The 144,179-nt window shown below is 37.2% G+C and overlaps 11 protein-coding genes and 1 long non-coding RNA gene across 25 annotated transcripts; 4 read left to right on the top strand and 8 right to left on the bottom strand.

The window, feature by feature from the left end:
- Positions 1-3,111: 3,111 nt before the first annotated feature.
- On the bottom strand, positions 3,112-6,403 carry LOC131944932 (cytochrome P450 2C15-like). The gene is made up of 4 exons (XM_059305836.1): positions 6,365-6,403; positions 5,905-6,129; positions 4,927-5,041; positions 3,112-4,783 (listed from the first exon to the last, which is right to left on the bottom strand). Exons 2-4 carry the CDS (start codon positions 6,096-6,098, stop codon positions 3,611-3,613), a joined length of 1,482 nt encoding a protein of 493 aa, XP_059161819.1. The 5' UTR covers positions 6,099-6,129; positions 6,365-6,403; the 3' UTR covers positions 3,112-3,610.
- A 2,935-nt stretch (positions 6,404-9,338) lies between these two features.
- Positions 9,339-11,595, bottom strand: LOC131944905 (cytochrome P450 2C15-like). Its single transcript, XM_059305786.1, has 3 exons — positions 11,402-11,595; positions 10,959-11,073; positions 9,339-10,750 (listed from the first exon to the last, which is right to left on the bottom strand). The coding sequence occupies exons 1-3, from the start codon at positions 11,593-11,595 to the stop codon at positions 9,572-9,574; spliced, it is 1,488 nt and encodes a 495-aa protein (XP_059161769.1). The 3' UTR covers positions 9,339-9,571.
- Positions 11,596-15,657: 4,062 nt separating this feature from the next.
- On the bottom strand, positions 15,658-19,378 carry LOC131944934 (cytochrome P450 2G1-like). The gene is made up of 4 exons (XM_059305838.1): positions 19,185-19,378; positions 18,655-18,873; positions 18,201-18,315; positions 15,658-17,685 (listed from the first exon to the last, which is right to left on the bottom strand). The coding sequence occupies exons 2-4, from the start codon at positions 18,849-18,851 to the stop codon at positions 16,513-16,515; spliced, it is 1,485 nt and encodes a 494-aa protein (XP_059161821.1). The 5' UTR covers positions 18,852-18,873; positions 19,185-19,378; the 3' UTR covers positions 15,658-16,512.
- A 2,046-nt stretch (positions 19,379-21,424) lies between these two features.
- LOC131944933 (cytochrome P450 2C3-like) lies at positions 21,425-24,493 on the bottom strand. Its single transcript, XM_059305837.1, has 4 exons — positions 24,393-24,493; positions 23,983-24,210; positions 23,201-23,315; positions 21,425-22,717 (listed from the first exon to the last, which is right to left on the bottom strand). Exons 2-4 carry the CDS (start codon positions 24,174-24,176, stop codon positions 21,530-21,532), a joined length of 1,497 nt encoding a protein of 498 aa, XP_059161820.1. The 5' UTR covers positions 24,177-24,210; positions 24,393-24,493; the 3' UTR covers positions 21,425-21,529.
- A 1,744-nt stretch (positions 24,494-26,237) lies between these two features.
- On the bottom strand, positions 26,238-34,462 carry LOC131944911 (cytochrome P450 2U1-like). Of its 2 annotated transcripts, none has more exons than XM_059305794.1 (4): positions 34,365-34,462; positions 29,579-29,832; positions 28,559-28,673; positions 26,238-28,040 (listed from the first exon to the last, which is right to left on the bottom strand). In XM_059305794.1, the coding sequence occupies exons 2-4, from the start codon at positions 29,788-29,790 to the stop codon at positions 26,868-26,870; spliced, it is 1,500 nt and encodes a 499-aa protein (XP_059161777.1). In that variant the 5' UTR covers positions 29,791-29,832; positions 34,365-34,462; the 3' UTR covers positions 26,238-26,867. The 2 variants fall into 2 exon arrangements, with proteins under 2 accessions (XP_059161777.1, XP_059161776.1); XM_059305793.1 differs by lacking the exon at positions 34,365-34,462 and adding an exon at positions 33,775-33,843.
- Positions 34,463-58,084: 23,622 nt separating this feature from the next.
- Positions 58,085-66,126, top strand: LOC131944923 (cytochrome P450 2D14). Of its 2 annotated transcripts, XM_059305817.1 has the most exons (5): positions 58,085-58,314; positions 62,639-62,771; positions 63,255-63,473; positions 63,827-63,941; positions 64,584-66,126. In XM_059305817.1, the coding sequence occupies exons 3-5, from the start codon at positions 63,268-63,270 to the stop codon at positions 65,754-65,756; spliced, it is 1,494 nt and encodes a 497-aa protein (XP_059161800.1). In that variant the 5' UTR covers positions 58,085-58,314; positions 62,639-62,771; positions 63,255-63,267; the 3' UTR covers positions 65,757-66,126. The 2 variants fall into 2 exon arrangements, with proteins under 2 accessions (XP_059161800.1, XP_059161801.1); XM_059305818.1 differs by lacking the exons at positions 58,085-58,314; positions 62,639-62,771 and adding an exon at positions 62,808-62,909.
- A 727-nt stretch (positions 66,127-66,853) lies between these two features.
- LOC131944922 (ergosterol biosynthetic protein 28 homolog) lies at positions 66,854-76,485 on the bottom strand. 2 transcript variants are annotated; one of them, XM_059305815.1, is made up of 5 exons: positions 76,297-76,485; positions 72,164-72,202; positions 70,060-70,150; positions 69,164-69,282; positions 66,854-68,047 (listed from the first exon to the last, which is right to left on the bottom strand). In XM_059305815.1, the coding sequence occupies exons 1-5, from the start codon at positions 76,481-76,483 to the stop codon at positions 67,935-67,937; spliced, it is 549 nt and encodes a 182-aa protein (XP_059161798.1). In that variant the 5' UTR covers positions 76,484-76,485; the 3' UTR covers positions 66,854-67,934. The 2 variants fall into 2 exon arrangements, with proteins under 2 accessions (XP_059161798.1, XP_059161799.1); XM_059305816.1 differs by lacking the exon at positions 72,164-72,202 and having other exon boundaries at positions 66,855-68,047.
- A 238-nt stretch (positions 76,486-76,723) lies between these two features.
- On the top strand, positions 76,724-84,060 carry LOC131944903 (tubulinyl-Tyr carboxypeptidase 1). Of its 3 annotated transcripts, XM_059305783.1 has the most exons (13): positions 76,724-76,840; positions 77,014-77,093; positions 78,362-78,436; positions 78,568-78,773; positions 79,088-79,179; positions 79,683-79,739; positions 79,944-80,018; positions 80,149-80,320; positions 81,533-81,578; positions 81,677-81,756; positions 81,884-81,967; positions 82,312-82,421; positions 83,161-84,060. In XM_059305783.1, exons 3-13 carry the CDS (start codon positions 78,433-78,435, stop codon positions 83,255-83,257), a joined length of 1,023 nt encoding a protein of 340 aa, XP_059161766.1. In that variant the 5' UTR covers positions 76,724-76,840; positions 77,014-77,093; positions 78,362-78,432; the 3' UTR covers positions 83,258-84,060. The 3 variants fall into 3 exon arrangements, with proteins under 3 accessions (XP_059161766.1, XP_059161767.1, XP_059161765.1); XM_059305784.1 differs by lacking the exon at positions 77,014-77,093; XM_059305782.1 differs by lacking the exon at positions 77,014-77,093 and having other exon boundaries at positions 76,724-76,846.
- Positions 84,061-84,371: 311 nt separating this feature from the next.
- LOC131944913 (protein disulfide-isomerase A5) lies at positions 84,372-103,391 on the bottom strand. 2 transcript variants are annotated; one of them, XR_009387094.1, is made up of 2 exons: positions 102,514-103,391; positions 84,372-84,732 (listed from the first exon to the last, which is right to left on the bottom strand). XR_009387094.1 is itself a non-coding variant. In XM_059305797.1 (2 exons), exon 1 carries the CDS (start codon positions 88,131-88,133, stop codon positions 87,729-87,731), a length of 405 nt encoding a protein of 134 aa, XP_059161780.1. In that variant the 5' UTR covers positions 88,134-88,304; the 3' UTR covers positions 84,372-84,732; positions 87,717-87,728. The 2 variants fall into 2 exon arrangements, 1 of the variants encoding a protein (XP_059161780.1); XM_059305797.1 differs by lacking the exon at positions 102,514-103,391 and adding an exon at positions 87,717-88,304.
- On the top strand, positions 95,296-97,169 carry LOC131944914 (uncharacterized). Its single transcript, XR_009387095.1, has 3 exons — positions 95,296-95,773; positions 96,540-96,601; positions 97,009-97,169. It is a non-coding gene; the product is annotated as an uncharacterized LOC131944914 (long non-coding RNA).
- Positions 103,392-104,068: 677 nt separating the features above from the next.
- Positions 104,069-114,235, bottom strand: LOC131944919 (protein angel homolog 2-like). Of its 8 annotated transcripts, none has more exons than XM_059305807.1 (6): positions 114,208-114,235; positions 108,937-111,272; positions 107,703-107,908; positions 107,211-107,280; positions 105,828-106,779; positions 104,069-105,351 (listed from the first exon to the last, which is right to left on the bottom strand). In XM_059305807.1, exons 2-6 carry the CDS (start codon positions 111,167-111,169, stop codon positions 105,333-105,335), a joined length of 3,480 nt encoding a protein of 1,159 aa, XP_059161790.1. In that variant the 5' UTR covers positions 111,170-111,272; positions 114,208-114,235; the 3' UTR covers positions 104,069-105,332. The 8 variants fall into 8 exon arrangements, with proteins under 8 accessions (XP_059161790.1, XP_059161788.1, XP_059161795.1 ...); XM_059305805.1 differs by having other exon boundaries at positions 114,165-114,233; XM_059305812.1 differs by having other exon boundaries at positions 110,242-111,272; positions 114,165-114,233.
- A 1,602-nt stretch (positions 114,236-115,837) lies between these two features.
- On the top strand, positions 115,838-140,321 carry LOC131944912 (cell division control protein 42 homolog). Its single transcript, XM_059305795.1, has 3 exons — positions 115,838-116,667; positions 117,779-117,837; positions 134,969-140,321. Exons 1-3 carry the CDS (start codon positions 116,445-116,447, stop codon positions 135,443-135,445), a joined length of 759 nt encoding a protein of 252 aa, XP_059161778.1. The 5' UTR covers positions 115,838-116,444; the 3' UTR covers positions 135,446-140,321.
- Positions 140,322-144,179: the final 3,858 nt, after the last annotated feature.

Genomic DNA, 144,179 nt, shown 5'->3' with positions numbered 1-144,179 from the left:
GAGGTAGGGAGAGCGTTTGCAGCTTGTTTTCTAACGGCTCGAAGAAGAGAATTATATATATAGATAGATATGTAAAAAGCTCTTGCACATAATTTTAACTTTTAATAAAGTACACTAAAGTAAAAAAACAACAATTAATTGCTCTTAACAACACAAACTAATCAATTTTAATTGAACTTAATTTTAAAAAAAACGTGCTATGTAGTGTTGACTTTTAAAAATATTATCTCATGAAGATCGAAATGTATTAATTTTAAAAGCAAGTTTGTTTCATTTTTAATTTCAGCGAATATTATTCTTAAAGGTTTTTTATTTATTTTATTTCATATTTTTTAGTAGTTAAGGGTGCCATTTGCAAAATCTACTAAGTCATTTCTGAAAGATTTTGAGGAAATTTACTTTTAAATATTTTTTGTGTTAAGATTTTCTAATAATATTCTATTAAAATATTTTAGTCTTCATAATAAAGAAAAGGCTATTGGTGCTTAAAACTACTGTAAGAATTTTAGAAAATTTCTTTTGTTTAAAGTAATATCATGTTTAAAAAAATAAAATAAAAATTATGTTTGAAAAACGACTTTAATTACTTGTAATACATTTTAAGACATATTCAGAAAATTTTACATCAAAAGGTAAAATAAAATTTCGTAGAAATAGTTTACCCCTCTCAAGTTATTCCCTGACCCTAAACTAACCCACATAAATGCGCCTGATACCAGCCTAGCTTGAACTCCCTGCACTATTTGTCAGACATAAAATGTAGGCGATAAAACGTATGTCGACGGTTGCGTAATGGTGACCTAGGTCATTCATAGTTCCAGTTTTCTAGAAATGACGTACGCTGGTGTGTTGTACTTTTAACTGGCTAAAATAAAATGGCGAACCAACTGGCTTTTACCTGTCGTCCCACCGTGATTTTTTTCGATGTCTCAGTGACCCTGTCCACCACTGTGAAAGATATATACGTGCGCTTAATTTCTAAACATAAAATCGAAGTAAATTTTAACCCTGTTACACAACAAACATGTTGAAAATCTCTGGCCTCAAATAGCAGTTAGGTACCCTGTCAAACCTGAAGGTATATGGGACCTCAAAAAACTCGCTGCAATTCTATCCAATATTTTATGAGTTTTACAGTAGCTCTGAAAGGTGTTTACTTTTTAATGTGATATGGCCGAGATATCCCTGCGCATGCAAACAGAATTTGTGTATATGTGAATGTCTGAGTGCAGGTATGTGTATGTGTTTTATCTGCAGGCGCCTGCAGTATGCAAATTAAAATGAGTCATTTCCCCCAATGAACTAGATGCAAGAAATACAGCCTGATATGACATTCTCAAAACGACGGGTGTTCCACTATCATGTGTAAACATGACCAGATTTCTAAACTGCTTTCACTACAACGTTATGCAGCGCTGACCTAAACCATAGGACAAGCGAGGTCATGACCTTACGCTATTATAGTTTTTGACTTTCACTTAAACTTTCGATATAAAACTTATTCATGCAAAATGTTAATTCCAATTTTCTTTTTCTTTTTCATAGTTAGAAATATTACTTAAACGTTAACAAATTTGTATGAAATATACCGCTACTCATGTAGAATTTCAACAAACTTTAACGGTGTTGTCATCCAACCATCCCACCTAGTTATTGTCTGGTCTTAATCATGCTTAGTACTTCTATGTCTATGTAGATCAATTTCCGTATAGATAACTTATGTAGATCAATTTCCGTATAGATAACTTATGTAGATCAATTTCCGTATAGATAACTTATGTAGATCAATTTCCGTATAGATCACTTATCTTGATCACATTTGCGTATAGATCTTCTGAGAATATCGAGTATACGGCAAATTCACGACACTTTTCCAAATACAACATATGCCCGAAATGACACTTGCCCAAATGCGACAAATGCCCGAATGGACAGTTGCCAAAATGCGACAAATGCCCGAATGGACAGTTGCCAAAATGCGACAAATGCCCGAATGGACAGTTGCCAAAATGCGACAAATGCCCGAAGATTAGAGTTCTATTTCTGTCTAGAGCAGCTTTTGATGTAGATGATACATTACTGATGGGTCACTTTATTCTAAAAAGTCACGACAAATATGTTTGTATAGCTGACCTTGATATAACCATTATTTATAGGGTTTATCTTTCACGGTGTTTGTTGTCATGTCTATCAGGCGGTATACTTGCAAAACAAAAAACATTTAGATACACATGTTGACTTATCTACATGTGTGCTGGTAAAAGTACAACCGAATTTTAAGTAGATACTTAAAAAGTAAAAACCCATATCACAAAAACATACAGGACCCATATTCATAATAAATTGATACTTTTAAACTGTAATTAATATTTTAATTATAACTTAATCTGATACAGCCATATTACATTTTGATTTTAATTAGTAAATTAAATTAACACGTAATCGGTTTACTTTTTTTTAAACACAGTTTAGCAGATAATTCATCTTACGGATGTTGGGTGACAGCTGACAACATAAAGCAATAGGGCGAGTGTTTCTTCCAGACTTTTTTCTCCGGCGGGGGGGGGGGGGGGCACTTGAAATTTTCGGTGGGGGGGCGGTAAACTTTCTTCGGGGGGGGGGGGGCGGACACTGTTAAAACTATATATTTTCTATATAAATTATATAAATTTCATTTCGTCCGGGTGTGGGGGGCGGTAAATTTTTCCGGGGGGGGGGGGGGGGTCTTAGCCCCCCCCCCCCCCCCCCCCCGAAGAGATGCCTGGAAGAAACTCTGAACAGGTCAAGTATAATGTAGGCTGTCAACAATAGATCGCAACATTTATTTCTATATTACACGTGATAGATGTCAAGTATAATATAAGCTGTTAGCAATACATCCCAACATTTACATCAATTTGACAACAAGTGATATATGTCAAGTGTAATGTAAGCTTTCAAAAATACATGAAAATATCGACGTTGATTGGACAAGAAAAAAAAACCGTTATTGTAGAGTATTAAAAATTTGCAGATTAACACTTTAAAGATTTGACATTTTTATTTTCAATATTGATTTTTAAAAACATAAAATAACATAAAAATATAATAAATGAATGGATATTACTGATTCGTGCTTGAGTTATATAAAAGCTATTTATATAAAATAGCTTGTCAGTAAGAAAATAATGTTCTCGCACGCAATGCTTCATGTAAAATGAGATGAGCCTATTTGAAAAAAAAAACTCATATGGGTGGCTAAATGAATACCCGAACAACAGTTGTTAAAGCAGTTCACCACCACAGCAATTGAAAGAAATAAAAATATAAATTTTCATACACACTTTTTTATTTACATTTAAAATACAATAATATTATTATCAATTATATAAAGCTTTTGTTTTATTTACAAAAATCGTTTTTACAGGACAAACAACTAAATTAAACTTTTGCTATCAGTGTTGAAATAATTTTTAAGCTAATTTTTTTTAAATTTAGCTCAATTGTAAGTGCCTTACATTACATCGACATACAGAAGAACAGTAAGTTAGTTGTTTAGTTAAAAAATCATCACAAAATTTTGTATCTGTTAACCCTTCATAAAGTCATAAAGTTAATAAAATATTTCCCATCAACATCTTTTTACAAGTCTTAGTTTATAAGCTAAGGGAGAGGCGACAAAACCAAACTTGTATTTGATTGGAGGCGGCGAGCCCGGAGTTTCTGGCAGAATCTCAAACCTGTGGAAGATTGATGAGAGGTACAGGAACAACTCCATGACAGCCAGGGACTCGCCCAAACAGACACGACGACCTATCGAGAAGGGGATGAACTCTTCAGGAGTTTTTAACTTCCCGTCTTGGTCTATAAATCTTTCAGGTTTAAACTCCATGACGTCATCGCCCCAGATCTTTGGATCATGTAAGACAGAGTCCAGGTTGGGTGAGATGTAAGTTCCTTTAGGGATGGTGTAGCCTCGGACGGTCACATCTTCTGTGCACGTGTGTGTTACACTCTGTGGGACAAGGCTGGCTAGCCTTTGTGTTTCTTTAATGACAGCGTTGAGATATGTCAGATTTGGTTTATCTTGTATACACGGAGATCTGTTTGTTCCAACTTGTTCTTTTAACTCTCTGTAAATTTTAGCTTGGACTTCCGGGTTGTTAAGAACATACAACAAACACCAAGTGATTGTTGTACTCGTGGTTTCCATACCTGCAATAAACAAATCGTAAGCTGTTTTCACAAGCTCGTCCTCATTCAGGCATGTCTCCTTTCCTTTGGCTTTCCTGTCATTTAACTCATGCACATACGCTGCGATCAGGTTGTCGATATTGTCTTCCTTGTACTGCTCTACGCCTTTCAGATGAGCGAACTTTTTCATTAACTTCATAATGTCTTCATTAGCTTTGATTGTCTTTTTAAAGTGAAACATATCACCTGGTAAAAAACGCAGGAATGGAAAAAAATTAGCCACACCGTTGAAATGTTGATCGCTAATAACTTCATTAAACCTGGTGATCAACTCTCGCAATGTCTCGTCCTTGTAGTCGAACCTGTGACCCAGCACAATGGAACTGATGACGTTAGCTGTGCTGATGTTGGTGGCGACTCTGATGCTTGAAGGCTGGCCTTGGGTTTCCTCAAGCAGGTTCAGGAAATATTCAACTTCCTCCAAGATTTTGTCCGCGAGTATGTTTTTCCCCATGCCGAAGTCTCGCAGAATGTGCAGAGAAATTGTTCTTTGTTCCTTCCAGTTGTGGCCGTTTGAAAAAATGACGCCACTTTTTGGTAAGGGGCTGGCCTGTTTTCGATTATACATAAAAAAAAATACTTAAAAATAGCAAGACTAAATTGTTCGAAACAATTTAATTGTGATAAAGTTTTAAATTATAAAATCAATATTAATTGTAGTTTAATTGCGTGATCAATCTATTATTCACTCACCTCACTCATAGCCAACCTTGGACGATATTTAAACTCATCTCCCCTTTTGAGCAGAAGTTCTTTGATCAACTCATAGCCACACACAACAACAACCAATTTACCTCCCATGTACAGGCTGGTGGATTTTAAAAATGGATTTAAAGGGTACGCTGCGTATGTTAAATCTAGTTAGAGAATTAAATATTTGCAGGGTAAATCCTCATCCCCAGTTTGAAGGCGTGGTCGAATGGTAGAGCGTTTGACTGCTAGCCCGAAGGTATCGAGTTCGGATCTCGGTTTGGGCTTGTGAATGTAGGACGTCCCAGAGTCTACCCAGCTCTGATGGGTACCTTATTTACGTTGGGTAATTAAAGGCGGCTGGGCATAGTTTTGATCACACCTTCCCTTCATATACCGAGGTCAAGAAAGATATGAACTTTATTTTAGCGGATCGCTAGCTCTATAGAGGAATTTTTTATCCTCACCCCAAACTGTAATATCCTTCAACAGCTTTTCAAGATTTTGCCCCTATTCTTTTTTTTCTCTAGTAACTCATTGAGTACCATCCATCAATTAATTAATATTTTTATTTATTTAAATAATTTTAAAATAACAATGACAAAATTGAATATGAAATGATAACTCTTACAAATTATAACAATTTGTAATCCACAATTAACACAATGTTTTTCCCGTGGTCCGCAAGGAGAGCTTACGATTTCTAACCCTAATGACCTGAGCTTGGTACCCGGGCAGTTGAAGCTCGTTAGCAGGGGACAGTCGCCCATCTAGGATCGGCAATCAAAACATAAAAACGCAGCCTTGCAGAATGTTCTTGGTTGAAAAAAGACAGTGAAAGCCCGTCCAGATGGAAAAGCAGGCTAAGTCTAAGTTAGCACGCCATACAGCACATTAAATGTCAACAAGTATTTCTTAATTATAGTGAAGGAAATCGCATCCTATATATACAATTAAAGCGAAGAAGAAGAAAAAACTGACCTGAAAATATCCCCAAATTCCTGGTGCCATTTCTTGAACTGTGACCTTGGATTTTCCTCTAGTGTGAGTAAATGTCCGAGTAGAGGCAAGGGGCGGGTGGGGCAGGGAGGGAGGTTGAGTTTGGGGCGTTTGATCCACAAGTACATCAGTACCAGGACCGTTGTTGCAAGAGAAATAGTTGTCAGGTCCAACATTTTTATTTTGGCATACAAGGCTTTAGGATAGCTAGTAGACAATTACAAATAAATTATACATTAGCTCTAATGAAAATTAACTTTTTAAAAACTATTAACAATAATGAACTAGTTGACAACATTTTTAAACTGCTGCATAAATCTTTGTAATATTAAACAATATTATTAAATTTTATATAATTATTTTATCAATCGTTAAAAAAAAATATGATGTAGGCCTTTTATAAAAAAAACGAATGAAAAGTCATTTTTTAAAAATGTATTACTTTATTAAAAACTTTACAATTACTGTAGCTTGATTTAATAATGTCGAATTCAAACTTGAGTAAGACTTATATACAGCAGAAACTGGAACTTTAGCGAGGTAGTCAAAGTTTTTTCAGACATGTCTGTATGCAGCTGGATAATGTCAAGGCCGTCAAACGTTCTCACATGCTGTGCCCTAGATTTTTCTGAATGCATATCAGATCACAATAAACAATGGTAAAAATCTCACTATAGAAATTACGACGGTTTATCTAAAGATACAAAGTAATTTAATTTTCTTTATTAATATTTAGTAAACACCTACTTTTTTGTTATTTTAACTCTTTGTTAAAAATTACAGTTTAAATAGAATTATATAAGTCGGTGTAGGTAAATAGCTCATCCTAAGGTTATGAGACCGAACTTTGGCCTAAATGACTCAAAGTTCCAGTTTTTTCTTCTTTAATAAATGTAGAGGTTCCTTTCAGTGCAGTAAGGAAACTTACATCAAGAGTGTTTACTTTGGGAGAACACCTTAAGCATACATTGCGAAAATCAGTTTCAACATAATCAGTTCGATTTGCGACGAAGTGAGCTATAGCATAACGTAAAATAAAACGTATAATATTTTGTGAAAAAGTACAAAGTCGTTCAGTGATGTCATATCTTTTATGTTCAAACATTGTTTTGTATCCGATTTTTGCCACTATAGACCATACTCATAAGACAGTACATGGAGGATAGAAGTAGAACAACGGGTTTATCTAAGAAATATAAAACACGTTGTTCCAGTTTAACATTCTACATACCAGCATTGATAGGTACTTGACTCACGTTAGGGAAACAAAGGCGTTGGGCATAGTGTTGGCCACACCATCCCCTTGTATGCCAAGGTCATTGCAACAGATTAACTCTACTTCATCTGATCTCTGTGTCTTGTGTAACGGGAAAAGATGATGGTGAACATTGTACACGGAGCTGGACATTACCCCGTCCATTGCCCCCGGTCATCCCCCTCTCCCAGTTTTTACTCATAGAATCATACCCCCCCCCTCCTCTCAATTACTCCCCTAAGATGCTCCCTGGCAGAAATACGCCCCCTCCTGTTATTTACACCCTACATCAGTAATCCTGTCATTTGGAGATAGTAAAGTTGATGTGGATAGGTTATGAGAGGTAAAAAGTGGGCGGGGCAGTGCTGAAGATTGAGTTCAGTGCCCTTGATCCACAGGTACGTCAATAGGATGATTTTGTATGATACATTGTTGTCAGGTCCAAAATTTTGATCCAAGCTTTAACTGGTTTATGACAATTGATAGACATTGATTATACATGAGTTCTGTGGAAAATATATTTTAAAAAACATAAATAAACAATAGTAATGTACTGATTGTAATTACGTAACTGCTGTTTCAATTATTTAATTTTTTAAACGATATGATGTAATGTTTATAAAAATATTTTATTTTTCAGTTGAGACATTTATTTTATACCAAAAAAAATATAGATTTAAAAGTGCCTTTCTAAAATTAACATATAGTTTCTTTAAAATTACATAGCTAATTCATACTTTGCAATTACAGGTTTTTTTTAAATAATGTCGAATTATAAACCTCTTATACAACACAAACTGGAACTTTGAGAGGAAATTTAAGTATTTTAGCACTTCTGTTAGTGGGCAATATCAAGAACACAAAATGTTTTCAAATTCTGTGCCGTAGATTTTTCCGAATGCATTCTAATTTTTATAAAATTACTAAATAAATCTATTCATTTTTTATTATTGTGAAAATTTATTTAAATTCGACTTTATGACTGAAATTTATTTTAAAAATCTGCGGTTAAGGTTGTGTTCAAACACACAGTTAAAAAAAATATAAAATGTTGATCTAGGTAGATAACGTATGTACTAAAGCGTACATAGCCGAACTTTGGTTTACATTACGCAATAGTTCCAGTTTTTTTTCCCAAGGGTTAAATGTAGTTCGCTTTTTATTTAGCACTTTGTAGAATGACATAAGCAGAGAATATCTCAATTATAGCAGCAATTTCCAATATCTTCAATTACGCTTTTATTCGCCAATTGAGATAGAACTTAATCTATATCAAGCATACTAGCACCTTACCTAAATAATGTTTAATAGTAAACTGCATTAACTGAACATGCGCTACAGAAAATTGCGCAAACAGAAAATTGCGCAAACAGAAAATTGCGGAAAGAGAAAATCGCGCAAACAGAAAAATGTGCAAATAGAAAATTGCGCCAACAGAAAAATGTGCAAATAAAAATCCATTATACTGATACACATTAATATGTTCATACTGGGTAGATATCTTATTATTCTTCAGTTTACATGGTGCCATTCTTTAATTTCGTCTTGAAAAAAAAAATAAAACTCTCATGCTTACTGTATTGTGCGCAATTTTCCGTTTCGTATTTTTTGGTCACCCACAATAACATATCTTGTGTAGACTTCCACGACCGCCCCACTCCTCCCCTAGCCCCCCCCCCCCCCCCGCCTTGCAGTTCAAATGATTAACAAAATACCCTCAAATATAATAAGCAGTTTGTATAATTAATAAAACGTTTGAAAGCTTATAAACTTTCTATTACTTGAAACCTACTAATATGTAGCCTACACTTATTGTTACTGTTTTTTTTTTACGATATACGACATCTGGTATTTTGAAACTGTACCAAATAATTTTAAATAATGTTTGATTAATTTGGTCATTTTTTTTGTGTCACCATACAGTGTAGCAAACACTTTTTTGCTGCATATTAGTTCTTGATAGGAAAGATACAAACACGATTCCAATTTATATATCATTTTTTAATTCATTAATTTATTTACCGTTAGATAATTTACGGCAAACCTTGCGATTTTACATTAAAAAGTTGCATACATTTAGGATTGTAGCAAAAAATTATTTAAAAAGTTATAAGTATTCTATGTAATATTATAGAAATATACACACAGAGTCTACGAAATCACGCGCATCATTTGATATACATGGAATAGGAGTTTATGTACAAATACTAGTAAGTTAGAATAAATTGCCTTATCAGTTAGTTGTAAGAGTATACTAAAAACTAAAAAGGAAATTTTATAATACAAATCAGTTTAGCTGTGGATAACATAACACAGTATGCACAAAATGTATTACAGATATGTAACTCTTCAGTCATACAAAAGTATTTGTAGTTTTTAGGCCATATTGTTCGGTTATGACGTTTTCCTTTTTATGGCTTTTATCTTATAAGGCAATGGAGAGGCTACAATACCGAACTTGTATTTGATTGGAGGCGGCGAGCCTGGAGTTTCTGGCAGAATCTCAAATCTGTGGAAGATTGATGAGAGGTACAGGAACAACTCCATGACAGCCAGGGACTCGCCCAAACAGACACGACGACCTATCGAGAAGGGGATGAACTCTTCAGGAGTTTTTAACTTCCCGTCTTGGTCTATAAATCTTTCAGGTTTAAACTCCATGACGTCATCGCCCCAGATTTTAGGATCGTGTAAGACAGAGTCCAAATCTGGTGAGATGTAAGTTCCTTTAGGGATGGTGTAGCCTCGGACGGTGACGTCATGAAGACAGGTGTGGGTTACAGACTGAGGAACAAGACTGGCCAGCCTTTGAGTTTCCTTAATGACGGCGTTTAGGTAGGTAAGTTTTGGTCTATCCTGTATACACGGTCGTCTGTCCGTTCCTATTTTTTCTTTCATTTCCTCGTAAATTTTAGCTTGAACATCCGGGTTGTTAAGAACATACAACAAACACCAGGTGATTGTTGTACTCGTGGTCTCCATGCCGGCAGTAAACAAATCATTGACTGTCTTGATAAGTTCATCTTTATTCAAGTAAGTCTTTTCTCCAAGGCTTGTTTTAGATTTGATCTCTTTCACATACGCCGCTATAAAACTATCAATTTTGTTCTCATCGTATTCATCAACCCCTTTTTGTTGAATAAAATGTCCAAGTAGCTTAAAAATATCCTCGACAGTTTTGCTGGTCTTTTTGATGTGGAATAAATCCCCAGGTAAATAACGTAAAATCGGGAAAAAGTTGATGACCCCGTTGAAGTGTTGACTCGCTACCACCTCCGTGAACCTTATAATCAACTCTCGCAATGTCTCGTCCTTGTAGTCGAACCTGTGACCGAGCACTATAGAACTGATGACGTTGGCTGTGCTGATGTTGGTGGCTATCCTAATGTCCGATGGCTCGCCATTGAGTTCAGACAACAGGTCAAGAAAGTGGTCCACCTCTTCTAGGATTTTAACAGCCAGGATGTTCTTGCCCATTCCGAAATCTCGCAGAATGTGTAAGGAAACTGTTCTTTGTTCTTTCCAGTTGGGTCCATTCGAGCAAATAACGCCACTTTTCGGATATGGACAAACCTGTGCATGAGGAAAAAAAATATAATTAAATAAATACAAATAATTTTATGAATGAAATTTAAAATTTAGTGTATAAAATTAAATAGATTAAAAGTTGTTACAGTAATATTATATCCACACAAAATGTCTGTGGTTAAATTAATTTCCATCAAGCCAATTTCTAATTAAAATGGTAAAATACGAAATATAGTGATTGCCAATTTTTAACCTCGTTGAAAACTATCTTTGGTCGATATTGAAACTCATCCCTCCTCTTGAGCAGAAGTTCCTTCATCAGGTCGTAGCCACATATAAAAACTACGAGTTTGTTGCCCATGTACAGGCTGGGGAAAAAGTAAAATCTTATGGAACAATCAAAACAAACCAGACTTAAAATGGCTTACACTACTTTCTCCGTTTGGCAGCTTTTATAATTACTAAGTGGATATAAGTTTTTTGTTATTTCATGTGGTCATGCATGTATATAACATCCCTGAAAATTATATTTATCTATGTACAAAATTTAAAATTATCTTTATGTACAGCGTATATTTATACGTAATAAAATAATGCTGCCTGAAAATAGCATATATATATATATATATATATATATATATATATATATATATATATATATATATATATATATATATATATATATATAATTATTACCTGTATATATCTCCCAACTGCTCGTGCCATTTCTTGAACTGTGACCTTGGATTTTCCTCCAGTGTGAGTAAATGTCCGAGTAGAGGCAAGGGGCGGGTGGGGCAGGGAGGGAGGTTTAATCTTGGACGTTTGACCCACAGGTAGACAAGGACCAGGATGCCAGTAGCTAGGTAAACTGTCAATAGGTCAATCATCTTGACCTCTTTAAGAACACGGGTGAAAAAACCTGTCAGATATTAAATTTCTTCTTTCAAGAAAAGGCATTATTTTTTAGTTTCAATATTTTAAGATAGACAAGCTGAGAACAATTAACTTAGAATCTATAACATTTATATATGCAAAGTCAGAAAATAACCTTTTAAAATATTTTGCAGCAATTTACCTGTATTTAGTTAAGAAAACACTCAACATACAGAACGCTTACAGTACCTTGTACCGAGGCTCAAGAGAAAATGAAACCTCAGCAAAGCTTTAAGTACAGGAAAGTAATGTGGAACTTTCTAACCTAATCTGTAGGGCCTGGCGGGTCACATGCTTGTGTAACGTGGATGTCAAGGCTGAAACTTGGGTTCATGCTGGGGCTGACATTTTAAGCTTGTCAGTCCAGTGCACATTTACCCACGCCCCGTCAAACAAAGTAAAGAATAGTTCCTTACATCTATATACTATATAACGAATAGTTCCTTTCGTATAACGAACATTTATTTACATCTATATAACGGATAGTTCTTTACATCTATATAACGAATAGTTCTTTACATTTATTTAACGAATAGTTCTTTACATTTATTTAACGAATAGTTCTTTACATCTATTTAACGAATAGTTCTTTACATCTATATAACGAATAGTTCTTTACATCTATTTAACGAATAGTTCTTTACATCTATATAACGAATAGTTCTTTACATCTATTTAACGAATAGTTCTTTACATCTATATAACGAATAGTTCTTTACATTTATTTAACGAATAGTTCTTTACATCTATTTAACGAATAGTTCTTTACATCTATTTAACGAATAGTTCTTTACATCTATATAACGAATAGTTCTTTACATCTATTTAACGAATAGTTCTTTACATCTATATAACGAATAGTTCTTTACATCTATTTAACGAATAGTTCTTTACATTTATTTAACGAATAGTTCTTTACATCTATTTAACGAATAGTTCTTTACATCTATATAACGAATAGTTCTTTACATCTATTTAACGAATAGTTCTTTACATCTATATAACGAATAGTTCTTTACATCTATTTAACGAATAGTTCTTTACATCTATATAACGAATAGTTCTTTACATTTATTTAACGAATAGTTCTTTACATCTATTTAACGAATAGTTCTTTACATCTATATAACGAATAGTTCTTTACATCTATTTAACGAATAGTTCTTTACATCTATATAACGAATAGTTCTTTACATTTATTTAACGAATAGTTCTTTACATCTATTTAACGAATAGTTCTTTACATCTATATAACGAATAGTTCTTTACATCTATTTAACGAATAGTTCTTTACATCTATATAACGAATAGTTCTTTACATCTATTTAACGAATAGTTCTTTACATCTATATAACGAATAGTTCTTTACATTTATTTAACGAATAGTTCTTTACATCTATTTAACGAATAGTTCTTTACATCTATATAACGAATAGTTCTTTACATCTATATAACGAATAGTTCTTTACATCTATTTAACGAAGAGTTCTTTACATCTGTATAACGTAATGTAGATGTACAACTGATAAAGAATTTGACTTACCTCACAGTAGCAAATTTTTAAAAATATAATTTCTCTTATCCAGGCTCTTTATCTTTAAATACTAGCTGTTCATAAAAGCCACGGTAATCAATGAACGAATAGATTTAGCATAAGAACAATAGATATTTCATTTCTTGTTAATTTCTCAGGTATTAAAGTTTCGACAAGACTAGGTTCAGTTTAATTCACATTTTTGTCTTAGGTGCCAAAATTGAGATTGAACTTTCCATCCTCAACCTCTACTTGCCTGACCTGCATTAGGTCAATTTGACCTCTGAGGTCAGCCCCCTTTATTCAAACAGCCGTCGTCCTGTGCTCTACTTAGAATAAATGTCGGTGAGTAGTTCACGTTTAACGGCAGAGTGAACTAGAATCCTCGGAATGTTACACTTACAATGTTTCATGTTACATAATTATAGTTTTTGTAAAGCATCCTGTTTGTTTATATTGTGTTTTTTTTTAAATTTTGTAAAACATTAATGCGACATTCTCGACCCACCCAAATACACTATATAAAGCCAAATAACATTTACAGCGACAACCACAACTCAGACTACATAAAAATTTCTAGGAAACATCGTCCCGTCCCGTCCCCCCTCCCTCTTTCCACTCGCCCACTCCAACATAAACACACGAGCGTACACATACACACAGACACACACACAGACAGACACATACAGACAGACACACACACACACAGTACGACTAATACACACAATGGTTAGAAAATTAGAAAAATTTGGGATCGAAATCCCTATATAAAAAATTGTATGTGTATGTACAATATATTTTTGGCGAATGTATTTGTTGATTTTTCATTGTCAGGATCTGAAATATATTGACATATTTGTCAAATAACTTTTAATTATCGTTTTTTAAATCAATGAATGCCTGTTTGTTTTACAAAGTCCACGAGGTTCCGTGTTATTTTTTTATTACATTTGAAAACTAGGACAATGACCATAAAACGAAACTGTAAATTCCCGACATAATCTTATTTAAAAATATGCAAGTGCAAACATGGGTGTCTCCGCTAAAAGATTAGGCTTGTGTTGAATAACTTACCCGCATTTTGTTTCGTGCATGGCACAATGGCCAAGGCTTTACATAACAGCAGGTCAGAAAGTCAGTTGGCAACACAGCCGAAACATTTCGATACAACTGATTCTAAAGGGTGCTGTCATTGACCACAAACGCTGTACAATAAAATTGATAGTCAGATTTACCTCTCAGGAACTTCGAGTTCAGCCAAATAATCATAATGGTGTAGTTAATACAAACTTTCTCAAAACTTTACACACTAACAACCCCTTAAGTATGCCGTAACTCTACCTCGAGATCTAACTTTGACTTTAATTAAGGCTAAAAGCCTACCTCAACCATCATAATCCTGAACTATCATACCTAAACATAACCAAACTCTTACATTTTAGGCCTACAAACTATACAAAGGTTATTTAAAACTAAAAAAGTATGTAAATGTAGCTTTACAAGAACGCCCAAAATGCCATTATGAATTCCAGTCATCCAGATCGTCTTATCTAGAGAAAAACGTGTAGACATGTTTATTTTGCGTTTGCCTTTGTTTACAGAAAATTATATGTAGAACACAGCAGCGGTTTTTATAGCTTTATACAAATTAAATTTTGTTTCAAAATGGAGCTCCAACATCCCCCCAACCCTATATATAACCTTGTTTTGTGAGCTCTATATATTTAATAACATTTGTTAAAAGCTAGTTCCACTCCACCCCCCCCCCAACCCCCGTGTATAGCCTTGTTTTTCAAGCTCTATACCAATCACAGTTTCTTCAAGGCTAACCCCCCACCCCCAAAATTTTTACCGCCCCCCCCCCGAACGAAATGAAATTTATATAATTTATATAGAAAATATATACTTTTAACAGTGTCCGCCCCCCCCCCCCCCTCCCGAAGAAAGTCTACCGCCCCCCCCCCCCCCCCCGAAAATTTCAAGTGCCCCCGCCCCCGGAGAAAAATGTCTGGAAGAAACACTGATGCCAATGATATATTTTGTCAGAAAGGAAGCTATACCCCCTCACCACTCCCACACCAACCCACCATATCTAGCGTTAAACACACAGTAAACTACTTAAAACATCGCATGTTCTGACACTGGCCTATCTGCACCAACCCCAGCCCACGAGGCAGCTCCATGGCATGTATGTTTACAACCAAATGTGGCCAACAGCCAATGTTTTATGGACGTGATGGGTCACAGAGGGGCTGATATTATTCCATAGTTCCAGTTCTTATCTAATCTTGTAGAGCTGGTAGAATCTGAAGCTGTTGGTTTCATTCTCGTTGTAACAAAAACAAAAACAAAAAACGACGAAACATGTCATAATTAAATTTATCAAATTTATTTTTCGAATTTGTCGTTGAGATATTGTTAAAGGAAATATGAAAGTGTATATATATATATATATATATATATATATGGAATCAATATAAATATGACAAAATCATTGAAAAATAACATATGTTTTGAAATAAGCAGCTGGTCATTTATGCTAGAAAAAGTGGCATCTCAGGCTTTTGAAAATTTTAAAGAAATGTCCATTTATATACATTCACATTTTAAAACTTTTAAAAATATTTTTTGTGCTTATTTTTTCAGAGTACGAGTTCATAAAATAATCAAAACCTCCACCAAATAGATTTCAAGAAAGATTATTTATATCAATATAATATTGATTTATCGCAGATCTGGCCTCTTTCTTTAAAGCTGCGTGTTTTATTCATGTTTAAATTATATTTTTTTATTCCTTTTAAATTTCCTAGTTTTATTCCAAAATAACAAAAATAAACTAGTAATATAATGCATTTACAAAAATTGTTGAGTGTATTTAGTTTACAAATAAGAATTTAAAAATATATAAACATTGAAAATATTTTCGTATATTTTTATATTCTTAAATATAAATTAGTTTACAGTAACAAATGCAAAGTTGTATTGTGAGCGCAAGATATTTATCTGAATATAATAATCGTAACAATTGTTATAAAGGATAGTCAATCTACTTTTAGTTCAGTAGTCCTAGATTTTAACCTGTAATGAACTCAAATAATTTAAAGAATTTAAAGATTGGATATTTTAACATTAGATCATATTACAAATCATTGCAAATGTCCAAAAGTTTAAATTATCTTTTTTATTCAAACAGAGATTTTACTTTTATGTTTCAAATATTAGATATAAGTCATAATTCTATGAGGGAAAAAAAACGTATGTATTTTGCCATTAAAATGTTTATATAGTGGGGTATTTGGTTATTAAGAGATTTTAGATACAGATCCGTTGTGTACCGCTAAACCCGTTCTACAAGTCTAAGCTGATAGGGTAAAGGCGCTAACACAATACCGAACTTGTATTCCATTGAAGGGGGCGAGCCTGGAGTTGCTGGCAGAATCTCAAATCTGTGGAAGATTGATGAGAGGTACAGGAACAACTCCATGACAGCCAGGGACTCGCCCAAACAGACACGACGACCTATCGAGAAGGGGATGAACTCTTCAGGAGTTTTTAACTTCCCGTCTTGGTCTATAAATCTTTCAGGGTTAAACTCCATGACGTCATCGCCCCAGATCTTAGGATCATGTAAGACGGAGTCCAGGTTTGGAGTTATGTAAGTTCCTTTAGGGATGGTGTAGCCGCGGACGGTGACGTCACGAGGACAGGTGTGGGTTATAGCCTGTGGTACAATATTTGCCAACCTCTGAGTTTCTTTAATGACAGCATTTAAATAAACCAGCTTCGGCTTGTCTTGGATACAGGGTGTTCTGTTGTTTCCTATCTGTTGCTGTAGCTCGCTGTGAATCTTCTTCTGCACATCCGGATGGTTGAGGACGTACAGCAGACACCACGTGATGGTGGTGCTGGTGGTCTCTGTGCCGGCAATAAACAAATCAAAAACAGATTTGACAAGCTCCATCTCACTCAGGTACGTCTCCTGACCTTTACTCCTCCTAGATTTTAGTTCCTTAATGTAAGCAGCTATCAGATTGTCCGCGTTGTTCTCATCATACTTAACCACGCCTTTCTGCTCAACAAATTCTTTCAAGAACTCTAAAATATCATCCACGATTTTTTTCGTCTTCTTAATATGGAAATAGTCCCCGGGGAGAAATCGAAGACTTGGGAAAAAATTGAGCGCGCCGTTGATTTGTTGGTCCGCGAGTACGGCCGTGATACGAACGATCATGTCTTGCAGTCTCTGGTCGTGGTAGTCGAACCTGTGTCCCAGGATGATGGAGCTGATGACGTTGGCATTGCTGATGTTGGTGGCAACTCTGATGTCAGAAGGCTGGCCTTTCAGATTTGCCAACAGGTCGAGGAATTTATTTACTTCCTCCTGGATTTTTTCAGCCAAAATGTTCTTTCCCATCCCAAACTCTCGCAGAATGTGTAGCGAGAGAGTTCTTTGTTCTTTCCATTTGGCGCCGTTGGAGAATATGATACCACTTTCGGGTAATTTGTTTACCTGTGTTTAAAAAATAAAATTTTTGTCATCTATCTTAAATCTAAGTTATTTACATTTTCAAGTTACGAAAATATAGTTGTGATGCTAACATGATGAATTGTACTGAGTACTCTCGCAATATTTTCTGCTTTGTTTATAGAATAAATTAGTTAGTTATTAAATTGTGTGATGTGGTTTTGATACTTCTATAATAACTATAGATCTGTTTAGAACAATGTTTCTTTTAGACTTTGTTCTCCGAATCCTGGATGGGGTGGGGGTGGAAACTGGTAAAAGTATATATTTTCCATATAAATTATCCAAAGATATGCATGAAAGAAGCCCTGGTTCAGAATTAAACTAATCAAGCTTAGATATTAGAATAAAATGTGATCTCTCGAATTTCTTGCAAGCAAAGTAGCCTTTAATCAAAGCTGATAAAATTAAATTGAGAAGATAATATTTTTTAAAAATGTTGTTTTATTCTGCTGATATATTATTGATAAAACCATAAACAATTTTAAATTTAAAACTACCTGATCAACAGCAAGTTTTGGACGGTCAGAGAACTCTTCTGGTCTCTTAAGAAAAAGTTCTTTAATCAGGTCATAGCCACAGACGAACACAACCAGTTTACTCCCCATGTACAGGCTTAAAGAAAAGATTGATTAATTAATTAATTAATTAATTTTAGAATTGCGAATATTGGTTTAAAATATGATAGTTAAGTGATATATAAGCCTGCTATTTGAATAGTTTAAGAACACAAATCGTGTAAATATACACCTGTCTAATAATCAGTGTTTATTTTTCTCTGAGGGTGGGGGGGGGAGGGGCTTAAAATTCGTTGGGGTTGGGGGGCTGTGAGATTTTGGTTAAAGTATATATTTTGTTTTTAAATGTTTTTTTTTCTATTTCGTCCGAATGCTGGTGGACGGTTGTGCGGTCTTTAAGGGGTGGGGTGAGAATCTTGGTTAATGAAAAACTTACCTGAAAATATCTCCTAGTTCTTCCTGCCATCTTTTTAAAGTCGGCCTTGGGTTCTTCCCCAGCGTGAGTAGATGTCCAATAAAAGGTAAGGGGCGGGAAGGAAATGGGGGGAGATTGGGTTTGGGGCGTTGGAGCATGTACCAGGCCAGGACTACGATGGCAGTGGTGATAATCCATGTAGTTAGGTCAAGCATCATGGATGGTGGATCTTTAAATAAGCTAGGTAGATAATTATAATTTTGTTGGAGTTTTTATTTCAAATTTCAAATGTACGGGGAAATTTTCTATATGCATACATAAAATAAAATATCTTAGTACAATTATTAATTGCAAGGTTAGGCCTACAGTGTTATTTCAAGAAATAAGTGTTCGTACAATGAGTTCCTGTAATCAAAGAACAATATATCGTGCACGGTCCGAAACCACAAATTTAAACTTCACAAAATAATGCAAGTTTTCAACAAGCTTAAATTAAAAAAAAAATATTTTTAATATAACTTGTCTGGGGTTTAAACTATTGTAAAGCTTACATATTTATAAGTTCCAAATATTCCTTGTTCGGTGTTGTCACTAAAATAAATTAGCGTCTAATCCAGTCCAGCTTTTATAAGAAGCTTTATCTTGTAGCTATCAGAACAACACTCTCAGAAGAATAGAAAGTCAATTACTGTACAGTTCTAATTATTGACTTAAAGATCTCATAACTAATTCGTTATCAGAAGTCAAACACAGCTTTCCACAAGTGAAGTATACAATACACTGGGAAGTTTTAAACTAAGGTAAACTATAAATACACCAAGTAGCCTATACAATACACTGGGAAGCTTTAAACTAAGGTAAACTATAAATACACCAAGTTAAGGTCTCGTTTGCGGACAACTCTAAAACACTCTCCTAGGACAAGGTCAGGGTTAGTGTAAAAGTACCTCCAGCTGGCGAGAGTCAGGTGGTGGAGATGTGCTCTAGGGAACGTGAGAACTATTGCGGTTGATATTTGTAAGGACGAAGTAAGGGAAAAATGGTGTCTAGATTAGAAAAATATTTTAGCTTTAATTTTTTTTTAAAGTTTAGAAGGAAAAATTTTTTTTTCAAGTCGTTTACATAATTGTGGACGACGTGGTTGGCAGAGTTTCTGACATGCATCTCTTCGGGGATGGGGGGGGGGGGGGGGGGGGGTTCGCCCCTCCCCCAAGAAAGTCTACCGCCCCCCCCCCGAACGAGATGGAATTTATATAGTAAACATATACTTTTACTAGTGTCCGTCCCTCCACCGGAAAATGTAGACCCCCCCCCCCCCCGAACGAGATGGAATTTATATAGTAAACATATACTTTTACTAGTGTCCGTCCCTCCACCGGAAAATGTAGACCCCCCCCCCCCCCCCCCCAAAAAAAATATCAAGTGCCCCCATAAGAAAAAAGTCTGGAAGAAACTCTGGTGGTTGGATGGTAGAAAATACGCCTGCTAACCCGAATGTCATGTGTTCGGATCCCTGAGTCCACCCAGCCCTAACGGGCATCCCAATCACAAGCAAAGTCTGTCAGGCACTGCACTGACCACACTTTCCATTTATATATTGAGGTCACTGACACGGCTGATCTATAAATAGTACTTTTGCTTTGGTTTTTTAATACTGAAAAGTTAAGTTAATGATATACATGTATTTAAAATAATAATTAATTGTATTTATTTTTACAAGAAAAAGCTAGCAAAGAAAATAATTTAAAAATTTACAGTTACACTATTCAGTATTCTATATATAATTAAATTAAAATGAAATCTAAAGTTTTAGTTACCAACTAGAACTTAAGAAGTAGGAAGTGGCCCTGGGTGGGGCATACACTGCTAAAGGCTCACTCTAGTGTGACTCGTCAGGCGCTAGAGTGGAACCCTCAGGGAAAGCGGAAGCGAGGGCACCCAAGACAGATCTGGAGGCGGAGTTAGTCTAGGACCATTTTAAGAAAATCTGTCTTAAATTTAGGGCAGCTTATACTAAAATGTCACGTTAATAGAGAATGAGATTTTATGTACTTAAAATGTTGTTTTTGGGTAACACTTATTTGGTTTGCGTTGTGTACAATCTAAAATTCAGGTAAGTTATGAGTTGCAAACCAGATTATTCATTCGGAATATCCGATTATAAAGCAGACTATCTGATAGTTAAATGACGTCAAATGCTGGTGATCTGTCATTGAAATAATGTCTACATTGTCGGGAAACCGTCTTCTTTGTTTACTTTATTTATCACATTGAAATAAAAACTAAAACACAATTGTCATTCACAAAAAATATAATATATGAACAAATACAGGCAAAGTATGATTTATTCGAGTGTATGTAGTTAGTAAAAAAGGTACCCCTTCGGACCTGACGGTCCATAGACCGTTTGAAGAAAGTCTATTTATTTCTGGGACTTCAGCAGTTTATAGGATAGTGTTATCAGCATTATATCCAGTAGTTGTTTAAATTTTCCTAACGTCAGGTAAGTTGATGCAGGGTAGTCCTTCGGTCGGGAAACTGGAGACTGGAGCAGTTGTGTGCTTTACTGTACGACGGCGTTGTCTCTTCACAGAATAATACTTTTAAAAAGTATTTTAAATAATTTTAGTCATATAAATATAATGTAGATTCGAAACAAATCAGTAGAAAGTTCCCGAGTCCACCCAGCTCCGGTGGGTACCTAACTCAGAGATAACAAAGGCGGCTGGTATAGTGTTGACCACACTATCCCTTCATATGCTGAGGTCTCTCAAGCCGATGAACTCTACTTCCTCTGCCTCATGTGTCTTGGGTACGAACGGGAAAAGATCATGAAATACAATGTACTGTTCTGTGACAGTCAAAAACGACAGTTTTATTTGAAGCCATAATGTCTTTACACGGCATGTTCCCATCTTCGCTCTACTGCTCTCAGTTGAAAGGCCAACGGGACGGCGATGATGCCAAACTTGTATTTGATTGGAGGCGGCGAGCCCGGAGTTGCTGGCAGAATCTCAAATCTGTGGAAGATTGATGAGAGGTACAGGAACAACTCCATGACAGCCAGGGACTCGCCCAAACAGACACGACGACCTATCGAGAAGGGGATGAACTCTTCAGGAGTTTTTAACTTCCCGTCTTGGTCTATAAATCTTTCAGGTTTAAACTCCATGACGTCATTGCCCCAGATCTTTGGATCGTGTAAGACAGAGTCCAGGTTGGGTGAGATGTAAGTTCCTTTAGGGATGGTGTAGCCTCGGACGGTCACATCATGAAGAGAGGTGTGAGTTACACTGTTTGGCACTATACTTGATAACCTTTGCGTTTCTTTGATCACGGCGGTTAAATAGACAAGACTTTGTTTATCCTGAATACACGGTCGCCTGTCAGATCCGATTTTTTCTTTCATTTCCTGGTATATTTTAGCTTGAACATCCGGGTAATTTAACACATACAACAGGCACCAGTTTATTGTTGCACTTGTGGTCTCCATACCTGCAGTAAACAAGTCATACACCACTTTCATAAGACCTTCATCGCTCAAAAAAGTTAACTTTCCCCTACTTTTCTTTAAAGTCATTTCCTTAACGTACGCAGCGATAAAATTATCGATATTATTTTCGTCGTATTCGATGTAACCTTTCTCTTGAACAAATGAGTGAATAAACTTAAACAGGTCCTTGACTGCTTTCTTCATCTCCTTCACGTGAAAGAAATCCCCAGGAAGATGCCTCAGGCACGGGAAGAAGTTAACCGGGCTGTTGAAATTATCAGCGGAGACGGACTTTGAGAACCTGGCGATCATATCCTGGTACCTCTCGTCCTTGTAGTCGAACCTGTGACCCAGGACGATGGAGCTGATGACGTTAGCTGTGCTGACGTACGTGGCTACTCGGACGTCGGATGGCTGGCCGCAGCTCTCAGACAACAGGTCGAGAAAGTGAGTGACCTCCTCTTGGATTCTGCCAGCCAGTATATTTTTACCCATTCCAAAATCTCGCAAAATGTGCAGAGCGACAGTTCTGTGTTCTTTCCAGCTTTTTCCTTTTGAGAAAGTTATGCCTTTCTCCGGTAGAGGATTTACCTATGTTTAAAAAAAAAATATATTAAACGTTTTATTTTAAATAGAAATGTATTTTGTATCTTTAAAAGACAACAATAAAACCGCAATCATTGATTGGTGTATGTTACTCCATATCGTCAAAGTAAAATGAGAGTGATAATCGTCATAAGTCTGAAGTTGACTGATTGAGGGTCAGTTCGATAGGACGTCACTGGATGACGGTTAGGTCTATAGGACGTCACTGAATGACGGTCATGTTTATAGGACGTCTCTAACCCAATAATCTCCGATGTCCATGCAGTCTTTATATTCCGTGATCAAAGATAAAAAGGCCACTACTTTATCTTCTCTTAAAAGCGTTCAACCTTAAAATTACTCCACCTACGGATTACTTAAAAACTTACTTAACTTTTATAAGTTTGTATAATGGATTATAATAATGTAAAATACATCTAACTTAATAATACCTTAAGACAAAAGGAAACAGAAAGAAAAAAATTTAACCTGATCAAAAGCGAGTTTTGGACGGTCTGAGAATTCCCCGGCACGTTTGAGAAAAAGTTCTTTAATAAGGTCATAGCCAGATATTATAACCAGCAGCTCACTCCCCATCTGTAGACTGGTTAAAGGACAGGTTCAATTATGTTATCACAATATGAGATTTAAGTTCTTTTGTTTCAGCTAAGTAACGAAGTATAGTGTTGTGGATGTATACAGTATAGGTGAAATCGACGGTGGTGTTTTATAAAATGTGGACTTGAGACTCAGGGGTTTGTTTATTGTAGTGCTATTAAATGTAAATAAAGGAATAAGTAAAATGAAAACAAGAACCTCAACCTATCTCCACCCACGGTACACATAACAACCAGTCCACCCTACCCCCCCCCCACACACACACACTTTACACAAAACCACCTCCCCCACTCTTTGCATACATCTTTGTCACCCCCCCTTCCCGCCACCCACAAAATCAACTCCCCCATCAACTTTACACCTTTCTCTTCACCTTATACACAATTTCCCCCTCCCCCACATTTTACACACTACCACCACCCCCCACATTTTACACACAACCACCTCCCCACACTTTTTTACACACAACAACTTCCCCCCACATTTTACACACAACCACCTCCCCCACACATTTTACACACAACCACCTCCCCTAACATTATACACACAATCACCTCCCCACACATTTTACACACAACCGCCTACCCCCCACACTTTTACACACAACCCCATTAAAATGAGCCTAACACACCAGATACTAAGCTCATACTGACCTGAAAATATCCCCTAACTCCTCCCGCCATGTCTTGAACTGTGACCTTGGGTTGTCCTCTAGCGTGAGTAAATGTCCGAGTAGAGGTAAGGGACGGGTGGGGTACGGGGGTAGATTTTGTTTGGGGCGCTTAAACCACAAGCAGGTTAGAACCAAAACCGCAATGGTCAAGACGGCGTTGATCAGATCTATCATCTTAGCTTATCCAAGTCTAGCCACGGGAAGTAAGCTAAAGATCAATTCAAATAATATCATTCTCCTGATACCAGTGTTGCGTTAAGCACATACTTATATAGATAAAGCAAAAGAAATTAAATTAAATTAAAACCTGGGAAATTCGAAATGAAAATGTACTTGCACAAAAAAACATCAGCAGAATATCCCAAGAAATGTATTCACACATAGCCTCACCTTAACTTGTTATGTCGTTATTTTATCCACCAAATTGAATGATGCGGGTCGCGGGTATAGTAAGAAAAGTCGCTATTGTAAAGTTTGTTTCTCTACCATGATTCACGACACACGATCAGTGACAGCGAGAGAGTTCTATCTTAGCTTTAACTGAGGTTTGGTGTTGTAAACATCTTAGATAAAACTAGATAAAAGTACATCTCTGACCGGGGGGGGGGGGGGGGGGGGGGGAGAAGTCATGTCCTCACCCACACATAGCGTGGACAAAAGAGACATTGACCTTGTTCTAGCTTCGTCAACACGTTTGTTGTTGGGGGTAAAGATGTGGCGTAATTAACGGCTAGATGCAGCACCACATTTTAAATGGTTTATGTGGATGATTTCAAAATTGTTTTTTCTTGACTAACTTTTGAAAATAAATCCACGTCTTGATACACAAATAAGGGGCGGCGTGGTTCAATAGGAGAACGTACGTCCCTGAGTCCAACCAGCTCTGATGGGTACCTAACACACGTTTGGGAAAACAAAGGCGGCTGTGCATAGTGCTTACCGCACAATCCGAGGACATAGAAAAAGATAGACTCTACTTAAAATATTGTGTGATGATTGTATAGGTATAATTTTCCATAATTTATAAAGTCGATTACACAAATTTAATTACTATTTTGCAGAATTATTACGATAATTTCAACCATCCTTAGTCATCTTTAACATTAAATTAAATATGCACAATAATTGCAGTCTATTTGCTGCCTGTAACAACTGTTAGCTAATTGCGGTCATACATAAGGGAGGTAAAAATGTAAAACAAATACGATGCGAGATTCTGTAGTTATCTACCTTGCAATATATTCTGCTTTACCTTTGAGTAGACGGGTTTGATTCTTCCATTAGCGAATCTAGCTGGTATGGTGCTTGTCCAACCCCCCCCCCCCCTACCCACTCTTACATAAACATCTGAAGGTGGAAGCCGCCTATGGATGCTACCCGCTAATATTTGAAACTGAATTTTACATGAAACTAAATTAACATAACGGTGGTTTACTAGTGTTTTCCACGTTGTAAGATTCCTGCGTTTTTTTTTTTTTGGTCTTTAGCTGTGTCTCTTTGAAGACTTGTTTTCACTTTTACCTTAATACACGGCCGGTCTTTGTAATACTTGCTTCAGTCAAACCGAGTGCCACAAACCTTGGCACGGATATGGTAAAAAGGCAGAAGAGTTACGTTAGAGCTTAAGGCAAAGACGGTGAAGCTAATTATGAGTTGGATATGACGCTTAGTAAGTTGCTTATCAAAATAAACTTTTGCGATTTAAATTTAAAAAAAAAAGTTTTGATTCTACTTGCCAAATAGGACACATTGCAGTCGCTAGGGATAATTTTAGCGAGTCCGTATTTTAAAACTGTCAGAATATTGGTATCACATCAGAGGCGTAGCGGGGGCGGGGGGGGGGGGGGCGGTGGGGACACATGTCCCCGGGCGCTGACCTTAGGGGGGGGGCGCCAAATTGAAAGTTTGAGGGGGGGGGGTGCAGATTAAAAGTTTGAGGTGGGGGAGGGTGCAAATCGAAAGTTTGAGAGGGGGGGGGGGTGAGGAAGGGTCGCTACGCCTCTGTATCACATCAATAAATGTTTCAGTAGAAATCTAAGTGCACGACAAAATCTGCTTAGAAATAACAACACGGTAATCTCTATAAGAATTAGATTTTATTATAAACATTTTTTTACATTGCTGACTCTAGTCTCCTAGGACACTCCAACATTACACTACATATACACTCATTATACTCATTATACACCAATCAACCAATCAAACACCCCCAACACACCCTCAACACACCCACAATACACCAACAACACACCCCCACCACACCCACACCACACAAAAATCAACAAAACCATCAGAGTCAAATCGACTGTGTGAAGTAGGTGCCTTTGACCAACCACATTAAGCAGTTTATTTTAGATCAACCTTGTTTCCATTTTTGGTAAAAAATATATTCAATAATTATAGATATAAATTAGTAATAACTTAAAGAAAACCGGGAATTCAGTGCACCTGTAACAGTAACAGGTCCAGGTGTAGCCATGTCCACAAAGGACCTTCCCTGGACCTAGATTGTAGCAGCTTTAATTGTGCTGTTTTAGTTACTGCTACATAATTTAAAAAAAACAATTAACGCATTTACTAATGATCCAACTCAGCCTCGAAATTATAATCTCCGCTAAATTTCATTAAAGTGCATCCATGGAATTAAATAGGAAGTGAAACTTAAAATTTCAATCACTGATTGTTATAGATTGCATGTTCTTTTACACCGGGGAATGAATCATCCGCGTTAATTTGATCACGTCATTCGATGTCTCTTTGCTGAGCTGTTTGAATCAAATCGAAAGTGTGTACATCACAAAGACTTGAAACTCATAAAGGTTCGATAACTCTGATAATTTTTGTAATCTCTCTAATACATGAGTTCTATCCCTTTCTTTTCGTAATACTGACTTTGAAATTTTTCGGCGCGGCAACAATACCGAAGATGTCGTCTAAGGGTGGGGGGTGGGACGGGTCGGGTGGGGCGAAGGTGTACCTGTGGAACATGGAGGACAGGTACAAAAACAGGAACATGTTCGCCACCCCCTCCCCCAGGCACAGTCTCCGGCCAGCGGAAAACGGGATGAAGTGTTCGGGTTTGGTCACGTGACCGTCCGAGTCGAGAAACCGCTCGGGTCGGAACTGGTCAACATCGTCACCCCAGACGGCTGGGTCGTGCAGGACCGAGTCCAGGTTGGGCAGGATGTAGGCGTCTTTGGGGATGTTGAACCCCCGCAGAAGCGTCTCCTCTGAACAGGTGTGGGGCGCCCCGAGCGGGGCCACGCTGGCAAGACGCTGGGTCTCCATGACAACGGCGGTCAGGTATTTCAGATTCGGCTTGTCTTGCATGTTCGGGGTCCGTTCCCTGCCCACCACGGCGTCCAGTTCTTGGTGAATCTTCTCCTGAACGTGCGGGTTGTGCAGGATGAAAAGAACGCACCACAAAATGGTGCTGCTTGAGGTCTCGAACCCGGCGCCGAAAATCTCAACCACAATTTTAATGAGGTTGGCGTCGTCGAGGTACGTTTTCAACCCCGCGTTTTGTCTTTTTTCTTTCTCGTTCAGGTACGACGCGATGAAACTTGCCGAGTCGTCAGTTTTCAAATTGTCTTTCAGCTCATGGAATCTCTTGTCGAATATTCGATGCATCTCCAGAACCGCATCCTTGACCTTGTGGGCCGCGAACAAATCCCCGGGTAAATATTGCAAGGCCGGTATCAGGTTTAAAATACTTGACCCTTGAACTTTAGAAATAGTGTAGTTCATGAGAGAGATGAGTTTCTGGAAAGTGGGGTCGTCGTAATCGTATCGTTCCCCGACCATCATCGAACAGATGAAGTTAGCGACGCTCATGTTAGTCGGTATTCGAATATCCGTCGGCTCGCCGTCGTAAGAATCGAGCAGAGCCAGGTAGGACTTGATCTCTTCTAGAATTTTCTCGGCCATGACGTTTTTCCCCATGCCGAAGTTCCTCAAGATGGCGAGAGACACGGACCTCTGTTCCTTCCAGTTGGGTCCGGAGGCGGCCATGACCCCCATGTTGGGTACCCCGACCACCTGCAAGTGTACAGGTATTAGGTGTAAAGGAGAGGCATTGAGTGTAAAGGAGAGGCATTGGGTGTAAAGGAAAGACATCGGGTGTAAAGGAGATGCATCGGGTGTAAAGGAGATGCATCGGGTGTAAAGGAAAGACATCGGGTGTAAAGGAGATGCATCGGGTGTAAAGGAGATGCATCGGGTGTAAAGGAAAGACATCGGGTGTAAAGGAAAGACATCGGGTGTAAAGGAGATGCATCGGGTGTAAAGGAAAGACATCGGATGTAAAGGAAAGACATCGGGTGTAAAGGAAAAACATAATGCGTGCGGGTCTTTCATTAGTACATTCACAAAGTAGATATATTGCTAGCTATGTTTACAAATTACTATATTAATTACATGTAATATCTTAGTCAAACATGTTGAATAAGTATCAACAGATAATGGCCAAATACATAAACATTTAATAAAATTAACTTTTTTTTTAGTGACACTAAAGTTTCATTACATCAAGTGTCCGGAAGGTTTAATTAACTAACCTGATCAACGTAAAAATCCGGTCTGTTTGAGAACTGATTAGCTCTCTTAATTAGTGTTTCCTTGATGACATCATAGCCATTGAGGATGATCATCGTGGTGGGTCCTATGTACAGACTGTCAACAGATACAACCATAGACACAATCATAGACACAATCATAGACACAATCATAGACACAATCATAGACACAATCATAGACACAATCATAGACACAATCATAGACACAATCATAGACACAATCATAGACACAATCATAGACACAATCATAGACACAATCATAGACACAATCATAGACACAATCATAGACACAATCATAGACACAATCATAGACACAATCATAGACACAACCATAGACACAACCATAGACACAATCATAGACACAATCATAGACACAATCATAGACACAATCATAGTCACAATCATAGACACAATCATAGACACAATCATAGACACAATCATAGACACAATCATAGTCACAATCATAGACACAATCATAGACACAATCATAGACACAATCATAGACACAATCATAGACACAATCATAGACACAATCATAGACACAATCATAGTCACAATCATAGACACAATCATAGACACAATCATAGACACAATCATAGACACAATCATAGATACATTTATTAACATAATCACTCACACAATCACAGACACAATGATAGACACAGTTATTAACATAATCACCGACACATACATAGACACAATATAGACACAATCCTTAATATTATCTTTGACACTATGATTGCCACAATCACTGACAATCGTACACAAACACTATTTCAATTATTGACGTAATCATTTGCATAATCATTTAACACAATCAGACAAAATCATGGACAATTTCATAGGTGTAGTCATGGACACAATGATAGATAAACAATCATGGACACAATCACAATCATTATCTCATACATCGAAGCAGTCATTAGAGAAGTCAAGACACAATCACATCTACAACCAGAGACGTAACAAATTAGACATCAGAACAAAAAAAACGTAAACTACCAGAAAATGTCGCCGTGTTCCTGTCGCCATTGTTTGAAGACAGCCCGGGGGTTGGCAGGGATGTGGAACATGTTCCCCAGCAGTGGCAGGGGTCGCCTCGGGCAGGGTGGGGCGTGGGGCTTGGGGCGCCGGAGCCAGATGTACCCAGCCAGTAGACACACCGCAGATAGCAGCACGGGAGTGTAGCTGCTGATCTCCATGGCAACCGACATGGCGGACTGGTCGCGACGGTCTGGATGTGACAAGGTGGAAATCTGAGGGAGATAACCGAATTAATAAAGGATTGAATTTAATTCAGGCAGGATGGCGTCCCTTAATTGAAATCTGACATGAAATATTAGTTCCTCGTTCAAAGCCATTCACAATACAACTTTGTATAATTCGTAAATCATACAAAATTTGGTTTCTATGTTGATTTTTTTAAATGCTTAATATCTTATCTTCTTCTTCTTCTTCGTTCTTAATTATTAGTGTTGAAGGGGATCGAGATTTATCTGCCAGTGGGTTTGAAATCGAGACTTTGTTCGAATTTATCAACCATGAGCTTTTTGCCGACTCGACCACGCCCCCAACACAATTAAGCGTTACGTGTCAACTGTTTATGCGCCATTGAGGCCATTGACTCCGATTTCAGCCTGCTTTTCTTTTTGGATTTGCTTCCATAGCCTTTGTCCAACCAAGAACAAACTACAAGGCAGCAGTTGTTTAATTTTGGAGTTGTCTCTCCTAGAAGAGTGGCTGTACCCAGCTAACGAGCCTCATCTGCCCGAGGGTTCGAACTCGAGACTTTTCGGATTAGCAATAATATCTTATAATTTTATTAAATTGTGGACGAAACTAAACATTTTATAGTGTATGCGACTGTAGCGTTGTTTTCACAAAATTTTATCTGCTTCTAAATTGGGTGGTGAAAAAAATACAATAAAAAATTATATAACAATTGTTTAACGACAATAATTATAAAATAATGTATGAAACGCATATGAAGTAACGTTCTAAAAGAACTAAATTACACTTGCTTAAGTTTTAAACACTAGTATAACATATTCTATGTTTATATTTATGTCATATATTTTTTTAATTAGTGCATATGGTCATATGTTACAGTGTCTTAATATGAACTAGAAGGCAACCACATGTATCCATATACTAAAACTATACTTATTTACACTGGCCTTTGATGCGTGTTCAATCACTTAAACCCTTCACCCATTTGCGTTCTAGAATAAAAGACTGCAGTCACAAAATAGGGCTGCTAAATAACCACTTCCATGACTGAACATGATTTTAAAAAATCTCCCCCACCCCTGCACATATACTCGCTAGTAAAATTGTGGCTAAAATATATTGTAATCTGACCATCTAGTAAAAATATAGGCCTACTGTTCGCTGGTATTTTTTTTCCATTTAATTTAAAATATTCTCAGTTAGGAACTTTTACCATTGCAATGTCAATGACGCCATTACTAATTATTTTCTAAACAAATGATTAGTATAAAATTTTCAACCTAAAACTAAGCAGAACTAAACAGCTAAACCCGGCTACAGAACTGGGCGCTAAACATTAATTTCATTTCTTCAAACAACAGCATACTAATGTGGATCTACTTGCTTTTCAATTATCTGAACTAGAAATAGAAAGTAGTCCTGGGTCAGCCTGACCCCGCCTTGACATAGAAGACTTCTGAAATCAGAGTTTTGTAATTGTAATTTTTAAATTAAATGTTAGATTAATTAGCAGAAATGTAACACGCACACCTGCTGGTGCCAGAGTGTATCGTCTGCCGTGTGAAAGCAGAACTGAAAATCTAGCGGCCATTCTTAAAATAGACACAAATTAAATTACAAGAGTTTAATTACAGGAGAGGTGTGGGATTAATTCTAACGAGCTGAGAATTATTTTTTTTTAATCTCTTTCATTTGCAGAATGATATCTTTTAGAATTTCATAAATACTGTATGTAAGATTGTATTTGTATTAAAGTTTCAATTTTATTAACACATGGTTAATTTGAAATCTTAATTTTTTGGAATGGGATACAGTCTTAGTATTTTGTAGCCTATATAATTCGTCTTTGCTGTGCCTCAAAAAGTTGCATTTCCTCTTAAATATAAAGTTGATATTTGTATAGCAAAAATACCCGAAGACATTAGTTTTCAAAGCTCTGTTCAATCAGACTTATTTAAAATTGATGTACAATGTTTTATTTCTTATATAAAATGTACGGCTTTTTTTTCCTACTTTATAAATTTTGGCAATAAAATTTTAAAAATTGTTTTAAAGTAAAATTTTTATCCAAGTATTTTATCAAAATAAAACTTTGAAAATATGTAAGCTTCAATATAATTTTTATTATTTATTTCTTTTAACTGTTTCATCCTAACATTGACATGCCATCAACAAAGGGAATGAACCTACTAGAACCTGCCATCAACAGACGGAATAAACCTGCAAGAACCTGCCATCAACAAAGGAAATGAACCTACAAGAACCTGCCATCAACAGAGGGAATTAACCTACAAGAACCTGCCATCAACAGAGGGAATAAACCTGCTAGAACCTGCCATCAACAAAGGGAATTAACCTGCAAGAACCTGCCATCAACAGACGGAATAAACCTGCAAGAACCTGCCATCAACAAAGGAAATGAACCTACAAGAACCTGCCATCAACAGAGGGAATTAACCTACAAGAACCTGCCATCAACAGAGGGAATAAACCTGCTAGAACCTGCCATCAACAAAGGGAATTAACCTGCAAGAACCTGCCATCAACAGAGGGAATAAACCTGCTAGAACCTGCCATCAACAAAGGAAATGAACCTACAAGAACCTGCCATCAACAGAGGGAATAAACCTGCAAGAACCTGCCATCAACAAAGGGAATGAACCTACTAGAACCTGCCATCAACAAAGGGAATGAACCTACTAGAACCTGCCATCAACAGAGGGAATAAACCTGCAAGAACCTGCCATCAACAAAGGGAATGAACCTACTAGAACCTGCCATCAACAGAGGGAATAAACCTGCAAGAACCTGCCATCAACAGAGGGAATAAACCTGCAAGAACCTGCCATCAACAGAAGGAATTAACCAGCAAGAACCTGCCATCAACAGAGGGAATTAACTTGCTAGAACCTGCCATCAACAGAGGGAATTAACCAGCAAGAACCTGCCATCAACAGAGGGAATTAACCAGCAAGAACCTGCCATCAACAGAGGGAATTGACATATTTTCTGACAGTATATAAACATATAACTGGTTAGTAACCTGCTATATCATATTGTACAATTATCATAAAAGTTAGCAACACGCTTTAGTGTATGTATTAAAATGCCAATTATTGCAATATAAATATAATATACAGGAGATTTAAGGAAATACATTCAGATGTTGCACAAAGAGATTTAAAACAATGTGAGTATCTAGAAAAAGATGAATAAAAAACAACAACACTATAATGGTATTCCAGTGTTCTGTGTCTGCAAGAAATATTTGGATGTTTGAGGATACCTATGTCCGATAATAGACTCTTCCAAAAAATAGGTGTGTTAGATTGTTGGTAGTATTGTAATCTCGACTAGTTTTATGGGAAGAACTTAATTAAGGTTATACGTTTTAGGGTTGGGGCTAGGGTAAGGAATAGGGTTAGCACTAACATTAGCGAGACGTATTTTAGTTAACAACCTGTAACCTAACAGTTTTTTAAAGAAGATTCTATAATCGGACACCGGTATAAAAATTCCCTTACCCCAATTTTATTATTTATTTTGTAAAATGCTTACAAATTTACATTAAAGGAACAAACACTACACAAGTCAGAAAACTAAAATTTGAATTGCAATTCTAATCAGTTGAAAAATGAGCGTCTGTGGAGGTGGGTTTGTAAGCAAAATGTGTTAAATATTAAACATTTTTAATTATCGTTAATGTTTATAATTGCAGTTGTGAAACATAGCTAATATTAAAGTTATTTTAAAAACATGGCATTTTATTACACTGAGAAAATCGAAATCAAACGCGTTAAATTGACTTGTGAAAGTATAGAATATCTGAAGATAATTAAACAACATAGGTAATTGAATGACACAAAAAAGTTTAAAAATTAATTACTTTGTTAACAGAAAATATATCCAACGAACTGTAAGATTAGCCAAACCTCCCAGGTTAATTAAAATCGTGTTTATACTCCTACCTGTGTTTTGATAACTACGCACAAGGCTCGCTCATAGTCTGAATGAAACTACTAACCCCCCGACTAGATCTGTTTTCAACTAAACTTAATCTAGACGCGCAGTAGTTTTGTTGTTGTTTATGAAGCGTTTACTAGTCAACGATTAACAGTAGTCACTTCTCCGTGAGAGATGAATGGGATTTAAGTCGTGAATTTAACGTAAACTTATCCGAGAATGCGAACACTACTTATGACCTCCTAACCTCTTATCAAATCTTGGTATTGATAAATTTTTTAAAACTAAATTTTCGATAAAAACTGCACTTAATTTATCTAATTTGTTGAGGTTTTTTAAAGGAAGAACTCAAGTAGTAGGGTTTATAATAATTAATTTGTTTTGAGAAATGGAAATTTAATTTTGACCAATCGTGGTAGAGATTACAAAAAGACAATCATACAGGGTCAACTTTAGTACTGGTTAATGATGTGAAAATTAAAATACAATCTAACCAATGAAAAAAGTTGATGCAAAAAAAGTCAATATTCCGCGTTTAATGGAATTATAAAACCGTCACAACTTTCGAAAAAAATATCTGTGTTAGCAGTCTTACCGTGGTTTGTGGCGAATATTAAAACAACATTTGAATTCTTTTTTTTTTTTACTCTGATGTTTTCACAATTCCAATTTGGCAGTAATAAATAAAAGTTTGAACTTGGCCCGTCAGTTTAGTCACTTTTGCACTCTCCTCAAGATGCGTGCGCAAACTGGTGTCGTTTTTGTCTGAGCGTGCGCACTTGCATGCAAGGGTCGTGCGCAAAAATGGGTAAAAGTAAAAGATACAGGTGCACCTAGGCCGAGATATATTGTAGTTTGTAGTTACATGTAATGTGCCCAAAGTTGTAGCAAGGCTTCTGGAATATTCTGTCGTTTTTTTTTTTTTTGATTGACGTGTCTTCGCGAGCCATGGACTTGGGGTGACTTCCGTTAGGGGGAGGGGGTGGAAGGGGGGCGATGATTGAAAACCAAAATGGCGGCTAGAGGGTTTTTCTGGTTCAGTGTGAACAACCTTCACCTTGGCGTCCATGTCAAACAGTGGCACCCGCCACGTACACCTGGTGAATTGTGGGTCAGAAGCAAGCACGCGACCTAGCCACTGTCAGTGGGTTATCCGGACAAGGGTGGGTTTTTTTTTACCTGTTTTATGGCAGGCAGAATTGACCGGTTTTATTGCAGACAGAATTTGACCGGTTTTATTGCAGACAGAATTTGACCGGTTTTATTTAAAGGGAAAATTTAATCTGTATTAAGGCAGGGAATTATATGTTGAAAATTTAGGCAAATTTCACCTGTTTTAATGAAGGGGCGATTTTGCTTACATTTTATCAAAGGAGTAAAAAAAATTAACAAACGTTTAAGAAAACAACAGATATGCAAAGGCGTAGCGGGGGGGGGGGGGGGGGTGGGAACTACGTCCCCGGGCGCCGACCTTAGGGGGGCGCCAAATTGAAAGTTTGAGGGGGGTGCAAATGAAAAGTTCGAGGGGGGTGGGGGTGCAAATCTAAAGTTTGAGGAGGGGGGTGCAAATGAAAAGTTCGAAGGGGGTGCAAATCGAAAGTTTGTCCCCGGGCGCCGGGAAGGGTCGCTACGCCTTTGCAGATCTGAACTGCGTTACATCCTATTATTTTATAGTTAAATGAGTCAAGAGTGATTTATTTGAGACTAACATTTAGCAAATGAAAACATTTCTTGATCTTTATAACAAATTTTTAAAAAAATCAACTTTGAAATAACTGTGAATCTAAGGAGGGAGGTAAGCTAAATGTAGGGTAGCGGGGATGTAATTATCGTATGGCTACATATTTTGCTGAAAAAGGGGGAGGGTGGGGGTGAAAGGGGTTCAATGACCTAATGTGTAAGGGGGTCGAGAATTTTGTATTTTTTAAATAGGTTAAGTCATCCATTCTGTCTGTAAGATGTCAAAGTAAGGCAAAAGTAATTAGGTATCTGGGTCAGTAGGATAGAGGAATGTCATTCCCTGGTCTAGACTGTAATAAGCGAACACAGACGATAACAAGAACATGAACCGAATCCTCAACTCAAAGGATCGTAGTTCGGATTTGAACGATAGGAATAGTTTAATGTTGCAATGTCGAAAAAAAAAATCTAAAATAAAGTATTTCTGACTCGATGAAATGAAATGTCGGTTTATTCCGTGTGAAATCTTAACAGCATGCAAAGACACACATCCACACGCACACATCACACACACACACGCGCGCGCACACACATACACACACACATAAACACAAACTCACTCACACACACGCGGACCCACACTATAATACAATTTTTAAAAACTTCAGGCCAATTTTAAAGGCAATTGAATAAATCATCTTATCTGATATTTTGTAAACACAACTTTATCTTATCATGTATACGTTACGACACCTTATTCTCTAATCATATAACCTTTCGTGGGAACACAACTTAATCATTAATCTTATGATGTATGTTTAAAAACCTGTTAATCATTATTGTATATGAAAATACAACTTAATCATTAATCATATCATTGTTTGTAAAAAACCAAATCAATGTATACGTGGGGTATCCTAGAGAACTACAAAGATGATTTTTAATTGTTTGACAACTATTTCCAAAATAATCTTTGTAGGCTACACTTGGAGAGTTTTAACTCATGCAAACTCTAAAGTACAACTTAACAACTAAGCAGAGGCGCGGTATCACCCGGTGCGGCGGCACTTAATGGTGTCACCCCCCAGATGCGTAGCGACCCTTCCCGGCGCCCAGGGACAAACTTTCAATTTTCGATTTGCACCCCCCCCCCCTCAAACTTTCGATTTGCAACCCCCCCCCCCCCTCCACCCTTGTCGGGATTTGTCAAATTTGCTCTTACAAGACTGTTTAACACTCGAAGTAATCACTTAATTAAGTGGAATTATCATTTTTCTCTATATATTTTGCTATTTTTTGCCTTGGTGTCACCCCCCTAAATGGCGTCACCCGGTGCGGTCCGCACCCCCGCACCCCCGCTCTCCCCCCCTCGCTACGCCACTGCAACTAAGTACAACTTAAAACTATGTACAGCTTTACAACTAAGTACAACTTACAATTATGTACAGCTTTACAACTAAGTACAACTTACAACTATGTACAGCTTTACAACTAAGTACAACTTACAACTATGTACAGCTTTACAACTAAGTACAACTTACAACTATGTACAGCTTTACAACTAAGTACAACTTTACAACTGTGTACAACTTGACAACCATATACAACTTTACAACTATGTACAACTTAACATGTACAACTTTACTGAAGACAAATACGTGCCAGGTAAATCGAGCCCGCCAATCCGCTACAGGTGTTTTTATTTTACCAGCAGACGTCAAGCAAACGTGGCTGACATTGGCCTTGGTCTTGGACAGGCGGCGTTGATAGTTCAAACAGCAGACAGCCAGAACGAACAAGCCCACACTGTTAGAAAAAACTAGTACTAAGGGAGCTAACCCTAGCAGCGTGAGCCTAATCAGTCCCAGGTGATTAGCACGCGGACAGGTGAGATACGACCAAACCATCGCGACCATCAAGACGATTTGTCATGATGCCGGTCAAAGAATTTTTAGATCAAGTTCAATTTATGTAACTGTCCACGGACAAGGTCAAGTTCACGTTGTCTCGTGTGTGCAGCGGCGTCGCCACATTGCTATAACGTCTATCTCTTTATCGACCTATAAATCTGTATATATATATATATATATATATATATATAGCTTTATAGAAATATATATATATATATATATATATATATATATATATATCTACAATTACATATGGCACTTGGCATTTTTTCTTTTAATGGAACGGCATGATCGAATGGTAGAGCCTTTTGCTGCTAGCCTGAATGTCTCGAGTTCTTATCCGGTTCGGATTTGAGTCTCTAGGTCGTCCCTGAAAGTAAAGGCGGCTTGGCATATTGATGACCACACCGTCCCGATGTGAAGAAACATGAACTCTGCTTTACCTGCTCAGTGGATCACTTGATCTCAATAGGACTTTCACTTCACGCCCTTTTTATGACTGTTTTTTTTTAAAGTGTGACGGGTGGGAGTAGTTTTTATCTGTATGCTGGATTACGTAATCAAAGTTCTACTTGGTCAACCGGCCTATCACGCTTAAAAATATATGTAACCTTAACAAATCAATGTTTTTAGTGCAAGTTAATATCTCCCTCTGATAACGAAAGTAAAAGCCGTCGTATCAACAGTCTTGCTGACCTTTTAGCTAGTTATGTAATACGTTTAGATCAACACTGCGATTATTCTATGAGAACTTGTAGAAGCTGTGTAAGAAATAACAGAGAATAATTGAATGCAATATGGCATTATTTTTTTTTTCACCTGCTTAATTAAAATGATAAAAATTAAATTATGTTTAATAAAACATGCTTTTCATTTTTATATGTTTTGGAGAATTTGTTAAGCATTTCTTTGTTTACTTATTTAAAAAAAAATAATCCGATTATCAAAACGTAACAAAAAAGAAATTTAAAAGCAAAAAAAAAAAAAAACACAACTTAGTAGTGTTCAAAAACACACGTCCAACCTTAAACCTATTTCACGCTATAACACTCCATCAGGCCGTAACTCAAGCAGGCCGTAACTATCAAGCAGGCTGTAACCGTGAACTATAACATAACGCAAACTTTGCCCGAACATTACCGAAATTACTTGTCTAGATACGTGGCCTGGTGATGTTTTAATTGAAGTGGTGACCTCTTTGTTGAAGTGGTGACCTCTTTGTTGAAGTGGTGACCAGCTGACCAGATAGGTGACCACATAAGCTATACAGTTGACCCGGTGACTAATTACATAGGTGACGTGACTGCCTGGGTGATCACATGACTGATATCGTGATACATGACTGTAGACTACTTGACTGAATTCGTGACTGAGGAAAGTAGTGATCTCGTAATTGACTAAAGCTGTAATCAGCTGACTAAACTGGTCACCTTGTAACTCAAGTGGTGACCACCTATGCAAGTGGTGACGACCTATGCAAGCGGTGACCACCTATGCAAGCGGTGACCACCTAACGCAAGTGGTGACCACCTATGCAAGTGGTGACCACCTATGCAAGCGGTGACCACCTAACGCAAGTGGTGACCACCTATGCAAGTGGTGACCACTAACTCAAGTGGTGACCACCTATGCAAGTGGTGACCCTTTAACGCAAGTGGTTAGGGTTAGGGTTAATGGTGACCACTAACTCAAGTGGTGACCACCTAATTCAAGTGGTGACCACCTAATTCAAGTGGTGACCACCTATGCAAGTGGTGACCACCTATGCAAGTGGTGACCACCTAAGGCAAGTGGTGACCACCTAACTCAAGTGGTGAACACCTATGCAAGTGGTGACCACCTATGCAAGTGGTGACCACCTAACTCAAGTGGTGACCACCTAACTCAAGTGGTGAACACCTATGCAAGTGATGACCACCTATGCAAGTGATGACCACCTATGCAAGTGGTGACCACCTAACTCAAGTGGTGACCACTTACTCAAGTGGTGACCACCTATGCAAGTGGTGACCACCAAACTCCTCCCAAAGTGTATTCTCACAGAACGAAGTCTTTAAAGTTCCAACATTTCTTAGTCACGGTTGATCGCACAGAAATAGTTCCAGGTGGAGGCAAGAATATTTGAATTCTTTTCACGGTTGAAGAACCCCAATCGCTGGCAGTAGGTCAAATGTGGGGGGGGGGGGGGGGATGTGGGGTGTGTGTGGGGTGGAACAAATCACTGGCTGTATGTCAAATGGTGGGGGTGTGTTGGGGGGGGGTAGAACAAATCACTGGCTCTATGTCAAATGGTGGGGGGGGGGGTTAGAACAAATCACTGGCTCTAGGTCAAATGGTGGGGGGTGTGGGTGTGTGGGGGGATAGAACAAATCGCGGGCTCTAGGTCAAATGGTGGGGGGTGGGGGTGTGTGGGGGGATAGAACAAATCACTGGCTCTAGGTCAAATGGTGGGGGTGGGGGTGTGTGGGGGGTAGAACAAATCACTGGCTCTAGGTCAAATGTTGGGTGATGGGGTGGGGGTAGAACAAATCGCTGGCTCTAGGTCAAATGGTGGGGGTTGTGTGGGGTGTGTGTGTGTGTGGGGGTGGTAGAACAAATCGCTGGCTCTTGGTCAAATGTTGGGGGTTGTGTGGGTGTGTGTGGGGGAGGGATAGAACAAATCACTGGCTCTAGGTCAGATGGTGTGGTTGTGGTGGGTGTATGGGGGTAGAACAAATCACTGGCTCTAGATCGAATGGTGCGGGGGGGGGGGGGGGGGGAGAACAAATCACTAGTGGTAGGTTAGGTGTGTGTGGTGGGCGGGAGTGTGGGGATGGGGGGGGGGGGTGGGGGGTTGAATTGATTACTGGCTGTATTGAAATATTTTGTCCTGAGTTATTTTTGGAATCTGAGTTTCTGATTAACTTATCTTCTGTTGTTAGACACACAGACACACACACACACACACAAACATACACACACGCACACACAGTGAACTTTCGACAGAGCTGAGACGAAGTTAAGAGGTTGAAAATAAATAAAAACAGTGTTTTACCTGTTTCCACCAGGTACTTAGATAAGTACCTGGAGGAAACAACTGAAATCACGGAAATCAGTTGTAAGACACGCATCAAAGTTTTACCTCTACGGTGATAAAGCGTGTCCACTCTTCGCTGGTCAACCATATTGGGGGGGGGAGGGGAGTGGGAGTTGGGAGGGGGAGAAGTGGGAGTTGGGAGGGGGGGAGAAGTGGGAGTTGGGAGGGGGGGAGAAGTGGGAGTTGGGAGGGGGGAGAAGTGGGAGTTGGGAGGGGGGAGAAGTGGGAGTTGGGAGATGTGGTATTCGGTACCATAGAGGACTAATGGCCTTACTGGTATTCGATCCCTAGACCTTGGATATATTTCATTCGGGCGTTATTTGAATACAAATGGTATTTGTTCAATTACCAAAGATAACTCAATATAAATATAAGTTTCTCAAAGTTCTGTATGAGCTGTTATTATAGCTAATTATCAGCTTATTAATTCATCGATTCGATTTTGAAAAACAAAACTTCATCACATTATATTTATGGTACTATTCGACTGGTGGATTTAGAGTGTTAAGCGTAAGTGGCGTCGCTAGGTCGGGTGTCACCAGGCCCGGAAATTGAGGGTCTCAACCACACCCTCAAACATTTTTCTCGATTTGGTGTCACTCCAGGAATGGTGTCACTCTAGGAATGGTGTCACTCCAGGAATGGTGTCACTCCAGGAATGATGTCACTCCAGGAATGGTGTCACTCCAGGAATGGTGTCACTTCAGGAATGGTGTCACTCCAGGAATGGTGTCACTCCAGGAATGGTGTCACTCCAGGAATGGTGTCACTCCAGGAATGGTGTCACTCCAGGAATGGTGTCACTCCAGGAATGGTGTCACTCCAGGAATGGTGTCACTCCAGGAATGGTGTCACTCCAGGAATGGTGTCATTCCAGGAATGGTGTCACTCCAGGAATGGTGTCACTCCAGGAATGGTGTCACTCCAGGAATGGTGTCACTCCAGGAATGGTGTCACTCCAGGAATGGTGTCATTCCAGGAATGGTGTCACTCCAGGAATGGTGTCACTCCAGGAATGGTGTCACTCCAGGAATGGTGTCACTCCAGGAATGGTGTCACTCCAGGAATGGTGTTACCACCCCCGCATTGTGACGAATTGACCGAATTTTTAAAAAGGCTATAGGGCCTACTAAAATGGATTTTTAAAAAGAAATATTATTGCAAATGATGTTGAACATACCCTTCACTGTGAGCTTAAAGTCTGAAGTAGATGTTCCGGTAACAAAAATGTTCTTGGAATAGGAATCTTCTGCAACGAAAACGTTATGCAACAAGAATTCACTGTAACAAAAATGTTCTGTAACAAGAATTCACAACAAAAATTGTTCTGTAACAAGAATTCACTACAAAAATGTTCGGTAACAAGAATTCACTGTAACAAAAATGTTCTGTAACAAGAATTCACAACAAAAATTGTTCTGTAACAAGAATTCACTACAAAAATGTTCGGTAACAAGAATTCACTGTAACAAAAATGTTCTGTAACAAGAATTCACTGTAACAAAAATGTTCGGTAACAAGAATTCACTGTAATAAAAATTGTTCTGTAACAAGAATTCATTGTAACAAAAATGTTCTGTAACAAGAATTCACTGTAACAGAAATGTTCTGTAACAAGAATTCACTGTAACAAAAATGTTCTGTAACAAGAATTCACTGTAACAAAAATATTCTGTAACAAGAATTCACAACAAAAATGTTCTATAACAAGAATATTCTGCAACTAATGTTGTTTCTGCAACAAATATGAATTGAAATTTTTAAAAATTCTCCCACAAGTATGTTCTACAACAATAATGTTCTGCAACAAGAATGTTTTCCAATTTGTGTTGTTCTTCAACATATATGTTCATATGTTATGAAATTTAATTAAAAAATTGTTCAGCAACAAATATAATCTGCGGGAGTTACAAAAGCGCCCCTTAGAATCACCAACCAAATGGAATCTAATCTTGATTAATTTTTAAATTCCGATTTTCGTTGATTTGCACTCTCTGGTAGTGAACCACACTTCTGTCTTATTTCCTACCTACGCTACCTTTTCACACTAGAGACCATGTTAGAGCCCCAAGCCCCTCCCCCGACACACACACACACTTACACACACACACAAATACACACACATCCCCACACCAACACATACATTTATCTTAAGGTAGATTTTTTACCACCCAGACCTGATATATAAAATGCACCGCCTTACAGCGCGTTTGACCTTCACCTTCACCTAGTCCAGAAGACGAACCATTATAGAACAAACCTTAAGATACGGGAAAAGGGGAGGGGGGGAGGGGGAGGGGGGAGTTTTGTGAAATAGAACGGGGACAAGACCTGAACTTGGGAATATTTACCTTGTCTAGCGCTGGCTAACTGAGGCAAGTTCACGAGGGCTGGGAGTTGTAAGGTGGGGGGTATGTTATTAAATATCAGGGGCGTCTCTTGCTAATAATTTGTTAATGATTTTTTAACAAGGTTATGTTGAGAACTACTGGATGGATAAAATATAACAACGATAGAGTCAACTTTATAAACTCGGTCTGCGTCGTTGTTTCGCGACGATCTTTTTTACATTTATTAATATGAAAAATAATTCTTTTTTTTTTAAATTTACACCTCTGATGTGGTGCGTTTTAGTCTACAAGCTATTACAACTCTAATTTGGGGACAGGCTACAGGCTATTTACACCTTTAGTTGGGGACAGGCTATTTATAATTCTAATTGGGGACAGGCTATTTACACCTATGGTAGAGATATAGAGAATATTTCCATTTATGGTGGACGGCATATGTTCTACATAACATGTAAGTCTATGTGGCATATGGACTTTACGACACGTCCACGTATGAACACAACACATAGGTAGCCTATGGGCTGAGTGACGTATACGCCTCTGTCTCAAAACGGGATGTTCGCTTGAAGGTGAAGGTCAGGCTGACATGTCGTAGAGCTAGTTTAGAAAATGTTCACCTTGGGAATTATCTCTAATTTATACCCGTCCCCCTCCCACCCCACACAGACACGCGCAGATAGCAACACACAGGCACACACACACGCACATGCATACAAACACAAACACACATACACACATATATCTGTGATTTATACCCGCCCCCTCCTACCCACTCACACTCACAAATAACACCAAACAAGCACACAAACACACACGCACATGCATACAAACACAAACACACATACACACATATGTGTGATTTATACCCGCCCCCTCCTACCCACTCACAAATAACAACAAACAAGCACACAAACACACACGCACACACATACAAACGAACACCACACACGCACTTACGCACATCTCGAATTCAAACAACGTCCAACATAAAAGTGCGTTCTTATTCAATTAGCTACCCCCACCGCCTCTCACCCCGTCCACACTACGTTCCATCTCAAGTCAACGTGACCATTGACAACTACATTTTTTCACCTCAGCAGACGACCAACGTAATACATGAACGGCCCTCTTTTGTTTTAAAATAAAAACATTTTGCTTAAGATGTTTGTGTTGTAATTTACAATACTCAACTCATTTGAAAGGATGAACTTTGACATTCACGTTAATCATTCACATTAATACTGAATGTTGATACTGATAATTAAGTTTTTAGCCAGCGTTTGCTTGCTGTTATTTACAAAAAATTTTTTTTACTAAAATAAATAGGTGTTCACATTGTAGCTATTGGTCTAGACTCTTTGAACCCCCCCCCCCCCCCCCCGCCCCGGCCACTATATTCCACATACACAAACTCTCACGCACACTACAGCAACATTAGAGTCCAACGATGTATATATATATATATATATATATATATATATATATATATATATATATATATATATATATATATATATATATATATATATATATATATATATATATATATATATATATATATATATATATATCTGTGTGTGTGTGTACGTATACATACATATACATACATAACTGTAACGCAACGTGAGACAGCTGTTAATTTGGGCTCCATAGGAGGGTTTTGTCCACATTTCACCCCTCCCTACTCCACTGCTAAACCCATACTGTCTTTAAGACAGACCTCCCGTTCGTTCAACAGACCGTATTTCCTCTCTCCCTAAACGACCTCAAGGTCAGCCATAACGCCACAATCTACAACGTACAACTCAAAAGTACACCCGCCTCCCCACACCTTAGTTCGTGTACTCTGTACTTTAAAATAAAGTCTACATGTCAAACTGCTTTCAGTATCAAAACTTTGTTGGTGAACAGATAAGCAAACGTTCTATACACCGGATTTAAAAGTACAGCCCAATACTTGCCCGTAACGACGATAGTGACATTTAGACACGTTTGTTTAACACGTGACTTCAAGTCGGGAAAGTACATTTTGTTACATCCTATAAAACAGGAACATCCAGATTTCAACTTTTGTTACATCCTAAAAAAACAGGAACATTCAGATTTCATTTTTTGTTACATCTTATAAAAAAGAAAATCCAGATTTCAACTTTGGTTACAACCTATAAAGTGCCGGCTCCAGGTTATTTAGCGCCCTAGGCAAAATTTATTAAAATGCCCCCCCCCCCCCCCGCAATTCTTTTCGGGCTCTTATATATATATGTATATATATATATATATATATATATATATATATATATATATATATATATATATATATGAGCTGACCCGTGCCGTAAGCATACACCGCTATTTAGTTGTTTTATTTGCTACTTTTCAGTAATATATATATATATATATATATATATATATATATATATATATATATATATATATATATATATATATATATATATATATATAAATTAGTACACTGTCTTACTAAGTTTTAAATTAAACATTTTAACCCAGGGGTCGGCGACCTTTTGAGACTGAAGAACCAAATGTTGCAATTTTCAAAATCCACTTTATAAGATGTTACCTTTTTTACGGATATCACCAGCTCATGAGGTGTCTCCTATTAGCCAGCCAGGCCTCAACACGGATAACTTCGACTAACTGGCTTGAATATCGGTTTCATAACAGTGTATCGGCCGCTTCTGTCCTTTGGCTTATCTTCCAACCCACTGAACGCAGGGTAAACTCGTACCCCACCGTCCAGTACCCGGCTCAACTGAAGGAAGCTTATAGCTAAAAAAACAGCTACGTCACTCAGGTCAAATTAACGATTACTTACACATAGGGAAATGCATTCTGAATAAAAATAACATTCCCCGTTTAAAAACATTCGAAAAGTCGGCACTTCGGCAGTGGCAAGCATGGGATTGTTGCCACGAGGCTGTGGGGCTGGGCCTGGTGCCCAAGCGGCTGTCCGTTTACTTTCTACTGCACATATTTCTCAATGTTCTCTGATAAGTGTTTTAATTCTGTTTAAAGTTTTTTTTCTTTACATTATGATATTTTATATGAGTTTTGAAAATGAAATATATTATTATCAGTATTTGTGTAAGGAGCTGGAGAGCCGCATCTTGGCAGCTAAAGAGCCGCATGCGGCTCACGAGCCGCAGGTTGCCGACCCCTGTTTTAACCTATTTCATTACAAAGTATATCCACCATTAGAGAACAAATCACACCGTAATAGGCTAAAACTTATTTTGGGTATGAAATTACCCAGTTTTAAAATATCTCATTATGCCCGCCGAAAAATATGAATGGTGTCATGGAAGTGGTTTAATCGTTTGCCAATTTTTCATATTACAACTTAGTTTGTTTTTTTCACTACGCAACTGTGTGTGTTAGTTACTGTAGAAAAATCGCTGGTGTAGTCTTTTTGTTTTTAGTTTTCACAAAACCACTAGCCTATAAAAGTGCAAACAATTAATTTTTTTTGTCGGATTTCGCTCCCTCTTCCCCCAAACGTCTTGTCGATACTGAATCTAATATATAAAGCTCAGTTCTGTATGTGGCGGACAAAAATGTGCATCGTTGGCATTTCTACGGATTCAAGTGTTAGATCAATTATCGTGCGCAGTCGTCTAAATTTACGAGTCAAAAAATTACCATTGAAAGTCTTTAAAAACAATTTTCATTCTATTTACTTAAAAAAATAATTTTCAATTATGAACGCGACATAAAATTTTTAAAAAGTGTATCGACGTTTATAAAATTTCTAAAATTGTGTCGGAGATGTATTGACTGCACAGTTACTTCCCTTTAAAAAAAAAAATCATTAAGAAGAAAGAATTTACTTTTTATTATTACTTTGTTTTGGTGTTAAGAAAAAAAAAATAATTACATAATCAGCGGGGATTGATTAAGTGCAATGTCGTTAGGTATTTTTAACACTGCCTTTTATTTATTCTATACACTGAACATACTGTTCAATAATTTTTTTTTTTTTTTAAATCAATAACATTTAATAAGCCATGGTCCTACAAATCCTATATGTTTCTTTCTTTCCATTTACGGATAAGCTTGGAGTGTTATCATTTTTGTTCACTAAATTGAAACAGGCGCGTCCGCCGGCGCCCCTGCACGGTTCGATTTGGCACCCTGGGCTATCATGTGAGCGCTATGCTGCATAATTTTGTTTTGAACAGTGCGATAGACTATGGATAAGAAAGGTTACTATAGTCTTTAAGTGAATCAAATCCGGGCGTCCTCCGGCACCCCGACAGGGTGCTATTTGGCGCCCCGGGCCTCTGCATAATTTTGTTTTGAACAGTGCGATAGACTATGGATAAGAAAGGTTACTATAGTCTTTAAGTGAATCAAATCCGGGTGTCCTCCGGCACCCCGACAGGGTGCTATTTGGCGCCCCGGGCCTTCCGGTGTACGCTAGGGTATCTACGTTCGCGTGAGTTCAAAAGACTATCGATAAGTTATGTACTATAGTCGTTTACTAAGTTCAATCAGGCGGTGACGTCATGGTGCGTCCTCTGGCGCCCAGACAGGGTGCTATTTGGGGTCCCGGGCCTCCCGTGTTCGGTTTCGCGCCTACGTTCATTAAAGTGAGTGCAAAAGACTATGAATAAGTTGGGGTACTATAGTCGTTTATTAAGCTGAAGCAGGCGATTCAGCCCCGTGAGCACTTTGCGTTTATGTTCGCGTTAGTATTTTCTTTGTGTTTAGGTTGGGTTTGCGTTAGTGGTTGCGTTTTGATTTGGTTCGTTTTTGTTCTTTCTTTTTTCGTTTTCGTTTGTGTTTTATTTTCATAGGGTTTGTGTTTGTGTTTGAGGTTGGTTTTACGTTTGGATTTGGTTTGTTTTCGTTTGTTTTTTCTTTTGTGTTTTTTTTCTTTGGGTTTGTGGTTGGTTTTGGGTTTTGGATTTGGTTTGTTTTCGTTTGTTTTTTCTTTTGTGTTTTTTTCTTTGGGTTTGTGGTTGGTTTTGCGTTTGGATTTGGTTTGTTTTTGTTTGCTTTTTTCTTTGTGTTCGTATTGGTGTTTGTGGTTGTGGTTGGTTTGTTCTTAGGTTTTTGTTTTCGTTTGTATTTGTAATTGTGTTAGCGCTATGTTTGCGTTTTGTTGTTTTGGTTTTGGTTGGTTGTAGTTTGGGTGGGCAATGCCGGGTTTATGATGATTACTAAACACACAGGTAATGGTCTTTAACAAAAGGGTTTTTCCCAGAAGCCAGAGCAGGGCCTGGCCGGGACGGCTAGTATATCATAAAAGAAGCCAAATAGAATATTGTTGTTCCAATTGTTGGAACCTCTCTTCCAAAGACGGTATACCCATATCCAAGATAGTGTAACAGAATTCTACTTGTGGTACCAACAATTAATTTAGTTTGAAAATATAAATCTCTCCCTGGCTAACGAGATTTATAATTCAAAGTGCGAGAAAACCCTATTAAAAGCCCTATTAAAATCAAAATTGCACGTGTTTTACAATGTCGCATCATGCGCTAGAGCCATCTCTAAATCAACATTAAAACAAATTCATAAAAAAACTTTTTAATAACAAGCTTTTATGTAATAATGCACTAAAAATTAAAAATAAAAAAAATTATACACTACTATTTAAATAGCTATAAAGAAAAGCGTGAGTCACTTAAGTATCTATTGGATACCTTTACTAATATTTAGGAAGACAAAAGGCCCCGTCAATACCCATACCCCGTGACACCCGTATGAACTTGTCTTACCTACGTGTTACAATTTTGATAAGTCAAGTTGTCGAGAATCAATGTGTCGTAGGGACTTATTTTAGGGAGTCATTTTGTCGGGGGCCACTTTGTCGTAGTCTTTTGTCAATATTCTTTTTAGTATTATTTTAGTCGAGTCCCCTTCTGTCATTAGCCCTCTGCATTGTTTAGCTTTGTGCCTGTAAGACATTTTGCTTGCATTTAATAACTCCTGCTTAAATATCCCGAAACCTACTTCAGTACTTTGGACCACAGACGTTGATTACTAGCAGGGTAGAATACAGGTGATTTTAACACTATGCAATTCTTGAAAATACTTTGCTATTAAATACTAACAGTAACTGTGCTATGTGTAGATAAATGAAATGTCAAATGTAAGTAAAATATCTAATTCTCTGCCTTCTGTCAAATTTTGAGTAATTTCCGTTGACCGGAAGTAGTAATTTTCGCTATTTCCGATTTCTCAAAAAACGCATGTGAATTTATAAAGTATTAATAATATTCCGCACTATTATGCACATTTTATATGGCGTTCACTTTGTGTGCAATTCTTTTTTCTACGAGATTTTATTCTATTTTAAAAAGTTTAAGTATTTAAAATGGATTAAAAATCATGTCTATATCCCCAGTTGGCATCCCCTGTTGTTTCATATAAGAATATTCGAGAAAGTTTAGGGGAGTTCACTCCCGATTTATTTTGTTCAAGGTAGCGACATACGATATAGAGGCTGACTGTCATTCTAGCTAATTACACGTTTCTCAAAAAAAAAATCTACATTACTGACAAAAGTTTAGTTATGGGACTGTGTAGGAAAACTAACACTTTTATGTATGGAAACACAACAATGAAGGAACGATGCATGATTAAATTTAGCAAAAATTACTTAAATATATGTAATTGTTAATAAACCGTACGTGCGACCCCCCCCCCCCCCCCCCCAACCCCTAACAGGTTCAGCATCTTCCCGGTCTAACCGTACTGTAGGCGTAGGATCGTTACTATTTTGAACGTACTATGGGCCGATTCACCATTACCCCCCCCCCCCCAACCCACCCCCAATCTCTATAGGCTTACTCTATAATTATTCGACTATTCATATGAGAGCTAAAGTCGTTTCAAGGTTTTTTCAATTTTTCCCAGTAACAGTGTAGGCGTTATTGTTTTTTTGTTTTTTTGTTTTTTTTTAAATATTTTTCTACTCAACAGTGTGGGTTAAAGTTTTCAATCTTTTTTAGTAATAGTGTAGGCGTTATTGTTTTTTTTTTATATTTCTTTACTCAACAGTGTGGGTTACAGTTTTCAATCTTTCCTTTTAATAGTGTAGGCGTTATTGTTTTTTTTTTTAAAGATTTCTTTACTCAACAGTGTGGGTTAAAGTTTTCAATCTTTCCTTGACATAGTTTAGGCGGTATTGTTTTTTTTTTAAATATTTCTTTACTGAACAGTGTGGGTTAAAGTTTTCAATCTTTCCTAGTAATAGTGTAGGCGTTATTGTTTTTTTTTTAAATATTTTTCTACTCAACAGTGTGGGTTAAAGTTTTCAATCTTTCCTAGTAATAGTGTAGGCGTTATTGTTTTTTTTTTTTAAATATTTTTCTACTCAACAGTGTGGGTTAAAGTTTTCAATCTTTCCTAGTAATAGTGTAGGCGTTATTGTTTTTTTTTAAATATTTCTTTACTCAACAGTGTGGGTTAAAGTTTTCAATCTTTCCTTGTAATAGTGTAGGCGTTATGGTTTTGTTTTTTTGTTTTTTTATATTTCCTTACTCAACAGTGTGGGTTAAAGTTTTCAGTCTTTCCTTGTAATAGTGTAGGCGGTATTGTTTATGTTTTTTAATATTTCTTCACTCAACAGTGTGGGTTAAAGACGGTCAGCTCAGTGAAGCAAATCAAACTATTCTGTTGGGTAGCGATAAGCGAGTTCTTTGATTGGTTGGTTGGTCGTCACAGACCTACAACCCCCACATTCCAGTTGACAACCCGCCTCCATTACTTCCAACCACACATCCCCCAACTATCTCCTCAACTTTTCACCGATTCCCCCCTCCATTTTTCTGGTACCTCCAGGTCACCTGACCGCGATCATTGCATCATATAGCCTAACCATTGCCAAGTTCGGTAACTCCAAACTGTTGAACACAGGGAGATAACCGGTATTCCACGGTCTGAGGTCAGCCAAGCGGGAAATAAAAAACCCTTCATGCGTAACGAGGTTCTCGTCGCAACGATAGTCGACACAATTGGGTCTCAAACCGGATGCCAGGGTGCCAGTTTCTTTATTTCTCCCCTACCTCCCCCCCTCCTTTTAAGCACGTTGTGTAAAGTATGACTGGGTAATACACGACCGTCTTCTAAATCAATAGACAATGACGCAATCATATAGTGCGTCTCAACCATCACACTTATCAAGTCAGCTACTGTCAAATGTATTTTATTTATTTATTTATTTCATCCAATTAATTTAATTAAATAATGAACACACCCTTTTCTCATACCAATTCCTTTTATTCACGATGATAGCTAACTTTACTTAATTTCAATAAATAAATCAGCGTAATATTGTGTTTTCCAAATGATGATGGGTACCCAATAATGCTGAGTTTGCTCTTGTCTTTGTGTTAAAACTCGATGTGGCACAGACATGGGCTCATGGTAAGGAATCTCAAGGAGGCGAGACATTCTTACACACATTAAAGCAATTTCTGTCTAGCATTTTCATTTATATCTGTCTTGAAGTATCTACAAATGTCCATCTAGTATTTTCATTCATAGATGCCTAAACATATTATCTACATAAGTCTGTCTGCATTATTGTTCATAGCTGTTTTGAAATATATATATATATATATATATATATATATATATATATATATATATATATATATATATATATATATATATATATAATCTGTCTAACATATTATTATTCATGTCGAATAATATCTTTCATGCATATTTATTCATGTCTATCTAATATTTTTATATGTCTATCTAGCATATTTATACAAGTCTGTTTGACATATATACAGTGTTACATAAAGACTTTTTTCTCCGGGGGGGGGGGGGGGCAGTGGGGCGGACTAAAATTTTACCGGGGGGGGGGGGGGCTGACACCGTTAAAAGTATATATTTCCTATATAAATTCCATTTGCTTCGGGGGGGGGGGGGGAGGGTGTGGTAGACTTTCTTCGGGGGCTCCCCCCCCTTCTCCAGAAGAGATGCCTGGAAGAAACTCTGCATATATACGTATAGTGATCCACTGTATTCTATGTGTATAGTACACCACCGAATGAATACCTTTTATCTGAAATTACTTCCTCTGCCCCCCTGAACTGTGAACCATTCTATTTACATCACGAATTAGTCAAATATTTTGAGAATCCCTGACGATATCCTGGACTGTGAACCATTCTAACCGAACATTTTGAGAATCCCTGACGATGTCCTACACTGTGAACCATTCTAACCGAACATTTTGAGAATCCCTGACGGAGAAGGTGAACCCAGGACAAGGCGGACACTTGCACGCAACTCTGTCATACTATGACACCAGTCGACCAAAACTGCTAAAGTGGGCCAAGATCCGGTGATTATCAATGGGATTGGGTGACACTTGTGGTAGACAAAGTATTTAGAATGTAACAAAATATTTAGAAATGTGTGTATGTATAGTGATGTGTACATATCATTTATATGATATAAAATTTGACAGTTTAGCCAAGGCCTAACCATATGCTTTGCTGTATTGTGTATTCCTTTAGAACACATAACGTCAAATTATACACCTTTATCAAGCTCACTTTAGCATACAGACACATATCACACACACACAATACGATACACTATAATAAACACACCTTACACACACAATAGCGAACACGATAATACATACACACCATACAAACATAATATCATACACTATAATAAACACACCATACACACAACACCATACACTATAATACACACACCATACACACAATATCGTACACTATTATACACACACACACACCATACACACACAAACCACAACACAGTTTAGCATTACAAAAACGTAGATTGACAATCGCTTGAAAGAAAATTATCACATTAATATCTTCATTGTTCACATTTAATATCTTGATTTGAAACTGTTTGAACGCTTAATGTTGTGTTATACAGATAAATTATGTGCGGGTGAATTGTATTGAGATGTTCATCCAACCAATTTAAATAACACAAAATTTTATATGAACATCAGTACAGAAAAGCATTGGGTACTACATAACACAACCTATGCAATATTCGTATGTTTGTGTGTGTGTGTCTATGTGGGCGAGAGAATGCCTGTATGTATGTGTCTGCGTAGGTGTGGGGGATTGGTTCATCTGTGTGTGGGTGTGTGTTTGTGTGAGAGAGTGTGTGTTTATATTACACCTCCGTCTTCCCTGCAGGTAATCGGTGTTACAAACGGGTTATACATGGGTCACAAACGGGTCATACATGGGTTATACACGGGTCACACGCGGTTTATACACGAGTGATACACAGGTCACACACGGGTCACACTCGGGTCACACACGGGTCATACATGGGTTATACACGGGTCACACAAGGGTTATACATGGGTCTCACATGGGTCACACACGGGCTTTACACGGGTGATACACGGGCTATACATGGGTCTCACATGGGCCACACAGGTTTTACACTGGTTATACACGGGTTATACACGGATTATACATGGGTCACATACGGTTTATACACGGGTTATATATGGGTCTCACATAAGTTATATACGGGTTATATACACGAGTTATACAAGGGTTATAAATGGGTCTCACATGGGTTATACACGGGTTATACATGGGTCTCACGTGGGTTATACACGGGTTACTCATGGGTTACACACGGGTTATATACGGGTCACATACGGGTTAAACATCTCTAGCTCACATGAGAGAGACGACTAGAGTAAGGTTTAGAGCCCTGTTTAGACTCCTCCTTGGTGTCGTCGGCAACAACTTAGTTGTGAAGCATCACATGCTGTTACTTGTCTTTATTTGATAAGTCAAAGTGATAGATTCTATTTATCATTCTTAACATACTTATCGTACTTATCATACTTGTCATTCGTATCATACTTATTATACGTGTCATGGGTATCATACATACTTGTATTGGAGTTAGTCTCTTCATTATTACTGCACCTTGATATTAAAAAGTTTTGATAAGGGACATAATCCAGTATATAATTTAGAATTGTAACACAAATAGGTTGCTTCCCCTAATGTCTTAATTCTTAATCGGGTTCCTAAAGGAAAAAAAACCTATATTCTTGCAGTGATATACTTACTTATAGTGGGGAGGGGCAGAGGCGTAGCGACCCTTCCCGGCGCCCGGGGACAAACTTTCGATTTGCACCCCCCTCCCTACTTCAAACTTTCGATTTGCACCCCCCCCCCTTCAAACTTTTGATTTGCACCCCCTCCCTCAAACTTTTGATTTGCACCCCTCCCCCCTAAAACTTTTAATTTGTTTTTCCCCCTAAGGTCGGCGCCCGAGGTCACATGTCCCCCCCCCCCCGCTACGCCTCTGGGGAGGGGGTAACCCCCGCCCCCCTTCTATATGCACAGTCGAGATTTTAAAAGGGGGAGTGAGTATAGGGTGAGTTGATTCTAATTAATTTCTTCACATCAACATGCCAACATATTGTATATTGCTAGTAGGTACGTATACCCTATATATATATATATATATATATATATATATATATATATATATATATATATATATATATATATATATATATATATATATATATATATATATATATATATATAAAGCAAAGTGGTCGGGTGCCCGATAGGGCAATTCCCGGCACCGCAGGCACGTCAAATTTGGTACAATGGTGCCTTGGGGCAATAGAACACGAGGGCCGGTGACGGTTTGCCGAAAAGTCTACAGAGAGGGGGTTAAAACTGACCTCGACTGACCGGCGACTTATATGGAATACATTACGAAAAATTTTTTCCTCCGACGACCCCCCTTGAAATTTTGTGAGGTGGTAGGAGAACGCCTTGTGGTGTCACAAAAAACTCGCCATGTCCGGGAAAATTCGTTAAATGGGTCAAAACTGACCAGTCGTATTTCCCTATATAATCTTTGTATTTTATGGGAAAAACAGAGGGTGATTTCAAAACGGATTTTAGGGCACTTACCTTCTTTACATCTGGCTAATGTTTTGCATGCTCTTAGGTAAATGGCTTGACCATTAGGGAAAACTGGCGGTTTGACTCAAAGCCCTCGGCGAGGGCTAAAAAGTGACCGCGAGTGAAATTCTCTTTATATGAGATCTATTACGAAAAAAAATTTCCTCCAACGACCCCCCTTAAAATTTTGTGAGGTGGTAGGAGAACGCCTTGGGGTGTCACAAAAAACTCGCCATGTCCGGGAAAATTCGTTAAATGGGTCAAAACTGACCAGTCGTATTTCCCTATATAATCTTTGTATTTTATGGGAAAAACAGAGGGTGATTTCAAAACGGATTTTAGGGCACTTACCGTCTTTACATCTGGCTAATTTTTTGCATGCTCTTAGGTAAATGGCTTGACCTTTCGGGAAAACTGTCGGTTTCACTCAAAAGTGACCGCGAGTGAAATTCTCTTTATGTGAGCTCTATTACGAAAAAAAATTTCCTCCGACGACACCCCTTGAAATTTTGTGAGGTGGTGGGAGAACGCCTTGGGGTGTTACTAAAAACTCGCCATGTCCGGGAAAATTCGTTAAATGGGTAAAAACTGACCAGTCGTATTTCCCTATATAATCTTTGTATTTTATGGGGAAAACAGAGGGTGATTTCAAAATGGATTTTAGGGCACTTACCGTCTTTACATCTGGCTAATTTTTTGTATACACCTCTATAGATGACTACGCCGTATGGAAAAAATGTTGGTCAGACTTAAAGCCCTCTAAGAGAGCTAAAAATGACCGCGAGTGAAATTCTCATTATACGAGATCTGTTTATTTGGTCTATGAATAGGCGAGGTAACTTTTTAATGTAATAATTTATAAATATTTTGTATACTCTTTTTTTAAAAAAAAACAAAAATCATAAAGTCTAGCATTGTTTAAATAAATATTTTGTTACAAATTAAGTTTTGCATTGTATTGAAATTATAAAAAAATTTTGCGAAAGTTATTTAATATAATGTTAGATTTATACTATTAAGAAACCCCTTGCAGTTCTAATAACCGTGCGAGTAATAAGTTTGCGAATATTCCATCAATATTTGGGTGACATCAATTTACTCCACTGTATAAATTTAGGCCCTAAGCATTTAACATAGTAGCCAATCACCTATTAATTAATCCTTCAATTCCTCAATTTTCTTGAAAACCTAAGCGAAGCTAGGCAGTATGCCTAGTATATATATATATATATATATATATATATATATATATATATATATATATATATATATATATATATATATAAATACATATTTCATTGAAGGTAGAATTTCATATGCGGGGCTATTTTTTGAGTATTTTCTAGCAAGGTTACATATAAAAATACAGTTTTTATTTCTGATTTAGCATGAGCAGGGAGATAAAAAATAAATCTAGTTTCAGGTTGGGCTGATAGCTAGTAGGTTGTCTCCAGCAGTAACATATATAATCAGCCTAATCATGACGTGCAGATTATGAAAAAGTTGGGCGTCAAATTTTCACGAAAAACGAGGTAGCAGGTTTTGAAGATAAAAATGGAACACACGCAGAGACTGTTAAATTTTTTAAATTTGTCGGACATATCGTATTAATTTACAGGCAGTGCCGCCCTAGTGGCTGGGATTAAGATCTAATCATGAATACAGGCGCCTTTTTCATCGTGCTGCAGTCAACGCCTAGACCTTTTTTTAACAACACACCACGTTTTGAGGCTACTACATCGACTGAAAAAGTTATGCCATGGTTGTTTTCTTTGGATTATTTGATTCAAAACTTCATCGCTAGAGACGGAACAATATATATTTTTAGTAAAAGTAGATTTTAAGCGTTAGTTAGCCTATATACACGGATTAAATTTACTGTATTAAAAAAAAAGTGTAAGTATAAGTAGCGCTTGTTTTTATCTTTTTTTAAGTAGTTTTGTTTTTAATATAGTTTTAGTGTATTTTCAGTCGTTTTTTTAAAACGTATAGTTGATTATGAACATATTATGTAACTAACAAATTGACATATTTAAACGACTTTCGTCGTCAATAAAAGAATATAAAACTTTGATAGGTGGTGTATGGGCCGCCACCCAAAGAGTCCTCTGCCCTGTGCCATTTTCTCAACCTGACACCAGGTGTAGCCTATCTTTGTAGTTTCAGCCTCAGGGTCCCGTCTCCATGTGTTTAGGGTCGACATCTTTACCGCTTTCCTTGTGGGTTCCGCTTCAGTGCCTGCCTGTTGATGTTGGTTAGCTGTCTATGTAGTGTTTGCTGTATACAACTCCATTTTCTTATCCCAATTTCGTCTTCAGCAGAAAGTTGCCCTGTCGATTCTCACAGGTGTGGGTTGTTGATGGTTTCGGGCCAGTGGATCCGGAGTATTTGTCTGAGGCAGAAGTTTATAAAGGTCTGGACTTTATCAATGGTGGACCTTGTCATCCCCCCCCCCCCCCCCCCCCGAAGATATGCCTGGAAGAAACTCTGTAAATAACTGTCTTTACTCCTAGGGAGCTCCACCAATTGTAACCCACCCGGTGCTGGCGGCGTTAATCTTCAGTACTTTTGTGGGGTCGGCGTGGTCGTGTCGGTAAAGCTCATGGTTGCTAAACCGAAAAGTCTCGAGTTCGAACCCTCGGGCAGATGAGGCTCGTTAGCTGGGGACAGCTACTCTTCTAGGAGAGACAACTCCAAAATCAAACAACTGCTGCCTTGTAGTTTGTTCTTGGCTGGACAAAGGCTATGGAAGCAAATCCAAAAAGAAAAGCAGGCTGAAATCGGAGTCAATGGCCTCAATGGCGCAAAACCAGTTGACACGTGACGCTTAATTGTGTTGGGGGCGTGGTCGAGTCGGCAAAAAAGCTCATGGTTGATAAATTCGAACAAAGTCTCTAGTTCAAACCCACTGGCAGATAAATCTCGATCCCCTTCAACACTAATAATTAAGAACGAAGAAGAAGAAGAAGAAGTACTTTTGTCTCTTGTTTGTCGATGTTAAGTCCAACTTTGTCCTGACTTTTCTGCCTCCATGTGTGTTTTTTTCCTGCGTCTGCTGGTGGTTGTGGGAGAGGAGCGCGATGTCGTCTGCTAAGTCCAAGTGGTCAAGTTGTTTGAGTATGCCATCATTACCTACCACTTAAAACACTATATAACAAGATACATATCTACCACATTCCCTGTATTAATGATGTATAATTGTGTGCGCAATCCCTCACATTTTGAAAAAATTTTTAGCAGAACTTGAACTTAAAAGTCTAAAAAACAAACATCTGAATTACGAGTTACATCTCTCCATGTTTAATGAAAGTTTTAGAGAGGAATTTTAAAAAGCGTTAATTAATTATTATTAATATTTTGTTTTGCATGAATAAAATTCGAAAGCAGGAAAGTGTTATCTATTTGAATCTAATCACTTTTTTCCAAACACCAGGAGGAAACACAACTCCGCTAAAATCAGATTACACAAGTAGTAACTTCCCCTGTTCAAGTCTATCACGACCAACAGGTTTCATCATTTCAATGAACAAAAACATTACTTGTTTACATGCGATTCAGGAGATCCATGTTTTGAAACCCTGTCTGCTGTGTTTCGGTAAGTTATTGCTAAAAATTACTATCTATTTAATACCAAAACCTTGATTTAAGTCTGTTTTTTTAAATAATTGGTAGAAAAATCGTGCATTTCGCAACATCTCCAATAAAACAACCCAACATCAAAAGCTATGCCTGACAACATTATATACATCACAAAATACAAAGTCGTATATCACAACATATTGGTAAAGATATAGATAAATCCTGAGTCGTACATAATAATATCTAAGCTGAACAATACAACAATAATATCTAAGTAGAACAATCGAACAATAATATCTAGGTAGAAAAAATACACCAATAACATCTAAGCAGAACAATACAACACTAAAATATCTAAGTAGAACAATCCAACAATAATATCTAGGTAGAAAAAATACATCAATAACATCTAAGCAGAACAATACAACAATAAAATATCTAAGTAGAACAATCCAACAATAATATTTAAGTACAACAATACAACAATAATATCTAAGTACAGCAATCCAACAATAATATTGAGCAGAACAATCCAACAACGTATAGCACACATCCCATTATCTAACTAAAACATCCATCAATCCTAAGCCTCAAATCTTATCAAAATATCCCAACATCACTACGTTTAAGCGAAGCCACAAAACATCCTAGTTGCCTCTACTTTCCCCTACATTTTTCAACAGCTCAGATACCATCTCAACCCTCCTGACATAAACATTAGAATCACTCGATCTCTGCTTGAAGCACTAGCTAACTATCTACAGCCTGTATGTTCGAGGTCTGTTATGTGCTAGACCAGAACATAATCCCCACGCGTCAGAACATCTTTTGTTGTTGATCACGACACCTTTTACATCACCGTAAGCTCATAGGGTAGGTGTGTTACTCGACACGAGGGCTGTGGAGTTCTATTGTATAGGTGTACCTGTCTGGTGTAGTTAGGATTGTACCTACCTACCCCCCCCCCCCCCCCACACACACACACTATTACATCACAGCCAAGTTGAAAACAGCGTGCTCCAGATTTATAAATGCATTGGTTTATTGGTCTATATAACAAGCAGAGTTTCTTTCAGGCATCTCTCCGTTAAGGCACTAACCCCACCCTGAGCAGTTCACCCTTCCCCCCCCCCCCCCCGCCCCCGGACGAAATAGAAAAAAATAATTATTTATATACAAAATAAATACTTTGAACAGTTACAGACACCTGGAATTTTCAATTGCCCTATACCCCATCCCCATTAAAGTTTTAAGAACCCCCGCCCCCAGTGTAGAAGAATGTCCGAAAGAAACTCTGCTAAATTTTATAATTTTTCATGACATTGACAACGAGAAGCTTCCATTCCCAGCACTATGTGATCAGTCTTAGCTACACTCAGCCCCCCCCCCCCCGCCCCGCCCCGCCCCACCAGCTCGTACTATCGGCCCTGGAAGAGCACATGTGATACAACAGGACTAGTGTTAGTATTGTCATACTACAAAAATATTACATCAACACAGTTGATTCTGAGTCTGATGATTGGCTTAAACTAACGAGGTAGTAAAATGTTGGTGTCACCCTGTGTCACACTGTATTATGTTGGTGCCATTCAGAGCCACACTACATGTTGGTGTCACCCTATATCACTCTACATCATGTGTCATCCATTGTCACGCTACATGTTGGTGTCATTCAGTGCCACACTACATGTTGGTGTCAACCTGTGTCACTCTATATGTTGATGTCATCCAGTGTCACGCTACATGTTGGTGTCATTCAGTGCCACACTTCATGTTAGTGCCATCCATTGCCATACTATATTATGTTGGTGTCATTCATTGCCATACTAAACGTTCTTGTCATCCAGTGTCACACTACATGATGGTGTCATTCTGTGCCACACTATATTGGTGACATTCAGTGCCATACTAAACATTCGTGTCACCCTGTGTCACATTGTGTCATATCACTGTCCGAAGATTGAAGTGTGAAATATCGTGAGCTAGACAATAATTTTCTTACAGTTTTGTTCCAATGATAGCTCCAGTGGCGTAGCGAGGTCGGGTGTCACCCGGTGCGGCACTTAATAGTGTCACCCCCCCCCCCCCCCCAGAGGCATAGAGACCCTTCCCAGGGACAAACTTTCAAATTTTCGATTTGCACCCCCCTCAAACTTTCGATTTGCACCCCCCCCCCCCCCCTCAAGTTTTCGATTTGCACCCCCCCCCCCCTCAAGTTTTCGATTTGCACCCCCCCCCAAACTTTCGATTTGCACCCCCCCTCGAGTTTTCGATTTGCATCCCCCCCCCCCCCCTCAAACTTTCGATTTGCACCCCCGTCGAGTTTTTCTCTATATATTTTGCTATTTTTTGCCTTGGTGTCACCCCCCTAAATGGTGTCACCCGGTGCGGTCCGCACCCCCCGCCCCCCCCCCCTCGCTACGCCCCTGGATAGCTCTTCTATGTTTGCGCCAAGGGTGAGGACTGCAAACCTCTAGCCAGGGCACCATATCTCAAGGTTTCAGAAAATTATTCAATCTATCATCTAGCTCTCTACCGCTAGGCCACGCCGTCCCATATTCAATCAGTACTGATTTGAAATATGCCCTAAATGTCTTACTGGTGACAAATGTGTTTTGTGGTTTTTATGGAAGAATAATAAAAATCCATCCAATATGTATTATACCTGACTGATTTCCTGATATTGATTTTAACACCTTGAACTCATACTATCTAGATTCTAGATCTACTTCACTAAATCTTTTAAAAATTTCTTACAAATATTGTAACTAATGTAACTAATGTAACTAATGTAACCAAAATAACAAAAAAAAAATCATATACGTGTTGTTTTTTTTTTTTCTTTTTGCGTGGTTGAATTATAACCACGCAAAAAAAAAAAAAAAAAAAAAAACAATTTCAAAAGAGTAAATTTGAAGAAAAACTTAAGTGAGGAAATGGCCTTTGAAACGAGTTCACTTCTGCTATAACTGTCCTAGCTTTGAAGTGGGCACTACCAAACACTTTAGGTGTACTACAACACGCCTACTCAAAATAAATCTCACTAGACTTAATGACATTGTAAAGGAGGCCATCGTAGAACATAGGACATATTCGAGATATATATCTTCATATAATTTAGTCATTTCAATCTTAATAAACTCTAAATATATTTCTCCACTGTATGATGCATATTCAGCATTTATCTTAATTATTTTTTTAAAAAATCTGAATAAAGAAGTCCTCATTATCTTGGCTGTAATAAGTGACTCATTCTAAACGATTTAACGTAAGCGTGTTGAGGCATCTTTAGAATAGCATCCAGTGTCAAGTACCAGAGATTCTCACTCTGTGTGTACCGACACATTCAAGGAGTAAAACGTTGATATGTTGTTAGTGTTGGATCTTATTTATAAATTAATATAAATACACAAAAGGTAAATTTCCGCTTTGTTTAAAGATTGTTTTAATGAAAAAAATGGCAATAAAATAATTTATGCCAACCGTGTAGCTAGTATAGAAGTTGGTCTGTTCCAAGCGAACTCTATTTTGTAAAAAAAAGAAACATGTAACAGTTTCACACGGCCATATAAAATGTAAAGGCTATAAAAATCAATTGTCAAATGTATTAGCCACTACTGGGTTGCACCAGTGTTTGTCGAGGTTATCTCAAACAATGTCACAGGTTGGTTCTGTTATGGGAACTTTTTAAAAGATGGGTAAATTTTCATCTCAGAAGTCAACTTTTTATGTATGTTAAACAGGGTGGGTTCTAGAGTGAACTATGATTTCTGACTGTCTTTAAAATATCTATGTGTGATTGTTGTTTAGTCATGCCATAGCTTAAATCCAGCCCTCAATACCCAACCACTCCCAACCCACCACGCTGAGGTGTGTTGAATGTCTATTACTGTAACCTATAAAATAATCTGGCTATTGCTGTAATACCTAATTTGTATTATTGATCACCTGAAACTTAAGAGTACTTCTAATTATTTAATTCTCTGTGAATAAATGTATTTATCTTTGACTTCTCTATTTCGCTAGCTAATTTTTAATCTTCATTTTAATTTGCTATTGATTTTTTATAAAATGTTAAGCATATTTTCCGTTTATATCCCATATTTTTTTTACGTATGCGCGGAAGAGCGTGTTAGCACGTATATGCGTGTGTATGGACGAGGGGGTAGGTTTTACCCACACAAAGTTGTTAGTGTTAGCCTCTACATACAAAGTTGTTAGTGTTAGCCTCTACATACAAAGTTGTTAGTGTTAGCCTCTACATACAAAGTTGTTAGTGTTAGCCTCTACACACAAAGTTGTTAGTGTTAGCCTCTAATCAGTAAACACTTCTTTCACAGCGGTATTTCAACCAGAAAGCAACCAAGCGTGACTGAAGTTCTGTAGTTTTCATGTGTACACGAAATACACAGCCATAGTTTCTATAACCTGTACCGATTTTATCGCGAAGGGGGCGTACATAAAACAGCACAGGTAGGTGTGTGAAATGTGCATTAAATCCCCAAATGTCACTATTTCAAAGGACAGGAAATGAACTGCGTCCATAGCCTAGTGGCGACGGGTTCATTTGCTGTTTGTGTCTCATATTGATATTTATGCCTTAGGGTAACTGTAAGTAATTCAATGGCAAATATTTATCGACAGTGTTTATTTCAATTAATATAAACTGTAAACATGTATACAAATACAGGGCTTATAGGCATTTCTAAATAGGCATGTGTATATATACACACATATATGTATACACACACACACATATATATATATATATATATATATATATACAGGCTATATATATATACATATATATAATATATATAAATGTGTATATATATATACTATATATATATATAGGTATGGATGTAAATATATATATATATATATATATATATATATATATATATATATATATATATACCCATCCTCTGCTCTACTACCATATAAAACATGTTGCAGATTGGTCACAAAGATGTTTACCGGTACCGACGACTTCACTACCCTCCTTGGAGCGGTGACCCTCCTGCTCCTGACCTACCTCTGGTGTTTCCGGCGTGACCCTAAGCTCCCGCCTTCTCCGTGTCGACCCCTGCCCTTCGTGGGTCATCTCTTGCTGCTGCAGAAGGACCCGAGACCCCAGTTCAAACAATGGCGGGAACAGTGTGGGGATTTGTTTAGGTAATTCAGTACGTGTGTGTTATATGACACCACAATACGACACTTCAAATTCATTTCCAACCTCATATACATAATATAATATTACCTTAGACAACCATACCGAAAAATTGAAATAGCATTTCTAGATCTCTTCCTACACTCAAATGTATATGTATATGTATATATATATATATATATATATATATATATATATATATATATATATATATATATATATATATATATATATATATTTTATATATATTTATATATATATGTGTGTGTTTGTGTGTGTGTGCGTGTGTGTGTATCCCTACAAGATGATTGTTGTATATTATTGAAACAAGTGTGTGCATGTCTATTGCCCTCCGCAGTGTGTACATAGGCGGCACCATGATCGTTGTGTTGAATGGCTATCAGCTCCTCAAGGAGACTCTAGTCCAGCGACCGGATGATTTCTCGGACCGGCCAAAGTTGTTTCTGGACGAGGTAAGGCCGATTATGCGTTCGATGTTTAGGTTTTTATGTTTTTATTGATTGATTTTATTTACATGCGGAGATAATGAAACTTTTAGGTGGGGGGGGAGGATTAGTTTATCGGATTCAATCTTTTTATTTATACCATAAAAAACTCGAGTAAGTAGAGCGAACCGGACAAAAAAAATGATGTGGAGTCTTTCATCAAGAGAGTAAGGGTGAACTCTGCTTTATAATCATGATGAAATTTCTTTTGTAGACCTACTTGGTAAAAAAAAATTAATGAAAAAATGATCAAGTTCATTAGATGGAGAAAGGGAAGTTGCGACTTAGTTTTTACTGTTAGTGTGACAATACAAGAATGGACAATGCAAATCTCTAAAAATAGCATCAGGTCATAGAGAATGGGACGCTATGATGGGTCTAAACCAGTTGAGTGGACTTCACCCCATTCAGCCTACTTGAGGCCTAGTAGGACTCTACGACGGCGCCTGATCTAAGAGCTACGTCTCGTCCACACGGAACTAAATTTTACAAGAAGCGCGTGGTTATCTACGGGTGACCCCCTAATATAATAAGCTTTTTTTGTTATAGTTCGCCACCACTCTACAATGCCGCCACTAATTTAATGCGCATGACAAATGTATTTCACAGGAAACTGGCATTGGCGGGCTGGGCGTTGTCATGGCCTCCGGTCAAAAATGGAAAGAACAAAAAAAAGTCACGCTCCAAATTCTTAGAAACTTTGGCCTGGGTAAAAATATTTTGGCCGAAAAAATCCAGGAAGAAATCTCATTTTTCGCTGATCTCCTGGCCAGTTTCAACGGACAGCCCGTGGATATTAAAGACGTGACGAATGTCAGCATGGCGAACATCGTCTGCTCCATTATTTTTGGTCAGAGGTTCGAGTACAGCGACGCCAGACTCCAAAGACTGATATCCGGTTACATGGCGACTTTAAGCGACCAACAATCCAATGGCGTTATCAACTTCATCCCCATGCTCAAATACATCCCATTTGACGTCTTCAAGGCGAAAAGAGGCGCGAAAAACCTTCAAACTCTGCTGGGTTTTTTACGAGAGTTCGTCGTTCTGAAGGGGAAGACGGAGTTTAACGAACACAACATCGGGAATTTCATCGCGGCGTACACGGCGGAAATGAACGAGCTGAAAGGGAAGAACGAGGCGACGAACATGAGCGAGGACAACCTCACGAAGATCGTTCTTGATCTTTTCATCGGGGGTTCCTTCTCCATGTCCCATACGTTGTCGTGGTGCATCCTCTACGCGATCAACTTCCCCGAATATCAGAAGAAAGCGTACGAAGAAATACACGACACTGTGGGCTTGGACAGAGTTCCTTGTTTCAAAGACAGGCCCAAACTAGCCTACGTTACCGCTTTTATCATGGAGACCCAGCGTTTGAGCAGTACTGTTCCCTTTGCTTTACCCCACACCTGTCCCCGGGATGTCTACGTTCGAGGCTACAAGATACCTAAAGGCACCTACATCTACCCCAACCTCAGCTCTGTACTCCACGACCCGAACATCTGGGGCCAGGATGTTTTAACCTTTAACCCCCAGAGATTTCTAGACGAAGACGGTAAGCTGAGAACACGTGAGGAGTTTGTTCCCTTCTCTATGGGCCGCCGGATGTGCCTGGGCGAGGCCCTGGCCAACATGCAGCTGTTCCTGTACTTGGCCACGCTGTTGCAGAAGTTCCAGTTCCTGCCCGTCGATGCTGCCAGTCCGCCCTCAATGGAAGACGTGTTTGGGTTCTCGGCCTCGCCGATGCCGTATGAAGTTAGAATAGTAGAGAGAAGCTAGGGAACATCAGTGCAAAATTTTTTACAAATGCTGGCAAAGCCCCCCCCCCCCCGAACGAAATGAAATTTATAAAATTTATGTAGAAAATATATACTTTTAACAGTGTCCGCCCCCCCCCCCCCGGAGAAAAAAGTCTGGAAGAAACACTGAACAAGAGATGTGTACTTTTATAAACTATTGTTGCCGTATCTTTTTAGTTAGATGTTAAATGACTGACTAAAAACTTTTTTCTTAAATAGTATAATCATAGCTATTATTTATTATTATAGTGCTTTTTTTTTAAAAATATATTAAGAGCTGTTGTATAGAACTTAACTTAAGTGATGGTATGTTAAGCAATGAGTTAACATTGGTTAAGAATGAGGGTCGAATATTTCATGAGGTGGGGGGGGGGGGGGGGGGGGGGGAAAGGAAAGGAAGACAGATCTGATTTTTCTATGGTATGATATATAAGTAAAGAGTTAAGAGTGGGGTGGAGCTTCACTATTTTATTTCTAACAGTGGCGTAGGCAGGGGGGGTTAGGGGGGTCATAACCCTCCCCCCATAGACCCCTCGGTAAATATATAAAGTATGACGGGGGGTGCAAATCAAAAGTCTGAGCTGAGGGGGGTATGGGGGTGCAAATCAAAAGTTTGAGAGGGGGTGCAAATTAAAAGTCTGAAGCGGGGGGGGGGGGGTGCAAATTGAAAGTTTGTCCCGGGTAAAAATTGGAACCCCCACTTGAGACGATCCTGGCTACGCCCCTAATTTCTAATATTTAGTTTGTTTTTTGTAAATATGTCACAAGCTATTATTTTGTAACCACTAATTATTATTATGAGGTACAATGCTTTGTTAATGCTAGATTGATTTATTCTTTGAGCATGTATTTTTAATAATTGAATAAAAAATTAAACTCATAAGCAAATGTTAAACGTTGTCATCGAACTATATTTTAAGGGGAGTTTTGTTTATAAGTTCTCTATAAGTTATTCCGAAGCATAATAAAAAAAATGTCCATATAATTTTATTAATACATTGTTAAAACTTCAGAGGCAAACACATTTTTCTTTTAAATTTAAATTATTGCATGTGGATAAAGCTAATAAAATTAAGTCTTTCAAACTACACACTTTTAATTATTATTTATTTTAATTTTATGTTAAATGATGGTTTATCCAAATGTATAACATGATTAATAATATTCTACTTAGTTTCAGGCAAAAATATAAAAACTACACAGAATGTAAATAGCAACTTTTGAATGAGTTAAATAAGAGAATAAATAACTTTTTAAAATTAGGTATAAAAATTTAAACTAGGAAATAAACATAACATTTATTTTTGTCATTCATTTTCTACAAGTTAAATTTTGAGAACATTAATATAACTTAAGTATAGCTCCCTAATTATGTTAAAACTAGAAAAATAATCTAAAAGGCTTACAGATGGCAGTATAGTCATTACAATCCCTACAGCTATTTGTCAGTAAAAGATAACTTCCAGTTCTAAAAGTTTAGAACAAAAAGATGAAAGTAATATGTAACAACTAACAAAATATAACATTTTTCTTTAAGAATAAAAAAGAACTTTCACAGAACTGGTAACAATTCATGTCTATGAACTGTTCTTAATAAAACCAAACCTATTAGTATATAATAATACTTTGATAAGCTACATCAAATAAATAAAAAATCTTAGGCTAAGAAAATGTATGCATTGCTTGAACTGCCAAGTATTTACATACATTGTATAACTATAGAGCCTTGAATTAAAAAAATGAGATGAAAGTTAATTTACAAAAAATCATTTTATTGGAATTTTAAAAAAATATTCACAATCAGTTATTTAATAATAAAATATAATACTATTTCTCAGTGACAGTTTAAAATCATGTGCTGCTGCACAAAAAATAGACATACATTAAAAAATATGCAGGTTAAACATGTATTTTGTACAGATGCTACATGTTTGGATTCACCACAAGGAGGGGTTCACAAACTCATTCCCTTGACACGATTCAAGATTAAAAATGAATATGATGCATAATTCTATACAGAAATGAAAAATAATTGTACAAGCTTGCAAAAAGGAAATAAGAACATGTAATCCAATGACTGAGTATAAAAAACTGTACTTGGTTTTTACAAATGTGCAACTGGAATTGTGAATATCTAGTAATCTATATCAACCTGTGGTTAGCTGGATTTTTTCCTTTTGGCCAGCTCCTCGTTTTCATCAGGGTAACTCTCTCTTGGGTCCTCTTCATCCAACATAAAAATACCAACTACCATGAGTAGGATGGAGACACCTGCCAAAGAATACAACATTACTTTAGATCAAAACATAAAACAATAAACATTGTCAAGGCTTGTAACAGTAGCAAATACCAATGAGTTTCTTCAGGTACTGTCATTATAGAATCAGCTGTCTAACAGCCATGCATTTTTTTCTAGAGCATAAACAGAATAAACCTTAGGATGGCTTTACTAGATTTTTAAATTTTAATTGTATTTAAAAAAAAATAAAGTGAATAACTTCTATTTGGCAGTTTTGTATGTAATTAAGCTACTAACACTGGAGGTGTGTCAGACCACCACAACATCTCATGATAACATTCATCATCAACTTCAAATACTGAGGGAACCAAACTTACTGGACACTATGAGAGACTTACTGGACACTATGAGGGACTTACTGGACACTATGAGACTTACTGGACACTGTGTGAGACTTACTGGATGCTATGAGGGACTTACTGGATACTATGAGAGACTTACTGGACACTATGAGAGACTTACTGGACACTATGAGAAACTTACTGGACACTATGAGGGACTTACTGGACACTATGAGACTTACTGGACACTGTGTGAGACTTACTGGATACTATGAGGGACTTACTGGATACTATGAGAAACTTACTGGACACTATGTAAGACTTACTGGACACTATGAGAGACTTACTGGATGCTGTGAGAGACTTACTGGATACTGTGTGAGACTTACTGGATACTATGAGAGACTTACTGGACACTGTGTGAGACTTACTGGACACTGTGTGAGACTTACTGGATACTATGAGAGACTTACTGGACACTATGAGAGACTTACTGGACACTGTGTGAGATTTAGTTTACACTGTGAGAGACTTACTGGATACTATGAGAGACTTACTGGACACTGCCAGAGACTTACTGGACACTATGAGAGACTTACTGGACACTATGAGAGTTACTGGACACTATGAGGGACTTACTGGACACTGTGTGAGACTTACTGGATACTATGAGAGACTTACTGGACACTATGAGAGACTTGCTGGACACTGTGTGAGATTTAGTTTACACTGTGAGAGACTTACTGGATACTATGAGAGACTTACTGGACACTGCCAGAGACTAACTGGACACTATGAGGGACTTACTGGACACTATGAGAGGGGCTATGATCCCAGCTGTCAATGTTGCTGTTTTATATATGAAGACCTCGGAGCTGAAATGGCACAGGGCTAGCACAAAGGACATGATGGTGATGTGATACAACCTGTTTGAATAGATGAGAGGATATATTTCATTAGACAGCTATACAGTTGTCAGGCTTTAATATAAACATGAAAAATAGTCAAAACTGCTATAATATAGAGAGTGGACTATGCATATTTTATATAACACTATTAGCACAGGAGATTTTTTTTTAAAGTCAAATCTCCCATGTGACATAACGTTAAATAATATTTTCACACAACATCCCTCAAATTAATTCTAGAGCCCTGCTTTTTAATTTTTATAATAAATTATGAAATTACATCATTTTATAGAAAAGCTGCTTGTTACATTTTTAGCAGAAACATTAGCAGAGCTTCCGATTATGTTAAATCCAAGTCTAAGCCAAATGTGTGAGCTAAAGCATACAACCAATCTAAATATGAAAAGTTTAGCAATTATAACAATGAAGAAAATCTAACGCAGTTATGTAGCACATATACCACCACCTAAACCACCAAGATGAGAAATCTCTTCCTAGACTTCCAACATTATACAAGATGTGCAAGATTACCAATTAACCTTACTCCAATCAACCCCATGCGCCAGTCAGTTCTCAAAAAAACCTATTGATTAGTTATTTCTTATGAATTTGCAATATGTAGCGGAAAATGTTTACCTAACACAAGTATTTTTAAAACCATAAGGTCAATAAACCTCTGAATAGTGTGCTGAGTGTCATCTAAATGTAAATATTTGTAAACAAATAGAATTATTCATGAGGTCCCCTCAGCTACCCTGATCTGTATCATTAAAACAGTAGTGAGTAGATACTTACACCTTGTTGTAGATAAACAGGGCACACATCAGACGAGTAATCCCTGACAGTAAAGTCCATGTTCCAAATAGTCTGGCTGTGAGGTCACTGACTACATAAAAAAAAAAAGTTTTAGATTAGTTTATTCACTATTTTATTGATTAACTTATAACTACTGTGGAGGCCTATTGTTTACAGTTTGTACAGGAAACAAAAAGGGCTAGGGATATTTTTTTAATTATCTCCCTAAGACATACACAAGAAAACAACTAGGTTTGGAATTGGGTAGAGATTAGTTACTAGTTAGGGTTAGAGCAAAGTATCATCTATGGCTATCACTACTATCAGCTAGGTTTATTGAGTTCTAGGTGTAAGGTTAGTACTAGCAATTAGAAGAGACTACAGCTGATCAGTAGTGATATGGATTTTTTAAAAATAGGCAAATGTCATTTTAGTTTACTTTGTCCATGTGAACATTTAAAGGTGGATTAAAGTCTCAAATATAGATATAGCATGTGAATGCGAATTGTGTCAAATTTTTAAAGCCACCATTCTAAAATAGTGTAAATGTTTCTACAATCAAAAAGCTCTACCCACCTACACCATGTAACATAATATAACAAGTTGATAGTATAATTCTGTCATGTTATATAATATAGTCAGGTGCTTGGCTATGTAGGTAATGCAGAGTGAACTTGAGCGAATCACATAGCTGAAAAATTTGTGCGGGCCTCAACTACTAATACTACACACCCAGGCCTATATACTTGCTTACTAACAAAATTACTGAATTTGCTTTTATAACAAGACTGTGGCCCTGATATTATAAATTCTCTATGTTAGCAAGACAGAGAGACAGTGGCGTAGCGAGGTCGGGTGTCACCCGGTGCGGCACTTAATGGTGTCACCCCCCAGAGACGTAGCGACCCTTCCCAGGGACAAACTTTCAATTTGCACCCCCCTCCCCCTCAAACTTTCGATTTGCACCTCTTAAAACACTATTTAACACTCGAATTAATCACTTAATTAAGTGAAATTATCATTTTTCTCTATATATTTTGCTATTTTTTGCCATAAGTCACCCCCTAAATGGTGTCACCCGGTGCGGTCCGCACCCCCCCTTACTACGCCTCTGCAGAGAGACACAATGAAGTCAATGTTACCAAGAGGTGTAGCAGAGAAGTGGTCAGCTAAAGCTCTTCCTCAACAATTTTCAGGAAAGCTGTGATTTTATTGAGGAAATTAATAGAACTATAATAAATTTAAAGCTATAGCAAAACTGGTATTAAAGAGAAAAAAACAACTTAAACTGTCAACAAGACAAAGGTTTATTATGTAATTCCCTCATCAATTATGAAGTGTTTCTGAAAAATGCTCTGATTTTCTTTTTCTTTAACCTGATGATGACTAGATGAGTAATAGATAACAGCAAAGTAACTTTTGTCTGTCATAGTGTTATTGTTTTTTTTTGTACCTCAACATCTTTTGTGCAGAAAATGATAAATCCCCACAGTTATTAACATTCTGTACAACCTTTTCCAAGTATGAATGTGTGTAAGTATTGAGAGTCTGAGTTCTTGAGTGGCCTATACCCCATTATAATTGCCAACCAATTCACATAGGCTGTTTACATTGGGTATCCTCCATCTCTACCTCTCTTTCGTATTTTCCTTATATAACAAAGTGAACAGGTCAACCACAAACCAGTAGATCTGAAATATCTTCCTGAGACAGTTCAATAGACTCTGAGTATGGTCCAATTCAGCTTTCTAAGTCTCTGCTCTATTCTATAAGACAGAGATCAGATCACAACCACCCTGCTCCAAAAGTCCATATACACTTACAAGCTAGATGAAAGCTACCCTCAATCTACCAATCCAAGCCATATTTTCTGAGTTTGTCACATTCTGGTATCAACGTTAATGGGGACTAGTCCAGTATTTATATAGAATTAGCCCTATTTTTGTGGGCATTGAACTCAATCTGTTGCATCACCAAAAACCTGACAATGCTTAAGTTATAATTATTATTAAAGAAAAAACATAAACAAGAGAAAACAACACCAAACCTTTTGCTTGTAGGAAATTTCAATTCTAATAACAAGAAATGTAAACATGTCTTATACCTTTTTGAGTTGTGTTGAAGGCAGTAGAGACAGCCAGATCTGTATTATATACATAGACATCGCTGTATTATACCAGGGCTATAACTATAATGCTGCTTGTCCAAATGTAGTGGCTGTTACTGGTGCATAACATATCTACAATATTTGTGACTGGTCTCTTACATCAGGTGTAAATATGACAATCTAGACCTAATGGAATTAACTCGCTGGTCATTTTTTCATGGGTTTTGTGTTAGCATATAAGGGTTGAATATAATAATATATTTATTTTGTATTTATCATAAACTACGTGTGTTGGCATAGGTTGAAAAGATTTGGCTTGTAGCCTTTTCTAAATTGAAACAATCATGATTTAAAAACAGAGATGAATGATTTAATCATTTTTAGAGAGAATTTGTTTTAAAGTAAACAGTTCTGAACAGTAAACCATGCATTTATGATAACTGATGATAAGCTGTGTGATAGCTGGCTTAGCAACAGTACGGGGGGGGGGGGGGGGGGGGGGGAGGAGGGAGAGAAAGAAAGGAGAAGAGAGAAGAGTGGGGGAGGAGCGAGGGGGGGGGGGGGTAGAAACTTTCTTTTTTGTTTGCTAGGTCATTTAATTTTTTTTTCAAAAAGAATATTTGTATCTAAAGATTAATTTCATTTTGAAAATCAATTTTTCTCTTTCCAACTGACTTCTTGGCTTTTACATGAATGCTTTAATGTTAATGTTTGAGGGTTTGTATGCATTTTAAAATACATTTTGAAATTTATATATAAACTAATTAATCAGTAATAATAGTGCAACAAACACAAAACATAAAAAACATAAGATGACAAAATAGTAGAAAATAGACCTACAAAGTACAATTTAGGAGATGCACTACTTAATGTGCTACACTAACCGCAGTGAGTTCCTTACATTAATAGCTACTAGAATGTTACATTTAACAGGTATGGGTAAAATGTGAGATGCGGAATGGCAAAGCAAAGCAAGAAAAAGGCAAAAAGAAACGCTGGTCAGGTGAGACTTTTTGTCTCACATCTTCTATTAAGTTTGTTGTATTCTTATAATTATCTGCACAGCTGAAAACGTATTTCAATTTCAATGAATATGATGTTATAATTTTTAACCCATGTGAAATGTGTCGAAGACAGAATAACTTATTTCATTTCTAGGTGTTGAAACTAACACAACCTTGTTTGAAAAAAGCTTGAAATGTTATTAGATAGGCCGAGGATAGATTTATATTTCCCTTTTGTGTTGACCACGAAGCAATTTATGAATTAATTTTAAAATGTACCATGTTTTTTTACTCTTCTATTGCTTTTAATATATTACAATATAATTTAATTATATATTTTTCAGTTACATTATATATTTAAACATACATTTACAACTAAAGGATTGCTAAACTTAACATTGCCATTTCTATAAATAAATGTCGGCTACATCATGTCCCAAGCCCAGTTTCTTTAACACTAATTTCACAAGCATAGCAGAGGCCTAGATCTAGATCTAAAAGCTTATGCAAAGTCACAATGATCTCAAGAAAAATTTTCATATTGCTCGGTTTCTATGAATATACAATTAGATATGGGTCAGGCTATGACATAAGCTATTGTCTCAAAGTAATCCCTCAACGAAGTTGGTATTTTTTTTTTCCTGCTGATGATGAAGGGGGACCATATTTAGAATTAGCATATTTTTGGAATATATTATTTCAATTTAGATCAAACAATTTAAAAAAAAAACACTTGTGATAGATTTACTGGTTTAGTTAAGAATGTTTCTTTTCACACATCTTGAAAAAAGACATGCTAGAGTCTTGACTCTTAAACCAAAATGTCTCACAATTATGCAAGTATGTCTTGCATTTTCTTCTTGCATTTTACGGCCTCACTATTTTACATTTTACTAGATCTAACACCCACAGCTAACATTAGTTTATTTTATTTAAACATAATAGTTTAATTTAATGATAATGTAATGTAGAACCTAAGACCTATTTTATATTAAATTTTAATTTTTAAACAGTACAACTATTAACTACGCTAAGCTATTTACTATTTAGCATATGCGATTAGTGATTTAGATCTTTAAGTTATAAAGTTATGTAATAGAGTATGCATTGTACAGTAGAGCATCAAAATAAATAGCCAGTGAGAAAACAGCCTCGCCTAAACAGCCCTGTCAAATGGACCCCGTAAAAATGGCCAGATACTAATGGACTCCGTCATAGTTTACTACTGTCATTACAACTCACAACAAAATGTGTGTTTCTGTTGTGTTAATAATAAAATACTCTCAACTGGAGGTGAACATGAAGCAGCGAATAAAGTACGCTAAAATTGAGAAATGGCGAGGCTGGAAAATGCGAGAAGATAATGCGAGACATACCTGCGGAATCAAGGGTAAATAGTTTTTTTCATGCTTTTTCATCTTTATTTAAATTATTTTTTTTGTTTTAAAATAAACAAGCATGTAGGAATACCCTTTAACACGAGTGTTGTGTGTTATTATATTTTATTATAGGCCTATATATAGATAGATACTAAGAAGATAGATGGATCTATATCTAGATCTATCTATTAAAAAATCCTAACATCGTTGCTGTGCTACTGTCATCGCCCGCTCTCTTTAGCAAGAGGAAAATCCCGTCTCAGTCTACATTAATTTTAAAAATCTAGCCCGCTCATGTTTTTACAAACGTGAGCTGTGTCATTGTGAATTGGTATAATCTTGTCAGCAGCAGAGATATTCTGCAACATGTATTCATGGATTGTTGTACTTGCAAAAAGTGTAAAAGTGTAAACAATTCTAAAAAGTGTAATTTTTTTTTATTAAGTAATTTTAATTACAAACAAAATTTACAAACAAAATCTTCTGAAACAGTCCTAGCACTACTCAAACACACCTCGTCACACCATCTTTCACACATAGTACATCCAACCCAGTTCATTAGACAAAACTACCATTTAAAAGGGGTCATCCATAAATGACGCATGTCACGCTTTTTTTTTGACGATTTTTACCTCCCCCCCCTCCCCTCCATCACAAATGTTCACAAAAATCTAGACCCCCCCCACTAAAGTGACATCACACCTCAGCCTACAACCCCCTTCAAAATTGCAGTTTTTTTTAAAACATCGATATTTTCCCAAAATTGTGGTTAATTTCTGTCGAAATAAAATATTTGAATCAATTCCTATTACAATTTATTAAAACAGTTTTCTAAAACGTGAAATAACGTCTAAAACTCTTTTTCTAACATTGCTTTTTTATAGTGTGAAGTCACAACATCTAACCCCCCCCCCCCCCCCCCCCCCCCCCCCACCCTCCCCCTCATCACACATTTCTATGCAACAATACAAAATATGTTTGCAGCGACAGCGGATTTGGGCAAAGTGACCTTCAAAAACAGTAAATTAGGCGTCCTCGGCGTTCCACACAAAAGATAGAAGTTGATAAGTATCGTCTGCGGTATTTCGGGCGGTCTCGAACAAGGTGGTATTTTAAGTCGACACAAAAGATGGGGGGAGTTCACAAATCATCAGTATGTCTAGCGACGGAAAAATCGGAAGTTTTAACAATGTAAACGAAAAGTCTTTGAAGTCTGCACCAAATATCACTGTAAATCGGGTGCGGTAAATTTTTCGCAGAAATCTTTGCATTTTAACACCACCCAGCGTAAGTATCGGGTTGTGGTAATATGCGAGACAAAAAGTCACGTCACCGACCGTTTTCGCGCCCTTCTCGCATTTTCCCGCCTCGCCATTTCGCTTTTCGCTGCGCGCAATTTCTCTACACTCTACACCCACTAAAGACAAAGTACACTAGACTACAGCAGACAGTTATAATTATTTATTATTATAATTATTAATTAGCCTATAACAGTAGACTTGAGTAGACTACACTCACAGTTCACACTGTGACTGAGGAGTGACTGAGGGTACTCACTGTACGTACTGATAGGCCTACTCATACTGAATACTGTGTCACTGTGTAATGTGTAGGCCTATTGTTGCAGTATTGTCACATTGTTCATTGTGTAACAGTCCTGTCACCCTGTGTACGGCAGTGCATGCATTCAGGATTATAAATATAAGGCTATAAGGATACTACTAGCCCCATTACTAGGATAGCCTACCGTTGTTTTGACTAACAGTATAGAGTCTTTCATAAGTATAGGACGAGCTTATAAAGCATTGAAACGTGTTTCCGAAAGCCATTACTGCAACAAATGCGATCCATATTCTTAAAAAATTAACGAAGAAAGGTGTAGAGTTGCTCATATTGCAGGGCTTTATTTTACTTTTGGCAGCTGAGACCGGCATTTTTTTCTGTTTCCAAAATGTCGTAAAAGTCTGCAGACCCTAATCCAGTTTAAGTCCACATAAAATTACCACTGCAATGCAAAAACAATTTTTTTTAAATTACTTAAATGAAAGTCGTTTGTAAATGTAGTCTTATTATATTTTAATAAGGTTATTTTAGCAAAACAAGATTATAGAGTATGTCGTATATTAAATACATCAGCAATGCATTGTATTTGCGACACCAGCAACAGTATGTAAACAATATGGACAGATCATTAATGGATTTGAATCTTTGATTTCATGTTTTGAAATAGATCTATAAATATTTGTAATATGCCTATTTTAAAAAGTTAAAGATTGCTAATTAATAACTAGGTAAAGGTAAATGTTGGCTGTGACTTTGTATGTGTAATTAGTAAATTACTCTAGATTATTAGTAAAAAGTTAAGTAAAAAGTAAAAACGTTTCTTTAGCCACTTTCACTTTAGCCTAATTTGAATTTCTTATTTTAAATTTTTCACTCATTCTACACTGGCTCTCTTCAGCAGCGCAGTGTCCACTGTATGAGTGTAGTGTACAGGTTAACACTTAGTAGATCTAGTACCATACAAGCTGATACTGTTATAAAGTAAGTTTGTAAACTCAGTTTACTAAACTGTAAAGACTTTTGAGTAGTGTTAGACTTAGAAAGAAACAGTTGGTACTGGTAGCGATAATTCAGTTTAACTATCTGGCTTTCTTAATTCTATTAATTGAAACTATTATTATATATAATCCAAATCTATCATATTTGTCAGTGTAAGTGTATTTAACACACCCTATATTTATTATTTAGTTAGTATAAGTTTTAATCATTAAGTTTCATTAAGTCAGGCCTAAAATTCAATAGTAAAATCATGATAAGTTCAGCAGAATCTAGTATTAGTAATGTCACATGTGCAGAAGAAGTGACTAATGATTGAATATGGCTTAACTATAATAAATATGGGCATATTTTAGTGACATATCTTTTTCACAAATACTTATTTAAATACCATTACATAGTATTGAGTTCATTGCTGTTTTCATTTGATGATTATAGTGTTCCTTTTCTTTAATTAGTGGTTCCTATGTAAATAATGTTACACCATTTAACCTCTCTACATCTTTAACTTATCTGCTCCCCTTTTTATCCAAAATGTCAGATATATTAAAGTAAAATAAAGATACTCTTTGACCGGACGGTCAATAAGGCAGGGAAAAAAAGAGTTTACATGTTCCAGTTCTATGCCTAGCAGCATTTACTCTTCATAACATGAGTAAGGCAGCCATCAGAGCTGGGTAGATTCAGTGATCTGATCCTGAGACATTCAGGCTAGCAGTTATATTCCCTACCACCTGACCATGCTGTAATAATTCAGATATTGACTACCAAAATTGGTGGGATGGGGTTGTCCATAAATTATGAAACTTATAATGTGGTATCTAAGGGGTGTAGGAGGTGGGGTGGTTTGTGTTTTCAATTTTATAACATGTAATGATAGCCCACTGTTGCTGTTCTTTCTATTCAAATTGAATTAGTAAAAAAACCTAACAGAACTTTTGGAAAACCCCTTTAATAATAAATTCAATGATAATGATAATAAAAATATAAAACATCATGAAAAATCATAACTACTGCAAGCCTGCTGTCCTGTTCATATAACCAAATTAATTATCTAATCTTAATTGATCTATAAAAAAACTGAGCTATAATTTCACCTGAAATCTATCAGTAACCATAATACTCTTCAAGAGACCTAGTTATTGTAAATAAAAAAATATCATAATTTATTTAGAATATTCTAGCATTTTGAATGATAACATTGAGGCCTACATGAAAAATCTCTAATAATATGTTTGATTTGTACTTTACAGAACCTTTGACTCTATACATTGTGCGATGTCGACAAACAGCCAAACTAGTTGCTAATGACAACTTTCAAGAAATGAGTAATTCATTTTCATAACTATTTGATTGTTCTATGTCATAAACTAGTTAACATTTTAAGTTATTGGGTATACATTAAATAGAATTTAAAAAAAAATCTTTAAGTTAAATTTTACTTGTATTTTCTGTCTAGTCAGATCAAGTTCTGCATCTAAAGCACTGGTAAAGGATGACAGATACGAATCACATGAAGAAAATGGTGTCCTCTTCTGGGTGAACAAAAGTGGCTTCCCCATCGACAACTTCACATGGGAGCGGATGTGGGACCATGTGGCTAAAGCTCATCCTGAGGGCAGCTCCATTGTTAGGCAAATCAGAAACAACCATAAGCTACCACAGGTAACTGATACTCAAGGATTAACCTACCAAGAAACTGATCACTTCTGAATGAAGCAAAATTGATTACAAGGGGTTTCAAATCAATCATAATAGCTAAGAAAACAAAATAATCCTTTGGAAATAAAATATAGGCCTTTTTATTTATATTTCTAACAATATGTGTGTATATATATATATATATATATATATATATATATATATATATATATATATATATATATATATATATATATATATCACAATATAAGACTTTGACCTGTGTCATTTGTTATAATACACTGTTTTTATTGACAGACTTTATAATTTGTTTTTAGGTACCTTTTCCACAAGCCCCATTGACCTTCAGCCCATCAGTATCCATTCAAGAGAGGCTTCAAAAGATACAAGACTATATGATTGAGCTACAGTATCCTTTAAACATTTGTAATCTATATTCTAAGTGCTGCTTTAATTGATGTATGCTGCACAATTGTGTAGGGTGTATTGGGGTTATTGCAGTGGATCTACTGTAAGCAAAACTTAGCCTGCACTGTATTTTACGTCTGGGTCTAGAACATTACCCCCCTTCCCTTATTAAATTACCCCCTGTCAATTTTATCTTGCCTCTTTATTCATATTATCCATCTGAATTTTTAGCTCACCAACCCTATTTCTAATTCTAACCTTAACCATATCCCTAGCCTTATTCTTAACTTATCCTTAACCCTATTGCTTTCTCTGCATTGTTCCTATTAGGTAATTGGTAATAGAAGAGAGGATGTTGTGGGTAATTTCCTACTGTGTTATTTAAGACATGGGGGTTGGGTAATAGACAGGATGGTAATATCCACCTTTGGTTTTGGATTTAATTCTTCTCAGCTGTAACAAAATGTGTCATAAGTCTCAGAATATTTTCTTTAACCTGACCTGATACAACCACACAGGCACACAGTTCTTTGAGATTAGAAAAAGCAGGCCAATGACTGGGTGAGTAATGTCAACTTTGCTTGTTTGTGTTTGTAAATTCCATTTCTTTTATAAGAACATATAGTTGTTTATCTTAATGATCAGGGGAAGGGGGGGGGGGGGGGTATTTGAAAAAAGAAACATTAATAATAATCTTTAAGTGGACAAAATTAATCAAATGGGGTAAGATTCTTATTAAATTGATTTTATCTGATTTTTTTTTAGGTTGATGGAATGTGCTAAAGAAATGATCAGAGAAGCGCTACCTATAAAGTGTTTAGAGGCAGTTATTCTAGGAATGTATCCTTTTGCGTATACATGCACACATTCATAAACAACATAATCAATTCTCATTTGATGAAAGTTTCATTAAAAATATAACTTGCATAATTACACTTTCCTATTCAAATATCCTTAAAATTGAATGAAGATTTCTAACCAACTGTATGGTAGGTCTGGAAAGGTTCCCCATAAGTTTCAAGACAACTTTCAAAGGCCACTCTCACCGCCATATTGTCCTTGGGCTGTGTCATGCTGGCAGCTATGGTGCCATTGGCATGAGCAGACGGGAGGACCTCATGTACAAGCCATTACAGTTCAAGGTATCTGATGGTCCTGCTAGTCTTTTAGTTATACGAGCCATTACAGTTCAAGTTATCTGACGGTCCTGCTAGTCTTTTAGTTATGCAAGCCATTACAGTTCAAAGTATCTGACGGTCCTGCTAGTCATATAGTTATAGACATTTTCAAAGGATTTTATTTGTGCTCTTAAAAACTTACCCTTTCAAACCTGGCGATCCAAGTATAGATCACCTGTTTCTGTGATTTTGGCAAACGAAAGAATAGATTTGTTAATACGATGCCCTGGCACCTTTACTTTTCCTAATCTGAGTCATGTAGGCCTACATATCAGAAGTGGGACTTCATACTGACTCAACCCTCAATTTATACTCTTGACTTGGGTTAGCAGTCATTTGCTGTAACATCCGACCACGCCTTCCCATCTTTTGTGCTATTGGATTAGGCTTATTAAAATGGATTTTCTTAAAATTAACTTAATTTTAATAGAAACATTAGCAATAAAACTAACTTTAAATCTAACCTTAGCTTTATTCAATGAGAATTCTCTATAAAATATTTTTTATAGGACCTATAGACTGGCTAAGTGTTCTAATGTTCACTTTCTTTTTAGTCTAGTAAGCCAACCACTTAGGACCTATAGACTGGCTAAGTGTTCTAATGTTCAGTTTCTTTTTAGTCTAGTAAACCAACCACTTATGTCTATGTTGAAAGATCTGTGGAAATAAGCTTCATAATGTGTTAATTATTAAAATACGAGCCGACCCGCGGTATATCATACGCCGCTTTTAGTTGTTGTTTTTTCTACTTTCCAGTAATTCATAATTTGTGAATTCGACAGTACCAATGCTGCCACTGAAAATATTTCTTTAAAACACTATAAGTAGCTCCTTAAGGATGATAAACCCCCCCCCCCCTCTCCTCCCTCCCCCCCCCCCACCCCCCTCCGTTACAGTAAACTCCACTTAGTTACTCCCCCCTACGTTTAAAATCATTTCAAACTAAATTATCTGCCCCTAATAGTCGTCACTAAACCCAGCTCTGCTTGTAAATATTTAGAGTGAACCACAGCTCACCAGACCATGTAGGGGTGGGGGTGGTAGGGAGCGCGCTTGCAGCTTGTTTTCTAGCGTCTCCCAGAAGAGAATTATATATATAGATAGATGTTTTCTATAACATTAGTATTATGGAAAAAAATCTGATTGTAGGCCTATGATTGACTTTTTATTTTACAGAGCTTATCAGACCTAGTATTGGACTTTGAAAAATGTTACAAGCAATGTAAGCACCTTTTTTATATTGTACACTAATTGCTTGGATTATTTTCAAATTTGTTTTCACTTGCAGCTCTTAAAAGCAACTTGTTAATCATTTCTCAGATTATCATACTGTAAAAAAGGTCAAGGTTGGAATGCCAATAAATCATGATCAGCACTCATATGAGATTATATCCTGGAAGGTTAGGTCAAGTTTGGGTTAATTTAAGAGTTTAGTTAAAATATTTGACAAAATTGCATGCTCAAGTATGTCATAAAGTTGTTGGTTTATGTTCAGATAATTAAACCATTGGGTGAATTATTCTTCAGGCTTTGGTTGTCACATTTGGACGAAATCCACAGAAAGATTGTGTACGTGAGCTAGAGAATCATTCAAGAAAGATGAAAAGTTTGGTAAGTTATAAACACTACTCTATTAACTTCAGTGGTTGGTTGGCTAATTAGGCTTGCTTTAGTTTATAAATCATTATATTGAGGAATATGCAGTTCCTGTGTGTGAATGCAATAGTTATTATAACTAAAGATTATATGTAAAATGCAAAAAATATTTTTTTAAAGTCAGGAGCATTGTTATATTTTATTTTTTGTAAATATTTTTAAAAATTGCATGTCTACAATAAAAGGTAGGTAATACTTAGTGGAATCCCCATGATGGAGAGCTGAATTGTGTCCCTTAGCCCACAGAGTGCCAATAGGTGATGAATGAAATATATATTAAAATGTACTTTGGATTTCAGTATAAATCTTGGAGCTCAAGTCCTTATACCTCAATTAAGCTGCTGCCTACATCTGATCCAATGAAGGAAGCTACTTGTGCTGAATCCAGTTCCTTTGGTCTTTCACGAAGGTCAGATGTTTAGCCTTTTTGTTAACTTGTGCATTTCAATTTTAGTCTTTATTTGGCTGGTAAAGCTTAAGTCATGGTCATCATTACCTGTCTGTGTCTACCATCTGTCTATGCCTGTACTGTTTGCTTGTACCATCATTACCTTTAGTACCATCTGTAATGACCATTCACCACCATCTTCACTGTAAGGAAAATGCAGATTGTCAGTACCATCTGTCAATGTTTGTCTGCACCATCATTACTTGTCAGCACCATCATTCTGTGGCCATTAGACACAACCATCAGTCCCTGGTCATTTGGCACCACCTTTATTCCCTGTCCAACATTGCAACTTGCTGCCCAGGATTTTCAAAGCACAGCATCCAATGGTTTATTAGACTATAGAGCCATAACACCAACATGATGGTACTGACTGGGAATGGTAAGTTTTAACCTATTTCCTGTACACAGGCATACAGTTGTTGACTCTGGTCTGTTGCTGGTGTTAAGTTTTAACCTATTTCCTGTCCCCAGGCATACAGTTGTTGACTCTGGTCTGCTGTTGGTGTTAAGTTTTAACCTATTTCCTGTCCCCAGGCATACAGTTGACTGTCAAGTTTTAACCTATTTCCTGTCCACAGGCATACAGTTGTTGACTCTGGTCTGTTGCTGTTAAGTTTTAAAAACTGTCCCCCAGGCATACAGTTGTTGACTCTGGTCTGTTGCTGGTGTTAAGTTTTAACCTATTTCCTGTCCCCAGGCATACAGTTGTTGACTCTGGTCTGTTAGGTATGAAAAAGAAGAGCAGAAGTACAGGAGCACTGCAGGTGAACAATGACTACCAGATCCGCATCTAAGTCTACCTGAACTCTAGCTGCTAGCACCAGTTCCTCTCCACAAGGTGTGGTGTTCAATGCTTTCAACACTCCCTGTTCATGCTCGATGATTTTTACATATTTGTAGTCAGTATTTTAAATATGTGCAGTTAGTATTTTAAAAGCCCATATTTAGTCAGTATCTTACATGTATATAGAAAACATGCCTCAATTTACTGCTGAATTGAATTGCATTCTCATAGCTATGTTTAGTATACTGTGTGATTTCAAATAAATTATCTATTTGAAGAGAGATTATTCAAGTATATTTGTTATTTAAATCAATTGTTTGACCAATTTTTACTGGGATATGGACAAGGGTAATTTAATGTTACTGTACATTTTCTCTGATTAGATCTCACATTAATTTTATTTCTTTTATTTCTTTTTGACATCATATGCAAATTATGTTAACTGCACAAGTTACACTGAAAGATTTAGTAGAATTTGTAGATTCAGTGCTCAGTTCAAATTATTTAAGAACCTTGCTAATACTTAATGTAAATCTGCTTTAAGATAAGATGAAAAGAGATTAACCACATAATTATTTCTTTTATATTATTTTTCTTATTTCCATTTACCACTTATGACAAGGCCTGAGTCAAAGTGCCAATGTTTGTTTCTTGAAGTTTTTATAATACTTTTTTATGTTTGCCATCTATTTTAACTCACTGCAGCAAACATTCGAATTCGCTCAATTGTATCAGATCAAGTTTCAATAAATATCTATGCATTACTTTGGCATATGTTATAAATTGTATTTGATATTAATTATTATAAGACATTTTAAAAAAATAAATTGTGTTGAGTTTCTATCATTTCATGTGTTTTATGGATAAAACAATGTGTACATGTAATGCAGATTATAAAATTTTTAAAAAGACAATAACAATTCTAAGACTAGTAATAAAGAATATGTAAATTAAATTAAATATTTGGTAAAAATATGCAACATAATAAAGGAAAATGTTTACAAATTGCCAATTTTTTCAAATACAAACCACCTAAGTTATTCAAATCAAACTGAAACAAGAATTCATAATGCAAATGAATCAAATCTTGTCAATAGTAAAATCAATTAAAATTGAACACAAAGCATTTTTAAAATAATTGTGTATTCATTTATAAAAAAGCAATGTTTTTTATTTATACATTGAAAGATAATTTATTAAGAAATGTTCATGCAGCTAGCATTATAAGATATTTATATATACACACTTAAAATAGTTAATTATAAGTTTATTATAAATTTTAAAATATTTTGAGTTTGTTTTTTAGAAGACAAAACTGATGAATTCCTGAATGATTATGTTCACAGCTAATAAACAGCCCATGATGGGAATAGAGTCTGTGGTAAGTCAAATGACTTTTCATTGAGTCCAAATTTGTAGCAGAGAGTTTCCTTACAATGGCCAGAAAACACGACAAGAAACAGTGAACTTTTAAAGCTATCCATCCTGAAAAGAAATAAAATACTTAAAATTAATAACATAATTCATGAAAATTGTTTTTGGCCAAAAAAAGGGCCTAAAATAGACAGATTTAAATGTGTATGAATAAAAACAATTTAAGTAATTCACATAGAAAATATTAATAAGACATTAGCTGATTAAAAAAACTTATCTTCATTTATTACTTGTAGTGTTATATTATCATATGGTACATAATACATCTTGTAGTGTAATATTTCTGGCACACCAACAGTACAATGATGCTACATGCTTAAGTAGTCACTTTTAACAACTAACATTTTTATTTTTTACTAAATCAACTATATAGTTATTATACATTTAAATACCTAAATTATAAAACAACAAATTTAACTTAATAGAGCACAGCCATACAATACAAAGAACAACAATTTTACACTATTATACAATACAATGCAACAAAATTAAATAATATAATTCAACAACACAAGTACAATACAGTTACACTTTATAATGATACAACACAAGAATAAAATACAATGAATGCCTTAGAATCCAATAGAGTATTACAAAAATCAAACAAGTTAATACAACAACACAATGCAACATTACATTAATTTTACATCCCGCTATAATAAGAATTTTTTATATACCCAAGAGTAAGTGTATTACTGTCTCATCATGAGTGGCCCTTATAGCTGGATGTATAAATATGTAGAGCTGTAGTTGGGGGCCCTTACTACAGCTGGACATATAACTCTGTAAAGTGGTAGTTGGGGGCCCTTACTACAGCTGAACATGTAATTCTGGAGAATTGTATGAGTGGCCATTATAGCTGGATGTATAAATATGTAGAGCTGTAATTGGGGGCCCTTACTACAGCTGGACATATAACGCTGTAAAGTGGTAGTTGGGGGCCCTTACTACAGCTGAACATATAACTCTGTAAAGTGGTAGTTGGGGGCCCTTACTACAGCTGAACATATAACTCTGTAAAGTGGTAGTTGGGGGCCCTTACTACAGCTGAACATATAACTCTGTAAAGAGGTAGTTGGGGGTCCTTACTACAGCTGGACCTATAACGCTGCAAAGAGGTAGTTGGGGGTTCTTACTACAGCTGGACATATAACGCTGTATAGAGGTAGTTGGGGGTCCTTACTACAGCTGAACATGTAACTATGAATAACTAGAACTGGGGGGGGGGGGGGGGCTTACTACAGCTGGACATAAAACTGTAGAGCAGTAGTTGGGGGCCCTTACTACAGCTGAACATTTAACTCTGGAGAACTGTATGAGTGGCCCTTATAGCTGGACGCATAAATCTGTAGAGCAGAATTTGAAGGCCCTTATTACAGCTGAACATGTAACTCTGAAGAACTGGAGCTGGGGCCCTTACTACAGCTGGACATAAAACTCTGTAGAGCAGTATATGGAGGCCCTAATTACAGCTGAACATGTAACTCTGGAGAACTACTCTGGAGAACTGTATGAGTGGCCCTTATAGCTGGACGTATAAATCTGTTGAGCTGTAATTGGGGGCCCTAACTACAGCTGAACATGTAACTCAGAAGAACTATGGCTGGGAGGCCCTTACCACAGCAAGCCATAAAACTCTGGAGAACTGTGGTTTGGGGCCCTTACTACAGCTAGACATATAACTGTGTACAACTATGATTGGGGGACATCACAATAGCTGTATCTATAACTGTAGAGCAGTAGTTGGGGGCCTTTACTACAGCTGAACATATAACTGTAGAGCAGTAGTTGGGGGCCCTTACTATAGCTAGACATATAAGAGTGTACAACTATAATTTGGGGACATCACAATAGCTGTGTATATAACTGTAGAGCAGTAGTTGGGGGCCCTTACTACAGCTGAACATGTAACTATGAATAACTGGAGCTGGGGGGGGGGGCTTACTACAGCTGGACATATAACTCTGGAGAACTGTATGTGTGGCCCTTAAAGCTGGACATGTAACTCTGTAAAGTGGTAGTTGGTGGCCCTTACTACAGCTGGACATATAACTCTGGAGAACTGTTGTTTGGGGCCCTTCCAATAGCTGGACAATGTAGTTGGAGCCCTTACTATAGGGCTGGTAAGTAGGTCAATAAACAGTTCTATGGCTAATGCAGGTTTTATTGAGCCGTAGAACTGGTTGGTGACCTACTTACAAGCCCTATAGCTGGCCATATAACTATGAAAAACTAGTTGAGGCCCCTACTACAGCAGTAGTAGTTAAGGACCATTACTGTGCCAGGCCATATAACTAGAAAACTGTATTATTGGCCCTTACTCCAGCAGGCACAGAATATTTTAATTTGAATGGGCTAGACAGTTACAGAAAGTTGGCTAATAAAAGCAACGATTTAAAAATATTTTTTTTACATAAAAATGATAAGAACTTTAGATTAGATGACATGATGACAGTAACGTTTGGCAGTTTCAAAATAAAAGCAGTCTTCGTCTCTCTATATTATATATCAACGAAGTCTATACAAGATTTATACATCGTGTAGTATTGTAAAAAAAAATGAACACTGTCCTATTCTTCGCTCTCGCCTTATTCCTGACTTACATTTAAAATCAAGCTAGTCTTAAAACTTTCCACACCTAAAGCAATGAGTGACTAAAGCTGATACCAAACAACAATTTTACCAAACAATGTTTACCCAGATAGCCTTTTGTATGGCTCTGACTTGAACCAATTGTTAGTTTGTGTTATGGGTATGCCAGAATCAAGGCAGACTGTCTAATGAAATGACAACAGGTTAGAACTACCTTTCTAGCATGCGCCATTGATTTAGAAGCGGCAGTCTTAATGTATAATAAATTTTGAACATTATAGATCTAGTAGGTAGCCATAGCTTAGGCTATTCATTCTATCCTATCATATGCCTGATGTGACATAGGATGAAGGTCAAGACAAAGATGCAATCATAGAAGTAGCCTAATTTAGTAATAGATCTACGCCATATAAGGCCGAATGACATTTAATGAAAGAACTCACGGATCAAGCGCTTTATCTCTTCTGTGGAGGAAAGAACGGAGTCTCCTCTACCAGTTTCCGCATCTCCCGGTAGTCCAAGATTTCAGCTGTCTTGACAAACTTGCCACGAGCATACAGCCGGAACGTTGGCAGGTGTCTGGCGAACACGTTCTGCGACTTGCAAACCTCCGGGTACTCGACACAGTTGATGGCAGCGAAAATGTGACCCGCGTCTTTTTTCGTCGTCTGGGCGGCTTTGACAAAGTGCGGTTTGCACCTCTGGCACTCGGGGCAGGTGGGGTTGTAGAACATGACCAGGGCCACGTTCTGCTCCGTCAAGTAGTCCTTGAATGTGTGCTCCTGCAAGCCCATGACGCTCGGGGAACCCGAGAACTCATCCGGCTTCACTTTTTTCGCTAACCTGATGGATGGGGCCATGATCCGTTTCAATGTTGAGAAAGTTTGAATTGATTGATGTTCAAGAGCTGCTCTCTGATGATCCAATCTTTTAGAACATTTATTTTGATCTTAAACAGTTGATTATTTGATGTAAATATCTGCCATCATGGTGGAAAAAGATGCGCAGAAAATGATGACATAGTTCACGCTTATGACATCATTGTTGTTTGCGTTCAGTGCTTTAGTAACCAAAAACCATTGGAACGTATTATAAAAATAGTTCTAAAATTCGAGAAAATATCTTTGTGAAAATATAAACAGTTTATTTAAATAACTTTTATAAAAAATAGATTTATTTAAAATAAGACGCCTTTGGCAAATACTTTTCAGAAATAAGAAAACGAACCATCTTGTTTTACGGGAATTCCCAGAAGCAGTGCGCAAAACATTTTGTTTGAACGGCTCATGTCATTGGTTAAGGGCAATACCAACACAAAGAGAAGGTCAGGGGTGCGGACCTCAGCGGGTGATACCATCAGAGTTTCTTTCAGACTTTTTTCTCCAGGGCGGGGGGGGGGGGGGGTGGAGCACTTGAATCTTTCGGGTGGTCGGAGGGTGGGTGGCGGGCTAAATTATCCGGGTAAAAGTATATACTTTCTATATAAATTATATTTCGTGCTTCTATTTTAGGAGTGGCCTTTACTGATCCAAGGGAGTGCATCTAAAAGGGGAAGTTGTAATGAGAGTGTCTGCTTTTTCTAGTTAGTTTAATAGTTACGTGGATTATTAGACACAGTGTGACACCTTCAGGGATGGGGCGGGGGAAGTGGGGGTGACACCACAGGTTATAGGCTATCGATACACCTTTTCATTACATATCTTTCACGCAGAGGCGTAGCGACCCTTCCCGGCGCCCGGGGACATACTTTCAATTTGGCGCCCCTTCGGGAGCAAATTTTCGATTTGCACCCCCCCCCCCTCAAACTTTCGATTTGCACCCCCCTCGAACTTTTCATTTGCACCCCCTCCCCGCAAACTTTCGATTTGCACCCCCCCCCCCTCGAACTTTTCATTTGCACCCCCCCTCAAACTTTCAATTTGGCGCCCCCCCGCCCCCCCCCCCCCCTCGCTACGCTACTGCTTTCACGAAATTTAGTGGAATGCAGATTTAGTGCACTCACTAGTCTAATGTTTTTTCCTGTACAAAATGAAGAGAGTTATTCTTCTCATTTACAAACTGAGAAGGGGATGCGACATTTTTTACCCATCCCTACCCCATACAACGCAATATATTAATTCCGAAGATTACCACACTTATTTTATATAACCTTTTCTTTACCCACCACCCCACACTTATAAAAAAAAATTAAACCACCACCCCATACATTATACAACATATTAAACCACCACCCCACACATTATACAACATGTCCCTGTGTCCCCCACCCCACACATTATATAACATGTCCCTCTGTCCACCACCCCTAATACACCAGGTACAAGTCATTGAATCGTAAGAAAACTATTATGAGCAGTTCTTTTTCTTCTTCGTTCTTAATTTTTAGTGTTGGAAGGGATCGAGCCTTATCTGCCAGAGGGTTTGAACTCGCGATTTTTTATCAACCATGAGCTTTTTTGCCGACTCGACCACGCCTCCATCACAATTAAGAATACGTGTCAACTGGTTATGCGCCATTGAGGCCATTGACTCCGATTTCAGCCTGCTTTTCTTTTTGGATTTGCTTCCATAGTCTTTGTCCAACCAAGAACAAACTACAAGGCAGTAGTTGTTTGATTTTGGAGTTGTCTCTCCTAGAAGAGTGGCTGTCCCCTGCTAACGAGCCTCATCTGCCCGAGGGTTTGAACTTTTCGGTTTAGCAACCATGAGCTTTACCGACTCGTCCACGCCGACCCCACATTATACAACATATTAAACCACCACCTCACACATTATACAACATATTAAACCACCACCTCACACATTATACAACATATTAAACCACCACCCCACACATTATACAACATATTAAACCACCACCTCACACATTATACAACATATTAAACCACCACCCCACACATTATACAACATATTAAACCACCACCCCACACATTATACAACATATTAAACCACCACCCCACACATTATATAACGTACCTGTGTCCCCCACACATTATACAACATATTAAACCACCCCACACATTATACAACATATTAAACCACCCCCACACATTATACAACATATTAAACCACCACCTCACACATTATACAACATATTAAACCACCCTCCACACATTATACAACATATTAAACCACTACCCCACACATTATACAACATATTAAACCACCACCCCACACATTATATAACGTACCTGTGTCCCCCACACATTATACAACATATTAAACCACCACCCCACACACTATACAACATATTAAACCACCACCCCACACATTATACAACATATTAAACCACCACCTCACACATTATACAACATATTAAACCACCCTCCACAATTATACAACATATTAAACCACCACCTCACACATTATACAACATATTAAACCACCCTCCACACATTATACAACATATTAAACCACCACCCCACACATTATATAACGTACCTGTGTCCTCCACCCCTAATACACCAGGCACAAGTCATTGAATCGTTAGAAAACTATTATGAGCAGTAATTTACAACCATGTTTGCGGACGTCCATAAATGACATCATGCTGTTTTGACGCTTTTTGTACCCAAACCCACCCAACCCACCCTCTCCTAAAACTGATCTTACAACTTGTCAATGAACAAACAGGACCCCCACCTCCACCCCCCCCCCAATATGATGACACATCATACACAAAATTGCAATGTTTTGTTGCTGTTGTTTTTTTCCAGACTATATATATATATATATATATATATATATATATATATATATATATATATATATATATATATATATATATATATATATATATATATATATATATATATATATATATATATATATATATATATATATATATATATATATATATATATATATATATATATATATATATATATATATATATATATATATATATATTAAAAATAACGGATCGGCTATTTCAACAAAACAATGTCTTTTTAAAATTGGTGAGTTGAAACTACAATTTTCCCCCTCCCCTACCTTCCTTCTCCCCCCCCCCCCCCCCCACACACACACACATAAACACAACTCTAAAGAACTGAGGAACTCACTCTTTGTAAGTCAAAACTGAGGACAGAAGTTCCTTTATAGGTGGAACCACACAGAAGTATTGAGACAAACTTTATACATTCATATGGTGAGGCCAGTATCTCACAAACCAAACTTGATACATTCATGTGTTGAGGCCAGTAGGCTACATCATACAAACCAAACTTGATACATTCATATGTTGAGGCCAGTACATCATACAAACCAAACTTGATACATTCATGTTGAGGCCAGTAGGCTACATCATACAAACCAAACTTGATACATTCATATGTTGAGGCCAGTACATCATACAAACCAAACTTGATACATTCATGTAGAGGCCAGTAGGCTACATCATACAAACCAAACTTGATACATTCATATGTTGAGGCCAGTAGGCTACATCATACAAACCAAACTTGATACATTCATGGTGAGGCCAGTATCTCACAAACCCAACTTGATACATTCATATGTTGAGGCCAGTAGGCTACATCATACAAACCAAACTTGATACATTCATATGTTGAGGCCAGTACATCATACAAACCAAACTTGATACATTCATGTAGAGGCCAGTAGGCTACATCATACAAACCAAACTTGATACATTCATATGTTGAGGCCAGTAGGCTACATCATACAAACCAAACTTGATACATTCATGGTGAGGCCAGTACATCATACAAACCAAACTTGATACATTCATATGTTGAGGCCAGTAGGCTACATCATACAAACCAAACTTGATACATTCATATGGCTAATTCTGTAATTCACAACTCATGATTTAATCTAAAAAATACTTGAATAGTACTAGATCTAGTACTATTTATTTTTTAAAAAGACTCTGCTATTAAAGTTAAGTAAAATTGCCACATACTTCTTTTATTTCTTTATCTATTATTATTTTTACTGTACCTATATTATTTATTATAAGTTATGCAATATTTAGAGCTAAACATCTCCATACACACATTAGTAATTAGACTTTCTAACATTTAATTTTGTATTTATTTCAGAATGGTCCACAATTATAAACGAATAACTTCGGCCTATGACAGATGAGAGTAGAATTCAGGAGGAAGAAATTGAGACTTTCTCCTCACCCAGTGATGACTGGTTGCCCCCATGCAAAATTGTTTCCAAGGGGAAAATGTTTTTTACACATTTTTAAATACATGAATTTTAAAATTTTCATAATGTGTGTGGAATTGCCCCACTTGCCATGTTTTTGCAATAAAAGTGAAATATTTAAAAATTGTATTTTATTTTGTGAATTATCTTTATATTTGTTTGCCATCATATAAGTAATGCATGTCTAGTTTTACCCTCAATATTATATTGTGGTAGTGTTGATTTTAGATTTTTTACATTTTTTTTAGAAAAGTAGTGTATGGAATTACCCTGGGTTACCCTATCTCACAAACCCAACTTGATACATTCATGTTGAGGCCAGTAGGCTACATCATACAAACCAAACTTGATACATTCATATGGTGAGGCCAGTATCTCACAAACCAAACTTGATACATTCATGTTGAGGCCAGTAGGCTACATCATACAAACCAAACTTGATACATTCATATGTTGAGGCAAGTATCTCATACAAACCAAACTTGGTACATTCATATGTTGAGGTCAGTATCTCATACAAACCAAACTTGGTACATTCATATGTTGAGGCCAGTACATCATACAAACCAAAGACAAACATAGCTCTAAAATTGACAGAACACATAAACTGTAATGAAACTAACACCGTAAAATAGATTTTTAACTTTTATTAAATTGCTTCCATTAAATACGAGCTGATGTTAGTTTCATTAAATTTTCTAGTTTCATTTTAATATTGTCTGATTAGTTTTGCTTCAACTTGCAAACAGCCCAGTAAAAACACTGATGCTTATCAGATTGCGCTTTAGTTTCATAAAACTAACTTGGTAAGTCCACGAATATATCCAGAGACGAACGATGAAGGTAGATGGTAATATGTTTGCTTTTTAAATTTTGAATTGAATTTTGTTTGAATTTTAAATGTTCGTAGCAATGGGTTCGTCGTTCCAAGGCATTTTTAGTAGATAATTTGTTTGCAGCAGTGAATTTATTATTCGTAGCCAAGTTTAGAAGGTTAACGTTTTTAGCCGTGAGATGGTCAAGTCGTATGCATGAGAGAATTGTTTGAAGCAGCGATTTTTATATAATTAATAGATATTTTTTAGGAGCAATTCATTTGAAGCGGTGAGATGTTTAGTCGAAGGCATCTTTAGGTGGAAGACGAGCGGCCGTGGGAGCGTTTTCCACATGCTTCTGCAGCATCTTGTAGTCGACCTGGGAGTTGTAGTTGCTGATGATACGACCCTTGGAGTACAGTTTGATGGCGGGCAGCGAGTTGACCAGTTCCTCCCGGCAGAGCTCCGGTTCCGCCGTGCAGTCGACGGCGGCGAAGGTGGATCCGTCCCGCTTGGTGACGTAGGCGGCCTTCAAGAAATGCGGTTTAACCCGCTGGCACTGTGGACACTTGGGGTCGTAGAACATGACCATAGCTACGTGATGGTCCTCTAGATAGGCCCTGTAACTATCTCTGGTCAGACCTAAGATCTTGGTGGAATCAATAAACCTGTCATACTTCAAACCTCTCCTCGAATGTGCCATAACGATAGATCAGGTGCTGGGAGCTTAGGGCAAGACGAATTGCTTCCGATGGATGTCTTTAGTATTTGGCAAAGCTGGAACGTAAACAAAACAAGTCACGGTTGATGCCAAGAAAATCTACGGTTTTGTGCGGCTAAGGTTATTGTATCCTACTCCGTCGTTGTTCAACTCAAGTGCAGTTTGATGCGCATTGGGTTTTATTTCCAGAGTTGATTTACACGGTGCGCAAACCGGCGTTTTATTTATACGTGTATTATTAGATACGGTTATATTGAAAAATATAGAACTTGTAAGTTTATCGTTCTTTCTCGCGTTAATTCGTGTCTGGTTAGCCAGGGAGAGATAAAAGTTTTCGAACTAAATCAATTGTTGTGAACGGGGTTTCCCATTGATAACAAAAAACATGGCGGCTATTTGTTAGTAGGTCCCGCTTCAAGATTTCAAAATCATCAAACGTTCCAGAAATGCAACAACTGTAAAAACTTTCAACGCTGTTTTGTTCATATGGATGGGAACAAACACATGTGTATGCATTTTTGAATATAAAAAGTTTTGTGGCGGTAAGTATATTGATTTTATTTCTTTTGTTGATAGTTTGTCCAAGGCTAGGGGACATTACTCTGACTCTACTCAGTCTTTGCTACGAGACTTAAGATTCCCAGACCTAGACCTAGATTCTAGAATCTACCTACTAAGATCTACATTGCTTTAATCTAGTTCTAAGAGTATAAGTTCATGAATTAGAATATATTAGATCTAGATTCTAGATCTAGTATTTTAGTGATCTAGATAAAATATTAAAAATATTAAGAAAAGGATGACGGTAAAAACTAAAACAACAGGAAAATGAGGATGACTTCCAGTCTCACTCAGCCTACGACTTACTTTTAATCGAATCTAAATCTAGATTCTAGATCTAGATATTAGATCTAGATATATAGAACTTAGACAACAATGTTAATGTTAATAGACCTAGATCTAGCTAGATTACTGAACTAGACTCTATCTATCTATTACTGATTACTCAGTGATTAGCCTACTGTTTAATATTTTAGAAGTAGATCTAGATCTAGGCCTATTATAGTATATATAATAATACTAGAGTCTATTATATATTAGTTATTAGAAGTAGCTTGTAGATAGATGGCTAGATAGATAGTATTTCTAGATCTAGATAGAGATAGTAGAATAGATCTAGATCTAGATTCTAGTTGCAGATGGTAGTATGGTAGGCCCTAGATCTAAAATCTAGATCTAGAGAATCTAGTAGATCTAGATAGATTCTAGATCTAGATCTAGATTAGATCTAGTTTAGGTAAAACCTACCCTAGTTAAGTTTATTAGTAAGAGCTAGTAATGCCTAGTAAGGCTAACCTGTTTTTAATTTTAAATTAATTTTTTTTATATCTAGAATCTAGACTAGATCTACTCTAGCTATTTACTAGATCTAGATCAGTAGCCAGTAGAGTGATTAGAGTAGTAGTAGAGTGTAGTGTAGAGTACTGTAGACTATTGTAGAGTGTAGGTACTAATAACTAGACTGAAACTAAATTAGACTAGAATCTAGGTCTAGATACATTTAGGGCTTACAGACTTATCAGACTACAGTGTTGCAATGAGTAGATCTAGTAATATATAGATTTAAGATTAAATTTAGTTTGAAATTGTTACAGTAGTGCTACTACTTTTCTAAGTAGTAAGTAGTGTAGACTACTAGAAGAGCAAGATGATAGATCTCCATCAAGCTACAATAGAGTTTAGTTAGTAGTTAGTTAGTCATAGTAATAGTACCAAAAGCAGTGTAAGTAGCACAGTAAAATAAAAGTATTACTAGGCCATCTATTATTGTATTAGGCCCTTTTATTTTTAGCAAGTTAAAGTTTGGTTAAGTACTAGTCTTCTAGCAAGTTGCCTAGTAGTAAACTTATAAACTAGATCATGTGTATTAGTACTATTAGACTTGTAGGCTAGTCTTGTTAGTCTAGACCAGGGACTATAAAATCTACAATTGATAACTTTCGGCCTTTTAGTATAAGCCTAATTATTAATGAATTACAGGGTACAAAAATTAATAAATTGGTCAGAGTCAGTATGGTTACAGTTAGCTGTTAATAGAATTAAGTTTTAGATCTATTGACTACAATTTTTAGTTACAAGTAATGAAAATGAAACTAATAGTTTTGTTATAGTTAAGATATGGTTAACTGTAAACCAGATATTTTAGTTTTTAAGACAAGCTAAGTAGATAGAAAACTGAACCTTTACAATAAATTAAACCTTTTATAAATATATATATATATATATATATATATATATATATATATATATATATATATATATATATATATATATATATATATAATATATATATATATATAATATATATATATATATATATATATATATATATATATATATATATATATATATATATATATATATATATATATATATATATATATATATATATATATATATATATATATTAATATCTCATATTAGTTAAATAATTATTTTAATATAATATATGGATAAACCTAATAATTTATTATATTTAAATTCCCTAGGTACTTGGCAAGCAATTTTCTCACACTTTACTGTGGCTATTGGTGCTGATCTTGAACTAAAGGTGAGCTGAATTTTTTTTTTATAATAAGCCATTTTTCAGCTTAAGCCCAAGTTTGAAATCGATTCAGTGTTCTAATTCTTAAAGAATATGTTGCTACTAAGATTATATACTATAAAGACAGTAGCTTTCACATTTCTATCCTAAAAGATAAGAGTTCAGATCCCTGGTTTTAGTCCTGGTATGATGTCCTAAGTCTCATGAGTACCAGCTCTCATGAGTACCTGGCTCAAGATAGGGAAATTAAAGGTGGCTGGGTATATACCTCTGAATACTCTAATTTTACATGCAAATGTCACAGAAACAGGTGAATTTTAATTCAACTGCTATATTGGCTGTCTGTTTTAATCAATGATTAATTTTTTCATATTACAGAAAGTTGTTAAAAATATTATTTATTTAATTTCTAGGTAAATGGAACAGCATGGATGTGGATTTTTAGACACAAGGAAGCTGAATTTAACTTTTAATGAAGAATTTAAATGATGATTGTCCATGAAAAGAAATATTAATCATATACATTGTAATGCTGTATTGATGCATCTTCTGTTTTAAGTAATTAAAAAACCATCCATTTATGAAATTATTTTCATTTTTTTTTTTTTCAATTTTAAAACTGTAGTTCTGTTTTGTTATTTGAAAACAATGATGAAAGTATACTGAACTGCCATTGACATATTAATATAAATGCTATTGTTTATAGTTTAATTCTTTCAGAAGCAACTATATTGACATCAAAACTGAATCTTTATTGTACACTAAGTATAAAAGCTTACCCGCAAACCAGTCCATGTCAACAATTTATTGACATTCAAACATTAAATTTTTTTAAAGGTGATTTTTCTTAAATAAAACAGACTACTTTCATATGGGATAAGAAACATTTAATTTTGAAATCGATTGGTTTATTAAATTTTAATGGAGCTGAAACTAAAACACTGGGTACAAATTTATTATTACTTTGTTTCTCAGAAAATTGCAAATTTTGAACATAAGAACTGTGGGAAGTAGGCAATGATGTTAAAATATCTCTTGAAACTTGAAGAAATTGTGGAAGGTTTAGAGATAGAAAACATTTCAGAAGATGATGTTTGAAATAATGGTAAAATATCTTTAGCAATTGTCACTGAATAAATATTTTCATTAGACAAATCACATTTAGATATAGAAGAATAAGGTATGTCTTCAGATTTTCTTATCAGCGAAGATCCTGGGTGATTCTCTTTGTTACCATCGGTCAAACGACAAGCCAATTCTGGAAAATTCATTGGGTTCTTTGCCTGGGCAGCTAAATATATTTAAATTAAGTTCATGCAAGGCTTTAGAAACATCAATTGGATAAAACTCTATAATTTCATTAACTTTTTATTAATATCAGCTCCAAAGGAATAATATAAACAAGTTACACATCATCAATAAATCAAATTTGCAGATATTTCCATTTTACCAAACTTTCTCTAAGTCATAATATATATTTTAAATTCATGGCATTTTGTTAGGCTAGATATGTTGACTTTTATTTACCACAATAATCTGATTATATAAATTAGGATTACCCAGCTATCATTTACAGATGAACCCTCTCTCTCTCTACCCCTCCCCCTATATATATATATATATATATATATATATATATATATATATATATATATATATATATATATATATATATATATATATATATATATGTATATCTACATAATCTCTAAAATCATGTTGGTACCTCTACCTGTTTGAATGTTAGGCCCATTTCCTTAAACTGTTTCTGTGTGGATCTTCTCCATGGGGGTCATCTATAAATGACGTCACGCATTTTTTTGACGATTTTTACCTCCCCCCCTCCCCCTACACATCGTCACAAAAAGCCAGACCCCCACCCCCTAAAATGACGTCACACAGTACTAGATTCTAGATCTAAATTACTACAGTTGCCTACACTCTAGATTTAGTTCTTAAGTTCTACAACAAGACTACACTAAACTTCGCTAGATCTAGAATAATCTAGATTCTATATATAAATTGATATTGAACATATTCTAGTCTACCTGTCTTAAAGTAAATAGCCTATTTAGTAATTTAGTAATTAATTCCACTCAACTACACTGTAAAATAAAAGAAACTAGATCTAGAATCTAGATCTCTAGACTACTCTTGAGTCTATAAATTAAAAATAAATCCTGTATGTCGTATGTTACTGTCTAAGTCGTAATTTTCAAGAGGGTTTTTTTTAAGTCATAGATCTAGATATAGAGTTCTAGATCTAGAAATCTAGACTCTAGATCTAGGCTATAGATCTATATATTTATTATTATTAATTAAATTAGGCTTGATTTCAGATTTACGATTGAAATCTTTTAGGCCTATAAATATCATATTTTATATAGATTATAGATGTATTATTATTATACAGGTTGTATTCTAGATCTATCTAGATCTATATAAAATATAATATATTTGTGTGTGTGTGTGTGTTATTTTAAACTTAATTTACTTAAAACAACTTATTGTCGGAGTTTTTTTTTTAATTCCAAAAACGAAAGTAGATTTCATAACTTAAAAAAAAAAAAATAAAAAATATTCACATTTGGTTTGAAAAAACAAAAAAACGCCAGCTGGCAACTACCGGAGCGAGAACTTGGTAAGCTACTTTAACAACTTACAAGCCCAATAACAGAAGTTAGTTACACGTTCGAACTAGAGGGTTTATGTGGTCAGGGGGAAAAATAAAAAGCAACTATATTTAATAGTATCGCAACGTTCCTTTAAGTATAAGGATTTCTTTAGACTTTTTTTTTAATGCAGGGAATACTTCGAACCTCAGACTTAGTGTCAGTGGTTATTTTGTGCTATAGTGTCAGTGGTCACACTGTGCTATAGTGTCAGTGGTCACTTTGTGCTATAGTGTCAGTGGTCACTTTGTGCTATAGTGTCAGTGGTCACTTTGTGCTATAGTGTCAGTGGTCACTTTGTGCTATAGTGTCAGTGGTCACACTGTGCTATAGTGTCAGTGGTCACTTTGTGCTATAGTGTCAGTGGTCACTTTGTGCTATAGTGTCAGTGGTCACACTGTGCTATAGTGTCAGTGGTCACACTGTGCTATAGTGTCAGTGGTCACTTTGTGCTATAGTGTCAGTGGTCACACTGTGCTATAGTGTCAGTGGTCACTTTGTGCTATAGTGTCAGTGGTCACTTTGTGCTATAGTGTCAGTGGTCACTTTGTGCTATAGTGTCAGTGGTCACTTTGTGCTATAGTGTCAGTGGTCACACTGTGCTATAGTGTCAGTGGTCACACTGTGCTATAGTGTCAGTGGTCACTTTGTGCTATAGTGTCAGTGGTCACACTGTGCTATAGTGTCAGTGGTCACACTGTGCTATAGTGTCAGTGGTCACTTTGTGCTATAGTGTCAGTGGTCACACTGTGCTATAGTGTCAGTGGTCACTTTGTGCTATAGTGTCAGTGGTCACTTTGTGCTATAGTGTCAGTGGTCACACTGTGCTATAGTGTCAGTGGTCACACTGTGCTATAGTGTCAGTGGTCACTTTGTGCTATAGTGTCAGTGGTCACACTGTGCTATAGTGTCAGTGGTCACTTTGTGCTATAGTGGCATTGTCACTTTGTGCTATAGTGTCAGTGGTCACTTTGTGCTATAGTGTCAGTGGTCACATAGTGTTATAGTGTCAGTGGTCACACTGTGCTATAGTGTCAGTGGTCACACTGTGCTATAGTGTCAGTGGTCACTTTGTGCTATAGTGTCAGTGGTCACACTGTGCTATAGTGTCAGTGGTCACTTTGTGCTATAGTGGCATTGTCACTTTGTGCTATAGTGTCAGTGGTCACTTTGTGCTATAGTGTCAGTTGTCACATAGTGTTATAGTGTCAGTGGTCACTTTGTGCTATAGTGTCAGTGGTCACTTTGTACTATAGTGTCAGTGGTCACTTTGTACTATAGTGTCAGTGGTCACTTTGTGTTATGTGTATATAGTGTCAGTGATCACTTTGTGTTATGTGTACTATAGTGTCAGTGGTCACTTTATACTATGTTGTCAGTATTCATTTTGTGCTACAGGCTATAGTGTCAGTGGCTGCTAGGTACTGTATAATAATGATGCCTAAAACTATTGACATACATTTAGTAGTTGACGTTAGTTTTTGCATCAAGACAACAACGTCTTATGGATTGTGCAAGACAACGTCTTATGGATTGTGCCAAAAACTTAAGTACACATTTATACCCAGCTAGTAGCAAATCACATCTTTGCATGGCGAGTTGCAGGTGGCAGTAAATAATACTTCCGTTAATAATTACCTTCAATGGATATAATGCTTACCGTATTTATTCCCTTAACTTCATGGCCAAGGCTAGTCAAAAGAATGTGAGGGCATTTTTGTGAGGGCATAGGGCTGGTAAGTAGGTCAATAGTCAGTTCTACGGCTCAATAAAACCTGCATGAGCCAAAGAACTGTTTATTGACCTACTTACCAGCCCTATAGCTGATCGATAACTAACAGGCCTAGAGATTGGGTACATAAAACGGTAAGAAGTAAAGACGGCAGGTATGTCTTAAGAGACTGATAAATCAACAAACGGGGACTGGACAAATTGGAAAGTTGTGGGTGAGGCCTTAAGTCACAAGAAAGTAATGAGGATTAGTCTAAGTAAGTCATATATTTTATAAGGTAAAGAAGCGACCAGGGTGTTTTTTTCCAGACATTTCCCTTTCATGGGGCACTAGAAACTTGAGGGGGGGGGGGGTGCAGAGGCGTAGCAATGGGGCAAGAGGGGGACATATGTCCCTGGGAGCCGACCGTAGGGAGCGCCAAAACAGGTTGTAAAAACAAATTAAAATGTCAATTTAGCTGCATTTTTGCAGTTTGAGAGGGGGGGGGGGGGGGTGCAAATTGAAAGTTTGAGGAGGGGGGTGCAAATCGAAAAGTTGAGGGGGGGTGCAATTGAAAGTTTGTCCCCGGGCGCCGGGAAGGGTCGTTACGCCTCTGGGGGGGGGGGGGGGGGGTTGTCGGTGGATAGACGTGCTCCGGGGTGGGGGAAGCATAGAGACATCCCCCCCCCCCCCCCCGATGTGATGCATGAAACGCTTTTGGAAATAATTTCAATACAATCACGTAATAACATTATTGTATACAGAGTTTCTTCCAGGCATCTCTTCTTACCGCCCCCCCCCCCCCCCGAACGAAATGAAATTTACATAATTTATATAGAAAATATTTACTTTTAACAGTGTCCGCCCCCCCCCCCCCCCCCCGAAGAAAGTTTACCCCCCCCCCCCGAAGATTTCAATTGCCCCCCCCCCCCCAAGGAGAAAAAAGTCTGAAAGAAACACTGATTGTATACCATGATCCCTCATATTTTTTTTTACAATCACCAGACCTCAACAGAATATAGGATTACAAAATTGTGATTTTTAATATATTATGGAAATCCCAACATTTTTTGCTGTTTAGAATATTCTTCTTTATTCAAAATCGTTGTTAAACCTCACATGGTGTTGGTGTATAAATATTTTAACAATATTAAAGCCAGTACTTTCAGCAGATCAAGCTAAATATTTCAATTTAAATGGTAAAAAACATTGCAAAAGAAAACTATAATAAAGACACAGAAGAGTTACATAATATTTTTCTACACTACCACCACAACATGGTATGTGTACAACACCTTGACAGACAGAATGGATTGGCTTTTTTTTTTAAAAATAAAGAAATTAAAATTGTCGATCCCAATTTGAAACGTTAAAAAGATTGACAAAGCAACATTTAAAATTTAAAGGGTTCCCATTCAAATGCTGGTCTATGTGTGTGTGTGCTTTAGAACTCTCGTCCGGTTAAATCATGAAAGTCATATCAGCGTTTGAATGAGAACCCAGAACAAAGCCATAATACAAACTAAAACACTTACCCCGTGAATAAAGTGTTCTCATCGTGGCAAATCACATCATGAAAACTTGAAAAAAATAAGTGAATGTTCAAAATATACGAATAGTTTTTTTTACATTGTAGTAGACACGAGAACAGTTTCCTTCCGATGAATTTCCACAGAAAAAGGTTGAACAGAACATTTTTAGTATTATATATAGATATGCACATGATAAATTGAAAGCTTTTAAACAAACAGACTGGTTAGGTTGCCTTTTTTTTGGGGCAGGGGGGATCTACAGGTGGTGGTTTCTTGATAGCCTTCACGGTGAGCGCTTGGTCAATGAAGTCCTTCATCCGAATGTAGTCCAGAGGGTAGTCCCGGCGACTCACAAACTGGCCCTCGACGTACATTTGAAAGGTCGGGAGGCGGGAAACGCCCTCTCGCTTGCAAAGCTCGATCTCCTGAGTGCAGTCGACAGCGGCGTAGCCGTGGCCCTCCACTTTGGTGGTCTTGGCCGCACGGATGTAGTGGCTCCTCGACTCCTTGCAGCCGTGGCACTCGGGGTTGTAGAACATGACCATGGCCGCTTGCTTGTCGTTCAAAAACTCGAAAAAATTGCATTCAATTAGTCCGGTTACCTTTTCGTATCCGATAAACTTATCCGGCTGATGGGGGATTTTTTTCGGCGGCATTCTATTCAGAGATCAACGTCTTGAATTCAGCAAGTTGAGTAAAAAAATAAGTGAAATTACACAAGAATTTCACACGAAGTAAGTAGATGCTTCAAAGATGATACGGCCGTAAAACAAAGAGCCCTTAGTTTACTATTAGAAATATGCTATGTTTTCAAGGAAGGTAGGCTACCATGTTGGTAATTTGTTGACACGCATATTTTGATGACGTTGCAGTAACGTGGTAACAACACAGGTTGGAGAGTACGAAGTAGAAGTTTAGATTTCGGTTCTTTTTTTATTCATCACTTAGGCTATTGTATAGCGTACCAGTCCCCCGCGCGTTGCCGCGGGGATTGAAGAAAGTCTGAAGAAATATATTAGCAGGATTTCACCAATGCGTTACCTATCATATGTTCTTAGACGCGTGACCTTGTTTTCGAAAACTGTTATTTAAATGTAAACAATGCCTGCACTTGGATCATAATTATCGGTACACGTACATGGGTGTTATTAGCCTCGGGTATCAGGGGGCATAACTCATGTTTGGGTTTTATTAGCCTCAGATATCAGGGGCAGAACTCGTACGTGTTTATTAGTCTCAGAGGCAGAACTCGAACCCAGGTGTTTATTAGTCTCAGGGGCAGAACTCGAACCCAGGTGTTTATTAGTCTCAGGGGCAGAACTCATGTTTGGGTTTTATTAGCCTCAGATATCAGGGGCAGAACTCGCACCTGGGTGTCGTTAGCCTTAAAAATCAACATATTGGATAGTATGCCTTTTTTACATAAGTCCAATAACAGGAAACAAGATTAGTCTTATATAAATTATGATTATAGTAAAACTGACAATCGCTGTATTTATGCTCCAGAAATAAATGTAAGACTACAAAAGAAACAACATAATTTTAAATACTTTATTCCATTATCTGATACAGCTGCCAGCCAACCTTCATGTAACAGTTCTTAACTTTTATTAAAAGAAAAAATAAACAGCAATAGTAAAAATAAAGTCAACACTTTCTTCAACAGGTTCAATCAGGGACAGCAACCTCCTCTATGTACACAGCCATTTTATACATTAGCTCTGATAGTCAAAGCATGTTTTGATAGAAGCGGTTTATTTTAAATTTCGTTCTAATAATTTTTATGATAGAAATTACATTTTAAACATTGTTATTAAAAATTATTTAAACATTATAGAAGTGCTTGTTAAAGTCATGAAATCAAAGATCTGTTAGAAGCACTTTATCAAAAATTCAAAAAGTCATGAAATCAATTATCTGTTTTTTAGTGTCATTTGTCCAAATATTTTTAATATGAAATACAATAAAATCAAATGAAAAGGGATGAATGTGGTGTATTAGCTGACAACTGAGTTCAATGGCCATACATTTGTTGTACACAAATTATGTGACTCAAGTACACCAGCTATTACATAAATGTTCCAAACACACCCAGTTAGGATACCGTATACACACACACCATCAGCATGATGTATGTATCTAGTATGTCCACCATAAACACCCAGTAGGATGCCCTATACACTAACCATTACCATCACAATGATATATGTATCTAGTATGTCCCCCATTCACATACTATCAACATCATAAGCATATATACATTCAAAACACATTTAGTCAAGAAGCACATACTATCGGGATGATATATATATCATGTACTTGACATTTCCAGAAACGAAGCCCTGTATGCATACTACTAACATCTTATACATATAAAATATGTTCCAAATACATAACTACCAACATCTTATACGCATAAAATAAGTTCCAAATACAATCATCAGAAAACAAGGGTCTGTACACATTCTATCAACTATATATACAAATCAAACCATTCATTACACTCAGAAAAGCCAACCTTAAAAATACATGTGTAATGTGATAAGTAGGAACCCTGTACAGGTGACATGTATAAACCAGAAGCCACCCCTTCTGAATGTTTTGATAAAATTGCATAGATTGTCAACGTTTCACACCACAGCTCATAGAAAACATTTGGATAAATATTTTAAGGAAGCTCTATAACAAAGAATGCAAACTAAAAACAAATGTCTCCCATATTTACAAAATTAGTACTATTGTAGAATCTCTGGTAGTTGTACCATCACAAAATTAATCACCATTAACACATCCTTCTGCAATTACTATAGAGAAGTAACTGATCACAAGTAAATAAAAGTTCTGCAAAAAAGGTACAGAGCTGTATTAGCCCTATGGTGTCCAATTTATTTCCATGTGTTACTAGTTGGTAATTAAAACCTTGTAGAGAATGTTGCTGTGTCAGCCAAAATTTCTAAACAGAAAAAATGATTTCCTACAAGGAAATGCTACATTTCTACTGGTGGATTTTATGATGAAAACAAACATAATTAAACAGAGGAGAGAAGCCACAGCACATGAGGCACTCTCGCTTTAAAAACAGTACAAGCCAATACAGACAATTGGTCTTAAGCTAGAGCTAGTTTCATTTCAATCATTCATCAGTCGGCTGCACTTTTTATACAAATCAAGAGACTTTGATGTATTGAAAGTGAAATGAGGAAGGATTTTAACAAAGTGAATAATTGAATGTTGCTTATGACTTAGCTCCTTTGAATTTGTTAACATAAAACCTAATTGTTAATGTTAGGATAATACAAAGCTACTATAGATTTTACCTAAGTAGAAATCTGGCAATAAGGCACAAGTGGTCAGAAGGGAAAATAGAGTTTGGGAAAAACCCAATTCTTCGCACATGCTTGTAATTCATCAACTTGTACCTGGCCAGCAGAGTCAAGGGCTCAGGGGCAGCAGGTAACCTATGACCCCCACCATCGTCAACCTTTTCTACTTGCTCCATGTTCTGATTCGAGTAAAATATGTAGTCCACAACAGCTGATGACTTGCTGTGGTAAGTAGTGATCTCATCACGGTTTGACCTATGGTGTGGGTACACTGAGATGAAGTTCATCTTGTGGAATATTTCCCCTGAGTTCACCTTCAAGCGCTCTGGGTGTATCTCCGCCTCCAGGGATCTTTCTTTGACCACCGACATGTACTGACAACCCTGGGTGATATCAAGTTCCTGGGGCAGCAAGGCTTTACGTAGCATGGCCCCCCTTCCACCCTCCGCTCCTTCCTCCTGACCGCAGACAGACCTGGATGCCAACCCTTCGTACTTCAGGTGGCCCCGGATGATTAGGTCGTAGAGATCGCTGGCCGGCGTTGAGTTGAAATCCCCACAAAGGATGATGGGGCAGTAGTTTAAAGCCTCTGGTTGACTTGTTGATGCAGATCCAGAATGAGTGCCTGGCTTATCAAGTTTTTTATGTGTTTCATGTGCATACTTATCAATCTCCGCCAAGAACACCATCAGCTGGGCTAGCTTAACGTCCCCTCTCCTGGGGTTAAAGAGAAGGTGTGTGGTGGCCACGCAGATTTTCTGGCAGGTTCTGCCTGCCTGCAGGGGTTGGAGCAGCAGGATGATGCCAACGTTGTCCCTGTCAAGTATCCCACCACGCTTGAACTCCACTGGAATGAAGTTTAGCTGACGGAACTTGGAATGCTTGTATAGTATCGCACAGCCGTCCACTTTGTCATCCACTTTTTTCTTATACACACCTTTGTACCCTGGAAAGGTTTTTTAAAACTTTAAAATCTTAACATTAATATGATTAAACTTCTAAATTTAAAAATTTATCATTGTTGTTGTAAAGTTACAAAACTAAACTTTTGAAAAAATAACAGATGTAATTAAAAATTAGAGCATTTAAAATAATTAAACATTAAATTTAAAGCTAAAATTTAGAATTTTTTTTATTTATTTTTAAAAATGTAGCACAATTATTTAAGTTATCAGCCCAATATTAAGAGAGATGGAAGAAGAAGTGCAGGCTACTGGCAAGACCTGGCATGAACTAAAGTGGCTCGCCCAAGACAGTGGAATGGCAGAGATTTGTTGCTGCCCTACACTCCACAGGGAGTGATGAAGTATAATGGGTAGGTGATACATCTTTGATACAACAAAGCTGTAAATACTTGTAACAACTGTAGCAACCCACCATTTTTGACCAGGGGTCGCAGAATGTCGTGATGCCAGTGGTCCTCCTGCACTTCTTGTAAGCAAATGATCTGAAGGGACAAGAAAATGGTCAGGTGTGAAGCTTTATTATTATTTTTATAGTGGATTGATAACAAATTATTATTGAGAAAATATTTCATTTGTGTTGAAACTATTGTTGATGAATAAATTATTAATTTATTAAGAAGGAGCTTTTAAGGAAATACTATTGTGTCCCTAACTAGCTCTTGTAGATCAGTACAATCAAGTAGATAATGAATATATTAAAATCAAATATAACAATGAGAATTATATCTCTTTCTAGAAGTCAAATATGAAAGTTAAATTACAAAATCCACTATATATTGAGATGTGAACTGAGTATTTTATTAATGTCAAATATGAATTTGTAGAGTAGTTTTAACATGTGATTACACAGTTACATGGGTATTTTAATCAAGCTGAATTAAACTTAACTATGCTATCACCCTACATCAGCATTATGTGTGAGAATCTGGCGTATCAACAGAGAACACCTGTTGGCCCAGTCGATGTCTCTCTCTCTACACTCTCTGTACAGGTAGGGGTGCTGAACCAGCAGTTCCTGGGACAGGATGTTGTAGGTCATGACAGTGAACTCCATGCCTGTCCTAGAGCTGTCCTGACTACCAACATATTCCCATTTCCTGTGAGTCAGCTCTGAGGTAAAAATAAAATTTAAAACAAAATTTTAGCTATACACTAAAAAAGATATTAGATTTTTAATTACACAGTTTGCAGTAGTAAAAAAAGTTAAAATAAAATTTCTACAATTAATGATCTAGCATTAATTTAATAAGATAACTTTTTAAAAGCCAAATTAACAATCTATTAAGTTCAGAATAGGGCAGAGTAAAAGATATTAGTTAAACAGTTATTAAAAAAAAATAATTAAAATACGTTTAGATGTATTACCAGTTAGAGTTAATAAATTGGAGTTGAAATAATTGATTTCATGACTTTGGTAACAGTGATGCATAATGAATCACTACTAGAAACAGTTTTGAATACATTCCAAGAGTGCTTCCATCATTGCAGGTACAGTGTATTTGTTTCAGCCAATTCCAACAGCCCAAAAACATCAGCTGGTACGTCTCTCCTTTGACTGTTCACATCATCTCCCTAACTTATTTAAATAATTTATTCTTTTTTTTTATTACAATTATTCACTTCTATCCCCTTATTATTTGTTTACAACTCATCCCTTCCTTTTAACAGTTAGTTCAAATTCTAGCAATCTCAATTGATATTTGGTTAACTGCAGCAGTTTGGCTTCCTTGATTGATAAAACACAAGCCACGTTTCTTACAACCAAGTTTCCAGTTATTGTGTTGTGTCATGTAGAAAATATCACAGGCGGGTGAAAACTAGGACCCTAACAGCAGTGTCAGGTAGATTTAACACAGAACATGTCCCATACAATAACACACATCTTCCTTACTGTGTCAGATGGTTTTGTTTGATTACAACAGAAACAGCAAGGTTGATTTGTTAATTTTAATTCTGAATACAAAGTTGTTGAAAAATTACCACTGAAAACGCATGTCATTTAACTTTATAAGATTGATAAAAATAATTTTAACTAAAAAAATAATACTTAACAAAAACGAGGGGGAACATTAGTTTTCAACAAAGAAAAACTAAACCAGTGTCAACAGGTTAATGTTTGAAAGGCTTAACAAAAATACCTGACGTATTGTCTACTTCTGACACAGTAGGGTCTGGTGATTTACTTGCGTTTACAGGCGATGTGCTATGGAAGCTCTGGTTCTGGCTGGTCAATAGCCCAGAGGTTTGATTGCTAAAACAATTGGCATTGTCCAGACCTTGCAGAAGAGAAGGAATTTGGCGGTTAAAGGGAGAGAATTGCTGTCTTGGTCCTGTCCTCTGAGTGGCACCTAACACACTTTGAAGTAACAACTGACTGACATTATTCACAGACTGGCCAGTTCTGGGGAGGTTCAGATGTTGGTTGGTTGCAGTCTGTTGATTGGTGTTCGTGTACCCATATTTTGGTAATGATGGCCGCTGTGGGACACTAGACGAGGCCCCAGGGGAATGTAACATGGAGGCACGCAGCAGCGATGCAGCACATAGTGAAACGATTTGTTGCTGGAAATTTTTTAAATTATTATTGACATTGCCCAATGAATGCTGAACAGGTGGTTGTTGATGTTGGACAGGTGGTCGATGCTGCATAGACTGTTGATAATTAACAGTTTGCTGATGCTGACCACGCAAATGACGCATTGCCTGCTGATTACTAACATGCTGCTGCAGTTTAGTAGGCTGCAGCTGTTGTTGACAAAGTTGCAGAAGTTGAGCAGCCTGTTGATTAATTTGTTGCTGCTGTCTTTGATTTTGAAGAAGTGGCTGGGGTTGACGTGGCTGCGGACTTTGAAGAGACTGCAGATATTTAACAAGTTGCTGGTGTATATCCTGCTGTTGCTGACCAGGTTGTTGCTGTTGATAAGATTTCTGATGTTGAAAAGACGGCTGATTTTGAAATGATTTCTGTGGTTGAAGAAGCGGCTGCGGCTGAAAAGGTCGCTGCTGCTGATAAGATTTCTGAGTTTTAAAATGCTGTTGGTGTTGAAGAGGCTTATCACCCTGTTGTGGGACCATGTTTAGAACACTATTCTGTTCTTCCATGTTATGAAAAGAATTCTCATAGACTTTTTCATTGTTTCCTGACAACATTTGATTTAATCCAGTATTCTGGCTACTGGTTACATCATCATCATTATAAGATAAGATAACACTATCACTATGCTGATGTGGAGATGTTTCAAAATCACCACCAACTAGAGAGGTTGTTTCATTATCTCCAGAATTCTGGTACCCAGCATAAAACTGAGATACTGGTATGGCATTTGCGAATTCACCAGTAGAGCGATAATCTACAAACTCCGAACCATAACTAATAGCATTACAGCTGACATAGTCTCTTATGTCAGCTGCTGACATACCATCTATGCAGGGGTTTATCTTACCTTTAGGTGGCTTTGTACGCCTCTTTTTTTTCTTCTTATCATGCTCTCTGTCAGAAATGGGATTATTTCCTTCTGAGATTTTAAAATCATCATTGTTCTGAACATGCTCTGAATACTGCCAAGTATTTCTTGATGATTCAGATGTATTCAATGTTCTTTCCCCTTGGTTAGAGTAATTATATAACCCCTCACAGTTTTCTGAAGTAGATTGCAAAGTTTCACTTGCTGATGTGTACGTTGCCTCAGTTTGTTTAAACAAACTCCTGTGATAGTTTGTAGACACATACTGATCTGATCTCTCTATAACATGCTTCTTTTGACTGACAGATTTTTCATCGGGGCTAAAAAAAGATCTGGACCTTTTTGGTCTGTCATGTTGTTGGTGTTTAGGGCCATCAGCAAGACTTTTCTCAGAGGTAACACCAATCTCAGAAACATGATACTGATCTCGATTTTTATTACTGGCCTTAACAGGTGACGAAGAGCTTATATAGTTTTCAGACAAATCTTTGGTCACTTCTGTTGTTTTTATCGGTGAGGAGCCCTTTTTCTCAACAGTTGTTTGCTTCCATTTAGAGCTGGAAAATGAACTGCTGTATGCCTTATCAGATGTGTGGCTTTTCTTTAGCCCTGGACCGTCAACAATCCTAGTCTTTTGTTCAGAAATAACACTCATTTCAGAAGCAACAGAACGCACATAACTTACTGCACTGGCTACATGAATGCTTGTTTTTTCTGTTACTGTATTAACAGCTGGTGGTTGTTTCTTAACTCCATACTTGGCTGGTTTAAGTGAAAACTTTATGGTCCCTCTTTCACTTTCACTGGCATGTATTTTTGGGCGGGTGTTGGAATCAGTCTCAGCAGCAAAGAAGTGATTCTTGAATTTGGCACCACTAGCCTCAGCTTTTGTGGTTGTCCCCTCCATGTCTTCATACAGCGGCACTCTCACGTTTGCTGAACATGCACCTCTGTGGCAAGCAACATCTAGGAATAAAACAGTACTTGTTCTTAGTTTATTCTTTATAAGCCTGCAGGAAGAAGGGTAACAAATTATTTACATTTTCATGTGAGATTGAAGGTTTTCCAATATCCATTATTTTAAACCTAATAAAAAACAATTCTGTCTGCTTTACACATTAAGTTAAAACTTAACTAATACATTAATTATAAATGCTCAGATCGTCTCTAAATGAAGATTTATATTACAATTACAATCTCAAGATGCTGATTATTTATATACAGGTTTTGTTTCTTAAGATTTTAACAACTAAATTTAAGTTAATGTAAGTTAAATTATACAGCAAAGGACAGACTACTACTAAACCATCAAGCTAAAAGAATGGTAGTAAACTTAAATTTAAATATAGTTGGGGATAACATTTTACTTCTAGTACATTTACAGTTTTATAGTATGGTCTTGAATGCACACGCAATTTGTTTTTATTTAGCCAAGATGTCAACTATTTTTTTTTAGTATGAAATTGTTCCCATTTTAAAATGTTTGTTCAGTTACAAAGAAATGGAATAAAGTAAGCATAAAAACTAGATCTACTGTCAACATTTGTTAAAATCACTGTCTTTAGGTTAATTATACTGAAGTGTTATTTGAAATAAAATTAAACAACTTCAACAGTGTTTCCACATTTTAGCATTGTCAACTTGTGTACTGCAATTTTATATTTTAGAATTGATTAATAAAATATTTTCATTTATTTATTAACACAAAAACAATGCTGCAGAATTAAAATAACCTAGACCAGCTTATTTCATCTTAAACATCTACTCAGAATAACTATTGATGAATTTTTAAATTTAACTTTGGGAAAAATGTAAGCCTACATGTTTGATTGATTATTAATATTTTTTTATCATTGTGTTTTAATTAAAAAGTTGATATTGAAGGTTTCAAAACAATTAGTATTAGTACCGCATTTATGTTTCATATTTGTACTGAATTAAGCTCACAACCCCCACTTCTAAAAAATATTTGGTCTAAGACGTGATAGGAAGCTTACCATCTTAACTTTAAGCAACTATCTGCCCTTATTAACCTCCAGAGTCTGCTCTTTGTGGTAAAAAAATCCATGAACAAAACTCAGCTAGATTTATTGCTATTAATTTTCCTGTTAGCTACCCTTAATATATACAGTATTCTTTCAATAAATTTTTATGACTCATTTTATATCAAGTGATACACCTAAGTATTTTTAAAATGTTAAGCCTATGATTTAATAAAAAAATAGCACCACATAAAATATATGGCGATCAGGCCTACCAAAAATGGTTTTCACTACTCAGTGTGGATTCCAGAAGTGGCGTGATGGACTACGACCTTGTTTGAAATTTTAATGTTAATAACTGACACTTTATTATATCCGGAGATTACCGAGCCGTAAGTCTAAGCGAGTTCTTCACATACCCCAAGCCAAGGCTACTACTATGAGTAGTTTTCAACAGTTATGTTAGGCCAGGGTAAAACTCCATTTTAGCGTATTTTATTCCCCGGTTCACGTTCACCTCCAGTTGAGCGTATTTTATTATAAACACAACCAAAACACACAAACACATTAGGAAAACATTGGGCTTATTTCTTTATGAAGTTTTGTTTTAGTTTTTGATAATTTACTTCAGTCAAAACTTAAGAAAAATCCAAATTTGGAATATTGAATGTGCTATGTTTGTGTACCATTTTAAGATATTCATGGCAATGCCAATGGGTGAAGTATGGGTAAAATCACGATATAGCGTCGGTTATTATTCCGGAACTGTACAGCAGTAAAAAACAGGAAAACCATGGCGTAGTCTGTCGAGCCGTTCCGGAAACCACCGGAAATACTGTAAACCATCATTTATTTGCCGCCATATTATTTTTAATACATAATGTTTAAAAATGTGCAAGGATTGATTTTAGTTGCATTTTAAATACTGTTTTGCTAATTAGGCCTATTTTGTATTTCTAATTATTTTAAGTTTAAGTGTATGTGCTAATTATTGCTCCTACTAAACATTATTCTAGTTATTCTTACTACTTTTAACTTTAGTAAATCTAATCGTCTTATTAATATTTACTAACAGAACTAGAGTCTAGAGCTTTTTGTCGCAAATCTTCTGCAGTTTTTTTGTTTCTTAAAAAAAAACATTAATTACTACACTCGACTTTATTAATAATATTTAGATTTACTAATTGTTGCTAATTTTTTTGTCAGTTAAACATTAAATTAAGTTAAAACATTAATTTAATGCACTTAACTTTATTTTTCTTTCAACGGTCAAATAAACTATGGTTTACAGTAACAAATGTTACCGAAACTCAACGAACATTACCCAATAATTTCCGATGCTATATCGTGATTTTACCGAAGTATGATACTGAGTATAAAACTGCCTTGCAATTGTGAGTATCATACTCACAATTGCAAGGCAGTTTTATACTATAACTATAAATAAACATATATGAACTCACAATGACCTTAATAAAATATGCTCAACTGGAGGTGACCGTGAAGCGGGGAATAAAATACAATACGCTAAATTAGTGCTAAATGTTGAATTTGGAGTTTTACCGGCCGGTTTTGTTATGTAGAATTATTATGTAGCCTGCCTAACTTGTTGACATAATCTAAGGTCTATTAAGTTTAAAGATTCTGGCCCAAACAAGTTTGATTAGCTAATCATTAGTTTAAAGTTTAAACTTTAAAGCTAGAGTTGTTAAAAAAACTTTAGTTTTAGTCCTCAGCCAGCACAAGGCCAGGCCAGAGCAAAGTGAGTCACGACTCAAATTATGAAATTAATATGAAATTATTTAAGATCTAATGTGTAATCTAAATCATTTAAACCACTGAAACAACAAACATTAACATTTTGATAATAATATAGGGTCTAACATAAATATAGATGGATCTGTCTAATTAACAAATAACCATAAGCAAAATTTCAATCCCATGTTTAGATTTTTGCATTTACTGAAAGTCTTCTTGTCAGGAAGTTGTACGGCGATCACTTAGACTAGATATTACATTAGACTTTTTCTACTTTTATATGCTTAACATTCATAATTTTTTATAATTTTGTGTAAAAAAAAAATTTTCAGTAATGAGAATTTTTATAAAAATATTAGGCAAATTTTTTTTTCGATTCCTATAGATCTACTCAAAATTAAATTATGTGCTTTAGTGGCACAGTAAAAAACCGTTGCTAATCAAATCCCTTTTAAGTTATTTAATGTGCCATGTTTAAGGATTGATCATAGTTAAAGCTGTTGTCAACGTAAATTATAAAATTGAGGTTAAGCTTATTGAGTCTATATCCAGGACTTGCAATTTGTTTTCATATGTTTGAAATAATGTTTAGGAGCCTAACATTTTTCAAATAATAGATTCTTTTTGAAAAAAAGAAATTTTGGAACTTAAATTGTAAAGGTACGTAACCCTTCTCAAAGTGTATTCTTTTAAATAATTGTGTTATTCCCCTTAAGGACATACATTTAAAAAATATCAACATCCCATAGAAACTTTTATTTTAATATCACCCTAATATAAATCTGTAAGCCAACTAGTAAGAAGAAACCTATGCGATTATATGTATTTATATTCACAATGTTCTCGCTCCATTCCCTTCATCAATCTGTTTTGTTGTGAATGGAACCGAAGCTTTCGCTTCTTTACTTACCATCAGTACTATAAATATACTATCCTCCCCCCCCCCCCCCCAAGCTTAAAAAGACTTACTCTACATTGTCCTTTGACAAAGAACTTTATAGACAACTAAGAGTAAATCCACATTTTATTTTGTATGGTTGAAAAAACTCGTTTTGATCTTACGTTATATTTTCCCATCCACCCTCTCCTCCTTTTGGTCATCTATTTGTTGTTAACCCCGTACAAGTGACACCATCCTTACATCTGTCCAATCATTGTTACCTACTTAATAACATTCACTTTCGGTTTTCCTTTTTAATAAGTACCAGAGTTTCTTCCAGGTATCTCCCCCCCCCCCGAACGAAATGTAATTTGTATAGAAAATATATACTTTTTACAGTGTCCGCCCCCCCCCCTCCCCCCCCCCCCCCCACCCCCGAAAGTTGCAAGTGCAAATTGCAACTAAAACGGGTGGCCCACTTTTTGAAAATTAAGTACAGTCCTATAGTCCTATATTTATAGAGTTAGTTAACTACACGTGACAAGCTCAGTAAATATTGTGAATCCTACAAATCCCATTTAAAAAAAATAGATTCTAGATAGATCTAGATCTTTATTACATTCCCATGCACTTTATAAAAGTAATTATTAACAGCCTAATTTTTTTTCTTTTCTGTGAATAATGTATTTTGATTAACTTCAGCATAAAAACCAAAACTAGCAACGCCCAACGCTAACAAAAAAAAAAGCTTGAGTGATCCTGTGATTCAAAATGGTCACATGCGACATGCCCTGGTCAGCAGTGGTTTGAACTGTTTTTCACCTGTCTCTCTATCAACGTAACAGCGGTGTTATCAATCAAACATTTCTCCCATGACTCATGCTGACCCGCAGCCAATCAGATCCCACGGTTCGCCAGATACGTTTCGCACACTCCGCGAAGTGTATTTAGACCGACCGCAGCACCTCGCCGTGTTTCACAGCAGACGGTTCGCCAGTCGTGTAGTTTGCTATGTTTACGAATGTATGGATTTTTTTTAGCAGTTGTGTTTTAAATAAACCCTGATCACTTCTCAACTCTGGATATCAAGCTTCGGTTGATTCTTCAGTCGTCGTTTTCAAACACAGGAGGTCATCAACTCTGAATCAACAGGTTTTGGACACTGACTGTCACATCGCCGGTGTTGGCCTCGCTAACCGCTCTTCGCTGTAGTCAGCTGTTTTTTTTTTCCTTTCTTTATTGTTGCTGTGGGGATTTACGACTAGTGGGATAGCACCGTGGGAATCTTCGTTGTGTATGAGTTCTGTAGCTTGCGCTTTGTGATCCCTTCACTGTGTAGCTGAACTGTGCATTTGTTTTAATAGGATTATACTAGATCTATACGAAACGTACGATTATTAACTAAAAATAAACTTATTTGGATTTGGAACATTGTGGAAAAACAGCTTAAGAATATAATTGTCATAAAATCGATTAATTAATCAAAACAACAAGTGAACACCACAACCACAGGTTGCTGTCGTTAATGAATCGCTCGCCTTCATCCCGTGTGGTCATCTAAAATGCCTCCCCACACGCCGATGATGGATCATAACACGAACTTACTTCCCGACTCAGAGACCAACAGTCTGGCTGGTCAGAGATCGCCAATCCATCAGCCGACCTCGAAAGTGAAGTGTGTCCTAGTGGGCGATGGGGCCGTCGGCAAGACTAGCTTGATCGTTAGCTACACCACCAATGGCTACCCCACAGAATACATGCCCACTGCCTTCGACGATTATTCTGGTAATTATACGTTTTCTCATTAGTTTGACAAGTTTAGGTCTTTAAAAAAAGTAACAAAAAAATCTATCCAAGATAAGCCTGTAGGTATCTTTGTTTATTTAATCATCATCATCACTCACTAAACCCTGTACACTGTACATGTATTAAAATCAATGTATGCTATCAAATAAATAGGACCTAATATTTTCCTTGTAGGTGGGGCGATTATTGATCTTGCATTTAATTAAATAGGTTATACAGACTAGGCTCATTCATTTAGGTCGGCCTGGGAAAATAACTGGTGTTGGTCTAGCTCATGCGTTTTGCTGACATAAGCCCTACACAAGTCGCTTATTGTATCACTAAAGTGATATGTAATGGCTGTATAGATATTGAATGATAAGTAGGCATAGCAATTTTCATTAATTTTGCTTAGTTTGACTATCGCTGGTTCAGGTAGTAAGAAGATAGTGTGTCACTTTGCTGACTCACCACCTATTGCATATGATTCACCGAGGCATCCATTGTAACCGGTTTAAAAATAACTACTGATCACCCATTAACCTATATCCAGTCACATTGTTTGACCAATCGGCTGATGTAGCAAAAACCACGTGACACTAGTCTCATCTGTCATTCCAGCCAATTATAGAAACACCATCATGATAAGACTCGGTCGGGCTTACATTAGTGTGAAAGTGTTACAGTGCGATACCGTATGTCAGGCTACTAGGGGATTGGTTGTTTGGTGCAAACTACCAACTTTTCTTTCAATACTAAATCAGAAATCTGACAATTCTCCTAGACTCTTTAACACTTTTCAATATCAGCCCCCCCCCCCCCGTTTAAAAAACAATTGAAAGAATCCCCTTGCGTGCTATGGTCTAGGGTAGTTAAGTCATCTAACAATTACTTTGTATACATTTGTCTTATTTTGTCACTTTCTATGTCGTCTACCGTGATCACCGAAGTAGCCTACTAAAGAGTTGTTTTGTGTTTCTGATCATATACAAATGTAGAAGCAGAGCTCTATTAGTACATTAGCTGTTTCTATCAACAGACTTTGATCTCATCAGTCTTTGATCTCATATGAATGTAGACACTTAATACACGTTTTCTTTTTAACTTTCAGTTGTGGTCACTGTAGATAATAAGCCTGTACAGTTACAACTATGTGATACTGCTGGACAGGTAAGCTCTTGACCTTTACAATGTACAAGTGGTTGTTGACCTACCTAGATATTCAAATGGGAAAAGACATGCCTTTTTTTTCTTTTTCTGGCCAGATTTTCTAGCAATTTAAGCCAAAAATAATATCTTGATCAATTTATTTTAACATACACGGAGTTTAACGACATACATATCAGTATTTTAATTATAAGTTGATAACATTTCTGTTGTGTATATTGGAGCTCTGCTGATAGCAGTTTAGGTTCTTATTTAATTTCACAATTAATAATCTTTTCTGAGTACTGCATCTGATCTTACCCTACTCTTCAGTGTCGCGCTAGTACTACCTACTACAATTTCTCAAATATCTGTTTAATAATGACATTTAAACTCTTACCATTACCACCTATCCCTGGTTTTGTTAGCTCTGGCAATATCTCATGTTAGACACTGTTTAACTTTAGTCCGTGTATTAAACACATAAAGAAAACGCATCTACCAATTAAAGAACAGAAAATAGCCCTTATTTATTCACTTAAGGACAAGAAAATATTCCATATCAGCATACTTAAGAGCATGCCTGTTTTGTTGTCGGTCCTTAAGCAAGCGATACCTGTTGGCTATTTGTAACTTATCAATGACGGGTCACGTTTTGTTATGAAGTAGTCAGATAAGATTATATTATTTTAAAAAAAACGATTTTCCCATGGAGTTTAGACACTTAATCTCCAAACACGAGTGTTTTTTGTGGTGTGTACCAAGTAGCTACACCCCCACTGGGCCCTTTGACGCGAGACCCGGCTTTATCGTCATTGATATTACGAGCAGGCTAGCGAGGGTTAAGGAACAATGAGTGGTGGGGAGGGGCGGTGCGATTCAAACCATGTTTTATAACTCGGCTATTTATGATTATTTCATGTCTTGTATTAAGTTAACGGAATTAGGAGAATTGTCGTGAATAAATATTATGTAATTTATTTTATGTAACCCGTTTATCTACACATCCAGTGGCCTGAAAATAGCATATATCACGTGATAATAATACCCCCCCCCCCCCTCCCTCCCATCTACCGTCTGGTGCGGGGTGGGCTCACTTGGAGATACAAATCTGATACATAGTGTGTAAATCAATACCAGAAAGCCTGGCTGTATTGCTTGTTTGAGACAATCTTCTCCTGACATCTCATTCTCCAACCACTTGTCTATTTTTAATAACAGTAATTCAAAGCCGATTGTAAATTGTCGTCTGCTGGAAGGCTTAACTCTTATTATCTGAATTTTTTTTGTTTTTTTTTCTTTTTTCTAAAAAAAATATTGAGTTACAAGCCAAACAAACCTATGGGCGTGACCTGTTTTGATAAAGTCTGCTAATATGTGAATGTATGTGACGCTCGCATGCGATGTCATAATTCTCGTTAGTATTTTATTTATTCTGAATGTTTATGTTCAGACTATCTGCAGACAGGCGTAGCTTTTACAATTAGATTTATTACTTTTTAAAAAATATAATGGCACCGGTTTGTACGAGGTCTCTGGTTGCATGTTACCCACGTCAGATGTTTTTAAAAATCGACTTTAAAAAATACAATATTCTTTTATTCTTTTAAAAATGTTGTGCTAATTTAGTTGAACAATGATAGTTGTATCTGATTAGGATAAATGTCACTTAGTTTGACGCGGGGAGTACGTGCACTGATAACTTGGAGGGTGAGGAATCCGTGGTACAGGTCAGCACATTGAGACAGTTTAATTGCGTCTTGATGACCGCATGTCTCATCTGGTCAACGCGGGGTCAGAAAACTACCCCGGGGCTAGCTAGCTCCTGAAAGATTCCCCCCCCCCGCCTGAGTGCCTAATCCCCCCTTATTGGTGGTCACTGGAGCGTTACAGTTTGGAGCTTTGTTGTAGGTGGCCTGTGGAAGATTTAGGTTTAATATTGTCCGGGTTGTCAAGGCAACTGTCGTATTTTCTTTTCTTCGTCCTTTGACGAGCAGCCATTGTGGTGTCCCCGCGGAGTGACTAATATCTCACGTTGGCTTGAGGGTGTTTCAATGAAGATTACTTCAATAAGTCAAACGTCCCCTATGGGGTAGTCGCTTTCTGAATTATTCACCAGTTCCAAAATTGTAATGTATTGTTTTCATGTTAAAGCCCGCACAGCGGTCTTGTTCTATTACAGACTTTTGGATACGTTTGTAAAAGTTTTCGTATGTTCAATTTAGGACCTTTTGTTTGTTCGGCACGAACCTCCAACCTATCATTGTGCGTCCACCTGGTTTCTGGCCTTTTCTTCATTGTGTGGTCAGTTGTTGGTAGACCACTTGTAGTGACCAGTGTAAGACCGTGTCAAGTGTTTCACTATGGTTTACTACCGCCATGTCGTGCCTACCACACAATTAGCCTGGTCAGTCGTTGGTAGACCACACAGTTAGCCTACCGTTTATATATTGCGTGGTAACCACAGTTCACTGTTTTGAAAGCGTTCATTTGAAACGCTCGGCTGAAACTAAACAAAAAAGTGGCACTTGTGTGACAATACTGAAACCTTAATGAACATTACATAATGTACATTTGACTCCGTGCCACATGCATTAACAATAGGCTATGTCTCCTAATGTCCACTCTAATATGTCAGCTGTTGTCGGTTTTCTTTTTCTTCTAAACACATTCACTTGTCATGGCTCACAATTTACTACATGCGATTGACTTTTTATGATTCCCCCCACCCACACACACACTTTTTTCTAGCACTCTCCCCACCATACACACATGGACAGCTTATTCCCGAGAATTATTATGATGCTGCGTATGTTATGTCTGACAGCGTTTAAAATTAAAAATATTACGTCTAGTATACTAAGTTTCTCGCCCATGTACACAATGTAAATATTGTGATGTCGCTGACGTGTAAATGTCAACAACATTCGCAATATTTTATGCCAAAAACATTCACAAAATATATGTCAAAAAAATCATAAAATATATGTCAAAACATTCACAAAATATGTCAAAAACATTCAAAAATATATGTAAAAAAATGCAAAATATTGTATGTCAAAAACAATCAAAATATTTTATGTCAAAAGCATTCACATTATTACATGTGAAACACTTACACTAAAACCATATAGCCTATATCATAGGAAGGGAATAACATTGTTAAGTATAGCGTGATATCCGTACAATTAATGTAACTAGTTACATCGTTAAAACAGCACATAAGTGTGCTATACAGAATCTGACCCTCTGTTTTCACGTTTAGAGTGTAAATGTGTTGTTGGAGGGTAGATGGTCATTCATGAAGAACAGACTATGAACACATGTCCAGTGATTAAAACAACTATTTTAAACTGTTTATTTTTTTTTTTTGGTCGGCTGTAAATAGGATGCAGGTGTTTGTTTGCATGTGGATGTACTCTGGTCATTAGTTGGGCCCGCGCTGCGAGAATTTGTTGTGGACAAGTGACCACGTTTGTCGCTGGACTTGGAATGTCGACCTGTACCTTCGACTCGTGACCGTGGTTTGCGCTAAAATGTTAAGGCCTAATGTATGTGTCCCTGGTTGCTGTGACTCTTTACTGCGAATGCCCTATTTTGTTGTGAATTGTTACTGCGAACTTACGCCCTCTGTTTCTCTGACTTCTTACGGTGAATATAAGCCCATAGTTCATGTGATTCCTTACTGTGAACATATGCCACACCCCCCCCCCCCAGTGTTAATGTGACTTTTCACTGTGAACATATGCCCCCAGTTGATGTGATTCCTTACTGTGAACATATCCCCCCCCCCCATAGTTATTATGACTTCTCACTGTGAACATATGCCCCCAGTTGATGTGATTCCTTACTGTGAACATATGCCCCAAGTTGATGCGATTCCCTACTGTGAACATATTTCCCCCCCCCCCAGTTAATATGACTTCTCACTGTGAACATATGCCCCAGTTTATGTGATTCCTTACTGTGAACATATCCCCCCCCCCGCCCCAAGTTAATGTGACTTATCACTGTGAACATGTGCACCCAGTTTATGTGATTCCTTACTTTGAACATATACCCCCCCCCCCCCCCCCAGTTAATGTGACTTCTCACTGTGAACATGTGCACCCAGTTTATGTGATTCGTTACCGTGAACATAACCCCCCCCCCCCCCAGTTAATGTGACTTCTCACTGTGAACATGTGCACCCAGTTTATGTGATTCGTTACCGTGAACATAACCCCCCCCCCCCCAGTTAATGTGACTTCTCACTGTGAACATATGCCCCCCCCCCCCCCAGTTAATGTGACTTGTCACTGTGAACATATGCCCCCCCCCCAGTTAATGTGACTTGTCACTGTGAACATATGCCCCCCCCCCCAGTTAATGTGACTTGTCACTGTGAACATATGCCCCCCCCCCCCCCCCCCAGTTAATGTGACTTGTCACTGTGAACATATGCCCCCCCCCCAGTTAATGTGACTTGTCACTGTGAACATATGCCCCCCCCAGTTAATGTGACTTGTCACTGTGAACATATGCCCCCCCCCAGTTAATGTGACTTGTCACTGTGAACATAACCCCCCCCCCTCCCCCAGTTAATGTGACTTCTCACTGTGAACATGTGCACCCAGTTTATGTGATTCGTTACCGTGAACATAACCCCCCCCCCCCCCAGTTAATGTGACTTCTCACTGTGAACATGTGCACCCAGTTTATGTGATTCGTTACCGTGAACATAACCCCCCCCCCCCAGTTAATGTGACTTCTTACTGTGAACATATGCCCCAAGTTGATGCGATTCCCTACTGTGAACATATTTCCCCCCCCCCCCCCCCCCAGTTAATATGACTTCTCACTGTGAACATATGCCCCAGTTTATGTGATTCCTTACTGTGAACATATCCCCCCCCCCCGCCCCAAGTTAATGTGACTTATCACTGTGAACATGTGCACCCAGTTTATGTGATTCGTTACTGTGAACATATCCCCCCCCCCCCATTTAATGTGACTTCTCACTATGAACATATGCCCCAAGTTGATGTGATTCCTTACTGTGAACATATGTCTCCGCCCCCATTTAATGTGACTTATCACTGTGAACATATGCCCCCAGTTTATGTGATTCCTTACTTTGAACATATACCCCCCCCCCAGTTAATGTGACTTCTCACTGTGAACATGTGCACCCAGTTTATGTGATTCGTTACCGTGAACATAACCCCCCCCCCCCAGTTAATGTGACTTCTCACTGTGAACATATGCCCCCCCCCCAGTTAATGTGACTTGTCACTGTGAACATATGCCCCCCCCCCCCCAGTTAATGTGACTTGTCACTGTGAACATATGCCCCCCCCCCCCCAGTTAATGTGACTTGTCACTGTGAACATATGCCCCCCCCCCCCCAGTTAATGTGACTTGTCACTGTGAACATATGCCCCCCCCCAGTTAATGTGACTTGTCACTGTGAACATATGCCCCCCCCCCCCAGTTAATGTGACTTGTCACTGTGAACATATGCCCCCCCCAGTTAATGTGACTTGTCACTGTGAACATAACCCCCCCCCCCCAGTTAATGTGACTTCTCACTGTGAACATGTGCACCCAGTTTATGTGATTCGTTACCGTGAACATAACCCCCCCCCCCAGTTAATGTGACTTCTCACTGTGAACATATGCCCCCCCCCCCCCCCCCCAGTTAATGTGACTTCTCACTGTGAACATGTGCACCCAGTTTATGTGATTCGTTACCGTGAACATAACCCCCCCCCCCCCCCCACCATAGTTAATGTGACTTCTCACTGTGAACATATGCCCCCCCCCCCCCCCCAGTTAATGTGACTTCTCACTGTGAACATGTGCACCCAGTTTATGTGATTCGTTACCGTGAACATAACCCCCCCCCCCCCCCCCCCCCACCATAGTTAATGTGACTTCTCACTGTGAACATGCCCCACGGTTGCTGGCGACCCCGTCGGGATATTTTTATCACCGTAAAATACTTGAATGTCCAGCAGGTTAGCCCAGGGTCAGCTGCCTGCACATCAACTGGTGCTGGCCTACATGGACAAAATAGGAAGTGTTTCCTGGCTGTAAATAGCTGGGCTGCCCGGGGACCGTGTGTCAACAGTGTATTGACGAGAAAAACTGTTGGACTCAGGGATGGGGGCGACGCCGGCTTTGTTTGTTTTCAAGCGAGCAAAGCCGCCCCGTGAAGTGAAAAGATGTCAGGGGATTCTAAAGTCAGACACCAGGAGATGTCTGGTTTAACACTGGGGATTCTAAAGTCAGACACCATGTCTGGTTTAACACTGGGGATTCTAAAGTCAGACACCATGTCTGGTTTAACACTGGGGATTGTAAAGTCAGACACTATGTCTGGTTTAACACTGGGGATTCTAAAGTCAGACACCATGTCTGGTTTAACACTGGGGATTCTAAAGTCAGACACTACGAGATGTCTGGTTTAACACTGGGGATTCTAAAGTCAGACACCATGTCTGGTTTAACACTGGGGATTCTAAAGTCAGACACCATGTCTGGTTTAACACTGGGGATTCTAAAGTCAGACACCACATGATGTCTGGTTTAACACTGGGAATTTTAAAGTCAGACACCATGTCTGGTTTAACACTGGGGATTCTAAGATGTATACCGCGAGATAGTTTAACAAACACTGGGGAGGAGTCCGCCACCATGAGTTGTTTTGCTGTTAGCGTTGAACTGAATGCTATGTGAACAGTATTCAGTTTCAGTGTTAAGTTAAAATGAAGTCATTCCCAGTTTTTTAAAGCGTGTGATATGTCAAGGTCAAGTGTAGTATCGGGGTTATTCCTAATGTATGAGTTAGGTATGATTTTCAGTTCAAATGTGACGTAAATTGTGTCGTAGTACACAGTCGTCACCATTCAACGCATGCGTGACGACAGTACGACGCTTCACATCATAGTTGAGACGAAAATAGCCGACAAAATCCCCAATGCAACTAGTTGAACATTGCACCACTTGGCGACTAAGTATTACAAATTCCTTTACGGCTATGGGCGGAGAATTCTTTCTTTGGTGTCAAGTATCGAAACTAAGAATTCCAATTAAAAAAAACCCAACTTTGCCCATTAAACAGGACGGTGGTGTGAACACACGCCCTTTGACCTGATCCGGCATCTATCATATTGTTTTAACTGACGGTGCTCTGCGGGCGGTGTGTATCGACCGGTCGCTATTTTTAAACTGCCAGTTTTTCATGTTTGTATAATTTAACAATGAGTCATTGCGTCCATGTTCATGCTTAAAATCACAGCCGGTATTTCTTCTAGTTATGGGGTTTATATACGTGTATAAGTTTTAAACGTGTGATATTTTAAAATAAATTGGTACTATAGCATCGCTCTTTTAGAATATCATGTGCTTAGGCATTAATTTGAATGTCATCGGTTTTTCAATAACCCTTCCGGTCACTCCCTTGACCCAGCTGACCTCTCCCCCTCCCCCCCCCCCGACATCAGAGCCAAATAGGTTTTGAAGGGTCGAATAGTTTTTCTGCGTTCTTCGTTAGCCAGCTACTGTTCACGTCAAATTAACACAATTTCTATATAGGGACAGCTGCTGCGCGTCATGGATCTTTCTCATAAGGGCAGAACATTTCTCAACATTTGTAAAACTCAGGCGGTTTTACAAGTTTTTCATTTTAAGTTTTAACTGTCTCCTGAACACAAACACACACACACCCTATGTCTGTCACAACCTCACCCCTCCCCCTTAGAACTTGACCTTCTGGCTTCCCATCCCCTAATCGCCAGCCATCTTTATAAATCCGACTTAACGCGGATTCGTTTAAAATGAAAAATGGCGGCTTTAATAATAAATGAGGAAACGGATATCCCTCATGTCACAGTGACAGTGCTTGCTTCCCTTGGATGTCTCTGTAAATACAGACATCTGTCTATATGTTCAGCCAAAGTCTGCTGCAGTGTATGAGTGTAGCCACAACCTGCCATCGCGAATACCTGTGGCAGTAGCCCGAATCTGCCATCGAATACATGTAGCGACAGTGGATAAGTGTAGCTTCTGTCTTCTGTAGTGGCTATGAGTAGCCGTCAACCCCAAATCAACTATCGTAAATACGTGTAGCCAGTAGCCACAATATACCATCGTTAATACGTGTAGCCAGTAGCCATAACCTGCCATCGTGAGTACTTGTAGCCAGTAGCCAGAACCTGCTATCCTGAATACGTGTAGCCAGTAATCAGAACATACCTTCGTGAATACGTGTAGCCAGTAGCCACAATCTACCATCGTGAATACGTGTAGCCATAACTTGCTACCGTGGCCTTGACGACACATCAATTGTGCCGCTGGAACAATGCTGCTGTTGAATTATTGAAGTCCGTCAATTATCACTGAGTCATGGAAACCTTGGACTGAATAACTAGACAATGGTAGTCAAAACAATTCTAAGAATGGAATCTTGTAGGAGGTTGGTTTTTAAAACAGTACAAATCATGACGCCTCTTTTAACGTTCAATATTGGTAGCCCATTATACATTGTGTTTATGGTCTACCAGGAACAATATTTGATCAAAGGCACATTTTAGAAGGATTTTTTGAAATGTGTTAAAATAGAATATTTTACTTTAAAGCAATGTGTTTAACAATGACAGCCAACCCTTGTTCAAAACGCGTTCTATAAACTAAAACATATAAAATATACACAAGTATATAAGCTGACTCCCTGAAACCCTTTCAATTAGTTACAATGATGCATTTATTATGACAACAAACGCCACGGCCAGACGGATGTGACGAAAGTGGAGCGGAAACACCTGGCTCTGATTTGCATGTCCGTGGAGAAATCTAAAACAGGAGACTACACGTGGAAACAATGGACATCCATTTCTACAATGGGACGTCAAGACACGCAAGTCATTAACCTTTTGGCGCATCACGTACAAGAAGTATGCAAGAATGTGAACCTTCGTGAATGCGCACACCCCGCCGCTGGTATGGCACGAATCTTAAAGTTGCCGTGAATGCGGGCTTTATTAATTGCACTGGGTGCCGGATTCATCATGGGATCCCGATGCCATGCGTGTTTCAGGGGTCATGCCCCCCCCCCCCCCCAACACGTCCCACGTGGTTGAAGGGTTAAGACCATGTTTAAGGACCTGTTTAACTTAATTAAACGAACAAATGGCAAGTTTAACTTTAATTTAACCGAGTTTAAAATTTTGAAAGATTTTTTTTATTTTTGTTTTTAATTTATAATTGACATTTTATAAGTTTAAAGCAACGTATTAAAAAGGCAACATTCAAACATAAACCCCATGATTTCAAAAAACCCCAACCCCTGAGGAGAGGGAAGATTGGTATGCGAGACCTTACTGCACTACACGCTGCCGTTATCTCACCGAAACAAATCGCTGGTGCAGTTTCATTTCTCAGCGCTATCTGCGCGAGGGTCGTGTCTCGGCGTGATCGGTTTCTCGTGACCTGTGTTAGCTGTGTCACGATTGTGGCAGCTACGTGACAGGTCGATAAAACAATTTAGCCTGGTGCCAGTACGCTAATGGCAGCGACAGGCGTACTGTCGCTGGGTATAACTGGACGTGACGAATGGTCACGCTGTTGGTATATCGATGATGAAATCACATGGCCTCTGGTCTATGAACTGACTTGTAAAATACATCTATCCTAGAATTAGACTTTAATAACACCGTGCAATACACTAGCATTTTCCACTAGGACTTACAGGGAACCCCATACTTGACCCTCATCTGACTGCGAGCTAGATTTGGTTGAGGTGTCCGGTTTAAAAATAAAACAACACTGGTCAGTGTTTGCGGTAGAAGGAATGTGGTGTTTGTCCTGACCTTGAATTGCCAGCCGCAACGAGGAGAGTGTGAGGGCAGCCAAGAGATCTCGTGGACGAGGACAATCCTTTATATGCCATTCGTGACGTTTTAGGGCACCAAACTGAGACCAAATTGACAGATTGCTTGCGTCTCACTTTTTCTCTCTAAAATCTCAATAGAAAAAAAATAATGTTTACATTGCCTTGAAAAAAAAATAATCTGACACATACCTAGACAACAGTTTTGTATTCATGCGTCTTATATGTTCTATGTTTTAGTTGTATGGATATTTTATTTAAATGTCCATGGATTGATAACTTTAAAAAAAAAACCACTATAATAATATTACGTTGCGGGGAAGAAAGGGTTATTACTTTTTAATTCATCAATTATTTAGATAAAAAAACAGGCCAACATATGGCATATTGGCAATCTTTGAATTTTTTAGCTGTTTTAAAGTAAAACATATTACCTTGACAGAAAGTAATGACGCGTGTCACCACACTTGTATAATATTTTATGCCCGAATTCTCTTGAAATTTTAGTGTCGGATTGTAAACATTTTTAAAGGGGGCGTGGTCCATATCGTAGCGTTCACTCCAGGTGTTGGTTAGGTCCTCTAGCATTCTTGTGCATTCAGAGTGCACATTTTTTACGTAACTCAAGAGTTTTACATATCATTTGTCAGTCCGGAATGAAACGGTTGTCATGAAGAACGCGAGGGGGTGATGGGGTTTGGAGAGTGGAAATTAGGAGGTTAAAGGGCGTGTCAGACATTTACAAAAAATAAACTACTGGTTGTTGGTGATTCTCCTTTCACTCTCCTGTTTGGACGTAATATTTACGTAGGTAAAGTGACCACATGCCACATGAAGTAGCCAATTGATACATCTCAGGTAGCCAATTGATGCATCTCATGTAGGTCCAAGCACGGGAGTAGGTTGAGGAGATGAGGTGTAGTTGACGACCGTGAACGACTTGAAGCATGGAATCGTGGTCACGTTTTCAAGTGCCTTCCTACTGTACCGCTCAACGCTCTAGTCGTGTCAATGGATACGTGTGAGTGCTTGAGTGTACAAGTAAACTTGACCACGAGAGGCAGACCGTTGCCCACATTGCCGCTAATGACCGAAACTGTGGTCGAGTGCCATCACGCAACAAGGGCCGCACTGACACTGGCTAGTGTTCGGTGATTGAGTTGAGATAGATGCGACAGTATAACGTCATCAACTTCAGCGATCGTCTACACTTGCGTGTTTCACAATTTTCTACTAATTAAAAAAAAACCACGCCCTGAATAATAAATGGTTCAAATATTATCAAATAAAAATCAATGAATCTGACATCTGCGTGTTCACCACTTACATGAGCACTGAAAGCCAGCCTACACACAGATACAACAATAAATGGATTCCGGTCAGCTCACATAAACGCATCGATTTATGTTGGCATGCAGGCTTCTAGTTGAACTATCGTCAATAAACAAACGCTACTGTCAGTGTATTTAAAGTACAGTCGTCGATTATTAATATTCATTGGCCGAATTGGTTTACTTGGTCATAAGCAAATGACAAATCAATCACGATTAACGAAGGGCGGTGATATATTTCTGCTATCGACATAGGCTTTCCTCCTGTCTTAAATTGACATCTTAAAAGCGGAACCGGATGTTGTGTCAGCCCCATCCCATAAAAACAGTGTTTGAACTTTGAGATGTCGCGTCAGGCCGTTGTATAGAATTTCTTGCATCCTGTTGATGTTCTCCATCTTAAACTTCTGTATGCCTTGGCCACATATAGGTTCTGCACATCTTCTCCTATTTATGTTTACTTTATTAAAGTTCATGTAAACCACATCTATCATAGCCTAGGTTGAGGCTATATTTATAAAATATTCGTATCTCAGCCCATCATGCTACCAAACCCACGGAAGCTGGAATAAGGAAAAAAAAATCCAATATCTCTAGAGACAGATGTAATAACTTTACTTAACATCTAGCGGTATTTGTCTTGTAACCGTGCTTAAGGCCACCACAAAATCGAATTCGCTTCTTTTTTTTTTTTCAACGTGTACATTAACTCAATTTTGTATGAATTACTCTCGACATCGCTAAAAAGAGAGAACCTTTCAATCAATAACTCTAACTGCGTCATACTAACACCGCATTCATGCTGAGTTATGCATTGGCCCATAAGTAAATCTGCTACTTAGTGAGACCAGCGAAATCTGGATCCCCCCCCCCCTCCCAGACTAATGGTTTAGGCGTACCACGCTGCGAATATACATATCTTATTTTTAGTGTTAGGTTTGATGTTATGTTTAGTCTACAGTTTCAGCCAACATTTCCTTTTATGGTAGTGGGTGTACATGTATGTGTACAACAGTTGCTCCGAAAACACATCACTCATAATTCTCCTAAAACACAGGTGTGAAATACTGTATTCAGGTGCGACAAATCTTGGTCAAACCAACCCTCGCGGATTAACTTAGTAGTCAACACGTTTCGACCTTGCCCTTGGTTCATTGTTTACCCCTGGTCACATGACAGAAGATTATCAACAGAGGCGTGAATTCGGATATAGTCGATGTTTAAAATAATTTTGGTACTTTACTGTTGAGCGTGAAACTGTGAAAAGACGTGAACTTTGTCAGTTGGATGCTTGGTCTCAGAAAATATCCGGCGCTAAAACCTTACCCTAACCTTTAATTAAGACTATACTTTACGTTTGGAACTTGAGTAGAAATTCCCTTAAATCATAAACTCCCCTGGCATATTAGATTCGCTAATTAGATCTTAAGGTTGTTACTAACAGAAATTCCAGAGTAGCCTTGAACTTTAACCCATCAAATCTTGCTAGGAAACACCGATGTATTTTTGTACCTGGACCCCACCTTATTTGTGTGCCTGGCTTCCGGTACGTTTGGGTGCGCAGTCGATTGATTTCTATTTGATCGATGCAACACATGGTCGCTTAAAAGTCGTTCAGAAATCCAATGTTTAACTCCCAGAACTCGATCTTGTTTTTAACACCTAGTACTGGATCTTCGGCAAGCCTAATATGAACAAGAACCCAATACGCTCTAAAAGTTTGACCAAAAGTTAAGAAAAAAAAGTTATTTTATAGCTACCTTCATAGACTAATTTAAGTGACCTGACAAATCGTCTACTACTACTACTAGTAAACAAAAACTAAAAAAAAAAAACAACTATCTAAAACAGTGGTTCTTAACCTTTTGGGGGTACCGAACCAACCCAGTTTCTTTATCGTGAATAATCTTGAGTCAGCTGTTCGCCTTGAACTACACCGAACCACTATGACTGACTCATCGAACCCCCTGGGCATTCAATTGACCCCAGGTTAAGAACCACTGATCTATTATATGTTTATTATTACTGACACCTCTATCGGAGTTTGGATATCTTAACTTCAAAAATGTGACAAATGAGTAAAATAGACTGACTTCAGGGGGAAATATGAAATAGCGTTAATGCGATTATGATTGGGCCCCCGGACAAGTGCCCAATAAGCCCATGGGGTAAGACGGGCCCGATCAGCTGTTTTGACAGCTTGACGCCATCATCCTTCGAACGTCAACACATAAGTGACGTACACACAGGGGGAGACTACTCAAGCCTCTGTTTTTAATGCTTTCTTTTAAAACATAATCTTCTTAGAATGCGTGTGTGTATTGACTTTTTAAAAAAGTATTGTTGGATGTCAACAAAAGATCGACATCAGTGCTAAAAATAGCTGTATAGGAAGATTTGGTTTATGATAGTAACTCAATATTTACACAAGGGGGCGCTGTGTTGGCTTAATTTTCCAAAATGTCGCGTTCGGCCCGTGACTGTCGTATGTTTACTTCATCTGATAATCTCCACCAAGTAGGTTAACAGTGCGAATGAATTTCTAAAAATAGAGTCAAATGCTATTACTATTGGAATGATCGCACCCGCTTTAAGTATGCACCCATGAAAGGTAGCACATGTATTATGTATGATAGATGAATGCCGCTTGCAATACACCCCTACATCCTCTTCACCCCCCCCCCCCCTCCGGCGCTAATGCATTGGACCGATTAACCAAATTTAGCGAACTACACATTTGATGTATTGAAGTATGGATAGCGTTTTAATGCTACTGTGGTAACTTATCAAGTGTGTATAGGATGGGTGACAGCCTGTTGATACTGGCGTGGTATCGTGTCTAGTGTGTGTTGTATGACTAGGGTAGAGCTTTATTAATGGTGTAGTACTAGCATATTAAAGAGTTGTATGGGCAGGATGATGTAGTATTGCGTGGTATGTCTAGGATAGACCTTTAGTACTTTAATGCTGTGTTCTATGTCTAGTATAAACCTTTGATGATGTAGTACTTTCATATTAAAGCGTTGTATGTGCAGAATGATGTAGTATTACGTCGTATGTCTAGGATATAACTTCATTAATGTTGTAGTACTAGCAAATTGTTGTATGTGCAGAAAGATGTAGTGTTGCGTGGTATGTCTAGAATTCATTAGTACTATAGTGCTGTGTTGTATGTCTAGGATAAACCTTTAATGCTGTGGTACTTTAATATAAAAGTATTGTATTACCATAATAATGTATTTCTACGATAGACCTTTAGTACTGTAGTACTGTGTCAACGATAGACCTTTAATTCTGTAGTGCTGTGTTGTATGTCTACGATAGACCTTTAGTGCTGTGTTGTATGTATACGATAGACCTTTAGTACTGTGTTGTATGTCTACGATAGACCTTTAGTGCTGTGTTGTATGTCTACGATAGACCTTTAGTGCTGTAGTGCTGTGTTGTATGTCTACGATAGACCTTTAGTGCTGTGTTGTATGTCTACGATAGACCTTTAGTGCTGTGTTGTATGTCTACGATAGACCTTTAGTGCTGTGTTGTATGTCTACGATAGACCTTTAGTGCAGTAGTGCTATCTTATTTAAGACGTGGACGTAAGTCACAGGTATGCGTGAATGGTGGAACATGAATGAACCGATGCCGTCATTAACATCGATCCCACTCTGGTTTCATTCTCACCTTTTAGATTTGCATAAAACTTTTTCTCCGAGTCGATCCTAAGCTCACACAAGCCACCTATTTTTAGCCACGGGAAGTAATAACATTTTCTTGGGAGCGTATTTATGAACATTTTATCAGCGGGGTTACATTTTACTAACAAATGTCTTATTTAAATATGTTGACGAGCGTGCTCGGTGCAGAGACAAGCGAGGCGGATTCTGTGTCTGTCGTATAGGAATGCGGGAGGGGCTGGCTTAACTCAATTTTATAATACCTTTTTAATGAGGTAAACGTCGCAGATATGTTGATTAACTTGAAATAGATACGACACAATGTAAACAATAGGAGTGTGTATCGTAGTGGGATTTTCTTTTTCCTATCCACCTAATGTGAATGAGTTGCTTGAGTAGTTTATGGAGTGGTTCCCCTGTGGCCAAGAAATCGATACTATTATTCTCCTATAATACAATGGCCGCAATGTGCGAAAGATAATGACATGTCAAGAAGTCATCATCTTAAAAGAAAACAAAAAATCAGACAATACATTTTTAATTATTTTTTTTTAAAGTAAATTTAGCGTATTGGAAATTAAATTATTTCCCACGGTATTTTTTTTTTTTTATGATGGCCTAGTCATCGATGCGGTATTTATGGGCTTCAAGACAAGAACCGTAACCTGCCGTGTTAGGTGTTTGTTGACCCGGATACCGTCCGCATTCCTCTTGTCTCTTCAACTCAACACTACTTCCACCTACTTGTTCGTCGCTCACCTACATACAGGGTAGCCTAAAGACACGAGGATGTGCACTCGTGTACCTCGTCTCAGGCTCGGGGCGCTGTAAAATATGCTGTTACTATTTTTACCACTGGGGAATATGCTTTAGCAATCAGCGTGTATGAAAAACACAGACGCGTTAGCATATCATCAAAATAAAAACAGACTAAAGCACTTGACACTCAACGAAAAAAAAATTACTAATTGATAAAACATGAATTTCACTTTGTGCTTAAAGCGAATTTAAACATTTTTGAATCAGTTTAGATGGAAATACTCATCATTACATTTGTATATGATTTTTTGTGATTTAACTTATGACCAAAAAACAATACCCACGTACAAAGATACAGTCAGTTATGCCAATTTCTGTTAGCTGGCAATATAGTTCACATGGACAAATTAGCTTGGACCCTATGCTTTGTAGAGAGCCAAAACAAAATAGTTAGTGAGGATGGAAGGGTTCAATATCAGCTGGCACAAGTTCCCGCATCAATTCACAGAACTTGTACATAAACATGTTCTAAAACTTCAACAGGTTGTAAGCTAAACTGCTGTTGCTGGCACAAAAGTTTGTTGCTCTCATGTGCCAGGTTGCACTTGCATGTTTATCTAACATCACTCTACTGCACTAGCCATGGACCTGCTGTTAAGTGTGGATATAAATAGATATGCCACCCTCCCCCTACACCCAATATAAATAGATGTCTGCTGTTTACTCCCCCCCCCCCAACCTTACACCCATCCATCCGATATACATATATGTCTGCATATCTCATCTCCCCACCTACCCCCCCACCCCCCACCTTTTACTTTTAATGCATCCATTCCATGCTACTACACTGTTACTTTCATTAGGTAGATATTTTACTCATCAGAGAGTATCATTAATTAGTTTCCATGCTGTCGACATCATTAATATGTCATCACAAAGCTTTTAAAAAGAAGACTCACTTTAAGCATAACATTTATTAATTTGATGAAAAACCTTTTACAATTTATCTTCTGTTATAATGTTTATATTTTTAATTAAATTAAAATGTTAGAGGTGATAAAATTTTTACACACGTCATGGAGTTATCGTTTTTTGTTAATTAATTTTTTTATGGCTGGGTTACTACGAGGCTGTGTTGGATTCTTCCTTTCATAGCCAGCATGAATGTGCTGCGCTACACTAGAGGGCTTAGGGCTGACATTGTGGAATGGGGTAAACCCACTGTGACAGTTTTATATCCCAATAATTTAGTCATGGTTGGAATTTCCCATTCAAATGTTATTCAATAACCTGTGACTCATTCATGTATTCCTTATATGTGCTGTGTTGATTTTGAAAGTTAAAATATGTTTTAAGTGAGAATAACTATCTTTAACAAAGTTATATACCATGTTGTTATGTTTTAATGGTCTTAAATTTCCTAATTATGAACTTATAAAAGGCCATAGATGGTTGTCTAGATGGTTTTAGTTATTCTAATTGTGAACTAACTTATTTTTTTCTCTTTCTTTCCATTGTAGGATGACTTTGATGCTATCCGTCCACTCTGCTACCCCAACACAGACATTTTTCTCCTATGCTTCAGTGTGGTGTCCCCCACATCTTTCAACAACATCTTTGAAAAATGGGTCCCGGAAATCAAGAAACATTCACCCAAAGTGCCCATGCTGCTTATCGGGACCCAGTGTGACCTTCGCAACGACGTCAAAATTTTAATCGAACTTGCCTCCTACAAGGAGAAACCGGTCTCTGAAAGTGATGCCATCCGATTGGCTCACGACATTGGGGCAGTCCATTACGTGGAGTGCTCCGCCCTGACCCAGAAGAACCTGAAGGATGTGTTTGACCAGGCCATCCTGGCATCTCTGAACTACATACCAGATTTAAGTCATTCCAAGGAGTTTAGGAGATCCTACCGTAAGAAGTACAGCGTCAATGAGAGGCAGAGCGCAAGTCTCAAGAAGGCTGGGTGGAAAAAGTTCTGTTGTTTTTTGTGATTTCCTGGAGGCACCGTACCCAACGCTGTAACTTATTAAAGGTAAAGCCTTTGCTCTAGTGTGTTGGATACTATAATAAACATTTGTCTAGTGTATTGAATACTGTATAGAACATTGGTTTAGTGTCTTTAATACTGTGCAAAACATTGGTCTAGTGTGGTGGATACTGTACAGAACATTGGTCTAGTGTGTTGGATACTGTGCAGAACATTGGTCTAGTGTGTTGGATACTGTACAAAAATGAACCTTTGGTCCAGTTTTTGCTGCTGAGAACCTGCTATTAAGTCCAGCCATGCAGTACATATGTGGACATCAGTTAGACTGGACATCAGTTAGACTGGACATCAGTTAGACGTTAGTATTATTTGTGGAAATGGTGGGCAGTTATAGGTGTTAAATTAGGCGTGTAAACTGTTAAGACTGTAACATACAAAGTGTGACGTCTATGATGTCTTTAACATATCTGACAGATGTCTATGACTTAGTGTCAGCTACACATGATGATGGCTGACAAATGATGTATGTCAGTGCCACAACTTTAGTCTTATCCATTGTATATAAGAAAATCATGCCACTTGCGAAGTGTGTACTATTTGCTTTTCAAAATACAGATAACGGTTTATCTAAAACAGACATGTTCACAACAATTTTATTGCATTCTGAGAATGTTGCTTGTTTTAAAAATTATCTCTTGATTTATTTTAAAGAAAAGTTTTGCTTCAAATGTAAATAGTTTTTAAATGTATCATATCAAAGTTTGTTTTATGAGAACTTGATTAGTTTGACATGTTAGTATTAGCCACGAAGCTCCTCATTTGTCATGAAAGTACAAACTTTTTATCAAATCATTTGGATGAATAAGGAAAGCTTATCCTATTTTAGTATTTTTTAAACACGTTTTTAAATTGTATAAAGCTTTTTTAAAAGGGAAATTCAAAAATAACTTGAGCCAACTTGACTGTTTTGCTGTTTCTTAAAGTACTCATATTCCAGCTGTACTTTGAAGACTTGTTAACCATTAAGGAACATGTATGATAGTAGTACTTAATGTTACATCTGCTGCTTATGGCGGTGTTGTATAATTTCAACAACTAGCTCGTCTACACTGTTTAACCAGCTCAAAAGAAAACTATGGCTCCCGGTATTATTTTTCTTTTAGTGATAGCGATCTTAAGATTAAAGCAAAGTCTAGCTGGAAGTGAAACAGTTCATGTAATGAATACATCTAAATAGCTTCAAGAAATGAATCCCTTGGTGTAAAATATTCTTGTGGGTGTTAAGTACTGGATTGAATCCAGACAGGTCACTGTCACGGATCAGCGACCACAGGAAGTTTTCACAGGTAAAGCGAAGCTAGGATTATGTAGGAGACAGCTGATGAGTCATAATCCAGCAGAATAAATGTAGGGATAATGTGTGATTAAGTTCAACCATACAACCCGTTGGTAGTTTCTTTCAACCAAGTATTAGCGGCAGTTTAGCCAGTTTTTTAAAAGCCTCCCCCACAGCCTGAGTGTGTTTGGGAAATGTGTGCTTAGTATAATGGGAGGGAGGGGGTGGAGTAATAGTTAACAAATATGTGCTTAGTCTGGTTAATTTTTGGTACAAGTGTTCAATTATTTATCTACCCTCTCCCATCCCACACAAAGGAGGTTGAAACTTAAACATTTTTGATCGGTATCTAATGCGTGTAATTCTGCTTTTATATCTAAAAATTAACTTTAATAATTTAAAAATATTTTATTTTTATTTATTGTACAAGTAGTATTATCCTAATAAACTAAAATTTAATTGTAAATTTCAAGCACTAAATTTATAATCAAAGATATATTTGAAATTGTTTTTTTTTTTGCTTATATTTATTTTACATTGTGAAAGTGTTACATTTTTTGTGAATTAAAAAAAAAAATTATGAAAGTCTTGTATTTAATTGTAAGAAATCTTCTGTCTCCATAACTGGCTGGGATATGACAATAGACACTGTAAAATTGTACACTAATTAATGTTTTTCTAAGATAATTGCATTGGCTGATGTTTATGTTCAGTGGCAGTCTTGTCTTCCTTTCTATTTAACATTGTAATGAACTTATATTGTGCCTTATATTATAAATTGTTTATTGTTTTTTATAATTTTCCTTTTAAATCTTTAAGTTTTAAGCTTAGTAATAAAAAATATTAAAATGTTTAAAATTTTGATATGCTGCTGTATGAAGATAAGCCTGGTGTATTGCATGTTAGGTTACCTGCTTATGTAAAGAGATAGATTAAATGGTTGGTTTTTTTTACTAACAGCTATCTCAGGTATGCTAACACTAAAGAAAAACACCTTTAGATTCTCAGCTTGTATACTTTAAAATATGAAATCTTTAACCCAGGCATTTTTTATCATTGAAAAAAGGAGAGTTAATACAGTGCTATTTTTAGATTTTTTTTGCACTAGGTTTACCTGGAGTGTGTAATTTTTGGGTTAATCATATCAGTAGCCTATAATATATTTCATTTTAATCCTTGTAATGCTTTTAGCTGTCGCTCTTTAATTCCCATATTTATAAAACACATGGCTTTTTTTCCTCCGGTAAAGTAATTTGCTACTGAACAGTTTAAAAATATTACTGTCTGTTCTTAGCTATATTGGAAAAATGTACATAGTCTGAACTAGGTTATATGATGAGATAAGAGTGGGTTGAGTTGAAATTGCAACCAATTTTAAAGAAATATCAATTTAAGTTTTTAACTAGGATTCCCAACATTAACAGCTGTTTATTTTTAGGATAGTTTTATTTCTTGTGTAGGAATGATAAAATGATAGAAATTTGTTTGATTATATTAAACAACCCTGCTTAAGTCATATCTCATAATAGTTTTACACATTGTGTTTTTGTGAGAAGGTTCTTTAAACCAAATACATAACTTAAAGTCTACTCTACCCGTATGGCTGTGTTATTGTAACACAGTTCTACAAACCCAGTTAACTGCCAACAAGTGTGCATGAGTCAATCAGCCTGGGGGGTTATTGCCTTATTGATTTGACCTGCTGGGGACAACACTGGGATGTGGGGGGATTGGGGAGGTCTGGCGTGTTGCACTGGTCTCAGAAATTATAAATCACATTATAGTCTGGGTGGTAGGGGATTGAATGAGGCTGTACCATTCAGCTGGGTTTGAACCATTCAAAATGCACATTCACCCAAAGCCTTTGATGTGAAGTGATAATAGCTAGCATTGTGGGTGGTGCTGCCCGTTGTGAATGTTTTAAAGATTTAATTGGTGTTAATTAAAACCCAATCAGTTGATCTAAGAAAAACATCAGTCTGAATTATTTTAGAGATTGGTGACTATAAGGGAACATAAGGCAATGATTTCATAACATAACCCCAGGGCTTTTATAATTGACTAATTGTAGAACACATTGTAGGAATAAAGCTATTTAAGATTCCAGTTCTAACACTAGTAGGTTACTGGTACTTAATTTCATCCTTCATATCTATTTTCTTACTTGAACATTTTATCAATGTGTGGGTTATTTCTTTGTTTTTAGATTTATAATATCCTTCTTGTAAAATTAAATTTGATATGTACTTTGGACATTGCATTTTGTAAATGTCTCTTAGTATTCCTTTTATCAGGGTTTTTTCCCCTCATAGTAGTCATTGGTTTGTAGTTTCACCTAATTGGCCAAGTTTTGGATTTCAGTTAATACCCCTTTTTAAGTGTGTGGTATAGTTTTAGAATTTAAATTCCCTTGTCCCTTTAGCATCTCTGTTAACTGCATTGTCCTCTTATTCATCCTCTCCTTTTGTTACTCTGTCTTAGAAGGTTTGAAAAATCTCCCCCAAACACACTTGAGTGATTTTTATTGAAAACTTTCCTAAATTACATGGTTTGAAGTTTACAAAACGTTTTTAATTAGTGTACAGGGTTTATTTTGTGTACAAAAAAAAATTTTCTAAAGCATTTTTTATGTTTTATTATTGTGTACATGACACCTGAATCAAGGTTTTATTTTAATCAGTAATATACCTACTGGTCTTTCTTCATCTGTGTCCCATAAGTGCTTTCATCAAAGATGACATGACTGTGTGACGTGTACAAAGCTGGAGGTGGTATTTTGTTCTCACTCAGACATAATAACAAAACACATATATCACTTTGAATTTGTTTCAAATAGGGCTGGGAAGTAGGTCACCAACCAGTTCTTTGGCTCAATAAAACATGCATGAACCATAGAACTGGTTAGTGACCTACTTACCAGCCCCATTGTAATTAAAAATCAATATTTTAAGTTTCTTGCTAATTTTTTTTTAGTTTTAAAATTGATGGTTAAAATAAATAAGATTATGTGCTGTGTGAATCAAATTGTTATGAGTAAAATAATGACTAAAAATTGTTGATAAAATATTACATTCTTGACATTATTGTAGTGATATATTTTTTTTATCTTTCAAAGATGTCACATTACCTGTGGTATCTATATATTTGTAGCTAAAACAAATTGAAAGATGAGTTTGTTAGTGATATATTGTAATAAAGCAAATACTTATATTTGGGTCTTTCGGTCTACTATGTACTTAATTACCAGCCCAGATTTTTTTTAAAGTCTATGCACTTTCTTATCACATGATTGATTCTACTTGATTGTAACAATTGCATAGTCATCTATCAGTCCTCCACATTTGGCATGATTCACTGTAAATTTATCTGGCCTTGTACATATTGGACCCCACGTGACGGTGACGTCACGGGAGTCGTCAGGAGTCAGCTGCACTGATAACGCGCATTCAGCTGATAAGTAAAGATGTCATTTCTTAATTAAAACATTGATTTGAATCTGATGTTGCTTCGATCATGAACAAAATAAAACATGTTATTTGAACAATGCAAATACAGGCGTCTGTTTTTCTTCTGTATTTTGTGTTAGGCCTAGATTCTAGGTTTTTATTTTGTGTTATTAAATCTATGGTATAGAGACGTCGAAAGTCCACAAAACTGAGAATAACAAGCGGTTTATAAAAAGTCGTTTGGGTAAAAAATTACATTAAGGCTATAGTCTACGTTAAATAAAACAAAAATGAAGATAGAAATACAATATATTTTATTCATTTCATTAATTTACATAAAGCAGTCAATGCGATTAAGATTTAAGTAGGCTTACATATTTTTTTCCTTCCCATTATTGATTATATCAATACTCTACCTGCTTAGTGGTTTCATATATTTTTATTGGTTTGAGTTAAAGATTTCTTCTGAATGGGACGTGAACAAGGACTTGGGTGGTACCAGCTTTGGCTGACTTGTGTGTGACCTTTGTCCTCTCAGAAACCCGATCTCGGTCGACAGGTTAAGGGAGGGTGTTGTCAGATTAGCTCAAGTTTTAGATTGATACTTGGGATAATCCCAATCTGGGAGGTGTGCGTGTGTGTGATCACACCTCAGCTGAAGGACCGTCTAGTCGTGACCAGGTGAGGCAGGGCCTACCTTGGCCCGACCCCGGGACTCTTGTGAAATGACGCTCTACCACTCTGTATGTAAACAGTGAAGGTGACTCGGTCCGCACCAAGCCCTCAAACAGTCGCCACTGATTCATCCTGCTACACACGGGGGCCATCATGGTGGCCTGCTGTAAGCAGTCAGTCAAGCGTGACAGGAAGTTTCTGCCTGTGTGTGTAGAGGGGGGGGGGGGAGGGTCAGACTGTGCCTGTTGATAAATAAAAAACGAAACGACATTGAAACTCCCACCGTTCTTCAACTCTCGGAGGCGTGAATGTAACATAATGAACCGGTACATGCGTGTAGAAATCACGGCGACAGGGGAATTAACTCTAATTATCTTTCTATTTTTAACTTTCGGGTTTTTAAATTCTTAATATATTAAGTAAGGCGTGTAAGCACAGTGTTGAATAAACCACGATAGTTTAATTTCTTGGGTGTTGTGTGTAGGTTTCATCTTTATTATTCATTTTATGAACTTTGTGACCAGAAGGTCGTAATTCATTGTTGTCAGTCAAAATTAAATACACTTTAATTAAAAGTTTCGTCTGATTTACCATAGTTTTTTTTTTAATGTACATATTGTTTTACCTCTTCATTTACGTCCTATTATGTCCCTTTAATTGTAGTTACTTGTTATTTCCCTTTAGCTAGTCTTGTTATAACCCTTTGGTTTGTCCCATTATTTGCCTTTAACTTCCTATACAAAACTACGAGAGGGTAATTGGCGTCGATTAAACTCATCAGTAAAAACGCAATGCACATTAATTAATTAAAACTTTCGTCTAATTAACCACAGGCTCCAATGGGCTACATTAACCCCCAAACAGGTCTTAAACGTTTAGCCCTAACCATAGTTAACGTCAATACCGGATATATGCATTTATGAGTAAAAGATCAAATAAACTAACGTACTTATGTCTATAAATACCTCAATTCTTAAACCAGAGGCGCCCGGGGACGAAGTTTCAATTTGGCGCCCTCCCCCCTCCCCGGGGACAAACTTAATTTGCCCCCCCCCCTATGTTTTTTATATTTATGTTGCAAATCAAAACTGCAGGTAAAATGAGCTTTTAATTTTTTTTTTTCCAACCCATTTTGGCGACCCCTAGGGTTGGCGCCCGGGGACATATGTACCCCATGCACCCCCCCCCCTCGTTACGCCTCTGTCTTAAACGCCTGATCAAGTGCACTGATGACCGCATAGCTTCCGCTGACCGAAGCTTAAAACACATGACTTAATAGTCTGGCCATGAGTTACTTACTAGATCTATAACGAACCTAACATTTTAGAACTGAGCTATAACACTATATTTTTCTAGAAAAGTGAGATCATTAATTACTTTTTAATAGGCTGATTCTGAAATAATATTGTTTCTAAAAATATCGCAATGGTCACATTAAATTTTGTCTAGCCTCTTTTAAAATGTGTTTTTAATCTGTCCCGAGGCTAATAGTCGATGCTTTCATTATTTGCTATTTTAAGACCCGTCGACCTGTCTCCAAGTTACCCACCTACCTGTGTGGTCTTACCCCCAACCCCCAAACAACGACAGCACCCTGCAGTTGTACCCCCCCCTTCCCCGTGGCCATTAGGTTGTTGTATCGCCAATTACGGACGGGAACATGAGAGATAAGGGTTAAAGTTAATCTGGTTAAGCTTGGGGTTAAGTTTAGCCGAAATAATCCACCGGTGTTTTCATGGCCGGGTTTGTTTTTTTCGGTGTTTTTTTTAGGGGTGTGGGGGTGGGAGGGGGGGGGGGGTGCGGGTGGGGTGGGGTGGGATAGGTGTTCGGAGTGTAGTTAAGCTGAAAGGCCAACAGCTGGGTAATGTGAACCATTGTATTTTAGAATCAGATGAACATGGATGGAGAACACGAGTCGGCTGAAAGCTATCTGAAACACATGCACACATAAAGACTAAAATAGTGGTAGAAATATCTTTTTAAAGGGAGACTGTCATGGTTATACCATCTAGACAGAACATCGAATCTCTTAAGGGCACTGTTAGCTTAGGGACTGGGTATATATGTAGGGACTATATGAGCTCAGGGACTATGTGAGTTGAGGGACCTTTAGAGCTTAGGGATTCTAAGAGGTGAGCTTATAGAACCCGTAAGCTTTCGGATCATGTAAGCATACGGACCCTGAGAGCTTAGGGACTAGGTGAGCTAACGATTCTAAGAGTTTAGTGACCTCGTAAGCTTCCGGATCACGTGAGCATATGGGACGGGTGAGCTTAGGGACTATGTGAGCTAAAGACTCTATGAGCTTAGAGAATCCGTAAGCTTCAGGATCATGTCAGCATATGGGCCCAGTGAGAATATTCACCAGGTGACGTACTCTATGAGCTTAGTGATCATATAAGCACCGTTAAGCATAATGGCCCTTTAAAATACAGGTACGCTACGTGCTAATGAGCCCTCTAAGGACCCTATAAGTACAATGCCACCAAGTACAGTTTACAAATGTTAAGTTATAACCCTCCCATCGACAACACAGTGCTAACACCTCATTATCAAATTCTGGCACCAAAACAAGGTGTGGTGTAGACAATATAAGTTATATAACGAGGGCGTCTCGGTGCACTGGTGCCCCCCACGGGGATGTTCAGACGGCTATGGTCAAGACCTGACCCTAATTAATGGCAGTGGACTTGGTCACTTGCAAACATTGACTGACCACTGCCTTGTGGGAGGGACGTTGAGACGTTGTGACTCATTGGTCAGAGAGAAAGAAAAATGTGTGCGGGGTCGTGTGTGGTCAGGGAAGTTTTGTGTGGTGTGTGTGTGTGAGTGGAGTGTAAATAGTGAGAGTGCGGTCTGTGTGTGTTTGTTGAGTGTTATTCAGTGTCTATGCTGTAGTAATATTAGATATTTTACCCCACCCCCACCCCATTTACGCGTTCTCACCAAGATTACAAAAGAAACCTCATTTCGGCGTCTTATCACGGGCAAATATTACTCGAAGATTTGTCTTCAAGTTTTCATTATTGGACAGGTTTCATATCATCGGGCTGGCAAATTTTCTTCATTTCGACATAACCACCTTTTAACAACTGGGGTATAAAGACATGTACATACACACACACACACACACACATATATATATATATATATATATATATATATATATATATATATATATATATATATATATATATATATATATATATATATATATATATATATTACTAGGACGAATTATCCATTGTAAGTAAACGAACTTAAGTCAATCAACAGACTAG

Source organism: Physella acuta, unplaced genomic scaffold (genome assembly GCF_028476545.2).
Source record: "Physella acuta isolate Inbredline_101_S28 unplaced genomic scaffold, ASM2847654v3 ptg000515l, whole genome shotgun sequence".
NCBI lineage: Eukaryota > Metazoa > Mollusca > Gastropoda > Physidae > Physella > Physella acuta.
Note: the sequence above shows the minus strand (reverse complement) of the source record. Positions and strands in the feature narration are given on the sequence as shown.

Bases quoted from the DNA above. Each gene is read 5' to 3' on its own strand.
- LOC131944922 (XM_059305815.1), bottom strand. From the start codon at position 76,483: ATGCCGGTCTCAGCTGCCAAAAGTAAAATAAAGCCCTGCAATATGAGC. The intron at 70,151-72,163 runs GTATAAGACATG...TTTTTTATGTAG, and splicing joins CTTCAACACAACTCAAAAAG to TCAGTGACCTCACAGCCAGA. The intron at 69,283-70,059 runs GTAAGTATCTAC...CTATTCAAACAG, and splicing joins CTGTTTATCTACAACAAGGT to GTTGTATCACATCACCATCA.
- LOC131944923 (XM_059305817.1), top strand. From the start codon at position 63,268: ATGTTTACCGGTACCGACGACTTCACTACCCTCCTTGGAGCGGTGACC. The intron at 63,474-63,826 runs GTAATTCAGTAC...TGCCCTCCGCAG, and splicing joins CAGTGTGGGGATTTGTTTAG to TGTGTACATAGGCGGCACCA. The intron at 63,942-64,583 runs GTAAGGCCGATT...TGTATTTCACAG, and splicing joins CAAAGTTGTTTCTGGACGAG to GAAACTGGCATTGGCGGGCT.
- LOC131944912 (XM_059305795.1), top strand. From the start codon at position 116,445: ATGCCTCCCCACACGCCGATGATGGATCATAACACGAACTTACTTCCC. The intron at 116,668-117,778 runs GTAATTATACGT...TTTAACTTTCAG, and splicing joins TGCCTTCGACGATTATTCTG to TTGTGGTCACTGTAGATAAT. The intron at 117,838-134,968 runs GTAAGCTCTTGA...TTTCCATTGTAG, and splicing joins TATGTGATACTGCTGGACAG to GATGACTTTGATGCTATCCG.
- LOC131944933 (XM_059305837.1), bottom strand. From the start codon at position 24,176: ATGATAGATCTGATCAACGCCGTCTTGACCATTGCGGTTTTGGTTCTA. The intron at 23,316-23,982 runs GTCAGTATGAGC...TCCTTTAACCAG, and splicing joins GAGTTAGGGGATATTTTCAG to TCTACAGATGGGGAGTGAGC. The intron at 22,718-23,200 runs GTTAAATTTTTT...TTTTAAACATAG, and splicing joins CAAAACTCGCTTTTGATCAG to GTAAATCCTCTACCGGAGAA.
- LOC131944905 (XM_059305786.1), bottom strand. From the start codon at position 11,595: ATGATTGACCTATTGACAGTTTACCTAGCTACTGGCATCCTGGTCCTT. The intron at 11,074-11,401 runs GTAATAATTATA...CTTTTTCCCCAG, and splicing joins CAGTTGGGAGATATATACAG to CCTGTACATGGGCAACAAAC. The intron at 10,751-10,958 runs GTTAAAAATTGG...CCTCATGCACAG, and splicing joins CAAAGATAGTTTTCAACGAG to GTTTGTCCATATCCGAAAAG.
- LOC131944911 (XM_059305794.1), bottom strand. From the start codon at position 29,790: ATGTCGGTTGCCATGGAGATCAGCAGCTACACTCCCGTGCTGCTATCT. The intron at 28,674-29,578 runs GTAGTTTACGTT...ATCTGTTGACAG, and splicing joins GAACACGGCGACATTTTCTG to TCTGTACATAGGACCCACCA. The intron at 28,041-28,558 runs GTTAGTTAATTA...GTACACTTGCAG, and splicing joins CGGATTTTTACGTTGATCAG to GTGGTCGGGGTACCCAACAT.
- LOC131944913 (XM_059305797.1), bottom strand. From the start codon at position 88,133: ATGGCCCCATCCATCAGGTTAGCGAAAAAAGTGAAGCCGGATGAGTTC.
- LOC131944934 (XM_059305838.1), bottom strand. From the start codon at position 18,851: ATGATGCTTGACCTAACTACATGGATTATCACCACTGCCATCGTAGTC. The intron at 18,316-18,654 runs GTAAGTTTTTCA...CTTTTCTTTAAG, and splicing joins GAACTAGGAGATATTTTCAG to CCTGTACATGGGGAGTAAAC. The intron at 17,686-18,200 runs GTAGTTTTAAAT...TTTTAAACACAG, and splicing joins CAAAACTTGCTGTTGATCAG to GTAAACAAATTACCCGAAAG.
- LOC131944903 (XM_059305784.1), top strand. The intron at 80,019-80,148 runs GTATCCTTTTGC...AATTGAATGAAG, and splicing joins GAGGCAGTTATTCTAGGAAT to ATTTCTAACCAACTGTATGG. The intron at 80,321-81,532 runs GTATCTGATGGT...TTTATTTTACAG, and splicing joins ACAAGCCATTACAGTTCAAG to AGCTTATCAGACCTAGTATT.
- LOC131944919 (XM_059305805.1), bottom strand. From the start codon at position 114,187: ATGGGATTGAAATTTTGCTTATG. The intron at 107,909-108,936 runs GTATTTTTGTTA...TTTTTACCTCAG, and splicing joins AGAAGTAGACAATACGTCAG to AGCTGACTCACAGGAAATGG. The intron at 107,281-107,702 runs GTAGGGTGATAG...TTGTCCCTTCAG, and splicing joins TTCTCACACATAATGCTGAT to ATCATTTGCTTACAAGAAGT.
- LOC131944932 (XM_059305836.1), bottom strand. From the start codon at position 6,098: ATGTTGGACCTGACAACTATTTCTCTTGCAACAACGGTCCTGGTACTG. The intron at 5,042-5,904 runs GTCAGTTTTTTC...AAAATCCACCAG, and splicing joins GAATTTGGGGATATTTTCAG to CCTGTACATGGGAGGTAAAT. The intron at 4,784-4,926 runs GTGAGTGAATAA...AATCGAAAACAG, and splicing joins CAAGGTTGGCTATGAGTGAG to GCCAGCCCCTTACCAAAAAG.